We start from the raw sequence: 144,179 nt of genomic DNA, 5'->3' as shown, positions 1-144,179 counted from the left end.
AGATTTGAGTCACAAGCCCCAAATTCTTGGAATTTGAGAGGTGCAGTTCAAGTTCTGGTCCTGAATACAGTCCAAATGCAGAAGGAACCTGCTGCACTGAAGAGATACACCTTTAAAGTCCTTCAAAGGTGGACACTGTTATGAAAAGTGTAGTGTCAAAAATATTGAAGACTTATGTCTAGAATGAGTTGGCTTTTGTAAGAAAGTAATATGCTGAACGAAGTTTGTACTGCCATGTCGAAATTGGATTGGTTGGGAGGTGTTTAATAAATTATTTCTTTACTTCTTGAGTGGTGCTGTTTCTTTTTCTGAGATATTTAAATGTTGTGAAAGTGATGCCACTAATTCTTTACCATGTTTTGTGAGAATAGAACTGAGATCTGCAACTCCCAACTGACTGCTAACCAGGACTGCAATATGTAGATTGCAAGTGCAATCCCTGACCTGTTTTCTAAAATGATTAACAGATTACTCTTTTCATAGGTGGGCATATTTAAGTCAATTGCCATGGTCTAGCCACTTTTGTAAAGAGAAAAAAAAAGCCAGTCCCTGCATCTGCAGAACTTGTGAAAAATCCTGAAGCCTCTGTGTGTCATGCAGTAGGGCTGATGATACTGCTCCGTACAAAACCTGTTGCTAGCTGACAAGTTCTGGGTAAAAGTAGTTAAAATTAACAGCATTTAATGATTTAAAATTTAATCTTTATTATACTAAAGATGTGGAATTTAATGATTTTCTACTGAGTTGCATTTGTGTGTGTTTCTGTTACAGAGTTCTGAGAGTCTAGACTGTGACCAAGTGAAAAAGGCTACTAGAGTAGTTTTGATGGAGTGGGCTGACTTGCCCAAAGGAGGGGATCCAGACTGTTACATTGTAACATATCAGCAAGCAGATGCTTCCAGTCAAAAGGTAAATTTTGCCAATCTAAGCAATAAGTAGTTCCATGTGTATTTAAGCTTCAGAATCAGTAGCATTATGTGTTTGTTTTAAAAATTAATAACATAAGATTGCAGAGTTTGTAAGAATTATACAGAATTTTGTTAATTGTGTCAGTTGTGTGCACTCTTACAGAGTCCTATTGAAGCTTTGAGGTACTGTGGTTTGAAGGAGGAGTCTAACTTCTGCAGGAGCTACATAAGCACTAGCCCCAAATCTCTGTGAGAGATTTGATTTGGGAGCACCTCGATCTTATTTTGAGCACGGAATGTTCTATAACTTAAAGAAAATATGAGGATTTTAATATGAAGCTGTTTGTTAATAGGTTGATTTCTAAAAGGTTTTTATTTTAAATGCATTAACTATTTTGCAGTTTAACTGCACCCTTAACTTTGCCATACTGCAATATGAAACTTCATAGATAATTTATGAATTGTACAGTTATTACTTTCACTATATCAGGAAATTCTTTTAACTTGCAGAATGTTAGAAACGTTTCTAAAGTTGAACAGAAACCTGTCAGTACTACAATTCTGCTTGAAGAAGATAAGAAGTATGATATTACAATAGAATCCCTAAAAAATGGCCGAACCTTAAGTGTAAAATCATTTAAGACACGTAAGTAGAGTAGCACAAAAATATTTTGATGTCTTTGTAGTTAGTCTAGTACTCAGGATGAAAGAAGTAGGGTGTTGAAATCCTGAGCTTACTCATGTATTTAGAAACTTTTCATCAATGCTGTTTGCAACCATGAAGAGCGGAAGGAATACTTTTATATTTTGGAACTGATCTACAAGTTTGGGAGATTTTTAAATGTTACAGGATTTGCTGTACTAAAGGAATTCTAGGAGAAGAGATTAATAAAAGAGGACTTTGGAGAAGGTTGCTTAAAGCTTGTCGATTTCATATCAAATACTAATATAAAAAATTTAAATAGCTTTGTTTCCACTTTATGACAGTCCTTCTTTAAAAAGAGTTAATGAATAGCTTGAAGATCTTAGTATTGTGACTGAGACAGGCTTTTAGTATAAGAATTTTTGAGTCTGTCCACTAAACTTGTAAAGATACCATTTATAGCTGTAAATCTGTTCAAGACCACAGATCCGAACGATTACTAGAATGAAAGGGCTATTTAATTTTTTTTAATCACTTTAAAATAGTATATAGCAGTATATTTGTACATGTTACAAACTCATACTGGCTTTGGAATACAGTCTAGGAGCTAAATACAATCAACATCATTGGAAAATTGCATAGGAAGATGGAAACAATGCAGCAGCCGCTAACTCCGCTGAAAACATGTTCAGCGAGCTAGAAGGAGTATTAATGTTATGTTGCTAATGTGTTATTGCACATGACATCTATTCCTTAACTGATATTCTGGCAAAGTATGTACTTTAACAGTTAAACTCTCCTTAAACTGTGCACTTTTATTTCTGATTGTGTCAGATACAAGTTTCCATACTATGACAATAAAGAACATGGCTTTCTTAATCATTAAGATATTTTCTGGTTTGACACTGCCTTTTCTTTCCCTACTATGTGTATCCCTCATTACTTCTTACAAGTAAAGAAATAAATATTGATGCAATATAATTTTTAAGCTAATTGTTTCGATGTGGTAAAGAGAATGTTTATTCTTTCATGTTCTGCTAGGTGGAATTTCAGAAAATGACATCAAAACATTTGCAACAGCTACCACGGTGTCTTTTAATTGGACTGCAATGATCAAAGAATTTTCAGTTTCACTTTCACTGAATGATACTTCACAGATTATTAAAAAACCCAATGGATTCTTTGTATGGAATAATTTGACACCTGCTACCTTATATGCATTTAAGTTTATATTTGAACAATTACATCTTGAATCTGTAAATGTATCTCAGACACTGGATGTTCATGTTGAAACAGGTATGTTTGGTGTAGTCATGGTGAATGCAGGAGAGCACTGTATATTTTCTACAAGAGTTAAGAGTAAGTTGTAAAAAGAAGCCCGTATGCCATTTTACAATTTTAAATAGATGTGGATTGTTGCATTTCTAGAAAAGTTGAAAGAAATGATATGGTAATGACATAGTAAGCTTATTTCTAATTAATAATTTTTAGTATTTTTAGGAGCCAGAATTCAAATTTCTATGTGCAAATGTCTTAAACTAGCTATGGTTTTTTTTCAGTCTAAAGTAAAGTCAAGTGAAGGTTAAGCATTGTAAGTATCTGAACGTGTGGATTGAATTTGTTATATGGTTTCAATGAAAAGGCAGGGGAAATCCTGGAGTTACTTTGGAGCACTTTTTTCCAGCATTGAAAGTGGTGATTATGTACTGCTGAGTAGCTAAGCTAGCTATGCTTTTCTGTTAGAAGTGCTGTGAAGGAGGCAGGATTCTGATGATGTTATGGCTTGATCCTTTAACTTTGTGCCTTTAAGTGTGCTACTCCAATAATGCAACTTAAGATCTTTAAAATTAAGAACACAAAAGAAAGGATTATATGTGCTCAAATTCAAGGAAAAAAAATTGTTTTCCTAAACTCAAGAAACTACTAAGCACAAATGATTTGTTAACTTCCATTTAAAAAATTTTAAAACATGAACCATTAGAAACTAAGCTTAAGGAATTATTTGTTTCTCCTAGAATAGGATGAAGATTAATGAATCTCTTGGTTTTGCTTCAGTGAGTTGTAGCTGATATACTTTCAGTTCAGTCTTATTTAAGACAATAAGGATTTTGAAGGAGTGTTGGTTCATAATTACTGAATTTTGGGGGGTTTGCAGTCGTGAATTAATCAAATGCTATTGTCATAAAAATATCTGTGTAATTATAGAAAATCTTAAACTGTACCACTGCCATGAATGGCACAGAACATCTTTAAAGTCCTGTCCTTGCTCACCTCTAGGCACCTGTTCCCAAGGGTGGATGGCATTCCAAAGCAGCTGCTATCGCATGAGCAAGGAAAGCAAGCCGTGGAAGGGGGCACAGCAAACCTGTGAAACATCATCACAAGGGGCACATCTTCTTGACATAGGGAATGAAGAAGAACGTAGTTTTATTATGTCTTATCTGCAGACAATTAGTCAAATAATCATGTTATGGACGGGTCTTAATGACCTAAAGGTTAGTCAGTTTTATCATCTTTGCTATTACGTATATGGAGGCAGAAGAGTTTTGATGTATAGAGCCCAATTCTTTGGCATAAAAAGTGCTACATGGTAAATGGTTATATTGTTTTTGTACTGTTAATAATAATTAGAAGAGAAATGATTATTTCTTCCCATCTAGAGTTGCTTAAAGCACCTAGCAGGCCTTAGCTGAGACAAAAAGACATAGTTTACACATAACTTCATTTTAATTTTTTTTGTGAGCACTTCACAGGGATGTGGTTTTCCCTGTAGGTGGTGCTGTATTGCCAGATTTTAAATCTTACTCTAGAACTGTTTCTTACTGTGGAGATTAAAGTCTGGGATTGGCTTTCTCAGTTATGGTTAAGGTCTAAAATGTTGAGTGCTGAGCTTAGCAAGGTCTATCCAGGCCTGGGATGCTGGATAGGCCAGTTAAAGAAGGGATTGGAGCAAGCTATTTCTTGTTAAAAGTTTCCCGTTCCTCTGAAATTTGAATTTAATATTGTTTTGATCAAACCAGTTTTAAAAGAAATGCTGTGAAAAACAGTAAAAGCAAAGTAAATTTTATTTGTAAGGGCAGGAGGTAAATGGTAAATGTCACAAACAGAACATTTCTGTTCTGCAGGTGCTGTTAAAAAAACTTAATGGGGCTACACAGACAAATCAGAGTGGTATGACGTGCACAAACCTGTCTAGGTTTGTGGTCAAACAGGCACCCTACCCTTTCTGGTTTGTGAAGCACCAGTAATACTTTCATATTACATGTAATATTGTTTTATGCATGAGATTGTAGAATTCGTAGTGATTTTAATTGTAAGCAACTTGAAATTTTAAAATAAGGTAGTATTTCTAAGAGAATGCCAGAAATAGAAAATATAGTATTCTTGCATGTTGGAAAGAGTGCTAGAAAGGTGGATTTTTTCCTTATTAAACTGATCATAGAGAAAAGAGTTAACTGCCACTTTGGAATGTGACTGTTAGCTGTTCAATCATTACATGCATTTTTATGTTTGTGGGAGTCTAGTCAGTTAAATGAACTAGATGTTTTAAGAGTAAATTAACTCTTTGTTTTAAGAACAGCAAGGGATAATATTAAGAAGCTTGTTTTTCAAGCACTTCTTCCCTAAATATTTATAATTAACTAGCCCCTTCAAGTACTGTACGAGCATGTTTACAGTCCTTCCAAGTGTCACTGCTGTTATTTGCTCTCATCTTATTAGAACTCCAAATTGCACTTGCAGCAAATTGTGCGCGCTTCAGGAGTTCAGAAATCATGGGATGTGTGCAAGGGATCGCAAGAGTTGTTTCAAAGAAGAGATAAATACACAGATTTATTTATTTTTGCTTTCTCTTTCATATTTGAACTATTAGGGAGTTAAAGTTCTGTTTTCAAGTTTTTTTTCTCCCAGTACCCATGAGACTTGAAATGTTCTCTGAAAAGGTTGCTCAGATTTCAGCAGCCTTAGGAAAACTGCCAAGTACTGTGACACTGATAAAAATTAGTTTTGTTGTGAGTAGAACTAGTTCTGTAGCTTTTGCATTCTCAAAGTTTCTCCTTTAAGCCTATTTTCATCTGTGCCTGCATTCAAACCCTTCCTGATGAAGGTGAACTTTCTTGTGAAAGACAACAAACTCTGGAGATGTAGGTCAATGCACTGGGTAAGAATGAATGGAGTACTTTAATGATACCCTCATGTCTGTCGTGACGCTCTTGTAGGGTTCTTCAGAGTTAGGAAGTGGAAAAAGTAGCCAAAGATTGTTTACCAAGGTTTCTCTTACGAGCCCTGATACAGAGGTTGTATCAAAATTTGTGGCTTCATTTGTCCATGTAGTTAGCTCTGGTGCCCAGGAGGACTGGTGTAAGGAAAAACATTGGTCTACGTAGTAATTTTGAAATTACAGGCTAGACACACAAGTCCTCCTGAAAGTCAAGTTGAATTATTTCATATCATTGAAAATCTTCTTTGCTCTCTTGGGAAAGTGAAAAACATCACAATATTTTACTCGATTCGTTCCAATTCAAGAAATGAATTGAAGAAAATAGGCTTAGCCTCAGCAGACATGGGTTTTGTCATTTTCTCAGAGAAATGGCAAAAATCTTTTTTCTCCTCCCCTACCCTCCTTTTAAATATCTTTAACAAAACAGAAAAGCGATAAAAGTCTTCAAATTTTCTGTTAACCCCCTGTACATGTTAGTATATGTCAGTGCAATATGGGACTGAAACCTGTCTGTGTTGTGAAGCTGTAAGCATGTCCTACAAGCATCTTTTCTTCAAAATATCATGTTGTCCCACTCTAGTACTTGTAAAGCTCTACTGGAGAAACTGCAAGTAACTGAAAAGTTAGAAACTTGCAGTCAGGTGTGAATGTCCTGACTTCTGAGCTGCCAGCAAATAGGGAAAAGAGGGAAAGGTAGGATTTCCTCATTTGAGTCTGAATCTGGCCTTGGGTGCTTATCAGCTAAGCTGTTTTTGTTTTCAGATTGAATTTATGAATATTTTTTACTGACTGATTTTTTAAAAATGCATGATATCTTTAGAAAATTATCCATCCATGAATATTTATTTGATTATTAGTGATTTTTAAAGGATTGTTTGTAATGATTGAATGCTCTACGTCAACTTTAGATGGCTTTTATTATGTTACTGCCTTGTAATCTTTTATAATAGAAGAGCTAGAATTTTACACTGAAATATTTACTTTCTTCAAAATGTCCTTATGGAATTCATTTGTATAAATGAAATGTGTAAACTGTGGATGTTGAGAAATATGCTTGCAATGGAGAAATCTTTAATAATTCCTCAATGTAAAAAGACATGGAGTTTTTATTTACTTATTTATTTTCAATATAGGAAGAAGGTCAGCTGTTGTGGACAGATGGATCTCCTTATGTTCTAAAGGCTGGTATCTCAACTTTGTCAATGATCCCAGAAAATGAAACAGACTGCTATGCCCTTCAGAGAGATCCCACTGGTCCAGACTACTTCCTCACAGGATTTTTCTGCTATTTACGACTACCATATATTTGTGAATATGAATGTAACTATATTTTTTGCATTTGTTTTTAAAAACCTTCCCCTGATTATGTTTCTCTTTGAAAATACAAATGTTGAAAGAGAAAAGTTTTAATCACAGAATCTTAAGGGTTGGAGAGGACCTCAAAAGACCAGTAGTCCAATCTCCCCACCAGAGCAGGACCACTTAGAGTAGGTCACACAAGAACTCATCCAGGTGAGTTTTAAATGTCCCCAGAGGAGGACTCCACAACCCATCTGGGCAGCCCATTCCAGTGCTTCATCACCCTCATAGTGAAGAAGTTTTTCCTTATGCTTCTTTGATGATTTTTTTATGATTCTTCATGACTTTTTTTTTTAATTATTTTTTGTGTTCTTTTTCAGTACCTTTGGTACCAGAAAACTTCACATTTAGTGTGCGTGATGTCAAGACAACTGAAGCTGTATTTATGTGGAGTGATACAGACGTGTGGCTTAAGTCAGGCTATGCACTTTTAATTAAATACTACATTAATCATTGGAAACCATACATTCTGAACTTGCCTGTGAATACAACTCAAACAAAAATTGTGCAGTTGTCTCCTGGCCTTTGCTATAGTTTTTTATTAGCAGCAGTGAATGCAGAAGGGGCAAAAACTATCTTAAGTCCAATTATGAAGGTAGAAACAAGTAAGTTACAAAAATAAATGGCAGTAATAACCAGAAAATCATATGCTTTTAACATTTGTCTTTTAATAACTGTACCTTGTGTTGATATTTCATCTAAATAAATCTGAACATGAATTCTGAATCCAGGATTTACCGGTTTGCAGAGTTCCCATTTTACTTTTGTGCTAAAGTGCTTTATTGGGAGGAAAAACTCAGGAGTTTCTGGTGACTGCAAGTAGAAGGCCAGCCACAAATTCTGCTTCTGTGAAATGTATTTCAAAACCTCATTTTTACCATAATTTTTCTCAGAGGATTCCTGCTGATATCCAAATGGATGTCAGAGTAACAGTAAGGCATTTTTTGACCACTCTGGTGAAATGCAGAAGTGTACTTTCCCATGAAAAGCATTTTGTTGAAGTAAGCAGAAGTATCCCTGTGTATCTGCAGTTAAGATTAAGACAAGCTTTATGCTTTAAAAATACATTTCATTTTGACCTGCTGCATGATGCAGTATGACATAAGCATAAAATTATGGACCAATTAACTTGTGTTCCAGTAGAGTCTAGCTGAATGAATTCAAATGAAAACTGGCAATTGGTAAAGATGAACACAACTTTTGCATCTAATGGTTATCAAATGGAGATGTCCTCAAGGATAAACTACTTCATGGACATAATTTTAGGTGCAAATTTTCTTCATGTTCCTGTTTCTATGGTGCTGGGAAAACATTTTGTTTTTTAGAAGTTAGACAAACATACTGCCCTAACATCTTTACCAATTCTGGCAAGGCAGTCCACATATGAGACAGAGGTCCATTTTCTTAACAACAAAAGAACAAAAGAAAGGATTTTCTTCAGAGGAAAGAAACTGTTCCATTTCTCCAGCACGTACATTTTGTACAGTTTGCTGCTTCGTCCTCTGGGCTGCTTTAGTGCATGCGAAAGTCCTCTGTCTCTTGTGCCTACCAGCCCTTCTGCTTCCTAATCTGATGGTTTGTTTTCTATATATAAGACCTTGTAATGCAAGTTGCCTCTGCAATGAAGGAAAGAGATTCCTGCTTTCTCCTATGAGAAACACATATGTGTTTTACCCCACAAATCACCTTTTCAACTGAAACATTACTATCTATAGAAACATGAATGTCCAGGCCAGGATAAATAGAACAACTTACTAATTTTTAGACTACTGACTGAATTGTTGGAAGAGGTGTAGGAGACATGTAAAGAACTGCTGAAACAGTTACTGAAAAACAGTGTTCATTGAACAATTAAACTTTTTGAAATTCAGTAGATTTTGACATTTAATTCATTAGGACCAGGTTTTAACCAGCTTGGGTAATTAATTCCATTTGTCTTAGATGTTTCTGATCTATCTGAAATACGACAGAAGGATCTATGTGGGGAGGCTGAGTGCTACATAAAGAGCTACAGGATTCAGGAAAACCTCAGTTAGAGAGTAGGAGCATTCCTCTACATACCAAAGATACAACGTCAAAATTGCTTTGTTTGATTTACTCTAATCCTAATTGTGTACTGTTAGCTTTTCAGACTGTATTTAGAAAAACAAAAAAGTTACTGGTAAAAAGAAGCTACAAGAAGCTACTATCCTCTTTCTATTCCTAATCTTATTCAACAGGACCATTGCACTCCCAGAAGTTAGAGGCTACGTACATTTCATCTGCAGAAATACATTTAAAGTGGAAGCCTCCACAGCATTCATCCAGTGCTTTTCATTACTACCTCCTCAACCTTTTGGATACTGAAACCAACATCTGGGAACAGTTACCAGTGGAAAAAAGTAGGACTTCAACAGTGATAGGAAACGTAAAGCCTTATCATCAGTATCAGGTATATTTACAGAATGTGGCAGAGAAAGGAACTCTCAGCTGCCATGAGAAGCCTATATTAATCACAACAGGTGATGTATACATTTTTTTTTTAGTTCTTTTATTTCACTAGACAGAGTTTAAATTGACAGTAGAAGGTGTAAAAGTATTTTAAAGGCCATGTTCAGATTGTGGCTTGTTGGGATGTCCTGGGGAAAAGTCAAGGGAATTCTTTTCTATATCCTCTGTTGACTGATTCCAACTTTCAGAACCTTTCAAAAGATGGAATGAAACTATCCCCTATTTATGTATTTATTTGCTTGAAGTACTTAAGTCTGTGCTAAAGAAGTGACATCCTATTTGCTAAATACCGATTTGTAGTTTGGATATTTAATTTTAGCAAAATGAAAACATTGCCATGATGTCTCAAATTATGCCAGTGAAGATTGATTTATTTTTCTAATCATAGATACTGTGGCACAGGTTGTGTCATCTTTGTTACGCTGTATATATCCAACAGAACAGAAAATGCTTGTAAGTTAAGTCCCTGTTTGCTATAAGAAAGCAGCAAGCAGAATCTGCCTGTAACATGTGGTTGCAAAGTATTTTAAGAAACGATTAAATGAATTAGTAGTTTTAAAATCATGACTTTTTTGAAGAAAAACTAAATCAAAAGGCATCATTGGGAGGTAATAAATTGATTGTAAATTTGATCTGTATTTTCATACTAACATGTTTTTCTTTGGTCAAGCTGTCAGTCCACCTACAGCTGTTTATATTCACCCAGAGGATGTACAAGAAGAGAGTGTAATCCTTCACTGGAAGCTGCCACAAGAGGGTCACGAATCCTACATTCAAGTGAAACCTAATGCAGACATAGGTGAAACTAAGAAGTTTTTATTAAACAATACAGAAGAATTGAAGGTTGATCTTCTAATCCCTGGAATGACTTATGAAATAGCAGTGGCAAGTGTGAAGAATGGAAATATGAGTGAACTGAAGGCCATTCAATGCACTTTAAGTAAGACAACATTTAATGATGGAGACTACATGCTATAATACATACAACATCAGTCTCGTTCTCTTTAGTAGCATCTGGTAGATCAAATCAATTTTCTAAATAGCCAAGGATAAAAACTGGAATACGAAGTGTACTGATGCAAAGTAGATGCAATTAACTTGCAAAGAGAGTGCAGCCCTGGAAAGACATTGGTAGTACTGATTGTTGTGGTTTTATCCAGCAGGGAACAAAAGACCACGATTAGCCTCGTGTACCGAAGAGGCTGAGAATTGCCAAAGGGCAGGGAGAGCTTAATTGCCGCTTAAGGTTCAGGACAAGACAGACCAGGCTACTCGGCTCGGGGAAGAAAACAGAAAATGATTTAATGCAACATCAACTAAAACATAACCTTAAAACTCCAAACATAACCAAAATAAAACAACACAGACTAGTACAACGAGGAGTCCGATCAGCCCTTTAAGAACATGTTCTTGCCACACCTCCCCTCTTCCTGGGCTCAGAGCCCTGATCCCGGGGTTTTTACCTCGCCCCCCTCTGAACGGTTCGGGGGCAGGCAGTGGGGGTTTCAGTTAGTCTGTTCCCAATAGCTTCTGCCGTTTGTCCCTCCAAAGGACGGGTGAACTCCACACCAGTCCTCCCTGCAAGTCCGTGGGGTAACTCACACACATGGCAGCCCTGCACGGGCTGCTCCGACGCGCACTTATTCCAAAGGCTGCAGCTCCTCTCTGCCTCTCGTGTGGGGCTGCTCTGCGGCACACAGGCTCTCCAGCACGGCCTGGGCCATGGCCGTCTCCCCACACAGTCCCTCACCCATCCGGACTCACTCACACGGAGCTGCTGGTGGCTCTCAGTCCTGCCATGGGTCTCCATAGGTTGCAGGGGTCCAGCCTGCATTCTTGCCACGGCTTGCAGAGGAGTCTCTGGTCTACTGCTTCTCCTTCCTTCTTCCTTCTCTGGCTGTAGGGTCCGCATGGTCACCTGCATCTTGTATCACTCTTACACCTCCCACCAGCACTTCAAATTCCCGTCCCCTAAATAGTGATGGCAGAGGCGCCAGATTGGCCCAGCCGGGCCGGAGGTGGGTGTGAGCCCAGGAGCCGGGGGAGAGTCCGCAAACTCTTTACCAGGTCTTCACTGCAACCCGCTCCCCCTGTTACCAAGCAAAAGCTGCTCCTTGCTAAACCAGAACACTGATAAACGCAATGAGGGCCATAGCTGGAAATGTTGTTCCCACTGATAGAAGAAATTGAATGAATCATTGATTTGCATTGAAATAGGAAGATATTGGAATTGTTGAAATGTTATTTCATTTGGAGATGTGTTGGGTCTTCTGTGAACCGAGAGAGAGAAATTATCCTACAATTGAGACAGTGCTGGGAAGGGAGTTAGATACAGTGGTAGCTGAAAGGTAAAAGCTTTATCAAAAGATCTTTCCTGTTAGTCTTAGTTTACCAAGATGTTGAAGTTCTTTTAGCACAGTACACCCTTTTCTTTTTCATATGTGAAATGAATGTGCAGGATTCATTTATACATATGATATGCAAAGGCTGCAGCTGTCAAGTTACAGATATATGAAATGCTGTGTTGCCATTTTTTTCCCTATATGTTGACAGTATTTTTGGAGGGTACTAGGCTTAGTCTTTTTTTTCCAGAAGTGTTTTAATAGGGTTAGATTTAATACCTCAGTTTTCACTGAATTTATTTTCAACTAGTTGAACATGAGTCAATTTTTTCTTTTCTTCTTTTAGAGCCCAAGCCTGTTCAAATTGTGGTTCCTTATGTGCTTTATAGCAACGCTGTGGTATTATTTGTCCACATGCCTGATAGTGGAGTATATGATGGCATATATGTGACAAGTCAAGGAGGACCTAATGCAACTTTCATTTTAAAAAGCGATGGTAGAATAACAATAGAAAACCTTACTGCGGGAACAGAATATGATTTCTTCATCTCCACCAAAAGTGGAATAATGTTGAGCTCCTCTTACCATGTATCTGGTGTAAAAACATGTGAGTATTTCAAGTTTATTCCTATAAAATTACATCACGTTACACTTTGATTGTTTAACGTTTGTTTTTATTTTAATGTGGTAGAAAAGACAGGCTGTTTAAAAATCACCTTGATCTATCAGTATGAGAAACTAACAGTTATATTAACACTGTCTTTTTTTTTTTTCACACAAGTCTATAATGATTCCTTATAATTTCTCGACTTTCTAAATGTAATTTTTAATATTGAGGCTATAAAATGTCTAGCAAAAATTTCAGGAATTTAGGCTATTGTCTTGTGGGAAACAACACATTTTGACCAATTATTTTAGCCAAGAATCTCACTATCAGGGGAGCTATTTCTGTGTCTTGAAGTTAGCAAGTTTGTTCCTCCAGGTGCATCTTTAAGCAAATAATAAAAACATTGAGATTCCTCTTTTTCGAGATACTAAATTCAGTAAGACACTAAAAAAAGTGTTATGAGAAGGGGACTCTTTCTAGCAAGGCCTCTGAAAAGGAATTTTAATATGAACATAAAACTTTTTCAGAATACCTGTTGCAATTCTACGCATTGACTTGTCTGGTTTTTTTATTAACAGGTTTTGATTTTTTATTATGATTTTATATAACAATATTTTATGGTTTTATTATGATTAACAAGTCATGATCTACAAGTTTTGCTTTTCCTATTTTATCGTTCTCCTTTCAAAATGTTTTCTGCTCTGTTTCTTTCAGAGTAGAAATGTTATAAAAGGAAAAAATAAGATAGGATAAAAAGAAGCAAGGAAGAAAGAGGAGGAAATTGAGGATAAGACAGAAAAAATCTTCCTCAAATAATGAAAACCTTGAAGGCTGATTTTCTTAAAATAGGGTTTTAACAAAGACTTGGATTTTATGATCTTGTGAAAGCATTTCCTAGATTTAACCTGAGGCTGCCTTAGAAAACCTAGTTTTAGTTTGTGTCTTTTGGTTTCCAAAAAACTTGGAAGAAGAAAAAATATATCCTCTCATACATATACAGTTTTTATTTTAAAAAAATGATTTTTTTGGTACGTTCCAGCCAGAAACAGCTGCACTGGATGAAAGAGATGCAGAGAAGAGTGGAAGCTCCTCTGTAATGTGATCTGAATTGTATCATACAAGTCTGTACTAATTAGGGATAAGGTGTATTTGTCTGACCTGGTCTACCCAGTTTTGCTGAGCTGTTTAACAAAATTTAGGTACACTCTGAGCACTCTGGTGGTTGTATTGAAGGTATTAACTTCATTCTAGATGACCTTTCTGCCTGGGAGTGCCAGCTCTATCTTCAAGGAGAAATGCATGTTCAGCCCCATGTAATTTTAAGTTAAACAAACAAACAATTTTCTTTAAATATTGGCAATATTATCTCTGTGTTCTTTCTCCATTTTCTCGGATATAGAATGTTTGTATGCCTGAGATCAGATTTTGCCCTCCATTTGTTTGAATCTGTTGCTGATTGTCTTCACCTGTATATCTCCCTAGGAGACAGAACAAGTGTTGGATTGAACAAAGTCTTGTATTGAACATGAATGTGTTTTTTATCCTTCTGTAGGTTTGGCAGCTCCACTCAATGTACGAGAGGGTAACATTACAGATACTTCAATACAGATTGTGTGGGACCGTGCTGATGGAGATTTTCAGCAATACGAAGTTACATGTACAAATTGTGCCACTGCTTTTGGGGTATGTTTTTAAAGACCAGTTGTGTATAGGCAACGCAATTGTTCTTCAAATTCTTCTATTAAGTAGGGGGAGGTTAAAATAAAAGCTCTATTTACCATTAAAATAGGTCGAAGTACCATTACATAAAATAAGCAAATTTTGTAAGCACTTTTGTGAAAGCTGTATTTGGTTTTCCAGGTCCAAAAGGTCAAGCAAGAAACAGCAATGTTTTCTAACCTTACCCCTGGTAAGCTGTACAGCTTTACGATTCGAACAGAAAAGGAAGGTTACAGAGACAGTATTTTCGTGACAAAGGAAATAGAGACAGGTGAGACCACAATGTTAGCAAATTCAGCATTTGTTTTTCTCCATCTGTATGTCTTGCATTCTTCTTGAACGTTATTTTTGCCTCAAATAGAGAAAACTAATTCCATCATCATTTTATTCTTTTGTCTTTCATGATTTTCTTTGTTCTCTGACCGCTTGTATCCCTTGAATTTAGTTACGGTGTACAATGAACTGCCAGTGTTAGTGATGATTCAAGCAGGTGTATGGTCCAGTAACTAATACTTGGACACCAGCCACCAACGTTACAGAAAACAAAATCATTTTCCTTAGACTTCTCTTAATGTCTGATTTTTCACTTCAGTGCTGAGTTACAACACACTTAGGTGTTCAGAACTAAATGAGAGGGTTTTATATTCTTTCGCCTACATCAGGACTAAATTTGGGGATTTCTACATATAGTTTTATTTTGGGTCAAGGCATTTGATTCTCAGCAGCATAGTTCTGCTCTGTTCTAACTCTTCTCCCAGCTGCCTGTGGCTTCCTTCCATTATACATTTAAACTATTCTTTCACTGTTACTTTCTCTCATTCTAAATTAAGATCCCTTAAAGTCAAGACTTTTCTGCTTCTTTTTCTCACTTTAAAACATTTTAAAATGTTTTTTAAAAGTAATGCTTTTTTTAATTGTCACACAGTACCAAGTGCAGTTAAATACCTGAACTATAGCAGAGACTCTGAATCAATAACTATTACCTGGCCACCAGCCCAAAATATGTTTGATGGATATATTGCTTCAATAAACACTAAGATCTTCAGCAAGGAGAAAATATTACCTTCTAGTATAAGGTATGAGGGTTAGATTTAAAAAATGACTAACAAGAACACAAAACAGATGTTTCACTATATATTGAAACTAAGTAGACTGCAGTATCGCTTGTATGTGATTTATATTTGGTGTTTGAGTTGATATACATTGTTATATCCATATGAAAAAACATTATTTTAAGGATTATATGTTTTAACAAATTACAAATCTCTCAGGATGTGTTTGTACAAAGAAGAGCAAAGAAAATGCTGCACTGGAGTGAGCATCGGTAGAAACTGTGTCATTCTAGATGTTTAATTTAAAATTTTAAGTCTTTATAGTACTTGAACTTGCTGTGAACCATAGTATGATGCATCCTATTTAAGATTTTATCATCCTAAAATAGTTTCTGACTGGCAGCTTATACACATGTGTACATACGTTGTGTGTAAATAATATCTGTAATACTATAAAGAATTAACATACGAAGACTTATGTATTTTTGAAATCCTAAAGAACATTGTTTCTTTTTAAAATCTTTGTAGAATGTACAGATTTGAGAGTCTTCTGCCAGGCACTGATTTCTTCATCAGTATTGTGACAACCAATGGATTAAAAAGAAGCCACTCCACTGTCCACAAGATTAGCACCTGTAGGTTCACAGTTTGTTAATAACTTTTCATAATTTCAGAGAGAGTAATTACATTTTAGGGTATTGTCTAAAAAAATCTATTCCTTATTAAATCAATGCATCTAAACAATGGCTGGATTAATGTATATATGTCTTTCTTTTCATTCTAAACCACTGAAAGTTACTAAGTACATAAAAGCTTTTAAAACACAAACAAGTTTCCTCTGTAGTTAATGGGATTTTGCTAGTAACTTTTTCATCAGTGCTATTAGGGTGACAGAACTTTTCCATAAAAATTTACAAACATTGATTTTATTTCCGATTCTGTTGTTAATATGTAGAGGTGAATTTAATTTCTTTTATATTCTTCTTAAGCACAAAAAGAAATCTACACTACACTATAAAAGAATGAATTACAGCAGTTTCTTCTCCAGATGTTAATTTCCTTCAAATCAATGTAGATTATTTTTATATTAAATGTTGCATCCACTCTTGTCTCTATCTCAGATCCTGATCCACCATCAGATTTACAGGTGTTTGGGCAAGAAGAAAATACAGTCTATTTTTCTTGGAGACTACCAAGAGGAGGATTTGATATGTTTCAGGTGAGATAAGAGTTGGCAGAAACCAAATCAATTGGAAAAAAAATTCCAATTGTTTACCTCTTATTTTTTTTTTTAATTTCTCAGTGAAATGATCACCCTGTAGGTACTGCAAACTCAATAATAAATATTTATCTTTAGAACTCACATAAGTATGGGAGGGAAATACTGCTATGGAAGAAGGTCAGCTAAATGCATACTTCATATTGCAGTTGTTTAAAGTTTATTCAGTTCTTTTAAAGGCTTTCCAAAAGTGTTTTTTCAGATAGTGTGCAATAAAAAAATTTCAACCTCCCAGGCCAAGAGACAGGGGACAAGGAGCAAAATGTTCCCCTTACAGTTCAGAAGGAGATGATCAGTGGCCTGCTGCTCCACATTGATGTGCACAAATCTATGGGGCTGGATGGGTTGCATCCTAGAGTGCCGAGGGAACTGGCAGGAATGCTCGCCAAGCCACTGTGCATCATTTATCAGCAGTCCTGGCTGGCTGGAGAGGTCCCATCTAATTGGAAGTCAGACAGTGTAAAGCCCGTTTATAAGAAGGGACAGAAGGATGATCTAGGAAATTACAAGCCTGTCAGTTTGACTTCAGTGCCTGGGAAGCTGATGGAGCAGATCATCCTAAGTTCTAGTATACAGCACATGCAGGACAACCAGGTGATCAGGCCCAGTCAGCATGGGTTTATGAAGGACAGATCCTGTTTAACAAACCTGATCTCCTTCTACAACTAGATGATCCCCTTGTTGGATAAAGGAAAGGCTGTGGATGTTGTCTACCTTGACATTAGGAAGGCATTTAACACTGTTTTCCAAGGTGTTCTCCTAGAGAAATTGTCTGATCTTGGCTTGCATGGGCAGACACTTTCCTGGGTGAAAACCTGGTTAGATAGTCGGGTCCAACGAGTCATTCTCAGTGGAGTTGAATCCACTTGGCAGCTGGTCACGAATGATGTCCTCCAGGGCTTGGTACTGGGACCACTCCTGTTTAACATCTTTGTTAATGATATAGATGAGGGGATAGAATGCACCATTAGTAAGTTTGCAGATGACACCAAGCTAGGTGGAAGTGTTGATCTGCTTGAGGGAAGGGAAGCTTTACAGAGAGACCTAGACAGGCTCGATGGCTGTGCGCCAATGCCATGAGTTTCAATAAGACCAAGTGCTGGGTCCTGAACTTGGGCCACAACAACCCCCAGCAGCAGTACAGGCTTGGGACGGAGTGTGTGGAAAGCTGCCAGGCAAAGAGAGACCTGGGAGTGCCGGTAGACAGCTGGCTGAACATGAGCCCGCAGTGTGCCCAGGTGGCCAAGAAGGCCAATGGCATCCTGGCCTATATCAGAAACAATGTTGTCAGCAGGAGTAGGGAGGTGATCATTCCCTTGTACTCAGGTCTGGTGAGGCCACACCTCAAATACTGTGTCCAATTTTGGGCCTCTCTCTACAAGAAGGACTCTGAGGTGCTGGAGAGGATTCAGAGGCAGGCTACCAAGCTAGTAAAGGATTTGGAGCATGTCTCATATGAGGATCTGGGTCTGTTTAGCCTGGAGAAAAGAAGGCTCAGGGGAGACCTTATTGCTCTCTACGACTACCTGAAAGGAAGTTGTAGTGATGTGGATATCAATCTGTTCTTCCTAGAAACAAGCAATAGAACAAGAGGAAATGGCCTCAAGTTGAGCCAGGGGAGGATATGAGGAGGAATTTCTTTACTGAAAGGGTTGTCAGGCATTAGAACGGGCTGTCCAGGGAGGTGGTGGAGTCACCATCCCTGGAGGTGTTTAAGAGATGGTGGATGTTGTACTTGAGGAAATGATCTAGTGGTTGATAGAGCTGGGACAAAGGCTGGACTCGATGATCTTAAAGGTCTCTTCCAGCCGAAACAATTCTATGATTCTATGACATTTCTCTTCATTAGTGTACCACAACATTTATCCAAATGAGTGAGAGTAGCCACTTAACCTGCCACAACACAGTTTGCTGATGGAGCCTGGAGTATTTTTACAAATTTTAAGTTTACTTCAGTTATCTCATTTGTATTTTGAACCATTTCAGCCATACTTTTGTATGTGGTTAAGTTATTTTTACCATCCTGTGGAAAGTAATCGTCATCTGTAATATTGATCTTTATGGCACAATATTATTGTTCAGCATCTCATAGAGCAAGCAGTCACATTAGATAATGCTTTGTCTGAATAAATAGGCTTATCTTTAAATTTTTAATGAGAAAGGCTTCAGTAGACTGGTTGCTTAGTAAGGTGCACCTGCATAAAAGGGATCATTTTACTAACCATTTAAAATTAATTATCCCAGCTCACCAACTTTCTATGCAATATACTGTAGTTCGTAGAGCGAAGAGTGCACAAAAGGCACTTTCCTAACTTGTTCATACTAGATGTAAATCTTTAATCTATAGCTTTGCTTCTAGCATTTTGCAGTGCTGTAATTCTAATAAGGTGATGACAGTCCAAGATTTAGTGCCTATTAACAGGTAGTGTACTGGTAAAATATACCAAGGGGAATTGGATCATTCCTTCCTGAATGAATAGCAGCTGAAGCAAAGTGCTTTCAGGTCACAACCATGTGTAGAATATTACTCTTCTGTTGGAAGAAACAATGGGTGGCTGGACAGGACACACTGATGTAGGCAGCTGCAAACCTTCTAGATCTCTTAGTGCTGTCTGCCATTCCTGGGAAACACACGTGTGCCAGCTGGAGGTGCTTATCCAGAGCCCTCCTCTTCAAGGCAGGCACAGTGTGCATCTTGCCTTTCACTAGATATGAATCACTCTGCAATAACAGTTTTCTTTCTATGTCCACAGAAAAGACTATCACAGGATTTTTTCTTTTCTCACTTCAGAGTTTTCTAGAGGTTCAGAAGGAATCCTCACAGCCTCTAGGAATTAAGTGCCCAAATTACAAATATTTGGTATCTCCAGCACTTTTATTTTCTGCAGTGGCTCTTAACAAGTGAATTTTCAAGGTATACCAGTGAGCAAAGTTGAGTCGCTGATTCCTAGGGACCCTTCAGAATATCAACTCTGAACAGTTCGTGGGTGGTTTTAGATTCATTGGTTTTGTTTGATTTTGAGATTTTTTTTTGTTTGTGGCTTTGTTTTTGTTTTGTGGGGTTTTTTTTTGCCAGAAGGGTACAGAGATTTCAAAAGTGTCTCCATTTCAGAATAATATTTTTTTAAAGTCTTCTTCTGCTGATTAATCCTTAGGCTGCTTTTCTACCCTTTGGCTATTATTGTTCTTTCTGTCTTGTAGTTAATTGTACAGCTCGTCAGTACAGCTGTGTGACCAAGCAGTGAAACTACATGTTATTATCCTTCTTCCAAGAGCAAAATCATGTCATTTGTAAGCCAGGATTTAACTTTGCTTCCTCCATATTCTTTAAAGTCACTGCTTTCACCACTGGGCTATTAAGGAATTAGTGCAATTAGTAGATCAACCATGTGGAACATAATATAAAGTTTAAACCATATTCTTGATATTTTTTTTTTGTCTTTGTAGAAAGTACTGTAAGTATCTTTATATAATCAGGTATTTGGAATCTCTGAACGTGACTTTTATGAAGCTCATTAGTCTGATATAAGAAATTAATTTTCTTCCATAGCTTTCACATTATCTGATGAATAATGAGAAGCTGATTACCAGAACTGTTTATGACAGCAGAGCTGTGGTGAAAAATTTGGTCCCCGGGACAGAATATTTTTTTCAGTTAAGAACAGTTAAAGGCTTGGATTTGTCTGTGGCTGTGGAGAAAAAAGTCATCACAAGTAAGGAAATACCTTAGAACTTGTCTTTTTTTTTTTCTTTTTGAAAACTGTTAAATGTTCAGAGACATTTAAATCATTACATGTAAGTGACTCAAAAGGGTCACATAGTTCAAAATGAAACTTTAACTCTTAGGTGCAAGTACCACTTTCTCTTTTGATAGTTATTTAAATAGGAGCCTTGTATGTAACTTGCTGGGATGAAGTTGAGGAGTCTGTGTATAGTTGCAGATACCTGTTTGAAGATAGAGGTGGACTCACAAAATTCTTCCAGCTTCAGAAGAGTAAGCCCTTGCCAGTTTAACATCCCGTACTTCTAAGGATTCCTTGCATTTTATCTGCAATTGTTTCAGCACCTCTTAAAATCTTGCAAGCCCATGGTCTAAGATTGGAGGATTGTTCCTGTAAAATGGCCACAGAATGCTTAAAAGAGTAAGAGAAGTTGTGCTTCAAATATTGCCTTAACAAAGTCCAGAAAATTAACCTACATCTTGCATTCATTTTCTATCTCTGAGCAAAGATTGATTTTCTAGTGCTCCTGTGATGTAACATGAAAGAAGAGAGTTGTGGCAGTGATTTGAAGGAATAGATTTATATTGTACTCTGGACTGCCAAAGCTGATAAAGTGCAGCTAAATGTAATCAGAAAATAAATCAACTCCCAGATTTGTACACATGTATATCATAGACCTCTGCCTTCATTGATGGATTTTCCGTGGCGTGTTCGGGGTATAACTTCTTAAAGCAGTTAACAGTCAAGGAGAGTCTGCACTTAGTTATTCAAAGCTGAGTGAACCTCTAAAAAAACCCCAGTTCCAGTCCTTTAGATTCTTGTTACTGAAAAATACATCAGAGTAATCATCATCACAATCCTGATGGTGCTTTTTATCCTCAAGTAAATATTTCCAAGGAGTGTTGTGGATGAGTCCAGTATGGGGCTAGAGAGGGTAGATTATTCATTTACTAGCAAGCCTGTAGGATTTTTTTAAAATGCTGAATAATACAGGCCTTAATGAGATTATGCTAACTGATATTTTTCAGAAGGCCTCAAACAAGATAAATCAATAATCTGTTAGATTCATTTTTTAGGAGGAATGGAAACATTTTTCTTTTCTAACTGTGGCTGTGCTGCACAGATTAATGGAGGTGCTATTTATAAATCATTATCTGTGATTTTTAAGAATCTTAATATAGCCAAAAGGGATATTTAAAAAGGAAAAAAAATAAAGAAAATCACTGAGATACTGTGATTTACTGTATCCTTAAGTGAACAGATGAACTGTTTTCTAAAGTTATATGGCCTGTGGTTTATTTTAGAAAACATTTAAGTGAATAAATTCCCTACTTCTGTTTATGAAGTGTTTCGTTCTCATTCTGTTTCACCAGTGAGCAATGCTACCATTCTCACAGAAGATCTGACAAGTCTAGAATTTTCTCCCCTAAATTCCATAGTGCGTGCAGGAGGTATATCCCTAGGTTTTACCCTGTGCAGCACAAAGTCACTGTTTCCTATATCTCCATACAAGCTTACTTCTAAAATTTGTATGAATATTTCACGATGCTGTGAACCCTCAAATCATTTCAATTATAAGAAGTTGTTTTTAAAAGATGGTACTTTTCTTATATTTTAAGAACTATGCCTTAATCTTTTTCCTGGTTAATCTGAATTATTTTTACTGTAGAACCAGCTGTGATATGTGGTCTGGCCTTAAAAATGGTAAATACTTCCTCTGCAACTTTAACGTGGAATCCGACCAAGACTAACTTCACTTCTTATAAAGCATCTCTATCAAACAACACCGTTATAAACAAGTTCAGCATTCCAGGAGCACTGACTGACTTCAGTGTTACAGGCCTGACTGCTGGGGGCATTTATAATTTCACACTGCGAAGACTGAGAGGAAATGTTGAAGGAGCTTCTGCTTTCATTGAAATTGTAATAGGTCTGTATGATTTCTTGGCTTTTTTCCTTGCCAGTGAGTGGTAGCTGTCAATAATAGTACACTTGTAGCTTTGTACATCTCACTTTGTAGAATAACATTGGAATAGTTTTCTGTGGTTGTGGACATACATTACTTATACCCTATTCAACCTGCAGCTAGTGATACACTAACAATAACAGGATTTTTTCAACTGTGCTTCATTTCTTTTGACCATGTTAGTATTCCCATTATTTTTCAGGTCTTATCCTTCAAAAAGTTATGCACAAGTTGAGTTTTATGTTATTTGATTTCATCACGTTTTTTGCAGTGGATAAAGTTAATCAGGTTTACAAGTAATAGAGTTAAGGCTTTAGATTGTAAACTGTTCCATTCAAGAACTTTTTCGTATTAGATTTGTGATTAAAACTTAATGGGCTAAAATTTCATTTTTGGCACATGTCTGCAATTTATTGGAATGTAATAATATAAAATATAGATCAAATTTAAAGAGCAGAATGATGCTCCAGAACTACCTCACCAATTTCTCTTACTACTTTCTTATACTACATTTAATAGTTTTGGTTTTGAGGAGTTTTTTGTGGCAATGACATGGTGGTATGAGAGAGACCTGTGAAGTGTTGGAAGCTGTCATTGATTGACTACTTTGACCAAATGTCATGACATCTGTATGTCTGCTTTTGGGATCAGTGTTTGACAAACTCTTGGTACTTCTGCCTTAGTCAGGGAGACTGAAGCAATAGGTCAAAGAGAGCCTTTAAATAAAGTGATGTGGGACTGAAAATCTTTTCCTGTTTTATTTTTGAGAGTAAAATTAATAAGAAAAAAATCTTCTGTGTCTTTTAATGTTTAAACTAGGACAACAATGTTGTAATACTTCAAATGCAATTAATAATGTTTTCTAATGCAAGGAAGATTTCAATCAGTTTGGTTGACCTATTGCACTCCATATTCTCTCATATATCTACTGAATCTCAACTAATTTTCAATGCACTCACTTAGAATATGTATTGCAGATATTAAGTAGAATTTTTGTAGGTGAAATTGTTCTGACTATGCCTTACACAAATAGACCACTGCTGGTTAGAAGTGTGTGTGCAGGCCTGTGAAACAGAGAGCAGGACTGTGGAAGAGTAGGTGCAATCAGGCTCAAGTAAACCACGATCACAGTTTAATTCCCTGATGATGTGGTTAAATCTGCAGAAGGGTATAAATGAGACTTCTTTTTCAGCATCAGGGAGAAGGGTAATTCTCAGAAAGAGTTTTGGCTTCATGAGACTCAATTTCTCTTTCCATGAGGAGATTTTTATGCTTGCTTCCACTACTGAGTCAGAGTAGTTCAACTGACATAAAGGGATGACTCAAGTATTGTGATTACTGTACACTCAGAGATTAACCATGGCTTTCTATAAAAAAGATCTCCATACACATAGAATCCATCTTTAAAGGAAAGTGAGTTCCATGGAAATAATAGAACTGATGATAGTAGTAAGACTTAAAAGTTATAAAAGTGTACTAGAAGGAAGAAATTCTGCTCTGGGTTATACTTGTGCACCAGCACATATATTATTAATTCTTTTTTTTCTTTCTATTAGTATTAAAATAAGGAAACACATTAAAAATCATACAAGTAAGACTGAATATAAAGTCTAAAGGTAGTATTTAGATATATTTTCAGATAGATTCTATAATGGCAAAACTAGAGTAATCTGAAACAACTCTGCAAGTTTGGGTAGCTAGTGTAAAGAGTTAATGAAAGATATATGATCTAAGCTGATTTACAGTAAATAAAAAAGGAGTGGAGCACTTTCAGAATGGAATTGATATGATATTCAGACTGCACTGTGTGATACTACTCCATAAACAGTACTAGAAGATTTAATCTGAATTCTGAAGAACTATGTTTCTAAGGCAAACAGGACTGAGTGGAAGAGTAGTGATGAATCTGAAATGTGATGAATAGCATCACTGACTAGGCTTGCTCTGGGAAATGAGCACAGGGACTGTGCTTTATGTACATACTTTCTAAAGTAGAAAGGAGACATACAGATTGCTATGGATTGCACAGGTTGATAAATGATACAATATTATAGGTAGATAACGTTTTAATGACCTATTGAAAAAGCTAAAATCTGGTTCATTATTAGGCTTAGAGTGCATGATACAGATTTAAAGGTGCATTTAAAAGCAGAAGAAAGTTAGATGGTGTAACAGTAGTAGGTAGGAACTTGGCTTAGAAGGAATAAAATGTCCATATTTTGGGGACTTTACTCACTAGACTTCATGGAGTTACTGGTATTCCAAATACATGAAAAGTGTAAAAGCATTAACACCTTGTGACTAGCAACAGAACAAGCACTAATTGTATCTTGAATTTCAACAGTTGAACTAATTATGACAGTAGTAGTGCTAACTTTAGGGTTGAGGACAACAGAAACACCAAGACTATGCAGAGATTCTTTGTTAACTGAACACTGGGCAGAGATACTTGAGCTGCTCTCTGCAAATGGACATGTCTGCGCTGCCTGGTTGGGAGATTATCTAGCAAGTCTCAGAGGTAGTGTAGCAACCGTAGTATAACATACTGCTGTGTTCAGGCTAATCAGATATTATCTTTCATGTGTCACATAAATTGTTCTTGGATGTTTTTATATTTAGTTTTAACAACTAAGATATTTCTATAGGCGATTATCAAAATTATTGTTTTTCATTTTGCTATTTTCTTTCAGAACCTGCAAAGCCAGAAGGACTTAAATTCTTCAATGTTTCATCAAATTCTTTTTCACTGTATTGGAGACAACCATATGGACATGTAGACAGATTTCACATGGATCTTGTTCCTGATCATGGTTCTGTTGTTATCCTAGATCTTGGAGTTAGGGAGTATCAAGTATGTGCTTTTATTACAGGACTTGCATGGACAGCTTTTCCTTATGCATTGTGCTGATGAGGAATTCAAGCTTACCTCCTGAGCTATTTAATGCAAATATGAGTAGGAAAGCATTAAGGAAGAAAATGCTGAGAGCAAATTTCAGAATCCAGAGTTTGTTACCTAACAACGGGTAGTGAATTTACTTTTTTTTTTAAGACTGCTAGAAGGATACAGCCAGTCATCCAAGGGTTCATGAATAGTTTAACAAAGGAAGGGCAGAGCTATTGAGTAATACAGACTCATTAATTGTGTACTTGCCAGGAAGATCTGTGCTTAAATCATTAATGCAGGCAACATTTCACTGCTAAGCCATCAAAAAGAAAAAGGAGCACTTTTTGATTCTGCTGTCTGGAAAAGATAATAATATTTACAGAAATAATGATTGTTCTGGTTGTTTTGCTGTTGCTTTTAATTGGAACTGCAAAGATACAGGTATTTTATATAAATGCTTGCTGAAAAAATTGTTGATTTTGTTTATTTCAAAAGACAGGCTAGCTTCAGGCTCAAAAACTTGCCATTTTTCCTTGCAGGTTCCTTTATGTTTAATATTTCAAAAAGGAATTTTATAGTGCTTCATATTTACTTTGATAAAGATTATGGTTATAGATACATTGATTCTATGACAAAATGAATAGTTAATTTTGTGGTTCTTTAGTACTGAATGTTATAAGAATCTTATGGGAGGTAGTTAAATAAGATGGCAAAATACTGTACCATGACTAACATGAAAACTATTATTAGTGTTGTACATGCTGTTGTATTTCTAAAAGCTTATTAACTTTCAGTAATGCAATGCTTGTGTGTTTTGTTGTTATTTTTGTTTTGTTTCTATGGTTCTTGGTAAAAGACTTTAATAAATCTATGTCCTATTTCAGGCTGATTTTTCTGATACTATTCCTGGAACAACATACAACGTTACAGTTTCTGCAGTTTCATCTTCCGTCTACAGTTCACCTGCAAGTAGAACAGTGACAACAAATGTGACAAGTGAGTTCTTAATGACCGATGAAATTTCTTTGCATTTGTTTTTACTATGCTTTTTGAAATTTAGTAGTACCTGATAAATCAGTTTTGAACAGTCTTTGGAATTTTTAATATTTAACCATTAAAACTTACACTGTTCTATAGGAGCATGAGAGATTCTCTATCAGATATTTTTAAGCAACAGCCCTGGATGTGAATTGTAGTTATATTCATCTAATAGCTTGGCTTTTTTTAAAACATACCAAAATAAAAAATAAACATAAAAGGATAAATTGGAAGAATGTGAAAAATTTGCTTCAAAGACATTTAAAAATAATTGTAGTCATATCAAATGTGTTTTAATTGGGGATTGTTTTAAGGAAAGGAACTGAAATTAAGCGTGCTAGACTATCTCAAATATTAAATTGGCATTAGGCTCTGATTTGTCCACGAAGATTATAAGCCTTAATTTGTTTTACATTCTGATAGAATAATGTTCCTGGTGTTCCAAAATTCATTTCATCATGTTAGTAACAGGATTCTAGCCAGAGAATTAAAAAAAGAAAAAGGGATTTAATTCGACAGTATATTAGTTTTCAGTAGTTTTACTGGTTTATGCTGGCAGATGATTTTTTTAATTATTATTTCTTTTTTTCCAGATCCTGGGCCTCCTGGGTTCCTTGCAGGTGAAAGAGTGGGCTCTGCTGGGATCCTCTTGTCATGGAATGCGCCGCTGCATCCTAATGGGAGAATTCTCTCCTACCTTGTTAAATATAAAGAGGTCTGCCCATGGATGCAAACAGCCTATACACAGGTCACAACAAAGCCAGATAGTTTGGAAGTTCTTCTTACCAGTCTTAACCCTGGAACAACTTACGAAATTATGGTAAAAACTTCACAAATGCCTTTTAGTGTTTTGAGTTCTGATTTAGGGTAGACTGTGTGAGTTTATGGTAGATCCAGAATGTGTTTTCTGCAGGACCTTGCAAATTACTGTTACTGTGTAAGAAAATATGTTAGCCAGGTATTTGTTTACAGTAGTGGTTTTAAAATCTAAATACTTTCCAACCAAAATTATACTAAAACATAGTTTCCTTTGTTGATATTCTTACTGACATAGGTCATTATGGGATAAAAGTAAAATTTTCAAAAACGTCTAAATCTTTCTTCATCTTCATTGAGATTTAATCTTTCAAATCACTGGTGCACTTTACATATTACACATAGATTTCTAACAAATCCCATCCAAATCCAGAAAAGCATGTAGGTATGTATTTGTTTCTTTGATTTTAAACTTAATTAATCTAGGAAGGAGTTTTGTTACTTGAATATCAGTTTAAATGTAGCCTGTAATCACCTTAGCCTAATTTTCCCTAAGTCTGAGAGTTTTAGCTACTGTTATCTCCTGAAATAAAAAAATCCCATCCTTTTCCATTCTCTTTCTGTAGATTTTATTGCCTAGATATTCACAGTGAATACCTACTGCCAAAATCAGGACGTATATTTTCATACCTTCTATATGTAGAATTTGTTTACCTTGACACTAAACAGTCTTGATTCATGTCTGACCTCTTCAACAATGAATGACTTCAGGTGAACAAAAATCACCTGCTATCCTCTTAGCAATATTGGCCAAGCAGTTCTTTGCCTGACTTACTCTTTCCGAAGAACCTTGGAAAGGTATTTCTTTCCAATATCAAGAATGAAATGAAACGATGTGTTTGATTTACTTCATTCCATAGCATGTAAGTTCATACAGCGCAAAGCTATGGAAACTATTGAAGCTGACCGGATTAGGAATAAGGTTGTGTAGTGATTCTTTGTAAAGGTGGTTTGTGTCTGTATGTTTGAGAAAGTAAAAATGTAATTATGTCTGCCATTGTGGGAAAATTGCTCACTGTGAATCTAATTGTGATGACCATGCTGATAAAAGCCAGTTTATCCACAGCTGGAGAAATGTTTATCCTTTGCTCTCCTTCCTCCAGTCATCTGTTAAAAACAAAGGAAAAACCTTCTCAAAAAACCCCACAATCCACAAAAATGTTCAGCCACTATTTGAGACACGTATTATCACTTAGACTCCAAGCAGATAAATCTCTTGAGATACATAAGTTATTAAGAGAATTCAATTTGCAGTTCTGAGAGGATCAGTAGCATTTGTGTGGGGTTCAGTATTAAAGGTTTTACAGATTCCATTCTTTGCTTCATATATGAGCCTTGCCTGAGAAAACGCTAGGAAATTTAAAATAGTTTGTTTTGCTTAGGGATAATTTGCCCTTTGTTATATGTGACAGGCAATCCTTCCCATTGCTGGTGCCTGAAATATTTACAGGTGACTCAGGAAAGTCACTTGTCACCCAACAACCTCTGTCTAGCAGGGACCACATGGCTTTTCTCATGAGTGAATAAAAGTCTGTTGGCAAGCTAAGGGTTGTTATGTTATCTACTGCTTTGGTGGGTGCCCTGACCGCCTGACCCAGGAGCAACCTCACAAATTCAGTAATGACTTGGATGGAAACACTTTTTCTTCCTCACAGATGTGACTAAAAAGAAATATTACATGTTTTCCTTCCCTTGAGCAATTTCTTCTGGTTCTTTGCTTGGTGTTTAGAGTCTATTGTGTCATTTAAAAGTATCTCTTGATTTTTGCATAGATGGAAATTCTCTATTGTTTAGGGCATCTGGCCTGTTGTGAAATTCTTTCTGGTAGATACTGTTAGAGTACAGTTCAATCTCACAAGCTTTCAATACAGCTTTCCAATGTGTTTGTAGCAGCCCAGTCTTAATTTATCTACATCTAATAAAACAAAACAAAACAAAACAAAACCCTTTTTAAAGAAATAGCAGTCACAAGAGGTGATTTGTTAAATGATGGAGAGCTATGGATAGTTTTGAACATTTGATCATTGATAATTTTGTAAATATGTTCACTCAAGATTTTTTCTTAACTTAATTAGAAGTAACATACTTCAATGTATAAAATGAATACTCCTTGCAAATGTGAGCTGCAGCTATTTGAACTTTCAATAGTACTTTATCTGCACAGTGAATTTGACTTTTTAAAATATCCCCAAGCTTTTTTTCGATGATGATTCTTTTTGGCAGTAAACTCCAGAAGCTAAACTCAGTAAACTCTAGTACATTGTGTAAGCATTTATTTTGTTTTCTCTTTAAAACCAATCCATGTATGTAGCTGACATCTTTACCATGCAACTTTTTGCATACTTATGTCATAGCACCTTTCATTTCTCTTGAAACTACAGATAATGAAGTGAGATTCTTCATGTCTGTCTTAATGCTAATTTACCTTTCTGGACCTTTTCTACAGAACCTATGTGTATTGTAGAAAGAGCTGGGCAGTAATACAGTTTCTCCTTCACCAAGCAGAGCAAGGAAGTGGTCATACACATGTGCATCACTTTACATTCTAGATTAAGTCTTATTAAGTCATTCTAGATATTACTTCACATCTCCTTACTATGTTTTATCTGCTATTGCTTATTGCTTTTGTTTGAATAGCTTCACGGTATTCTGAAAGATGCACAGTTTGGTCCTGAGAAGTGATTAGAGCAGTTTTCCTTTCTAACCTGCTAGCTCTTTCAAATGTCTTTGCCTTTTGATATCCCGTACATGCTGTCTGTCACTTCTACTATGATTCACACATGGTTTTGCATATCTGCCCCTTCTCACTCCACCTTCCCCACAGTCACTCTCTCACTACTCCCCACTATCAGCTCCCCCGGTACCTTTGCCATAGCTTTGTTACCTGACACTGGTGGGAGGGAAAGTCTACCAACTTTAATCTTGCTGGAGAGCTTTATGATTTTCTTCTTTCACACATCTGTCACCATCACGGTTGGTATTTTGCTCATGGTTTACCTTTCATTGTCTCTGTCTCTTACTGTCTAAGTAAGGATTCAGATTTCAATCCTCTTTTTAAGTATTGTGTGCCATGGCTATCACTGAGTCTAACTGTCCATAAGTCCAAGTTATAGAAGATACAGGTTATTGTGTTCATCTCAAGGAATTCTGCCAAAGTCTCAATGTACTGCCTTTCTGTCTTCTGTGATCATGATCGTTGAGGGGCATTCACAGCTCCCTGACCTATTGTCTATCTGACAAAAGACAAGCTGTCTTTGGATTTCTGCTCCGAAGGAGGTTAACCTGCTTTTGCTATCCTTCAAGAGTTCAAGAAATAAAACAGCATGTATTTTCCTCCATTAACATACAGTACAAGTGAAATAGGAACGGGGAAGTTTAAGTGAATTGTGGTAATGGAAGGGAGGATTACTGATGTTATTCTTGCTATGGACTTTAGCATAAAATAGGGACTCAGCCCTTTTTAAGTGTGGATATTCACACAGGGTGTTCTCAGTTTCTTACACTGTTTCATAATGTTTCCACTTTATCGCATTTCTATTTAAATGTTGAGTATAAATTAATGCAGCTATAAAAGGCATATTCATTTGTAAATGTATAGTTTAAAAGCTAGAAGACGAATATCAATGTATCCTTAAGATTTTCATAGTCTCTGAAACAGTATATCCTATAGGTTCTCTAACGTGGCTTTTTTTCTCCTGTAGATTGCAGCTGAGAACAGTGCTGGTGTTGGAGTATTTAGCAATCCTTTTCTTTTTCAGACTGCAGAAAGCGGTAATTTTAATAAAGATGCTAATTATTTTAATTAAAGCTGCTCTAATTTGTTCAAATGAAGTATCAGTGGCACATTTTATTCTTGAATTCTGAAAAAAATCCTAATTATTTTCTTATTTTCTTATTCATTGGAACAGTGCATTTTGTCCTATTTGCTATTGACAGCATTTAAGGTGTGCACATATGGAATTTTCTTATATGTAAGGTCTGTTTCTATTGGGGTTTTCCTGTGACAGTTTCTCGGTAGGCTGCTTCCAGAAAGCAAGGTCACAGGAGAGCAGAGATACCTATCAAGTGAACCCATCTGCTGTGGCCTGCAGCGGTACTAGGAGACATGCTGTGGAATCAGCTCAGGCATTGCCTACTTATGTCAAGCCATATTTGTTTACTGCTGGAGTCAAATGCCTTCTCTGAGAAACTCAGCACAGAATGTATTTTATGAAGTTTTTATTTCTTACTTCTGAAGGGAAAAAGTGAAAAACGAAAAGTTGACGTGATTTTTTGATAATTAAAAAAAATACAATTGCATAATCTTTCTTAATTTAGCATTTGTAGTCTTGCACGTGCTCCAGGAGCAGTTTTCCCTTGGATGAAGAGCTGACACCAGCCCAGTTATACTAGGATGAACCTGTCTCGATGGAATAGAGAATGTATTCTGCCATGACAGTGATCGTCCCTCTGTGTTTAGGAATCTGTGTTTTCTGAGTGTGCAAACTGCAGAGTGCTACATCTCAGCTAAGGGCAGGAAATCGCTCTGCATGAGATTTCTGAGATAAAGCAATGACCTATGAAGCTAACTATGGGAAGAGATAGTAAACTTGCCACATAGACCTATGCAAAATCATTATTTTGCACTATTCTATGATAGAAACCCATATTTCCATGAGTTGTGCTTCCTCATGTTCAACAGAGGAAAATACCAGCATTTCTCCATAGGAGAACATTAGGTTTTTTACTTTTTTTATACATTTCTACTTACATTTTTACCTTTACCTTCTCAACTTTTTGTTTTTAACTCTTTCTTTGATGGCTAAAGAAAGCCTAACATCTTGATCAACATGAAGAGGTGCAGTTTAAAGTAGGAAAATCAGTCAGAAGATAGAATTACTTAAATATAAAGGCTGTAATCTGAAAGAGGGGAGGAGGTGAAAAATCTGCAAAAGACTGAGCAGGGTCTAAGCAAGAAGGAAATAAGAAGCTTGGAGAAGCTGTTTCAGTTCACATGTAAGATCTGTAATTGCAAAGAGTTTTATATAAGGCAGCATAACTCTTTTCTCCTTAGTGCTAAGGCTAGCTATTGCAGGAACCATGCTGCAAGCTAACCATGCCATGCAGACAAGACAGAGAAAGCTACAGAGGAAGTTCAGAGGGAAGTCTGGATAGCATATAAAATCTCACTTAGATGTTCAGTCCCATTCCTTTGTGCTGGGATTAATACAGATTCTTTGCCAAAAGGCCCTAGAAACTGTCACTGATACCAAGTACACAATTTCTGCTGAAATAATAAATATTCAAATTAAATTGAACTGTTTAAACCTACCAGACATCTATACCCAGCTGAAAAGATGACACAAGTGAAGTAAAATACCCAGTGCTGTCATATGCTCTTAAAGAAATAAAAATGGACAAAAATTGGATACTTCTGACACAGCAGATGAGTTGCTTTGAGGATGGATATTTTCAAGTTGACCAAACTAATTGCTATGTTGTTATGATAATGAAATAACTCTTTATCTCACTTAAACTAGATTGGTAAAGATCTGATTGCATATCAGCCTCTTTTCATGTGTTTGTGAACTGTTGTTATTTTTTTGCTTCAGGATTCAGAAGCTAGAAATGACATTACCAAACAAAAAGGAGGGATATTTTATATTTTTTTCAGTGCTGAGAAGAAAAGTATGTCTCACTGCTTTTGTTTGTTTTGTTTTCAAGCTCCAGGTAAAGTAGTGAATCTCACAGTTGAAGCCTTAAATTATTCAGCTGTAAATCTGATCTGGTTTCTCCCTCGGCAACCAAATGGAAAAATAACTAGTTTCAAGATTAGTGTGAAACATGCAAGAAGTGGAATTGTAGTGAAAGATGTCTTGGTTAAAGTAGAGGACCTTCTGACTGGGAGGTTACCAGAATGTAACGTAAGTGCTATAAACCTTTTAAATTAGAAATAGACTCAAACCACAAAATACAGTTTTACATTTGAATTATGAGACATAAAAACTTTAGACGTTTGCTTTCCAGACCAATCCTGAGTACTTCACAGCCTCAGCCACAAGGCAGGATATAATCATAGGCTCATAGAATGGTAGGGGTTGGAAGGCACCTTTAGAGATCATCTAGAAAAACCTTCTCATTCAAAATAGTTTAAATGGAATACTTTTTCTTGGAAAACTCAATTTAGCCAAAGTAAAAATGTGAAGAAAGTTTCTATTTGACAACCTTTTAAAAGAAAATAATTCCATATTTTCAGTTTTCAGTTTTTTGTTTCTACAGTATTCATTTATAAAAAGCAAGAATTTGTGGGGTTTTTTTGGTCAAGGCAGACACATAGTAATGTGAATGTCATTTTTATATGTAGTATGATAATGTTTTTAATTTTCTAAAAGTATATCTTATTCAGAAGATAACATTTCAACGTTATTTAAATATCTTTCGTATCAAAATAAAAAGACTCATGGTTAGCAAAGGGATGTTTAAAACAATGTTTGTAGCCTGAGTTGTTCATAAAAATAAGTGCTCATTGAAAAGTTTCTGAATTTTGGCTGTTCTTTGGATTAAAATAATAGAATCATAGAATGGTAGGGGTTGGAAGGGACCTTTACAGATCATCTAGTCCAAACCACTGCAAAAGCAGGTTCATCTAGATAGAGGTCACATAGGAACGTGTCCAGGCAGGTTCTCCAGGAAGGAGACTCCACCACCTCCCTGGGCAGCCTGTGCCAGGGCTCCCTCACCCTCACAGTGAAATAGTTTTTTCTTATATTTAAATGGAACTTTTTGTGTTCCAGCTTCATCCCATTACCCCTTGTCCTGTTGCTAGATACAACAGAAAAAAGGGATGTCCCATATATGTAACCAATGTATACCTTCCAGAATTTCTTGAAGAAAATTTTCTTCCGGGTACTTATTCTCATTTTCCTCCGTATTCTGGGCAAAATATTGTGATTACTCAGATACCAAGTTGCCTAACTTTCCCCCTTTTGTCCCCCCATCCTTTTCTCCCCCGTCCTTTTCTCCCCCGTCCTTTTCTTTCCTCCCCTCACTCCTTTTTTCCTATCCTTTTTTTTTTTTTTTTCAGGATTCTAGGCTTAGTGCTTTAACAAAAAGTACAATTTTAAATTACAAAAATAATCAGAACCTTGATTTTAGATTTTATTTCAAAGATCACCTTGGACGTAATGGTTTCCGATATCAGACTGGTTTCATTCAGCACTGGGAAAGGGAGACTGCCACCTACTGAAGCAGTAGGAATGGTTTCTGTATTGTCTAGCAGGTTTTCAGAAGTTTCTCCTTAGTGTACAGATAAGGAAACCTCTGCCTAGTCTTATCCATGATACATGGATATACATAGACTATATGTGTATACACAAACACATGAATATAACATGAAGGACTTTACTAGGGGATTATTTTTTTAAGAGTTTGAACACTTTGAATGGAATCTGAGAATAATTAAATGAATCCTGGAGTAAGACAGGAAAACATGACAATCAAACCTATCGCTAACAGGATATACTAGCAACATCAACTAATGAAATGAGAACATAAATTTGGCTGTTGAAGTATAAAAAGGGGTCCCAATTTAGTGTAGTTTTCTTTCAGTTGTGGTCTGCCTCTTTTGATCTACATGTATGTGCAATTATAGGTTATAGATGCGGTTTATCATGTGTCATATTTTGTGTTTATAGGATAACAGTGAATCATTTTTGTGGAGTACTACCACTCCTTCGACTGCTTTTGGCAAATCCACAATTCCTGCACGGACTACAGTCACACCAAGTACAGATGCACCAAGTCGAATGAGCTCTGTTTGGAATGAACCAATTAGTTTTGTTATCACTAACCTCAGGCCGTATACCACCTATCTTTTTGAAGTCTCTGCAGTGACCACTGAAGCAGGCTACATTGACAGTGCAATTGTCCGGACACCAGAATCAGGTATATACTGCTTTCAAATGGAAAGAAACTTCTCAGATTTATACTAAAACTTCAAAATAACAGTTTGAAGTTGTATTGCACGATACTGTATCTGTATCACACTCTTGTATTTATATGATTAGTTAATTTTACCTGATGGGATCAACTGAAACTGTATGTAACTGTTAAATAACGTACGTTGAGTGGGAGTTCAGTTATCATTACAAGTCAAAGATACCAAAGCATGTTCAGGACAGATCAAATTTTAAGGTAAAAAGAGGGTAATTTAGGATTTGCAATAATGGCACAATGGAAGGAGAATTAAAAATACAGATGAAGGGAAAAATTGTCAGGCATAGTATTCAAAATGTGTGTGTATTGTGTACATAGCAATGGACTTAAAGCTTCTGTACTTTTGTGGAAAAATAGGCAGTATAAAGAAAAATCCTGTCCCATGATTCCTCTATCTGGACCTATTACAGAAAGTTGTTTGATGCTGAAGAAATCTTTAAACATTTGGAAAGCTGATTTTGGATTAAATGCTGTACACCGGGTAGTTAGAATTGGAACCTAAAGTTGTCCAGGAGCAGGAGTTTTACAATGGGTTAGGTATTGGGCAACGTTATTAACAGAGCTGTACCATAAAGGTGTTCTAGAGGAATGTTATTCTGACTTTCTGTTTGCTAGAATGTAATTATTTCGCTTGACATGGTTTGGTCTTATTTCTGTGCTGTGAGACTGAATTACAGAATCACACAGAATCACAGAGTGGTATGTGTTGGAAGGAACCTCTAGAGATCATCCAGTTGAGTCCCTGCTAAAGCAGGTTCACCCAGATCAGGTCACACAGGATCATGTCCAGGCAGGTTTTGAAAACCTCCAGAGAAGGAGACTCCATCACCTCCCTGAGCAGCCTGTGCCAGTGCTCCCTCACCCTTACAGTAAAGAAGTTTTTCCTTAAGTTTAAGTGGAACTTTTTGTGTTTCAGCTTGTGCCCAATACCCCTAGTCCTATCACTGAACAGTACAGAAGAAGTGTCACCCCATCCTCTTGACATACATCTTTCAAATACTTGTATTAATGAGATCCCCCCTCAGTCTCCTCCAGGCTGAACGGACTCAGATCCCACAGCCTTTCCTCATGAGAAAGATGCACCAGTCCCCTGATCATCTTCGTGGCCCTGCACTGGACTCTAGAAGTTCCCTGTCCCTCTTGAGCTGGGGAGCCTGAAACTGGACATAGGACTCCAGATGAAGCCTCACCAGGGCAGAGTAGAGGGGGAGCAGAATCTCCCTTGACCTGCTGGCCACACTCTTCTTGATGCATCCCAGAATGACATTGGCCTTCTTTGCCACAAGGGCACATTGCTGGCTTATGTTGATATTGCTGGCTTCCTCTTACATACATCCAGAATTCACAGCACTGTTGAGATGAAAAGAAATGTAATTCCCTTCTGGCACTAGAAGTAAAATATGTGAGTTTGCTGTTCTGTCTGATTTTGATAGTTTCTGTTGCACTGACATCAGACCTAATTTCCAGTTTATTTTTCACCTTGTCAACATCATAGGATAGGTGCACTGGTAATAAGAAAACTATAAAAAGTGATTAAAAGCTTATGCAAGGGGTTTAGTTCTGCCCAAGACATAGAAAGATGTCGGCTGTTTAAAAGAGATCTTTGTTCCCTGCATACTGGGTGCCTGTACAGCCAGTGTTCATCCATTAAAGCATGGTCTGGAAAAAAGGAGGTTGGCTTTCTAGTCAGTGTGGGTGGATGGATGGTTTGCACAAGGCCAAAGGCACAGTCTCAGTTCTCATGGCCTGGACCTCAGTAAGTCCTTCCTCTTTGCAGCACATGGGTATACCCAGGCTTCTGGATCCACCTCTATTAGATCTTCCCGTGTGAGCATTCAGGTAGTTATTAGAGTTCTGCCCTGTGAGTCCTTCATGCCACTGTGCCAAGGATCCTGTTCAGAGGCTGGCCATAAAGTTAGCTGGTGATTTGTTAGGAAGGCATTATGGGTTTATAGGCATTTTGCCTCATTATTTTCATATTCTTATCTTTCATTTACTTCAATGGGAAATATGTTTTTACATGTTAAAGTTAAGTATTTATTTGTATAATCTATACATTAAAATCATGATTTAGTAGAGGTGCTCTGAAATTATCATAACAGGTTCCTCCTCTACTATCAAGCACCATCATCCAGTCTGACTGTAATTACTGAAATCTACTTTCCTTCTCTGAATGTCTTAGTTCTTACAAGAATCAATTTAGTGTCTTACCACCCACTCCCTCCAGTTTTTCCTACAGCCAAACCCTCACATTTCAATCCTCCACTGGAGTGTCTAAGATGGGTCTGGAGGGAGAAGAATTGATGGATTGTAGTTTGTGATAGCAGGTGGGAGGATGGAGAGTGTGTTTATTTCAAGTATCACTTTCCTGTTCACAATGAGCAGGACACAGGCTTGTTATCTTGCCCGTTTTGCCACACAGATGAAGGTGAGACATGCCATTACTGTATAGCTCACTGATATTCCATTCTAAAATGCTGAAAATCATTTCTGTCTCCTCTAACCAGAATTTTCTGAGTAGTGCTGAAGCATTCCTGTGTTCTTGACAAACAGGATATTTTTCTTGCTTTGATTTTTGAAAGAGGGCTACTTCTTTGAAGTATTTTTAAATGTTTCATTATAAATATTTTTGATACCTCTGGATTCAAATATTTCCTTTGTTGGGGTGGCCATCAACAGGAGGATACTCCTACAGGATTGTATTCTACAATCCTTTTCTACAAGGAGAAAAAGATTTAAACCTTGAAAAAATTGAACTCTTCAGATGCTTCAGAATTATGTGTAATTGTGGCTGATAAAATTTGCACAATTAAGAATGATTAAACAACCTTTACTGACAAATCTATAACATATCTTTTAGAAATGACAGGATTTTTCTTTTTTTTTTTTTTCATTTGTACTTTAGTTTTAACACCAGACTCATTAGTTAACTTGCATATTTGTTTACTGGATCAGTCTATATCTCCATAAATCTCACACATGGCATGTCAAGACCTGATTTTCATAGAAATTTATATCAAGCAGTTCCCGTAAGTTTACTTGTGTATGCAGCACTTTTAAAATCAGGTTTATTTTTACTCTATATGGATGTAAAAACTTCCACCTCCATTAGTTGTCTTTGGATTCAGATATTAATCTCAATATTAATCTCTCATTAACTTATCAGTGCAGTAAAGCGTACTTTAGGAAGGACAGGCAGCAGATTCCACAATCAGTTGAATATTGGATTAATGTAATTTATGTGACTAGTTTCATGAATATTACTCAAGTATGAAATGGTTTTTCAGGCTTAATTGGTTCCAAGTTTTCCTTTTTGGATAATAATGTATATCATCAGTGCTGTCAGAAATCTTCACTATGAAGTATTATCTATATGGAAAAAGAACCAAGGAAGAAAAACATCCTTAATGTGATCTCTGTATTGCTTAGCCTCATAATCACATATGAGGGTTTTCTTTATGTAGTCTCTATCATGATTAAATCCACACTAAACTTGTTAAAATCCCTGCCACCTTTGTCTTTTAACAATTACTTGCTCACTTTATAGGTTTTGCAAACATTACCTTAAAGAAATGAAAGTAAGCCACTTTAATGAGATGTGCTTTTAATGCAGTTTATGTTTAAAATGATTTGTCTGATATGTGGTTCTTGGAAATCCTAATATAAATTATTTTATGTTCAAAGATTTTTTCCAATATTGTTTAAGTTCCAGAAGATCCACCACAAAATTTTGCCAACAGCAACATTACAGCAAAGTCTTTCTTAGTGATGTGGGACGCACCAACCATAGTAACAGGAAAGTTTAGTTACCGAGTTGAGCTGTATGGGCCATCTGGTAAGTCCAAATTGATGGTTTTATTTTGTTCTTTTCTATGATTCATTCCTTACACTTGCATTTTTAGCATCTCTGACAACCAAAAACAAGTATTTGAAAGTAGTGCTATGTATCCTTTCTAATGTTAGATGTTCTTCAGGTCAGTTCATCATGAGAAAGAACATGCAATTAAATTTACATCAGGTATTCTTTAAGTGTGGAGGAAACCAACTTTCCTCACTCTTTTTAGAGGGAGAATAGGATAAGCTAGGAGCTGAATTGGGATGCCATTCTGTATCTTACTTTTACCCTTTTCCTGTTAAAGATTTCTGTGAGATCTTCATGACTGTGACTGTATGAGTCTGTTTTGATGGCTTTGTAATTTTTTAACTCAGATATGTGTATACATAAAAAAATTATGTAACAGTCTGTAGTTAAGTAAGAAGTTAATGAGCTGTATAGTAATGTTGTTATGGGATCACATAGGAAAAGCGATAGAAACTAATTTATAAACAAAAAAATATCCCTTCCAGTTAAAACTAATATCTTCTTGAGTGTTTGTTTGGGTTTTTTCTGCAGACATTCACTACCATTTCTGATTAAGCTAACACCAAATCAACTTTTTCACTAACAAATTTGTCTTTTCGTTGTTCATCATCCTGGAAAGTAACTGTGGACTGCTTTTATTTTGAGCTAGAATCTCTTCATTTTTCATTCCAGGTCATATTCTGGATAACAGCACAAAAGACCATAAGTTTGTATTTAGTAACCTTGTGCCGTTTACAACATACGATGTCTATGTCAGTGCTGAGACAAGTGCTGGAGTGGGGCCAAAGACTAACCTTACAGTTTTCACTCCTGCAGATGGTAAGCAAGCATAGAGAAGTGAAGTAAATGGGCTGTACGTGCTAACTAGTTTCAGTTTTCCCTTCAGAGCTCTTTAGGTACTTTGCAAAGAATGGGTGTGTTTACAAATGTGTCACAAGAAAGGGATTAAGACATAATGAAAGAAATGAGCTGAAAATGTGTCCATTTATTTATCCATTTTTATGGAGTTCATACACTGTCACCAAATTTACTTGCTGTGAGAAGCCTTAAGAAATTGTGAAGGAAAGGTAGTTTCTGCCTGAGTGAAGGAAGTTATTTTTAGATACTATAATTAAGTTGCAGGTCTGCCTCTTAGCCGTTAGATGGCAGCAAATGGAAAAGAAAGAACCGCGCGGGATGCCTCACGGCTAGTTTCTTCAGTCTGATGTTTCTTAGGAAACGTTTTGACTAATTTTCGCCAAATCCAAGGCTCCATACCGGTCTCTAATAGAGCCACCTTTAGCGGGGACCATAGCTCTGAGGTAGACCTAGCATCGAGATCTGGGGCAGTCAGTCGAATGGTTGGTTCTGCTATCATGTAGGAGTTTCAGCTCCCAATCCTCAACTCACCATGGAGAGTCCTTTGCTGTGTAGAAATGCAGTTTTATCTTGCATGTGCATGAGATTGTGCAAGACTGTTTGTCTGCATCTGAGGATGCAACCAGAAAAACAAAAGAGAATCAGTGGACAACAGGCAGGCAGTTTCAAGGTAGTTATTTCTGTGTTACTTTAATGCCACATGGCACAAATTTAGAAAATCTCTCAATCAGTGATTACTGCAATGCTTGTTGTCAAGGTGTAACAGCAGGAGGAACACTTATCCTTATTTATCATATTCTTGTCTGAAGTATCTGCTTCTGTCATCTCTCAGAGACAGTTTCTGGAGATGGCCTGCCTCAGTACAGTCACACTCATCTTCTGTCTAAACTTAGGCAGGAGCCAAAGAGGTTTTGGTGGTTTTTTTTAGAGTGACATAGAATGACTCATTTTAATGCCAAATCTACAAATGCTCATTATGCAAATAATTTAAAGTTTGGCTTTTTCTGGGGTATAGTAAGAAAAGAATACTTTTCATATTAAGTCTGAGTATCATTCCATTGATTAGAAATATTTATGATCTCTGGCAGTCCTGTGTGAAGTGCAGTATCATTATTACTGCATAGTTAAAGAAGAAATTGAACTAAAACCCCTTATAAAAGGGAAATGAGCACATTCATTATTTTTTTCCCATCTTTATATTTCATTCTTGTATGGTTTTGATGTCTTCAGAATTAAGCTTTTCTTTTCAATATACTTAAAATTCTTATATAGGAAGGTAGCAAAGGTCTACTTACTTGCAATGCACTGACTTCAGTGGAGCTCTTCAGCTCTACATCATTTTAGGAACTGACCATATTCATGTATATGTCCTATATGTTAATACACTCTGCCTATTTTTAGAACTGTGTCTTGTTTGCTAAGAAGACATGTGAAGTAACTCTCTACTTGCACAAGAGCAACTGAAAAGATAAGGCTGTGAAATTTGGTTAAATGCCTATTGTATTTTGCATGCAGTGCTGAAAAAGCTTGTTATAATCACAGATGTTTAATTACATCAAATTTCTTCTTGAATATTTAGTCCCAGGTGCTGTATCAGACTTACATATTGCAGAAGTGGAAGCCACATATATAAAAATTGTTTGGAGGAAGCCACGACAGCCAAATGGAATCATTACCCAGTACAGAGTTAAAGTACACTTGCAAGAAACAGAAGTGATTCTGGAAAACAGTATTCTTGAAGGGAAAACCAAGGTAATAATTTTTTAAAAAATGGGGTTTTTTTGCTAGATTAAATTTGTTTCTCTGTCTTATCTTGGAATGTGGAATTAATCACCAATGATGAGTTATCAATACTTTTAAAAGCCACTTTCCTCACCCACCTTCTTTCTCTGGCTGAGTTTAAAATATATTCCGGTAGTGCTATTTCCACAACATGAAAGCCAGACATTGTTCTGGCAGAATGATCCAGATTGTCTGAAGTACTGAAGGCAGGAAGCCATGGCCCAGTCTTCTAGCACTTCCTAGCCCTTGAGTTCTTTGCATATCAGGTGACCTAACAGTGAGAGTACAGATTCAGGCACCTAGATTGATACAGAGCCACTCAGGCAAACTCCTAGATGATGTGGGTGTGAATCTGGTGAAGTGAATTCAACAGAAATCTCCCGAGGCTGGTTAAGTGCCCTGCTTGCAAGGCAAGCACCCCTAGACTTTCTGCCTCCATTTGTATCCTTGAATTTACATGTCTGATACTACATGCTGAAGTCCATGCTGTGGTTGTGTACTGCACATCTACAAGGTCAAATCTTTTAGGGGACTTATGCTGTCAGGTAGTCTGGCTTCTGGATTTTGGATGCTGATGTGCTCAACGTGCTTAGATGGGGCAGCTCTGAGCATACAGTGCAAAACTGTAGGCCCCTAGCAAACTTTCAGCTCAGGACTGAGTGCTTTCTGAGGTAGAATAGGGCTTTTTGGTCTGTATTTTGTACATAGGTGCCTAAAGTTTGCATAATTCCTTTTTTTAGAAAGTGATATCTCTCTCTGGATCTGACACAGAATCTAAGTTTTTGATGTAGAGCTCAATGAAGAAGTCTGCTTTCAAGTTGAATGATATACATTAAAGAGAGCCCTGGAGCCAAACAATGAATAAGGACTAAGGGGAAAAAAAATGAGGATAAGGATCCATTCATTAAACCAGGCAGGAATCCTTGTAAAATTAAAGCCTATAAGTCTGTAATTAAAGATTATATCATTGTATAGACAGAAGAAAAAAAAGAAAATTGTCTGCACAGACAGGATTTAATGATGGGATTTCCTAATTTTTGAGTTCTTAGTGTATCATCATTGCTGCTTTATTATAGTTTATCGAGTGTAATTTTCTAATTAAAAATCAAACCAAATCATAATAAATGCTATTTTACTTAGAACCCCATTGACCCAAGCTTAGAGCATCTGCAGGGTTTGAACAGTCAGATCCACGCTGCTAAGTGTACTCAGTAACTAATAGCAATAACAAAGCTGTGTCTTATATGTGGAAAAGCCTCAGAAGCAAAAAGTATTTCCATGTGGGCTACTATTTTGCTATGAAATGTTGGTGAAGATGGGGCATTCATAGATTTTACCTATTAGTACTTACATGAGGTTGATGCTGTATCTCTGCCCGTGGTTAGTCACCCCCATACTGAAAGCAGTAAAAAAGGTACTTTGCCCTCTCTCCATCCAGAGTCTGTAGGGAAAGAGCTAATGTGTATTAGTTACATCACTGTAAAAGCATCTCTTTCTGGCAGTGAAGAGGGCCATATGTGTGAGTGGGGAGTGTTCACAGATGACAGCAGAACAATTTAGGGACACTGGAGTCCTGGATTCAGTCCCAGATTCTGAAGGGGCATAATGATCTAGTGCTTACACACCATTTTGTACCTATTCTCTAGCTTCTCTCTCTTTTCTCTTCTGCTTTTCCCCCTCTTTTTGTAGTTCTTACTCCCCTTATATATGCTCCCATCCCTTTGCAACATTTGACTTTTGCCCATTCTGTGCTATGGACTTCTACATCACTTACCTCTCTTTCATTTTTCACATGTATATTCCCTGATTTTCCCTCTCCCCTTTATTCATTAACTTCTGCTTTTCTCCCTCTTATTGCCTTTCACTCAAACTGTTTTTCCTTTTTTTCAGAGCCTAATAGGGGCATCTGAAACCCTCTTATTTTCAGAGTCTGTAACCCTGTTTCAGAGCATGTTCAGTACAAATGGAATCTCCCAAGATCAAACATGTGTCTATCCAATATAACTTCAAGGATATTACATTATATACCTTCCTCTAAAATTGCCTCTTTTGTATAAGAAATATGTATTTTAATAAATTGAAAGGAAAAAAAGAAGATAGTGTTTGTTTAAACAATAAAAATTAATAGAAAAGGTCATAAGCTACAGACAGCTGAGCCTTTTCATGAGAAATATTCTATTTTGCAAAGTTATTGTTGTAATGAAAGATAAGGCTTGTATACCAACATTTATATGGTGCATGTCTGTGCACAAAACCACAAACAATATTTCTCTATGAGACATAAATTTAATTAAAGAATTTAGTGATGATGAGGTTTGTGATTTATGTTTGTCTTTCTAATTTTTAGTATTTGATTGATTCTTTGGAACCCTACGTGATAAATGAAAATGTCAAACCTTCTCCCGCTTGGAATTCAATGGAAACAGCCAATGAATTATATGAAGGTTCAGCTGAGATGTTTTCCAGCATTCAGACAGCTTCCCCGGTAGTATTTACAAGTGTATCTGGTGACAATTTGCCTGCTAGAAATGGAGCTGCGGAATTACACTCTGCTTTGGGTAAGATGTTTCAGGATATTTTTCTGCCTGCTTCTTTGTTCTAAGGGACCCCCATCATTGTCCCAGATATGATCTTTAGCACATGGTTCAAGCAAATTATGAATGGGTCATTTGCTGGAGTCAGATTTTTTTTACTACCAAATAACCTTCTGAAGCAAATGGGAATGCCACACAGGCAGGAACTAGCCCCTTGTCACCCAGCTGACCTTCTTCCTAGTGAAAGGAGCACCCGAAAGCCATCAGCCAAGCTGCATAGACAATCAGTTATTACAGTTGCCAAAGCAGGTGTGATTGTCAGGGATTAACATATCTCCAAGCCCTTCAGAGACCTTGATTTCTCTAAGCCTTTTGACTAATAGGTTTTCAAATGTCAGTGAAGGTAAATAGGTCAAAAAGTTACAACTTTGCTATATGGGTGACAAACAGGTGGAGATGACCCCATGACACAGTGATGTCATTAGTGTGTACACTTGTTCTGTATTATCAATGGACCAGTGTTTCTTTACCAAGTATGGATATTTACAAATCATTAAGCAGGTCTCAATTGACAGGCAGGGACTTAAAATACCGCTCTAAATTTTTGCACTGATTTTTGAACAGTGTGGAGAAAGTAATGTTGGTTGGGTTTTTATTTTTATGAAAGTCTCCAACTTCCTCCATATTCTAAAACTAGAATTTAATACATGAGTTTAACTACAGGGGATTTTTTCTGTCCTATATTAATCCTGAAGAATCTTCATTGTCATGCAGAGAAAACATACGGTGCTTTACATGTGAATCTTCGTTTTATGGCTTCATTCAGCTTGAAGTATTGAGTTGCTACAAGATGTCTGTGTTGCCGAAAAATTTATTTCAGACAGATTGTTGTAATCTAGCATATGACTAATATTTTATAGTAGCTATTATGGTAGGTAAAGCTGTGGACAGTCAAATTTCCAACAGGCTCTGCTGATTTTTAGATGCCTTCACTTTAATGCTGATCTCACAAAACTCTGAGCCTGGTACTGAGCTATGTGAAGCATTTGTGTTTTTTTGTGTTACAGTGGCATGATGGCTGCTTGATAATAGAAAATTTTTACTAACACAGTTGGATTGTGACTGACTTTGAACATTATTGCAGATGCACCAGTGACTATGTGGGCATGTGTGACTTCTTCATTCTGCTGACAACAACTCTTCTGCTAAAAATACCAGTGCAAAGGGATCTAGAGGGAAATCCATTTCAAGTATAGTTATTATAGCACTCTTGGGAGGGCAAGAAAGAAGAAATCTGTCTTCATCAGTTAAAAAAAAAAATCAAAAACAAAACTGAAAGCTCCATCAACCTAGGAGCCATGGTTCTGAAGTCACTGGACAGATTAGGTCATATATAAATATTCCTTTTACAGGTTCCTAGGGGATTTATCTCATTTTTTTTTTTGAGATAGCTGTCAATATAAACCTCATTACTTTAGTTCTTGCCTGTTCTTTCTTTCACTTAAGCCAATCTATCTATTGCACACATGAAAATAGACCTATAATAGCCTTTCTTTGATTGATTCAAGAGGTAGATTGTGATTTTTTTTTCTTTATATTTTTGTAACTTACATGAAAGTTAATTCTTTTGCAATAAAATAGTTACGGGTCATCATGTCAAAGTGAGTCTGGAGTGCAAAAGAAAAGAAAAAGAGTTCTGAGTAAGTAACCACTTTTCTCCATTTAATCACAGATAATCAATATACCATGAACATTTTGGCTGAAGAACTGTCCTATGTTATAAAGGGTCTCACACCTTTCACAGACTACACAATCAGTGTGTCTGCTTTCACTGCTGTTGGAGAAGGACCACCATCAGTTCTTACAGTCAGGACAAGTGAACAAGGTAAAATCTCATAACTCTGACACTATTGAAGGTAACATACATAACTTCTTTCAACCAACATTTAAAATTTTAAAAATCCATTTATTGACCTAATTTTGCATTTTTCTCTTTTCATTTAAGTTCCAAGCTCAGTACAAAATATATCTTACAAGAATATTAGCTCCTCCTCTATTTTGCTGTATTGGGATCCTCCAGCACATCCAAATGGGAAAATCATTCATTATACCATTTATGCAATGGAACTGGAGACAAAAAGAACATTCCACACAACAGCTTCAAATAACAGCTTACTTATGACAGGTATAGTGTCATTTGATTAAAAAAAATAAAGAATTGCAAATATGTTATACAAAATTACTTTTCCAACTTGATGTCATGTCATCGTTTGCAAGGTAGATGGGCCAGATCACCGCCATCCACATACATCCATCCACACACACCACAGCTGTTTGTAAAAGCAAGTTTAGCACGCTACTGACAAACTTGTCTGCTGTGGAGGGGTATGTAGGGAATGTGAGATGGAAGGCGGAACTAGGTAAGATGAGCAGTAATTTGTAAAATATGCCAAGTAGTAATTTGTGAAATGTAGTGAGCAGTAATTTGTGAAACGAATTTCTCATTACATTTTTTTTCCTCAACCTCCTCTTTCTATATAAGAAAATATTCCTAAATTGTCAGTTCTTTTTCAAACTTGATATTTTTTTCACAGTATTTGTCTGACATTAATAATAATTTTCTTCTTTAAAGGTAGTAATTTTGGTAGCAATTGAATAAAATGCATTCCTCTGGGGTTTCAAGCATTTATTTATGCTAATCAGATGTTGCATATAGAATAAAAACAGATACTTGGATGTACATGTTGGTCTGACAAATAAATTCTTAAAGCTGTTTACAGGGTTGAAGGTGATTGACTTATTTAAAAATGTCTTGATTTGTCTAAGTGCTTATTTGGCCCTCCAAATAAATGGTGTGATACATATTCTACCTTTTATGTGATAAATATATAATCAAACCCTCTTAGAACAAAACCCATTTTTTATAGTTTTACAACTGGCTATGAGGAAATAAGTATATTTCAGAAGTCAAGAGTCAAAATTTTTTTTACTTAATCTTTGTAGGTTTAAAAAAGTACACAAATTATAAAATGAGAGTCGCAGCCTCTACTGCAGTTGGAGAAAGTGCTTTGTCTGAAGAGAATGATGTTTTTGTGAGAACCCCTGAAGACGGTAAATACGTTGTTTGCAAGTGACGATTTGATTTCTGTGTTGGTTTGTGCTTCTTCAGAAGCCTGAGCACATGCATAAGAAGGGGAAGAAAGCATATAATTAAAATCAGTGTTTATTGCAGTTATTAGTCTTCTATGAGTCAGTGATTTCATTCAGCCCATTTTTAGGTAAGTGCTTGAAATAATGATGAAAGCTACGATGTGACCAACTAATTTTAACTCTAATTGACAAATGGGAAGGAAGTTGCAGAGCTGAGATTCCTTCAACTGAAAACAGTATGTCCCAAGACCCCATCTAAAACATTATCAGTTATCTTTGGGACTCCAGCTTTTTGCTTTTTTTAAAATGTTATCATATGGAAACTAGGTTGATTTTGAAGTATCTGGAAACTTTCAGCTTTCAACAATTCTGAGGCCATATTGCTTTCTATAAGCAGAGCTGCTGTTAGAGGGTTTGATAATAATATTTGCCATTGTTTTTGTACAGGTTTGGCTCTTGATTCATTTTAAGACTGATCAATAGTTTTAATGTGGGGTATAATACTACTTGAAGATTTCAAGTCTTCCTTGCTTGCTTGCAAGGCAGTCTCTACCCATAAAGACACAGGGGAAGTAGCTGGAGTTGCCATTGGCCACTACAAAGAGAACAAGGGAATTTGATTTGCAGAGCACAGTCGTGACTAATAAACCTTAATATTTTTATTTGAATCAAGTTTATATTATTTCTGGTTTCAGAAAGTTATTTCCTGTTTTTACCAAAGTATTAAAGAAGGTAATTGTCCAGTTTTCATTTATCTCTCTCGTTGTGAATGATCCTACAATACAGGAAAAAGAATTCAGTGAAAATAAAAGAGAGCAAAGGATTATAGGATTAAAAATCATGGGGATTTATGTGTCTTCCATGATTTGAGTAACCAACCAAAATCTCGAATTAAACAGCAAAACTGAAAGGCAGAGGAAAGGCATATCAGAAGAATAGAAAATTATTATTTGAATATATTTTTCTCTGAAAATTCATAATTCCTTGTCTTTGAGCATTTGTTTAAAGTGGAGTTTCAGGCCAACAGTTCATTTATTACTAAGAGATACATGCAAGCCTTGAGGAAACTATTGAAAAAAACACCAATAGTTCCTGCTTTTTTTGTAAGACTATGTATAATTACTGTTATCTTCTTCGTGTTCCTTAGTTTTTTCTGAGATAATTCAGGTTGAGATTCATGTCTGCTAACTTTAGACAACCTAGAAGTGACAACGTTTGACTCTTGAAAACAGAGATACCTTCAAATAGAAGATTCGCTATCACTATCTTAGATAACTTATGTTAGGGTGGAAGATAAGAGGCTGTTGCATTTAAATATTTTACCATGGCAGATAAACTGAAAAAAATGCATTTCAACTGAAAATTAAGCTTCTTTACATGGGAAATAACTGTGTGGGCAGTCTTGTCATCCAGGGAGCAGTGATCCGTTACAGTTAACACTTTTCATTCACAGGTTCAGAAATCAAAAGTGAAAGTAGTTTGCAAGACCCCTAGGAGAAAAAAAACCCATAATAAATTCAGAAATATCTGGATATAGGTATTTGCACATGGACTGAAATGTGTAATCCTGGGTTCTTAGTATGCTCTTAAAAAAAGCTTATAGACAGATTAATTCAGGTGTGAAGTGATGAAGCCTTTAGAGGAATCAACATTGACATTCAGAGCTGATTTTATTTGTAAGTGCAGCCCACTCTCTCCTTCAACACTTCCATGCATTATTAGCTTGCTGGAGTCACATGAACTCGTATGGTGCAAGTAGATTTAGTCAACACACCACCCCGGAGCTGCACTTGTTTTGTGCGTGACCTTCACACCAATACATGAGAGATTTACACTGGTGTCTTCATGGTCATCAATTAGCAGGTGTATCAGTAAACTAAAAAGAGTTTAGTTACAGTACATATAGTCCCTTTGTTGGTTGAATGGTTGGTTGAGTGAAATAAGATGGGTGGTTATTTAGCAAGAAAGCAGTAAGATGGCATTGAGCTAAATTTAAAGAACCTGAATTTGAGGAAGACAGTGAGAAGATTTGAAGGATCAGTCTATATGAGAGCAGTAGACAGAACAGATTTTTTACTTGATAAACACAGTTTCAGACAGATTTATAAATGGATGAGGAAAGAAATTACAGATAAGCTAAAGTGTTTGTGATGCAAAAAGTTTCCTATATTTATGGGTGGAAAAGAATACATAGCAAAATTAATTGAGACAAAAAAGTAGTAAGGCATTGATAAGAAAGGGAGGGAAGGAGGGAGGGAGGGAGGGAGGAAGGGAGCGAGTGAGTGAGTGAATGAAGCCATATTGGTAATGTTAGCTAATGTAAATGTCAAGATGCAATAGGTTTATGAGATCAGTCCTGTATTCAATTAACTGAAAGTCTGAGAAGGTTGGGACTTTTTCATTTCTGTTTTGCAGAACCAGACTCTCCACCCCAAAATGTAGAGTTAATAAACGTAACTGCCACAGAAATAAATCTGAGATGGTTACCACCTGAGCAGCCTAATGGTCTTATAACTCACTATGAAGTTCTGTACAGTGATTCCAGTGATTTTTTTATTAAAAATGCCTCATCTACAAGTGTATCACTAAGTGAAATGAAGCCGTATACTCTCTACAGCATCTCTGTAAGGGCATTCACCAGACTTGGCCATGGGAATCAGTCATCTCTCCCACTTCTGGTGAGAACTTCTGAAACTGGTGAGTATATAGTTCTTTTTTTTTTTTTAAATGGAAATGTCACGTAATCAGCTGCTTTATAGTGAACTTTGATGCTCAGGAGATCAATGTATTTAATTTTTAAAGTATGTGTTTGCTTTTCAAAGCTATTTTTCTGTCTTTTATACTAATGGAAAATTAGGAAATCACAGAATCACAGAATGGTGGGGATTGGAAGGGACATCTGTAGATCATCCAGTCCAATCTCAGTGCCATAGTAGACTCACCTCAATCAGGCCATACAGAAATGCCTCCAGGCAGGTTTCAAAAACCTCCAGAGAAGAAGATTCTACCACCTCTCTGGGCAGCTTGTGCAAGTGTTCTGTCACCCTCAAAGGAATTAAGTTTTTCATGTTCAAGTGGTATTTCCTGTGTTCCAGCTTGTGCCTGTTACCCCTTGTCCTGTTACTAGACACCACAAAAAAAAAGACTGGCCTCATCCTCTTGACAGACACTCTGTAGATATTTATGAACACTGATAAGGTCTCCTCTCAGTCTTCTCTTCTCCAGGCTAAACAGCCTCAGATCTCTCAGCCTTGTCTCATAGGAGAGATGCTTCAATGCCCTGGTCATCTTTGTAGTCCTCTGCTGGACCCTATTCAGAAATTTGTCCATCACTCTTGAACTGGGAAGCTCAAAACGTGACACAGTACTCCACATGTGACCTTACCAGGGCAACCTGCCTTGACCTGCTGACCATACTCTTCTTAGCGCACTCCAGAATCCCGTTGGCCTTCTGGGCCATGAGGGCACATTACTGGCTCATGTTTACCTTGCTGACCACCAGAACTCCCAGGTCTCTGCAGAGCTTCTCTCCAGCAGGTCCAGGCTGTACTGGTGCATAGGATTATTCCTCTTGAGGTGCAGGACTCTGCACTTGCACTTGTTGAACCTGGTGAGTTGGTTGAGATCTCACTGCATGGCAGCACAGCTTTCTGGTGAATCAGCCAGTCCTCCCCGTTTAGTGGCATCAGCAAACTTGCTGAGGGTACATTCTGTCCCCTCATCTGAGTCGTTGATGAAGATGTTGAAAAACACTGGCCCAAAAACTGACCCCTGTGGGACTCCACTGGCCACAGGCCATTGGTCACCACCCTCTGGGCTGTGTCATTCATATGATCATAGAATCATTACAGTTGGAAAAGACCTTTAAGATCATTGAGTCCAACCACTAATGTAACACCGCCAAATGCACCACTTGACCAGGGGGGTTGGACTAGATGATCTCTAAAGATCCCTTCCAACCCCTACCATTCTATGATTCTATGATTCCTAGAGTGAACAACCCTCACCTTACTACAGCCTCCTTTCACACACTTGTTGAGAGAGATCACATCTCCTCTCAGCCTCCTCTTCTCCAGGCTAAACAGTTCCAGCACCCTTAGCCACTCCTCTTGAAACTTGTTCTCCAGGCCCTTCACCAGCTTCATTACCCATCTCTGGACACATTCCAACACTTCAATGTCTTCCTTGTAGTGAGGGGCCCAAAACTGAACACAGTATTTGATGTGTGGCCTCACCAGTGCTCTATACAGAGGGACAATCAATTCCTTGTGATTCCTGCATGACTTCACATCATTTTTGTAGTCCTTTTGAGCTGCCTGACCTTTCTTCCAAAGATCATAAATTCACTTTTTCCTCCTGAGCTTCAGCATAAGTTCCCTGTTCAGCCAGGATAGTCTTCTGTCTGGTCAGCTCATCCTCTTACACATTCAGCCAGTTCTCAGTCCACCTTACTGTTAACTCATCATACTTTCCTATGAGGATGTTATGGGAGACGGTGTCAAAGGCTTTGCTGAAGTTGAGGTAGATGACATCCGCTGCTTTCCCTTCATTGACCCATTGGTCATGCCGTCATAGAAAGCTATCAGGTTAATCAAGCATGATTTAAACTTGGTGAATCTATGTTGACTACTCCTGATAAAGACTAAGGAAGATGAAGAAGTAAAGAAAACTGTGTGAAGTTTCATGCCTGATGGACTTAAGAAATCTTCAAAGACAACTAATAAATTATGTCTTGCCGGAAAATATTTTTTTTTTAGGAAAGGAAGGATTTCAAAAAGTGAGTGTCATTTTAAAATTCAGGTTATGAATTTTTATTTAAAAATTAATCCTAATGGTTAAAAAATTCACAATTCATACATAAATGCCATTTTGTGTTAGACAAAGTCATTTATGTTACTAGAAATATTTTGGAGAAGGTGTAGGTAAAACAAAACAGCAGACAACTACAGTAGATGAAGTTTTTCCATTGAAGACATGTGACAAGACATAGGAAGAGACATAAAATAAATAAGCAGCTGTAAGGTAGGACAAATAGCAAAAGGAATATAACATATTGACAGTAATTACATTTTCAGTGAAGCTAAATAGGAGAAGTATTGAAGAAAAAGCTGAGGATAATGGTTTACATGGAGGAATAGATATTTGTCAACTCAGGAATGAAAGGTGGCTGAGGAGACAGATATGAAGGTTAGTTTCCTTCAGGACTCAGCCATATCCAGGTAGCACTGTTATGATGATCTTGCTTTTGGGGAGCCTTTTGCCCTCTTCACCAATTTGCTACCTTAGACAGCTGCCTACTCTATCTATACTTAGAGCTAACTCTGGACCTAAGCATGCTCTGCTTATCACATTTTTCTCAGTAAGGAAAGACATGTGCATACTGATGTCTCTCAGAAGGGATAGGGAAGTGTTCTGCCTCCTTGATTGTTATGACACAGTGGAATCACTATGATGTTCTTCTCCTCCTTTTTTTCTAAAATCAACCTTATTTTTTCCTATATGAAGTAGTTATGGTCTAAGCCTGCCTAACAAGTCAAGCTCTTAAGGAATGAAGACATTAACACCTAGCTTTTAGATTGCATGGAACAGTAGTCATAAAGGAAGCACAAAGCTAACTCTCGCAAGACATTGTGCTATTTGGGGGGATTTTTTTTAGAAGATACCATAGGTAAGTGTAGACACTTGCTCAACTGACACAATGTCTGTAGACATCTTTTTTTTTAAATCATTCTCTTTAACTTAGACCTCCATCTTTTGCCTCAGTTGTATTTTAGTTCTTTCTTGGTGCCTAACTCCCCTTATGCTAGAAGAAAAAAATTAATTCCAGCTGTCAGTGATAGAGATGAGAAGCTGCAAAAATGTCTTCTGAAATGAGAAGAGTAAAACCAAGGGAGGATATGGAGAACAGAGCATTTCAAGTGAAAGACAACCTATTAATGGCCTGTTGTGTTTGAAGAGCTCTTGGGAGTTCTCTGTTACTATTCTACCATGAAATTAGTCAGGACTGTGGGCTGATTTCACTGCCTCTCATGGCACTTATCCTCTTTCTGGCTATTGCTTAAGGAGAAATTATTTAGCCTTTTGAATGCAAAGATTCATCAAATATCAGTACATTTATAAGAATGTTTAAGGCATCTTGAAAACACGTCCATGCCTTATTTGACCTTTAGGGCAAATTGTGCTGTCGTTGTAGGATTACAATTCTCTGGAATGTGATGCTATCAGTCCAATTTTGGATAATGAAAAATGTACTTGTTTCCTTGTTTGGAGACAGACACATACAAAAACTAGTTGTCATGACACAGCAAGGGCTAGCTGCTCTGTAAGGGACAAGGGGCCAAGAGCCAAGGGGATCCCCAGGCCAGCAGGGCAGAGGCCTCACTAGTCAGGACTTGTCTTACTAAGTCCCAGTGAAAGGAGCAGGGCAGGTCTGAGGGTGGCAGACAGGGGCAGCCCAGAGTCCAGATTGCCAAATGCTTCATCTTGATGAGACAGGTCTAAGCTTGAGCCAGGAAAGTGAATTAACAGGTTCAGTGACACTAACAAAGTCAGACACAGCCCAGTGACAGCGGGCAGATCTGCAGTGATGGGGGCCAAGCTGAGGGCAGCCTGAGACAGCAGTCTGCAAGTAAGGCACTAGATCAGCAGGTCCCAGGCCAAGCACAGCCATAGCAGCGATGCAACAGGAGCTTTAGTTCAGACAGGGGCAAAACACAAGAGCCCCAACTGGAAACAGTTTTCAGAGGCTAGGGATCAGCCCTAGCTACAGCCTCCCTTCAGCATTGCCTGGCAGCCTGTCACTGGCGAGGAGGAGGCAGCTCTCAGCTACGCTGTTGCTAAGCTGACCCTGAGCCCCAACAGCCAAACCTGGAAGAGAGATGCTTTCAGAACCCTTACAGCAAAGTCTTAGGCTCCCTTTGTTTTTCCATACAAGTATTAATACAGTTTGTACAGATCACTCAGGGAAAAGGAAGAAAATGTGGGTTATTTTTACAAAATGTAAATGATGGCAACACAATGTGGAAAATCTCCTAACAACAGCTAACTTGCAGGGTGGCATTGATGGCTATGGGATATTAAAAGGCCAATTTAAAGTCATGCTCCAGACCTTTTTGTCAGGCATGTTAAGATCATAGAATCATAGAATGGTAGGGTTGGAAGGGATCTTTAGAGATCATCCAGTCCAACTCCCCTGCAGAAGCAGGTTCACCTAGATCAGGTCATATAGCAACATGTCCAGACGAGTCTTGAAGACCTCCAAGGAAGGAGACTCCACAACCCCTCTGGGCAGCTTGTGTCAGGGCTCCCTCACCCTCACAGTGAAATAGTTTTTTCTTATTTATCAATGGAACTTTTTATGTTCCATCTTCTTCTCCTTATCCTTGTTCTGTCACTAGATACAATAGAAAAAAGGGATGCCCCAACCTCTTGACATACACTATTGAGATATTTGTAAGTATTAATGAGATCTCTCCCCAGTCTCCTCTTCTCCAGACTAAACAGCCCCAGTTCCCACAGCCTTTCCTCGTATGAAAGATGTTCCAGACCCCTGATGATTTTTTTTTTAAATAACCCACATCTTGTTACAGTGTGTGTCTGTCACGTGCTTTTGATCTTCCAATTCAGCCTCTTATTTCGTACAAAATACAGGATAAAAATTTTAATGCTTACAAAAGTTGTATTTAAACCAGTCTAAAAAAATGCCTAAGAAATCAATGAAACTGCCTGAAATCTTCAATAAGTCTAAATTTTGGTTTTTAGTTCCTGGTTCTGCGCCAGAAAACATAACCTATAGGAACATCTCATCCATGGAAATCGAATTGTCATTTTTTCCACCATCTATTCCCAATGGAATCATAGAGACCTACACAATATATCTCAAGAGGACTAATGGAACCGATCAAAGAGTCATAAACACCACTCTTCTGACACTACGTATTACAGGCCAGTATATAATGATCTGGAATTTCTGTCAATGAAAATTGTTCTGAGAAAGGATCAACAGATTGATCAATTAGTTCATTTGTTGGACAAATTCCTTCTTGTCCTTATATAAAATTATATGCTAGCTGTCCTGAAAACTAGCCTGTTGTGTCCTGCCATAATGTGGTGCAATGAGCCACCAATGGTATAGAGTCTAACATATATCTTGTTGCATTTTAGATGTAAGTACAAGGAACTTAATTAGATTTCTTTACATATCTATCATTATAACAAAGTAAGCACTCAAGTCACCTGCATATCTTTCTGATCTTATTCTGAACAAAAATGTATACTTCCCTTTCCACTCACCTTGGCCTCTTTTTCTACATTCTGTCATTATTACTGAGGCAAGATGAAACAGTTAATTCTGGGAGCTCAGTACCTTAACCGGTAAATTTTCAGAGTACAGGCAGGGACAAACTGTAAAGCATTCTATGAATTATATAATTAAGGTTTTGCCCCTTCTTTTGTTCGTGCAGAATACTTTGTGTTAAGTTTTTCCTAATGCTTGTTTCAGTCTCTAAAGACACACATCAGGGCCTGTTCATCACTTCAAATCTGTTTATGGATCATTAAAAAAACCCTAATTTGACTCATGGAATGGTTGGTTTATTGAATTTTTCTTCTTTACTTAGATTTAAAGAAATATACAGAATATACTCTGGAAGTATCTGCTAGTACTACAATGGGGGAGGGCCTTCGTAGTTCACCTCTGCATATATTGACTGATGAAGATGGTAAGTCAGAAGAGAAGTAGCAATTTATCGTTGTCTGTAGTCCTAAACTAACCTCATACTTCATGTCAGATTAATATAGGCTTTATACACTTTTTTTTTCCAATTATGTCTCTATATTGATATCTATCTACACAAAATCATATTTATCAATCTCTTGTTTAATCTATTTACCAGTACAAGCTATATGAAATGTCATGATTGCTGTGCATGGACAGTTGGCTTTACCATTATCTTATCAGTTTTAAAAATCTTAATTTACCAATATTGTTTTAACCTAGTATACCTTATGGTAGAATTAAATATTATGTTTGGTTTTGCAGACATGTGAGCTAGAGAGAGGGAAAAACACTAAATGGTCCAGATGCATTTCTCATTCTTTTGTTTGGATGTTGTTTAATTGTTCTAAAGAGATGCATGTGCAGATGCAAAATACACTGATGTAGAATTCTTAATATTATGAAAATGCTCAAAGTCCATCTGCTGTAGCACTGGATTTCCAAATTGAGCAGGAGACTGTGCTGTGCTACCAGCTGAAGGCAGATCACAGTTGTCGTATCCCCTGCTAATTAGTACAAATTTGTAGGTCACAAATCAGCAGAGAAACCACACATTAAAGTTGTACTTTCAGTACCCAATTTAGCTGTGGGAAGTTACTGTTGATCTCCTCTATAGTTTTTGCAGGGGGAATTCCGAAAAAAAATTCAAAGAAGAATTTTGACTCAGGCACCATGACTCACTTTTTGGAGGAGCTTGTGTCTGTTCATCTCCATTGCTTGGGGAAGTGACTGGGAACCTAGACTAAAGCAGCATTGACACAAACATCCCACCAAGCATTCCCAAATTAAGTCTCTTTTCATGTCCTAAGGAGTACTGACTTACCTAAGATGTAGCTTTTGATGATAATGGATCTTTGCAAATCCTCAAGATGGATGGGCTTACATTCAAACTGTCAGGGTTAAACCTCTGCTCAAGAGTAATGTTGCTGTGAACATTTAATTTGTGACCATCTAATCTTTTTTTTGAATAGGGTATTTTTATTTCAAGAAATAGTAGATTCAATTCCTCAGCAAAATATATTCTCTGGATAAGAATTTTAGAATGAACTAAGCGTGCTGAAAGGACTTGCCATTCACTTACAGGATGACAGATCTTTTATTATATAGCCACTAAGAATAATACAAGAAGTAAAATATAAAATACAGCTGCCACCATTTCTCACTAGTAAATACAGACATTCACTGAATTCAGTGAACCTTTGTTCATGAAAAGTATTTTTTTTTCTAAAACATACAGAGTTCTAAAGCCTTTGTGCCAACTTTTGAGGTAGTGAAAGGAGGAACAAATGAAAAACAACAATATTTGTAACACAACACATGTCCTTTATTCACAGGAACACAGTGTTCCAAGGTTCCAAATGTTTCTTAGATTTGCTAATAGCTATGCTCATATTCTCAATTTTCATGCATGACTACAGCTATGACCTGAATTTTTAGTGCATGATGCTCTTTGGTTTAATTTGAGAAAAACAAGTGTAATTCTAATATTACTTCATAGTGATACATATATCCATGAATCAAGATGAAGAAAAAGACTTAGTTCTCAATAACATGCTAATATAAAGCAGTATCACTGATGCATACATGGGTATATTTTTCCTCCACAATATTCATATGAACTTTAGAAGGAAATCAAACGTGATCTAACATTTTCATTTTCTTACATTGTTTCCCTACACAGTTGTGATAGTGTCATGTAGAGTTCATCTTAAAGTGAATTTTAAGGGTCTCAGTCAATGTCTATCTTTATTTTTGCCCTTGTGACATGTTAAATGTGTGAATGTGGTCCTTATTTGATGGAGTGAATAGATTTTACCGCTGCCTTGTATCCCACATATTTATCATCTCTCAATGCCATGCTTATCCATTTTTCTACCTTTTGGTGCTTTGTATAATTCTTTCCAGCACCTCTTTTTCCTCAGGGGAACTATTTTGCTATATTTTACATGTGTTCATACCTATAAAGCCCTTGCTTTTATTAGAAAGGGAAAAAAAAATACAGCAATGCAGTTGGACAGTAGGTGAATCGCTGTGACCTACCCATTGCTCTGTTTTCTCATGAAGTACTTTTTCCATTGAATCACAGAAACAGATGTTCTAACAGCACCGTGCAAAATCTTCTTTTATCATCTGTCAGAAAAAGGAAAAGAAGCTGCGCCTTAACATTAGTTGATGAATACTGTACCGGTGTAATAGAAAGTTCACTTTCCATTGCAAATAATTAAAAACCTATTAGAGGATGCTGTATGTCCCATCGATCTTAGCTGTTTAACAAGATGTTGTGTCCTGTTCTCTCATTTTATAGCTCCGAGTTCTCCTCCGGAATCCCTCTCTGTAAAACAGTTGTCGGGTGTCACTGTGAAGTTGTCATGGAAACCTCCACTGGAGCCAAATGGAATTATCCTCTATTACACAGTTTACGTCTGGTAAGATTTTCTGGAAGTAGTTCTGAGGATAAATATTAATCTGTAACCTATCAGGAATGTTAGAGTTTTCTTACAGTGTGTTGATTACATGTTTTTTGAGAATGAATATTCATCCAGCACTTAAAATACTAGCCTTTTGTATATATTAATTAATTTATAATGTAGTAGCTGAAAACTGGGGCATTCCATATTTTGTGGGAATTCTTACTGTTTTTCTAAAGGTTATGTTATGGTAAATTAATTCAAATTTTAATTAGAGCATGGTGACTATTTTCTTTATATTCTGTTTAGGCCTATTCCAAAGCAAGGCATAAGCCTATGCTAAATGGTCAAGGAGACCTTAAAGAGGCTTAAAATAGAGAAATAAAGCTTCCTTTCTACAAAAATGTATAAAAGCAATGTTTAGAGTCATTATATGTGCTATCAGTTATGTCAATTATATTTTCTATTTATTATATTCAGAACAAAAAACTATTTTTTTCATTGATTGTGTCTTGGATTTTTTTTCCTATCTTTTTCTATATTTTTCTTTTTACCTTTCAGAAGTTTTGGCACTTTAAAACTAACAGCTTCTGTCTTATCCTCTACATAACCTAGTTTGGTCTAGTGATGTAGCATCTCTTCAGAGATCTATTAACTTTTGCTGGGAGTGAAAAGATTTTCTTATTGTTTGCTTTTAATACACTGTATTTATGCTATACTGTTTTATTGCCACTACTAAGCTGCAGGAAACAAATGCTAACATACACCTAACGAGATGTGACCCAGATGTGCAAATCAGCAGTTGTCATAAACACATTACTATTGAGCTTATATTTGTTATTTTAATGTTACTTGACAGTTTTGGGGTAGAATTTGGCCTTGGTTCCTATTGAGATTTTTTTTTGTGGTTTTGGGGTTTTTTTTTGTGCTTTATTTTAATTATAGCTTCTAGTTAAGTCAGTAATAAAGTGAACAGGAGTGAGCTCTTCTTTCCAGAAACAATAAATCTAGTTTGTCTTGTTACTTCTGCTGTATTGGCAAGATCTGGTGTTCTTTACCATAAGAAACATTAAATTAAAGAATATCTTGGAAAGCATTACTTCATGATAAGGATTATAGTTTTGATGCAGGCTGTGTTTAAAGATTTGAGCTTATGCAACTTTTCATCCGTATATTGCCTTATTGAATGCTTTTGTTATTGTGACAAATGAGTCAGTAAGAATAATTTTTTTAAAGCTGTTATCTGAAACATCTTTCTAAACATTTAAATTAAGCAACCATCTAACTTTTTTGCAGTCAAACCTTTTCCTTCCATATTCTGTTTGTATTATCTGTCCTTACTGTGCCGTATCCAAAATTAGAGAGGCATTAGGTATCATCTTGAAGCAAGGACATTGGAGAGAAACTTGTATTGCCTTGAAAGGCACCACAATTTCACTCCTTCCTTGGATGGCTTTTTTTGGGAGTGGAGGAGGAAGGAGAGGATTTTTAAAATATTTCACAGAATTGTCTCTACAGTTTCATAAAATACATTGCAGGGTCTGATTCTACAAAGCTAACTGCTTTGCCATTGTTGCTGCTTTGGGGAGGCATTTGATATATTTTGTGGGAGATTGTTGATCCCAGAGTTTCTCAATAAAACAGAAAGAGGAAGGTTAATAAACATGGTAAATAAATTTTCCTTTTCTTAAATGCATTGCCACAGTTATAGAGAATTTGGTAACCATTGCTTAATGGGTTACAGCTACTAGAACAGAAAGGGTAATGTTTGTAATGTTTTGATTGTTAGTAACTTTTATGGAATTTGTCACAGGACAAGGTGTTTTTGGGTGCTAGCAGGCGGCAAAGCAACTTTATTCATGCCTTGAGTCTACAAACTCATACTTGCAGACTTTGCAATTCTAGAGTTTTCAAAGCATATTAACAAAATTGCTGAACTTCTGTATAGCTATTTTTGTTTGACATTCACCTGTTCAGGAAATTTTTGTGATTACTGACTAGATTTACTCTGAGGTACAGTTTTTTAAGAAGATATGGTATCTATCTTTGTCAAGTGAAATATGCAGTTTCTTAGAACCTCTGTTGCCTGAGTTTCTGAAAGGTCTAATTTTAAACAAAATATTATTATTATTCAATAAAATTCCTTGGCTTATTTTATTCTGACAGTTTCTTTCTTTCTAAAGAGGAAGATTAGTCTGTTAAGACTGCACTCAGTTTGATCAGTGTTTTGATTGCATCTCAGTTGTTTCTAAACAGAAGATCAACTTTTCTTGAAACACACCAAACCTTTCTTCTTCCTAACTGTGCCTGATTGTGGAACCATTTTTTGGCAAATAAAATGTTATAGGAATGCAATTACTCAGAGTAGAACTGTTTGCAACACTAAGCTGCGGATTTTCTTCTTACTTAAATTATAACCAGCTACATTTTTCCATACTAAGAATATATTGGGCAAAGATCCAAAAAAAGATGTCTTTGCATAGAATTTGATAACTGCAGCTGCAACCTTTTGTATCTCTTTACTGACTATTCAAAGTTTGGGGAAAATGTACATGTTGTTAACTTTTTCTGTTGCCAAGAGCACGTTTCTCATATCAAGAGATATTCCACTCAAAATCTGAAAGGAATAGAGAGAATTTAGGGTTTTAATTCTCATACATTTTCTTATTCCAATTGTTTGTTAATGTAACTTTTTTTTTCCAGGAGTATCAAATGCTGCTCTTTACTGATGAGTCTTCGTTTATCAAAAGATGAAAATCAGCCCATCTAATAACTTTGAATCTATCTTTCCCCCTTTTTTTTATAACTAGAATTTCTTCTCTTCTTTGTTAAGAGCTCCACAGAGACTCCTGGAGCAAGATACTTGGTTTTACTTGTCAATACGATTAAAGAGACAGCGCACCCAGTCGTACAGAAATCTTTGTAGGAGAGAAATTAGCTAGCTTTTTTCCTTGCTATTTTTTAAATATAAGAATAAATTAATTTAATGAGGAGTAGCAGGCTTTTTTAATTCACGTTAATTATTCCTGTATCTTATTTTACTTTCTGATAATCATTTCATACCTATACTAATACCAGCTTTTTATTAATGTTACATCTTACAGTCTTTCTAGGCGGGTTTTGACCTGACTAGAGTTCCATTCTGATCCCCTGCTACATTCCACCAGAATTAACTCAGCACCAGCTAATTCCTGTTCCATATCATCTTCTATTATTCCATTTATAACTTCAGCCTTCTGACCAATTTCACAGAGTCACAGTAGGGCATGCTCCCTGCTATAATCTTTTTATATTTCGCTATTCCTGTCCGGGTAGACAGTTTAGTTATGCCCTACTGTGTCCTTCCCAAGGGTACCACATAACCATTTGATAGCAGTTGCTAGATGAACAGGCTCCTCCTTGATATTTCACATAATCATTGTCTTTGCTGATGTAATTTACAAATATAATTCTGTGAGGTTTTTGTTGGTTGTTTTTTTAAGCAAATTTAAGACCCCCATTGTGATGCAACAATACAAAAGTGAGCTTTCAAAAATAAAAACCAAAAGTTATTCCAGCCTGTTTTAAAGCCTAAAGTATTTGAATATATACCACAGTACTGCATTTTTCAGTTTTATGTCCTATGCCACAGTTCTATATATATACACAAACAGTGTGTATATATAATTAATGAAAAACGTTTTCTTTAGGAATAAAATGTCAGAAAGGAGTGTTAATGTAACAGAAACGTCATTGCAGTTCACAGACCTGGAGTATAACTATGAGTATAGTGCTTACCTAACAGCAAGTACAAGATTTGGAGATGGCAATATAAAAAGTGATATTATAACATTCAGGACTTCTGAAGGAGGTAAGCTTATATAGTATGAATCTTTCAATTTTTTCAGCCTTAAATTTCTGTCAGCCATTATTTAAGATAAGAAAGCTACTGAAGTAGAAGTAGCACGTGACTGGTCAAGAAGAGACATTCCTTCTGACTGCGTGTCTCTGTGTTTACACGGCTCTATGGCTCTATAAAGTTATGATGGGTATTTATGTTAATTTACTGAGCAAAACTTTGCATTTCCCTTCAAGACAGGTAAAATAATTTAATTTAATTTTAAATTTTGAAATAAATCAAACCATTTCATAATATATTTTAATAGCTCTTTCCTTTATCTTGTTGTGACAACTTCTAATGACGAAAACACTCTTTAGAGTCTCTCTCAGAAGTCTGAAATGGTTTTAATTTGCAAATGAAATCTATAAGTGTACTGTAATTTGTTTATTCTGTTTTCGTAGAATCATAGAATCATAGAAAGGTAGGGGTTGGAAGGGATCTTTAGAGATCATCTAGTCCAACCCCCCTGCAGAAGCAGGGTCACCTAGATCAGGTCGCATAGGAACATGTCCAGGCGGGTCTTGAAGACCTCCAAGGAAGGAGACTCCACAACCCCTCTGGGCAGCCTGTGCCACTGCTCCCTCACTCTCACAGTGAAATAGTTTTTTCTTATGTTTAAGTGGAACTTTTTGTGTTCCAGCTTCATCCCATTACCCCTTGTCCTTTTACTAGCTACTATAGAAAAAAGGGATGTCCCAACCTCCTGACACCCACCCTTTAGATATTTATAAATGTTATTAAGATCACCCCTCAATCTCCTCTTCTCTAGACTAAACAGCCCCAGTTCCCGCAGCCTTTCCTCGTATGAAAGATGTTCCATTCCCCTGATCATCTTTGTGGCCCTGCGCTGGACTCTCTCCAGCACTTCCCTGTCCCTCTTGAGCTGAGGAGCCCAGAACTGTTTTAATGATTTTACACCTCCAGCATGGTCTTTCATACATGATCATACTATATACAATGCTTTGAAAGTCATGCAGTTTAATTATCATTTCTTTTTTTCACATAAATTACATTACTACAATCTATTCCAAAACCGAGAGTTTGCAGACATATTTGAGAATTGTCCTGCATAGATAAAATGACTGCCCAACACACAATCACTGTCAGGATTAACATCTACCCAAGCCATCCCTCAAAAGACTGTCTAAATCATCAAGTTGTAGGTATTCCCAGTCTTAGCTATTGGAGCTATTGTGGAAACATCAACTGACTTTTTAGGGCAGGATTTTTAGGAACTGACCTTGGAGTTCCCCCTGCAATTAATGTTTTAGTATTTTGTACAAACTAGAACAGCACAAAGCAAGAGAGATAAGATAACTTATAGTGTTCAATACTCTACTGCAAGCTGTGTAGAGCACTTTATTGAATGGTGAGAAACAGAGATTTAGATTCTCTTAGACTGGGTTAAGGAACTGAACTTGAATTTCCTACGTCACTGAGCTACTGAGAATGACGTGCTGCTGTTGTTTATAAGACAGGGGGAGAGGCTAATTGAAGACAACTTGCAGAGTCCTTCCTGCAAATTTGAATAGGCTGAGGAAAGAGATAAAAACAGCAATGATCATACTGTCCAAGCTTAAGTATCTGGTTTACCTACCTTAGTTGAGAGCCTAAATTCTGTTTATAATCAGCAAGGAGAGAGCAAGCCTTTTAATTTAGGTTTTTTGAAACAAATCTCTTTTTTTCATATTAACTACATAGGAAGCATAGAGGCCTAACTCAGGCAGCTTCTATGTCTGTAGATTATACTTTCCATATACCTAAAGCAGGACAAAATCTGTAAGTGTTTCTGTTTACAAATGCAGCTAAATGCAAATGTGTTTGAAAAAATAGTGGTTTAAATATTATTTACATCTACTATTTTATTTAATCATTTCCAGAAGCATATATATTATAGCATAGTCAGAAATACATTTACTATGACATGGGATGTTCACAAATCTATAGTGAATGTTTCTTGGGAACTACAAGGTACCCACATTGAATTAAGCGTGCTAAAACTTCATTTTTCCAGCACCAAGTGATCCGCCGAAAGATGTTGTGTACAGAAACCTTACTTCTACATCAGTAATGTTATACTGGTCTCCTCCTCAAAAGCCTAATGGGAATATACTATACTATTCAGTTTATTTCAAAAATAATTCAGGAATATTCATACAGGTAAGCTTTATTTTTGTATTCTTCTTTTGTAGAATTCAATGAAGTGTTCTAATAATCAATGAAGGATTCATTAATTTTTATAGTTACATCTTTTGTTACTTTTTCTTTGTCAAAGGAAATTATTGTTTATATTTTGAAACAAAGATATTGAGATTCGTAAGTTAAAGCATAAAGGACAAATAAAATGTTAATTGTAATATTCTGGTGATCTGCACATTTCCATGTAGGGCTTTTTAATGCTACTTTCAATCCATAATTATGTGCCACATTCGTTAATTGTATATATAGTTTTTCTGTTCTCTTTTCTAAGAATACAGGATAGAAAAATAATGAGAAATAAGCTTCCTCTACAGGCTTTCGGTCATGAACTTTACACACATGAAAGAAAATAAATAAATCTAAATTCAAGAAGAAATTAATACATAAAAAATTACCTCTACTGCATAACCTTATACTCAAGATATGTCTACTTTGAGAGGTATGGATGTGTTTGAAGATAACTTGAAAAAAATAGCCACAGATTTTACAAATACTTGTGACTGAATGTATACACATCTCTGACTTCTGTGAAGCTGTGTGGTTGCCAGGCTCTGTCTGTGTACTTTCAGATGCAAACACAACCGTGCCATGAATTCACATTCTGATGGGGTTAAAATGAGGGCTACAGTTCAGAGCTTCAGACTCTGCCTGCACACACTGCTGTACCAACAGCATTTTTCTTGGTCTAAAAAACCCCCGGAGGAACCTTTACCTCACTGCATTACCTGAACCAGCCCGTCCTATGAAGGATGTCTACGTTTATCTAGTTCTCGAACAAATGAGGTGATTTTAGAGGGGAACTATGGACTTGGGCTGTCCTGGCTTTAGGAAGGTGGAGCTCTGAGTGGAATAAGTAAGGTGAAACATATACACGGAGAGCTAAAATCCATCTGGATGTTCCCAGGACCCTGGAAATGAAGGAGCGAGAAAGGGAAGATGGAGCATGGTAGCATTGGCCTAGCAAGGTGAGGGTCCAGCTTCATTACCGTCTGATGTAGTTGGGCAAGCACAGAATGGTGGCATGGGTGGAAGTTACTGCTGCTTTAGCATGTTATGTGGTGGATGGCAGAAAAGCACTGACAGTAGCTCCACTTCTAAGTGTGGAAAGTACCATTTTCACCCTTTCAGCTTTGATTTTTAACCCATCCCTCTACCATCAGAAGATAGGTTTCAGCTGCTGTTGCATCTATCTCTTACTGGCCATGGGAGGTCACCATTAATCTCTCAAATGATGAGCCACTTCTAATCTTGTCTGCTCCTCTTAACTCCCTCTGCCACATGCCTCTCTGTTCATTATTTGGCATGACAACTACCATACCTGCATTCTCTCCTACTCTGTACCTTGACATTCCTGTGGGTGCAAGACAGATTTCAAACAGGAGAAAAAAAACATTTCTGCCCATTTCTGTTAGTTATTTTATATTGCTCTTTTTACATCAGAGAAATGTATGTATGATAACCAGCATATCTATATATACATGTCATATATATATCTATGACATATAGACAGTTGTAAGTGGTATGAGCGTATGTACATGTACAGCTTATAACTGTCTGTAACTTAGAAGTACAACCATGTAATTCCAGGGACTGCTGGTAAGCTTTGTATTGCACATATTTGGAAGGAAATAATCCTTAGTTGGAACACTCTGCATCTAAGTCTGCTTCATTTTATCCAAACTATATTTTCAGTTTGGGAAATGATACAAGAGAATTAAAGAAGTAGATGAACTTTTCACATTTCTAGGAATGCCACCTTCTCAAACAGGCTTTCTCTACCAGTCTTTCATCTGCTTCTTTGTCAGGACATAGTAACAGAGGTCCAGGCCTTAAAACATATCTTCTAGATACCTAGAAGGCCTTCAGCCTTCCTGGCTGAAGAATATCAAGCAAATTAACATCTTCCAATGCTGTCATAATCTATGTGTTCTGTTGCTTCAAATTCTCACTTCTCAGATATTCTCAAACTCCTCTGGCATATAAAACCCTAATTAATATAAAGCACTGATTATGAATATGTTAAAGTAATTCATAAAATCATACTCTGCAGTAGCTGCAGAGAAAAGCATTTTGTTTAGAGCAAGGGGGAAAGCAAAAGACCTGAGACAGAGGATGCAGTTTATTCCTTGACATGATGCACAAGGTTACAGGAAAAATAGTTTTCCTTTAAAAAGAAAAAAAAAGTTCCATACCTTCGTAGGACAGAAAAATAATGTATAGTTTCTTTGCTTTACAGGTCTACATGAAAAAACACACTGGGACTGTCCAGTCAGAAGGCCTGGGATGCTCAGACATAGGATTCAGAACCAGAACAGCAGAAGGAAAAACTTAGTGATGGAGATTAGATTTGGGGATTTTGGTAGATGAGTGGACTGTTTCTATGGGGAAGCTGACAGGCTATAAAAGTGTCAGAGAAGAAGGAATGACTGGTAGCCAAATAGAAGAAACTATCAGTTGTACTAGGCTAGGTTCAAGTCCAACTTTATCTTTCATCTTTGGCTGCCGTGGGTCTAGGGAAAATGCTACTATTTGATTTATGCTCACTACTGTGACCCAGTTCATTAAAGATACTTCATGTATTCTGATGAAGGGAGCCTCCTGTATAGATGACATGGCATGTGTCATCTTGTTCACATCACTTCTCTGTGACATGGCTGGATTCCTACAGTTTGAGCTTTCACTGTCTGCAATGACAGCTTTGCAAGTTTTGCTCCACAGTGCCTTGCATGGTGCTTGAAACAATCATGCTGCCCATATTCTGTGTCTTGCTGAGTAAAAATGTTGAGACATATATGGGAGTAATTGTCTCATTGCTTAATGCTGATCTATAAGAGATATCATTGACTTGAATAAAGTCCTTTATTAAATCTCTCTATATTTGTGTTTTGGTAAGTGGGAAAGGTGCTACTTACAAATTAAGCTTAATATGGAGAAAGTCATCCAGTGTAGGAGTTTCAGTACTGATGACAACTGTCCTGCTCTGACAAACCAGGCAGGTGAACTGGGAGCCAAGTAGAGGAAAAAAATACCACTGTCCTTCTAGAGACTGAATAGGAAAACCCAAACCATCCAATGCCTGTACTTGAAGCCAACCTAAGTGAACATGACTGGATACAGTTCAGAGTGAAATTCATCTTGATCTGCCCTTGGAATGCAGACAATGGATGCAAGCAATGTGCTACATTAACTTAGCAATCAAACATTTTCTTTCACTACTATAACCACAATAGAGATAAAGGGAAGCCATATTAAAACACACTGCACTTGTTTTTAAAAGATGGCCTCAGAATGATAGAGGATGCAAAAAGGCAATATTTTACCTGAGATTGGTACTGGAACAGTGTGCATCGTACTCCTTCAGGGATGGCTTGGATTAGCCCTCATAGTGTCACAGCTCTCACCTGATTGCCATGGTCAAGAATGTGATACTCAATCCCCAGTGGAATACAATGAACCTTAAGAAGGAAACAGAAGGTGGGAAAAAGGTTAACAGTGAAGAACAGCAGCACTGTGCTATGTACAACTAGTTACAGCTTTATGCCAATGGAAATTTCTGCTGCCTCCTGAGGTGAAGAAGATACTACTTTCTGCTGACACTTTCATGCCCTGTGTGTATTGCTTACACGTAGCTGCTTTTAATAATCTGATACTTTGCTATGTCAAAACTTCTTTCATGTATGGATGAAGAAAGGGACAGAAGGAAGAATTTCTTCAGCTGTAGCCAAAGATATTAAGCTGTTTGCTTTCATCTGCAGCCACAGTTAATTGTAAAACTTCCTATAGTGTTCTATCCCCAGGGTACAATTAGTGCAAGTTTCATCTTTTCTCAATTTATACCCACACAGTTCTTCCTGCTCACCTGTATTCTTAGTTATGTGTTCATTCTTTTCTAATATTTTGTCATGTCAGAAGTTTGTGGTAATCCCCAGTCCCTGGGTTGCTCAGAGTAAGGGAACTATCTCTTAAAACAGTTTTTGCTGAATCACCAAAAAGTCTGTTTTTACAGCATTCACATTGGTTCACTGAGTCTTTAACTGCCAGACAGCTGACTAAATTGTAAAGGTATGCTTTTTAAACTAAGAGTTGAATTTTCAGCTGTTCATACCAATAAACTCCCATTAAATCTACAATCAAAGCTTGATGTGATACCTTTGATATTTTTGTCTTGAAAGCTCATAGAATTATTTGAAGTATTTTTATCTTATTATCAGATATTATTATCAACTAAGTATTAATAATTGCAACAGCAAAGAATAAAAACAACAGGAGTGCAGTAGAATGATGCTTCTGAGTCAGAAGGTATTTTCTGTCATACTGCATTTGAGCATCAGAAAGTTTCATTAAATACCTTAAAATTCAGTTCTATGTTTTGTATATCTTACTCAGCCTAACTCTAAAGCAAAATTCTTAACAGACTTTTTCAGTTAGTTCTGTAAAGACAGTGTGAGTTTCTGTCTACACATAGAAGAAAGCCATAGATTAAGGTGGAATTTCTTAGTATTTTGACTGATGTTGATTTAACCTAATCTTTCCAATTAACCTAACAGTGTGCTTTAAGTCTGTTAATAGGAGTGGATATAGAAGTTTAGGCTGCCAATTTGTGCAGCTTCTGTTCTGCATTCGAAACAGAGACTTACATTTTCATTGTCAAACATACTGTTAACTTATTTATGTTACATGAGCACTAGTGACTGTAGGCAAAAAAAGGTCTTCAGATAGTGGTATAAAAACCTCAGGCAAATGACTGAGAATATCACCTCTTGTTTTCTGCAGAAATAAGATACTTTTGGCTATACAAAACCGAAAAAAAGGTGAAGTGTTACGTTATATACATTGATACATATTGGTGACAGACATAAAGATGGCATGCTGACCTATCAGTTTGCACAGTCCTGACTCAACTGTTTGGTAGAGCACATCACAATGACTTCATCAGTGGGAACTTTCCTGAAGAGAAACATAACCCATTTTTTTTTATGCTTTTTTTTTTATGACTGTGTTTATAAATGGGATTTCTGAATTTAAACATTCAAACATTACAATCACCTTCCTTCTGTTTTAGTAAGTCTGCTATCACAGCCTCGCTTTCAGGAAAGCGTTTAATTGAAAGCCAGGCTTGATACCCTCCATCCAGGATATGGAGGGTACGATTAAGATGTAACATCAAAAATACTGGGCAGGCCAAATAACTGGAAGGTGTAGGAGGCAATTTATCAGGAGTTTGGGCAAAAATCTAGCTCACCATTAAAATATTGCTATGTAGGAAAAGTAGGAAGACTTTTTTGGTCCTGAGAAGCTCTGCCCATACCATCTGCTCAAAGGGACAATTTGACTATTGGAGAGGAATGCTACCGACTCCCTCAACCAGAAGCAAAGCTTTGGCTTCCTACCTGATGCTGGAACTGTCTATGCTATTGGGGTACACAGTCTCTCAGCAGTTTTCAAACCACAAACCAAACTTCCTTGGATCATAGAAGTCAAGTTCCAGTAAAGCAGTGGGTGATTTGACATGTTCAGTTATGTTGTATATCTGGCCTTTTATAAATATTCTCATTTCTGTTTTTCTCTCTTAATTTTCCAAAATGGTTAATTCCAAATAGGAATAGCCTACTCAGAGGGGCTGATCTAGAGCACTAACCTATTGTTACAGCCACAGTTTTAGTGGAATATTTTTATATACTTCAAAAGAAAGTGGGAGTTGATTCTGGTGTAATCCTTTTGTTAGGAAGTAACTGCATAAAGACAAGAAATTCTATTAGTTCCTTCAGTTTACTGCAATCCACTAGGTATAGATGTTTGAATTAGAAATAATGATGTTTTCAATGGAAAGGTAAACTAATAAATGAAACAGTTTTTCAAGTGTGCTGATATTTCTGATACTGGAAGTTTTGAATTCAAAATCAGACAATTTTCTATAAGATCTACACTCATAAAAATTAAATAAAGTGAGAGAAGTCCTTTGGCATTCAGTAACTGCAAACAACAGGAAGAGTCTATGTACTCTGTAGTACTTAGAAGGAATAACAATAGATGTCATACAGTAAATAACTTGAGTATTTCAGTAAAAATCAGGACTCGTTAGGAGTCAAAGTATAAGTTTATGACTCCTGAGCACTATGGTGAATCATATTTGTTGGTGATGGTGATGGTAAAGTGGAAAAAAGAGTGAAAGAGAGACCAATACATAAATAGCATTTTCAGTGGCACCATTTTTTCTTTTTTTCCCTTTAGAATTTCACAAGTTATGGCAATGACAGCAATGTCAGTATGTCCCAATCTGCAGTTCTGGATGGCTTGGCAAAATACAGCCATTATACTCTGTGGTTAACTGCAAGCACAACTTTTGGAGATGGAAACAAAACCAGTGAAATAATAGATGTATATACAGATCAGGATAGTAAGTTAATAACTTTTTAAATGCTCAGTGTATATCAGTGCTTCCATTTATTAAATGTCTCTTCACTGTTAAATTGTTTTACTGTTATGATGGCAAAGTTAAAGAAAGTCCCGTATGCGCTGTTGTCAATACTGAAGTATTTTTCTTTGCAAGGAACACATTTTGATCTCAGTCATTGTTTTGTAATAAGAACATAGTTCACAAGCTTCTTCTTTGAGCTCAAACAACACAAATAGTGTCTTAAACCATCATTAAGGCTCTCTTGTTAGACAAATTTAACATATGGGATTATTCATACATGCCTTCAAAATATTTTGCTTTTGATACTGAAAGATAAATGATTCTTAGAAGTTGTAAAAAAATATTACAAATGAGACTTACAGGCTAATCTTTTTTTGAGCATTTATTTCTGTTTTGATTTTGGATGCTTTATTACTGCAATCCTCACATGTAGTTTTTGCTTATTATCTCTCATAGTTCCAGATGGTTTTGTTGAAAATTTGGTCTATCGAAACATTTCCTCATCATCTGTAAATGTAAGCTGGCTTCCACCATCCCAGCCAAATGGCTTAGTCTTCTTTCATGTTTCTCTAAGTTCGTTACAACTGGGAACCAATAAGATATTGTCTTTCCTTACTTACAACACAAGCATCATTTTTGACAATCTGGAGAAATACGCTGATTACATTCTGAAGATCACACCAGCCACTGATAAAGGATCTTCTGAAATGTATGCTCTAAGTCTGCATATAAAAACTGATGAAGATGGTAAGATAAGTATATTTTATTCATTCCTAAGGAAATGTTGAAAAAAACCTTCAAACAATAACTTTCTAAAATAAAACAAATATTATTGTTTAATTTTTTTTTACTTAAACCCTTTTTGTTATCAAACAACTGCTACACATTTATGTGTTGAGACCATGAAATAGAATTTTCCACTCAGAGCACAACTTTAACTGAGAGCTAAAAGACAGAGCGTGACTTTAACTGATAGCTAAAAGATATTTTTCCTTGTAATTTCTATTTTTCTGAGGTTATTTGTTTTTTTCTCTCTTATTTCTTCATGCAGTCCCAGAATCAGCACCTATAATCAAAACATTTTCAAATCTCTCAACTACCTCAGTTATGCTTTCATGGGACCCTCCTATTAAGCCAAATGGTGTTATAATAAGTTATGATTTAAGTTTATTTGGGCCAGAAAGGAATAACTCATTCTCTACCACCAATAATTTTATCATCTTGGAAGATCTTCTACCATTCACATTATACAGCATTTATACAGCTGCAAGAACAATAAAAGGACCCGGTCCATCTGCCATGCTTCAGTTCTACACAGATGAATCAGGTCAGCAAATTCAATTGTAATCAACAATTGGCCCCATGTTACTGGATCCATCAGACCTGAATATCAGACCTAGAGAAAGTGAAGATGAAGGATTCATTTTCCATTGGTCTGTACATGAAGAGCTTTCAGATGAAAGAAACACTACAGTGGAAGTTTTTTCTGAGTTGTTCTCCTGCCACAGTGTGCAAGAGGAGGTCCCATTCTGCATGGGATTACAAAAGTAACTCCGAAGAGAAATATCTTTTTTCTTTGGAATGTGTTACAATTTGCCAAGTGTCAGGGATTTTGAAGCAAACAATACCTTTTCCTTCATCCCCCAACATAACTGAAAAATGATAATATACAGAAATATTTCTGACACGTTCACACAGTCTCCTTTAGGTGGACCTCCTCTCACCTGTGTGGTAAAAAAGCATATTGAGTTGTGCCCAATATATGATGTAGGAGGAGAAGTATATCACGTTCTAGTAGTGTGTGTAATATGACTTTTGTTAAATCCCTTAATTCTCACAATGGGGATGTTTAGTGATTATAGATTTCTTAGATTTCTAAGAAGATCCTCTGCTGACTAAACACATGTTCCAGATTAATGAGAATTTTTTCATGCCAAAGAGAAAGAAAAAGTTTTAAATAGCAACAAAGTACTGTGTTGTTGAGTTCACAAATAAATGGTAACAAAAGTACATGTGTTCTCCTGCTTCACGTGTTTGATTTTGCCTGGACCATTTGTAATTTGGAACTAAATAATATTTCTCTTTTGCAGTGCCATTAGCTCCACCCCAGAATTTGACCATTATCAACTACACTGCAGATTCTGTGTGGCTAAAATGGGATCCAAGTCCCCAGCCAAATGGTGTTATTATGAGATATATTTTAAAGATTTATCAAAACAGCACTGAAGAACTATTTTACCAGGTATGTTTATAATTAACAGTGTTTGTAAAATACTTTTTTTATGGTTCATGAACAAAATATATAACAATTATTTTAAATCTCAGTTATGCTCCTAGAATTACGAAGCTGCACTAAATTCTTCTTTGTTAAGACAATTTACCTATCATTCCACTGTACTTGTAATCTAATAGGTAGAAAAAAATGTTAGATTTTCATTTGGTTTGAGCTTCCAATATTTCATTACTGATGAGCTTTATTAATCTTGCTATAAGTTTGGTGGTTAGAAAATGACAGAATTATTCTGGCTTTTTGGCTACCTTTGTTTAGCTATCTACTTTCGAGACTCAGAAAGACAGACACACATTCCTAGACATCTTGAAAAATGATTAAAAACTATTTAGAGCCTTAATATTTTTTTTCAGAATAACCAAATAAATTTTAACCGAAAGAGATGCTATGTACAAAAATTGATGTAGTCATTTATATCTGCTTAAATCTCATTGATTGGATGGTGTCAAGAAATGCACCATGAACTGTCAAGGCAGCAAGCTGAAGCCAGGATTGTATCTCAGGCTTAGAAACTATATAGTTAGTTATATTCACTCAGGACACCTGTAAAAGCTGCAGAGAAAAGACATTGCTGCAGTGAGTTACAGGCTTAAGATGTACAATGTAAGATCCATGTGGGGCTGTGAAGAGCTTCATTGTTCCAGGTCCATCAGCAGCACTGTTCTTATTGCAGAGTTAGCAAGCAAGGAAACTCCTTGTGCTGTTATTAGGTGTATTCAATGTGGAAATCAGTCCCTATAGGTTGCCCTGTTCTGCAACCCCTTATGCAGTCCACTTATTCCCCATTGTGGAATGAAGTGCTTGTATCACCCCAGTTTCTTCCACAGTACTTGGAAGAGAAGGAGCGTAATGCATATAGAGAAGAGGAACAGTGGTTGCTACAGCCAGCTACCTTTGGAAACACGTTCTTTGAGAGCTGAGGTGGGTGGGTGGGTGTCAGGAGGTTGGGACATCCCTTTTTTCTATAGTAGCTAGCAACAGGACAAGGAGTAATGGGATGAAGCTGGAATACAAAAAGTTCCACTTAAATATAAGAAAATACTATTTCACTGTGAGGGTGAGGGAGCATTGGAACAGGCTGCCCAGAGGGGTTGTGGAGTCTCCTTCCTTGGAGGTCTTCAAGACCCGCCTGGACATGTTCCTATGTGACCTGATCTAGGTGAACCTGCTTCTGCAGGGGGGTTGGACTAGATGATCTCTAAAGGTCCCTTCCAACCCCTACCTTTCTATGATTCTATGATTCATGGAGATGGCGATGATTCTCCACTGTCTCTCTGAGGCAGACTCAAACCCAATTAGAATACAGAAACTGGCTGCAGCACTTGAATGGGTTTGTTGTGCTCTACAATTCTTCATGTTTTGTAATGTTGTGTGGGCAAGAAAATTAGATTTAGGTTGTGGCAGTAAGACAGGCAAAGCAATTTATATAGAGATATTGTAGTTAGACATCATAATTATGTGATAACTTGAATCCCACAAGATGTTCATCAGGTTTTCTTGCTGAAATTCAGCTACTGTTTTAGTCTTCTCAAGGTTTGCACGAAATATGCCTTGGATACTCTGGGAAAAACAGCTACTAGAAACTCAACTGTGGGTTTTAGCTTTTTTCAAAACTCTTCATCAGTCTGTGTGTCTGGCTCAGGTAAAGTAAAAGAAACTAAAAGCTACAGTCTGTGATCTCTCCACTGCATAGGTGTAATAAGAAAGTAGAAGGTGAGAGATGATGTGACAGTGTAGAGGTGACAAGTTTTCGGTATTGGTAAAAAAAGGTATATGTGGAGTTAATCTGTTCTAACAATGCTCTGGTAACTATGATACCATCTTTAGGCTTATCTTTCTCGCTAGTCACAGTGAGAGAGAGAGAGGAGAAGGGAAAGGAAGAATTTGACCCTGCATTCTTTTTGGTTGAACTCAGGGACTACTTTGATTGAAAGTTACCCAGAGTAAAAGAGCAAAGACTATGGCTCTAAATCTGTTCATTTCAGTGGGTTCAAGGTGAGGCTCACAATGTTTACACAGATTAATTGCATACTAATAATTTTTCCTTCTTTAAGAACATTTCAGGTTCAACTCATGAGGCAAACCTTGTTGGATTAGAGCCATTCAGCCCCTACTTTATCAGTGTCTCTGCATTTACCAGGCTTGGCAACGGCAATCAGTTCAGTAATGCTGTCCAATTTACAACGATGGAATCAGGTTAGATGTGACTTTTTCTAAGCTGCAGTTCTGTTCATTTATATTTTCCTTATATGGCTGAACAACAGTCTTCCTTTTCTCTCCATAGAAAATGTAACATAACACTATTTCGTTGTCTTCTGCCTCTGTAACGCCGATTCACATTCCTGTTGTACCGGATAGGCTGGATTTGAAGTTTGATGTTCGGAAGTGTAGAATTAGAAATGTCCTCCTCTGAAATGAGAGGCTTATATGGCTACTATAAATCTTTTAATAGCATCACAGATAAAGGGAGGAAAATTAGATAGATATCAGTCTTTGCAGATCAAAGCGATAATTCATATCCCTGTGAGAATAACTGAAACTTCAGCAATATCAAAAGCAGCTGGACAAAAGACTGGCAAATGAACAGGAGATTGTATTAAACAAATACAAAATTTTAACCTTTTCTTATAATTTATTGTAGGAAGGGAAGCTAACCACTAATTAAATATCTTAATTTGTTGGATCTTATTCTTCCTGACAAATGTGAGCAATATGGCTGGCTTAAATAATTAATTATATGCAATTTTGTCTTGTGACTTCTACATATGTTTTGAAGCTACAGGTTAGTTCAAAATCATACCACATGAAAATGAATATTCAGCATTCACTAAAGAGAGCCCAGGAGCTCTATGAGTTTGTGAAATTGGCCTTTGTAGAAAACTATAGTTCCTTTGCCAAGTCAGAACAATCCCCAGGTTCATGTACTTCAAGAAGACTGTCAATGCCAGGGGAGTGGCATGGGTTAGGGGCCTCTGCCTGAACTCACTGGCTCCTTTATATTGACAGCAAAGGGAGCAGGCGAAATATCAAAAGATCTGGTACGGTGGCTGCAATTTTTCCAAGACCACACTTCTAGTGTAATATTCTTTCCAGAGCTGATAAATCAGGGTTGTGGGAAAAAATTATGCTGTTTATTGTACCCAGCAGTTACAACACCATGAGAAATCTGGACCATCTGAACTGGTTCAGGTTGACTGTTGAATCCCTGCAGCTGGAGATTGTCCTGCCCAAAAGCCGTAGTCATCCATCACTTATCTCATTTCATCAGTGACATTCCACGCTCATGGTACTTCAGAACTGCTGGAGAGACATTGCCCATAGGAGTGTGGTCTGGTTGTTTTACAGCTTTTTCTCAGGTTTTATTCTCAGCTAGATGCAACATTGTTTCTTTTCCCTCCAACTCAGAGTTTGGGCAGTTGCTGGATCAGTCCCTCACTGGGTTCATCAAAGGATTCTGTTACTAGTCTATTAAAAGTGCCAGTTAGTCTTCTTTTTTTCTGCAGGTGCTACTTTTTCAAACAAGATTTTTCTTTGAACTCTGAAAAGAAAATTAATGATTTTAAAGAGTTTTATTTATGTCTGTGCAGTGATAATGAACCTGTTTCTCTCTTATTTCTGGTACCTCACTGACATTCTTGTCACTGTTTTATGGATTCCTGGACACGTTTCCATAGAGGAAGTACATTTTTCCGTTTTATTCATTTGTGTATTCATTTTCTTTTAGCCAGTGCAGCCAGCAATTTAGCCCTTTCTAAGATACTTTTATTCATTGTTCTATCTAATCAATTCAAAAATAATTACTCTGTTTTCAGCATTAATTTAATATTTAGTTTTATGAAATTTTTACTGGCATTTAGAAAAATTTGTCCTGCCGAAACCAGAGAGAAAGTGGGGAACAGTAAGGTAATAGCATCGATATGACAGCTCTGGAACCTGCTCAGTGATTTCTGTGCAGATTTTGCCTCTGCTGAAAGGGTAGAGAGATCTAATAAATTACCTAAAAGAAACAAAGCTAACAGATAAATAAGGAACTTCTGCTGTTGATACTGTTGTGGAGTATGTGCATGGGTTTCAAACTATTGTGTATGTTTTACTACGTTTTAATTTTATAGGAGCAGATGTGAAAATAAAATTGGGGCACACAACTAGGAAACAAACCAAAGAGATTGCCTCTTCTGTTTCAAGTACTTGCATCAGTCATGTTCATAGTAGTTGGAAATGAACCATCTAATGAGGGGAAAAAACATAGATCTGTTCTCTCAATGTGTTTCCATCAATTTATCTGCTACTGGAATGTTCAGCCCTTGCTACAAACACTGAGTCTGCTTCTCTTGACTATATTGTTCTGTGATTACCATCTTATTTGTGTGGCAATGTTAATCTTTGGTGCATGTGTATGTTTTAAGTACCAGATGCTGTCCAGAATGTTCACTGTATGGCAACCAGTTGGCAATCGATCCTAGTGCGGTGGGACCCTCCTTCTTCATCCAACGGTGTAATTACTCATTATATTGTAACAGTTGAAGGAAACTCCACATATTTTTTATCTCATGATACACTGCATACTTTCAGAAATCTGCTTTCCAATATTACTTATCAATTTAAAATACAAGCTGCAACATCTGCTGGTGATGGTGAAGAACAGATATGCAATGCCACTACACTTACAGAAAAAGGTAACAAATTAGTCAAGAAGTTAATTCTTTTGTTTCATTTAAGTGATGGCTAGGGAGCAACCAGGCCTGAAATACCCACTTCAGTTCAGGCAACTAAGTCCTTCTGTTGTTTAAATTTCTTGCTAAGAGTAGATGAGAAGAAACAGGGTTACCTTTTTCTCTTGTTTTAGAAGTGAAGAGAATTAATTGCCATTTTAAAAACCACAGAGAGAGTACCTTTTTTGGTGTTGATTTTGAATGGTTATTTTATTAATTTCTGATTTTTTTTTGGTCTTGGCATGTTTGATACTATAAGAAAAAAATGTGGGGAGCAAAATGGTAGTTGTTTTGTTTCTACTGGTGGCCAATGCTATTACTTAATTTATTGACAATAAAACTGTTCAGAATTTGTGCAATTGACAAGAATTTAGCTTCTTCAAGCAGACATTGTCATAATTCTTGGTTAATAGGATTTTTTAACAAAAAAAGAGAATTAAAAAAAAAAAAAGAATGTAAGTAGGTAAAAAACTATTACCCAAAGTTTTTCTTCCTTTCTCTCTTCACATACACACTTTATATTTTTGCTTTCATTTGACACTTGTAACTCAGAGATGAAAATCTATGCAAAATACAGCATTCCTTCTGTGTAAGTAGCTATGTGCCTAGCTTCTAAAATGGAAGTGGAGCTTCCAATCCAGGAAACAAATATATATTTCAGTTCTCTTCCCCAGTTCAGTAAGATCCAGAAAAGGACTTCACTTTCCTACTGAATCACAAGAGCAATTACTGCATGTATTTCCCTTTTTTTTTTGGTTTCTTCTTCAGTGACATCACTTCACGCAGTGGAGTTGAGGAGCTCTCTAATTCAGAACAGTTGGACCATTAAGAAACATGAGGGTGGGAGGGGAACATGACTATATCTCCTGATGCTTAGAAACCAAACCTAGCTTTTGTAATATTTTATTAACTAATTTATCTACTTAACTAATATTTTATTAACTTAAAAGATGAGTTGCAGCTCTCATTCTCATTTATGTTTCACTTGAAAGAGTGAGTTTTGCTCAGATCTGTCAAATAATAGATACAAGAATCTGTGTCAGCAACAGGGTTTAGGTTCTGAATGACAAGTAGAAAGGGGCAGCTCTACAATGCAGAGTTGAATCAGACATTTAAACTTGGAGGAGATCAGACTGACCCTTATGCTTAGACTTCTTGTTGGTATCTTCCTGGGCAGCATGCACTTGTTTTGGTTCAGCCTTTGGATCTCTCCTATTGAGAAAGCCTTAGTACTACACAGTGACCTTTGATTTCCCAGTTTGTAAAATTAGACTTGTGGATGTTCATGTCTGAATGAATCTAGACCAGGTCTGTATTGACAACTGAGCTACTGCTGCTTTGATTCCAGATCAAATGGCTGAGCTCCAAAGGAAGACAAGCAGAGCATCTCCTTGCTGGCATAGTGTGGCCAACATTGTGAAAATAGCTAGGATTTTGCTTTGATGACTGTACCTCATCATAACACAGTCCATCCCACCAAAGTCTGGCCACATCCCCTGTTTGAACAATGAGGTGGCACATTCATATCCGTTTCTAGTAAAAATGTTCTCTTTAAATTGGCTTCCACACCCAACAACAGCTGCCCTATTAATTCTGCTGGTTTCTAATCCTTGCTGGTCCCTTTGTGTCCTGTTCCTTTGCAATTTAAGGTCATCTGCCTTCTTGTTTGCTCAGAAACTCATAAGCATTGTTTAAGTACTAGAGATGAACATACTCGTATCTTACAGCATTGGCTGGAAATACTGTAGAGAGTTTAACTGCTATGCTGAACACTTAGGTGCATGCATTGTGCACCTAAGTACACTTCTCAACTGCAGTCCTAACTCTCCACCCTTTCTCTTAAGTCAGGGCTGCTGTGCAGCCAACTCTGACTCAGAGCTCAAGGATGGCTGACTGGGAATGGTTGTGCAGACAACTGGGCTGATGCCTAATTAAAAGTGGACTTGTCCAAAACCTGAAGAAAGCCTATTACTTTGGTTCAGAGAACAGGAAGGTTTTCAGGTATCTCACTTCTTGGAAGACCGGGAAAAAGCTTCTAGTAGTGTTAAAGCAGCCTGGCACCTGGGAAAGTTAATTGTTAATTGAGATTCCTGAGGAATGTGGAATTGGTGCTTAATTAGTGCTTGAGGACTGGAAAAGCTGTGGATGTGGTATTAAGCCTGGGCTTGAGAGACACAGTCCTAGTCTGTGGTCTATGTTACATAGAGTTGTAAGAAAAAAAACCCAGCTTCTCCAAGCGAAGGATTTATGTTACAATCTATGTAATTTTTTGCCATGTACAGTGCACAGACCCTTCTGCTGTTTTAGCATTGACTTTCATGTTGTTGCTTAGTCATATTTACAAACTAGTTATTATTAGGACATTTCCTTAACTATGTGTTTGCCTGAATTGTTTTGTGGTGACTGGATACTAGGAACTGGAGATTCATGGATGCGAATGGAAACAGTTTTATAGCTGTTGTCAGTTTCTTATTTATGGTGGTCTAAGATTAGTCACAGAGTATGTAGCCAGCACTGAGTCACTGACAATGCATTTATTTCTGACATAAAGTGAAATTGAATTTGGCTCAGTGTCTCACTGTATAGTGTTTGACCTTTACGTTCTTAGCAAGATTATTTGCCTTTTTTTTTGAGGTAAATTTGTTCATATCTGGGTAAAATTAAACGTGAATCATGAAGATTGAATTTATGAGGAGATTACTTGTGTTTTGTGTCTGATGTAGCTCCATTGTCATGGTAAACCACCTCTGCCAGGCTGCAGTATGTTACAAAAACAGGCGGGTTTGTAGTGTAATATTACTTTGTGATTAAATACATTATAAAGGATTTGAGAGACATATAGCAAGTACACATGTGTAAATGAATTAGAATTTTATAACTGAATGGCTATCCTTGAATTATTTTCAAGAAAATGCACATATTAAGTTGAAACTTCCTGAAGGTTGAGTGAGTTTTCAAGAGGGAGAAAGAGCCATAAAATGGTAGGAAACTTCTCCAAAAGGTACACTAAAGCTTTCAAGAGTCAGTTAACTCATAAGTGTGGGAAAAGTGTAACAGTCATTCAGTTAAGAAGAAAAATAAAACAATTTGAAAGCCACTTGAGGGGTTCAAGACATGAATAATCAAAAGAAAACTGCTGTTGCTTTAATTTTTTAATTTTTATTGACAATTTTTTAATTCTTCTCTGAAAATACCAATCATTTTGCTTGAAGTATAAAGAATCATTTTCCCCTCCTTACAGTTAGTCCTACTTATTATAACTGAACACGTCTTGGAAGAGGTTGAGGACCCCATTGTACTGTTGTGGCAGTCCTTTATATTTGTTTCCTACTAAACAGATTCATTCATAGCTTACATTTTAAAGAAATATGAGTAGAAATTTTTCCAAAACCCAAGTTTTTAATTTAATCTCTGCTTGATTTTCCTGGCCAATATTAACTTGGAGGCGTACACAGAAGTATGCCTTGAATGTGAAGGAGAGTAGTGCTTGAAAAGATTGGTAATGGGAAAGTTTAAGTGTTTTGATATGAAGGTGGCAAATTAACACAGTCTGTTGTTACTTGTGCCTGAAATATCTTTACTTTCTGTACAGGGGAACCTGTAAAGATTCCTGGTTTGTATCTCCAGGATGGAAGTATCCTTTGGAAAATGAGGGCTTTTTTTTTTTTAACCAGGCCTGCGAGAAGCAAAAAATGTGCCAAGGACTTAAAGCTTTCTTCATATCTAAGGAAATTATCTGCTTCTGTCACTGTAAATCCTTCTCATAGGATGTAGCAGCTCACAGTAGCTCTGAGTTGGAGTTCCATGAATGTCCTCATTAACTTGTGAAGAGAACTACAGGTGACTGTAATGCACTGAAAGAAATATTTAAACCCATACCTTCAAGTGATCCTTAGGGCCCTAAGCACAATGTGGAGTGCAGCGTTGTCCTTGTTTTGCAGAGGAATCAACCTACTGCAGAGCCACAGCAGGGGAAATGGAATAGCTTCAGTGTCCCCTGTCACTACTACACATAAAAGCAGTGTGTTTCACATGTTCAGTCCGTGCTGCAGGTTTACATTTCCAAACTGTATTAAAGTAAAAGCATCCAAAAATTGTGGAGAGAATAATGATTGAGAATCTTTGAAACACTTCCTTGCAAAATGACTGGAAGTGATTTTTTTTCCCCTAGACTTCAATTCTCTTTATGTAATGTGGAAATTTTGTTAAATTTTCTGATGAGTTGTTGTGTCCAAATGTCAGTTAATTGCTGTGATGTTGATGGCAAGTCTTTACTAGAAAAATACAGTGAACACTTGGTTACTGACAATGAAATGGTATGTATGTTATTTTTATAAGCAGATAGATAAAAATAGAAGGATCATATAGTGTAGGATGAAGGAACTTTTTTTTGTAAGTACTAGGTCAACTCTGCATTAACGTGTGAGAAATGGTGGCGACATATGCGTACAAAGCTGATAATGAACGCATTTACAGGTTTGTTTACTGAAGAGTAGACAATGGTCTACTTTGTTGGAAAGCTGAGCATTCTTGTTTAAGACTTAGGTACTGAGAGGTTTTTTGCTACATTTCTAAGTTTAACTTAAAAGTACCTATCTCTCTAGATGTATAGGATTTTATTTTTCAGTGCTTAGGTGCCATAGTTAAGAGGCCGAGTTTTCTAATGTGCTAAGGACTAAGAAACATAGTCCAGAGAGGCTTTTTTAAGACTTGCTCTCAACTGTGCTATTTCCTTTGAAGCATGTCTGATCAATCCCAAGTCATGGGAAAATTAGTCTACAGGTTTTGTATATTTTTATGTTAGTAAAATAATTTGAGACCTGCTTATGATGTCCTTATTCATATTGAGATGGACTTTATATCATGATAAGTCCCCCTGAAGTTGCAGTCCGTACTAGAGTAGTATTTGGTATGAGCAGGGTTATCGGCTTAACCCAGGAAACTCCTTTGGGTAGCTAAGCTTTCAAAAATTAGTAGAGATAATCAATACACAATATTACTTTTCTTTTCAAATACCTCAATTTTTCTGAAGACTTTTTGTTGCGTGCCCACTGCTATCTGTTCTACTTTGTTCTTCACTGTCATCCTATTGATGCTCTTAATACCACCCAACAGACTTCCAGGCTGCCGCTGTTCTTTTAATCCAAACTCCAGCTCCAAGCAGCTGTTCTGTAGGCAGACTTTTTTTATTAACTTCGTTAGGAACTATGCTGGATCATGTTACCGTCTTCTGTTCCTGGCCCATGCAGCTGTACTCGTTGCTTTCCACAAGAAGCCTTTACAGAAAGCTGTAACTTCTCAGCAGATTTGTGTGTGTCCTTTGCTGCCTTTAGGTTATCTTTGCATTGTGAATAAGGTTTTTTCTACCAAGTATTTCTGTTGGTTTAAACCAGTTCTGCTGTCCCAGTTCAACTTCCTCTCAGTCTTTGTACAGTCCTGGTGCTTTTGCTACCAGGAATTTCCTTCAACTTGAGTTCTCAAATAAAACCATAATCTCAGAGCAGTCTACCAGTTTGGAAGGGCTGATTAGCATTGCAGCCAGATGAATGTAGGGAGTTGGGGCCAAGATCTGTGAAAGTAGCTTCTATTTAGATGCTCAGCTTCCTGTCAACTTCAGTAGGAGTTCAGGCACGTAAATAGGTTTTAGGAGCTTAAAATCCCATGTGGATCTGGCTTCAGCCACTTTTCGTCAGAATTTGGCTGTCCTATGAACAATGGTGGATGAACCTGAAGATACCTCATTCTTCCTCCAGTTCAGAAACTGAATTCAGAAGCATTTCATGGCCAACCTCTCTGCCAGCTACCTGGCTGTTTTTCAGAAACTGAATTACAAGCTATTAAATGGAAAACGGAAGAGTACATTTCACCAAAAAAATCAGGCTTTGAAAAACTGTCTACTCCCAGATCTAGCTGAATTATAGCAAATGCAATACGATTCAATGGGGAAAGACTGTCAGATATGTGATGATGAGACTTAAGGGGTCCTACCCAAAATTCCTGGGAAATTTAAACGTGGGATTAGCACTAGAACACCAGCTAGATAGTCATAGCATGGTCTTAGACAATTAGTATGCCACACCACCACAGAAACAGCCTTTTTCATGCCTTTTTCTTTAACTGCACCTTTCTGTAAACCAGTAATAATAATAAAGTTCCTTTTAGGCACATATCAAAGCAGCAATGTGTAAGAGCAGGCACATAAGTCTTTGTTACAATTCAAATTTAATCTGAAAGTATAATTGACTAAGATGCGACTTTTGGCCGTGGTTGTTTTTAGTGTGAACAGTGATCACTTCATCATAGTTGAGTCATGTTTAGAAAATTTAAACAAGCTGCATGATTACTCTAGGAAGCATGAAATGGTTTGTTCAAATCAGTACCATCTGTGGGCAGAAAAAGTTGGGGGAATTTTAGTCATTCTTGAGGAATGGAAATCTGATTCTCCATGCCAGAGTAATTGTAATCCTTTTTGTATCTGTAACCCAATAGCATAGTTGTCTTGAAATTGTCTCATTGAGCACAATCATCAAGTGCAAGAGACACTGTGCCACTGGGTGTCACTGCTCCTCACTGTGGCCCTTAGAGCGAACTCTGCTTTGCTCTGGATTCAGATCACATCTTTTCCTTTGTTCTGATGAGAAATTACAGTTATATTTTATTTCTCTATGTAAGCCATGAGGTGAAATGGACTAGATTTTTAACTGAATAATGCCTAAGGCTCTGATTCTATTTGAAAGGTCTATCTAGGCACTGGTGGAGAAAATTTTCCTGTCTTCTGCTTACTGACCCTTTCATGGATTACAAGTCTTAGTAAACTGGAAAGACAACGAAATGAAAGAAGTATTTATCTAATGTGTTATCATGATACCTGCATAGTTTATATTTCAAAATGGTGCTTTTCATGTAGTGTTACTCACTGGGATAATCACAGATACTATCTTTGGTTTTGTGAGGATATTGTGTATGGGCTCCCTCTGTAGCCAGTGGGAAAAAAGACACATGGAAAGAGAAATATCATTTTTCTGCCCTCCATTCTTTCCTCCACTTTCTGGAGGTTATTCCACCAAATATGAGGAAGGTTCATGGAGGCTGGCTCTGTTAGACTTGTTCTCTATTGTTCTATCTGAGAGCCCATGAATCAGAGCCACTATTTTTCCTGATATAATTTCTACTTCTGTGATACTGACAAGCATCTTTTCTATCTTTATTGCAGGGCTTCTAATTCTCAGTTGGTTTCAATGTCATTCTCCAAGTTGAAACTGGGGGAACAAAGTACTCTCCTTGAAAAGGAAAACCCACTGTGCTGGCTAGAACATGGGCACTGCTCTTTCTGCCAGTGGCTAGCCTCTTTAACCTGCTTTGTTTTAGGTGCAGACTGCAGTTCTGCCAGCCATGGCTCTACCAACTGCACATTTGAGGTAGTGAAGGTATATATTTCCATCTTTCTCTTGGCATACAACAAGCAACCAGTTATCATCTACTTTATCCCAAGCCCTTGTTTCAGTAGTTGATCCAATCTTTCATTTGAGTTGGGGTATAGTCAGTTTTCAGCAAGTGGAAGTTAGCAATGGTAGACAAAGAGGCACTAGAATCCGTTTTTCTATCTCCATGTTGCAGACTTCTGTACTTTATTCCAAGCCTGACAATGATGACTGTTTCTGTCACAGCAAGAGCTCCTGGAGTTGTATGCTTGGGAAGGTGAAGTCATATTTCTTATCAAAAAAAGAGTGATCTCTGGGTGAGAAAAAGGAGACTTGAATATTCTTAATTTTTTTAAAAAAATTAATCTGATGTCTTTGGAACTGCTGTCTTAATTTTTTTTCATTCCTGGAATATCTAGTATTGGATCTTAAAAATACTTTAATTCAAGTTCAGAGTGAGACTAGCTGGTAACTTTTATTTCACTCAAATAGTTTTATCCATTCTGTCCCACATTTTCTCATCATCATAACTGAGTGTGTAATATTCGTACTCTCTGCAGTATCCTAGCAGATACTAACAGCTTATATTACAGTAGAGGATTTTAAAAGGAAAAATACAGATTTTTTTTTTATAGTAGCTATTGCAGAATTATCATAGAATCATAGAATGGTAGGGTTGGATTTTCCATTGTGGTCAAACTAAGCCCTTTCTTGCAGTTTACAGAAGTAGCAAATACCAGTTACAGAGCTGTTATGAACTTATTGCAGTGTTTATATTTTTTCAAAGTGGAAAAACTGAGTATTGCATCCAAACTCTGATCAAGCAAGAATGTTGCTGCCTATTTTGATTTTATTTACTGCTTCCTGTACTTCTCATCATGCTGATAACAAGAGCAAAACAACTTTAATTTTGATACTATGGAGTATGATTATGAAAGTTATCTGTAGAGATTTTTTTTAAGACAATTTGCTCTTTGCTGTGTCAGGTTGGTGTGTAGCAGAGGAGGAGTACATGGAGCTGGTGCATACTGTGATACCATGTACTTGTGTGTGTGGACAGGGGAAGCAGCCATGGTTCCTGTGCCTGACCCCTCTCCTGCAAGCTTCACCAGCTTTACAGTCCTTTGAAAGGATCTGAATTTCTCAACCTTTTTTGTCATCAAAGCCTGATTAGACTCAGAATTTACATTGTTTGTTGCATATAAATATTTGATGGAGGAACTTCAGCATGTTGTATTATGATTATTTTTATAAATAAATTGTTGCAGATGAAAGCAGAGATCAGATATTCCCATAAGGCTGAAAAAACACAAAGGGTTTTCTCTTTCTTCCCCAGTAACGTTGGTCTGGGATCCTTTTATTCTTTATGTAAGCCTTGGGGCTTCTTCAGTTTCAGGTTGAGGATGTATCATGTATTTTTCTTTTACCAGCAATACTTCTTCCCCCAAACACTCTAAAGCACTCTTTAAAGCTAAGTGCACAAAATGATTTCTGAGCCGATTTCTCTGCACAGTTTTGCCACAGAGAGTATTAGTATTATCTTACAGAGTCTTAGAGATAATATTAGCTTACTGTATGACTATGTGATATAGCACAAAACCATATGTTGCATCCAGTCTGCAAGAGCTGGGAGTACACTGTTGGCTTAATATAGATCTGGGTAAATGTGTGTGTATTTATGTGTGTACATGCATTCACTGTTTCTGTCTCCATGCATGTTAATATAAACTCTGTGTACTTATGTATGCATATGAATATAAATGCATGAAGGAAAAGTTTATGGTAAGTTTATTTTTTCCCTTTGTATTAGTGTATTATTTAGCTCTCCCTGTGGTGGTGTTGTAATTTGTTGTTTGCTGAACAGCTTGTAAAGCACTTACATAAAGATAGACAAACATATTGCATTAGTGATACTTTCCATTCAGAGGGTGAAATAAGTCACTTATGAAACCTTGAGGTGTTCCTTAAGGATTTCATATGTTACCAAGAGAGAGGGAGAAAATGAGTATTTCCAAGTGAGAGGTATGGAATTCCAGTTAGCAACAGCAGTGAAAGATGCTATGAGCAGGCCAGAAATAACTTTGCTTGATATTCCTTCCCTCAGTTGAGATGTAGCCCCAAATGTAGCAACAGCAATGTCACACTTCTCAAAGCTACCCTACGTGCTACACCTAAAAGTATTTTTCTTTCTTTCAAAAGCTATAGTAAATGTATGCCACCTAGATATGTACAGTGTGCTTTAGGCCAATAGAATTGCTCCTTTTTAACTGTATGAAATTGAATCTTGGTCTTTAGACATGCTTTTAAAAATATTTTTTCAGCACTGGATAAAGGGATTATGGTTACAATCATCTTTCATTCAAATAAAGATATCTCACAAGTGTTTTAATTTTTAGTTCCTAGTGCTCCAAGGGATATTGTTTTTTCCAATGTGCAATCAACAAGTGTGACTTTGAATTGGAGATCACCGAAATCTATCCTTGGCTACTTTCAAAGCTACAAGATTACCACACAGCTACAGTCGATCCACTGCAGTGACTGGGAGACTAAGGGGTGTATTGAATATGAGATGCATCAATATTTATATGAAAACATGGTGGATGGCCAACTTGAAGAGACGGTGCACGGACTGAAAAAGTACAGATGGTACCGATTTGCAGTTGCTGCCAGTACAAATGTTGGTTATGGCAGTTCTTCACCTTGGATTTCTACACAAACACTTCCTGGCAGTAAGTAAGGATGTTTGCCATATGTCATAATGCTATAGCAATGTGATGTTCATGTAAATAAGCAAGAAGACTGCTAAGTCTTCTTAATAAGGATTTACTGCAACTCTTAACATATGAAATATCATGAGATAGATCATGTGGTAGGTATGCATACTTGAAACTGTGTCAGATTTTAATGTCCCTTGTATGCTCTACTATATGTACTGCTTATCCAACAGCAATTTCATTCCTCAACCCTACCCCGTGTCTAGAATTGGTAAGTCTGAACTTTGGCTATGTTGGGTTGATGTGCCATTTTCAATACATCTTCACATGTGGGGTCTGTCCATGAAAAGTAGTACTTGTTATGAATTTTTTCAGTGAAAATCTGTTTGCTAACATCGTAACACTTTCCTGGAATTCTGTTATATGTTCCTGGCAATAGAACTTCACTTTCAGAAGAAAGATTTCTTTCAAATTCTGTATCCACCTAAAAAGTAGCAATGTCACACCCACAGGACTGCCGTGACACATATTAGAACAGCTGAGGAATTTGGTTTCCAATTAAGGGAAGCGTTAGTTGTCACAGATAAGTCATCACTAGGTATTTGAGAGAAGGGGACATGAAACATAATTTATTTAGGCAGTCATCACAGGGACATATGACCTTGCCTCCCATTCTGCAAACAGCCTAGGTCAGAGCACATCTGAGATCAGGCCTCTGGCCTGTGTAGAACAACTGAGAACCACTATGATTGGCTTGACTAGATCACAGATCCTTCAGTCCTTTCTCCTTTCAAAGTCATCATAATAGAGACACTGAGGACTTAAACCGCTGTGTAAGAACCACTATTCAATGGTCCACATGCTTATTTTGTTCCACTTAAATTTTTACAATCATATGATGTAAAATTCAGTAGCACAGAAGCCCATTTTCATATAAAGCACTGAAGCAGTGCTTTGGACTGAGAAGCACTGGAATCAGCTGCAGAGTCATTCTTATGTGCTCCTAATTTCTTTGTTCAATGGTTCTCACAGGGATGCTATGCCTGTAAATTAAAGCATATTTTAAACAAGAAAAAAACCCAAAAAACCACTGAACAAAAAAAACCCCACATAGAGCCACCAATGGAGCAGAAAACAGCTAACAGAAATTGTGCAACTCTTGAGCCAGCAGCTCTGGTGAGATTTCTTACTATTAGATGGACAGATCTCAGCTGCTGACATATGCAAATACTTCTCTTCCAGAATCGTTGCTGAGTTTAGGAAAGTTAGGGATTTAAACTGGAGAGAGAGGTAGATAATGAAAACACGTAAATTATGGTCCTCTTTATGATTTCCATGCTGGACAGTGATAATTTGGTTTAAGAGAGAAGTCATTTCCCATCAGTCCTGCTGAGGTGATGGTAGTTAAAATTATCAAGATCTTGTTAGGCTGCACAAGCCCTTTCCATGCCACTAGTGTCATCCTCAGCAGTAGGTTCTTTGAATGCTCTGTTAGCTCATTTAACAAATACTGATGGGGTAGAAGTTAAAAAAGTTCCACCAGTTCTTTGAGCCTAAGTTTCTGGGGCTGCTGGCCTGTGTCTGTGATGAAGAAAGTGGCCAGCAACAAATTTCCAGTGAGCTAAATCAGCGACATGTCAGGAGATGAGCTACCTATAAAACACACTTAAGTCACACTGGACTCCATACTGCAGTCAAGGGAACATGGGTGCTTTTCCAGGTATCATGGCTAGGTGGTGAGCTTCTTTCCTTGGGGTAATGGCAATCAGCTGTGGAGGGAAAAAAAGAAGGTGACATGTCACAGCTGGGTAGTCAGCTGGCAGCTCTGGCATGCTTCAGCGGCACTGGGAGCCTGCTTGAGCAGAAGTTGATGGGCAGGTCTTTATCTACCTGACCTCACACTTTCCAAAGACTGGTCTTTAGAAAGATTGTTAAACAGACTAAAAAAAAACCCAAAAAACCACTTAGTTCCCCTTTTTCTTTTGCAAAGGGCACTGCCTGTAACAGACAAGAGAAATTCAGGAGGCACTAAACAGATCTGGCACTCTGAGCAGCCTTGCAGAGTGCATCCAGAGAACAGGTGTCAATCCCCCTCTCCTTTGCCTTGTGGATGGGGCCAAGCGTCCTCTGGATTAGCCCACTGGTACACAGCCAATATACATGGTCTGTGAGGGCTTAAAGGTGCTTAGCTGCTATGTAAAATACCCTGAGTACTTTGCCCATAAAATCAATGTGAGTTGTGTTTGTTGTGTTTGCAGTTTCGAGGGCAGAAGTTAGCCACTGTTTCTGATTTTCAAGTGCCTCTGTAAGACATGGCTTCTGCCAAAGGAAAACTTACCTTGGTTGTGATAGAATAGTCAAATTATTTTTTTCTTCAGAAATAACTTGTTTCTCAGAAATCAGTGTTTCTCTCAAGCCTAAAGAAAATATTATAGTTATACTCACATGCAGGAAGCTGCAGCATTGAAGCTGAAAACTGTTAAACTACTTTCTCAGAAAATAGACATGAAATTTCAACAACAGCAAAAATTACATAACAGAAACCTTAAAAATTATTTACTGGTGAGGATCTGACTATTGTGCTAAAGCAAAAATACCTAATAATTCTAAATATCCACTTAGGATCTTAGCTGCTTTTTTTCAATTATTCATTATGAAGATAAATTTAAGGCTACAAGAATCCTTTTTACAATTTGTCAACTCCTTTGCCAGTTTCAAATGAAAAATAAAGTCTGTATTCTCTACTGAGAGTGGTTATAGTGTTACTGCATGGAAAATGTTATAGATTGTTCAGTACAGTCCAGTTCTCACATCACACAGATAAACTATTCAGCCTTCTGTCTTGCAGATTATTCTCACAGGAATTGTTCTACTGTCTCATAAAGTAGTTTGATGGCACTGTTATTACTTAGCTGATGGATTACCCAAGAGCCAAATCTGCTCTGCAAGTTGAAATATTTTCAACATAACCTAGATTTATACAGTTACCAGTACAGAAGATCACAGTGTTGTGTCACAGTAAGGGAAAGGGCAAGAAATGTTTTTCATAGCTAGGAAAACTTTCTTTCCTAACACCTGACTAACCTCATGTTTTACTTTTACATTTATAATGAAAATAAAGTTGGCCATACTTCTGCTTTCTAATAGAAAAAATAATTTTGGAGGGTCAGTGTTAGGTGGAAAATGAATGGCAGTGAGATCACTGACCTCATTTTGGACCTCATTCAGTTGCACAATGAAGTGCTTTTTGGTAAACTGCCAGGTCTCCTAATGCCAGGGTATATACTGAGATACAAAAGAAATTCCCAGATGTTCAGACATCCTGTGAAGACTCAGACATAAATGTGTGGGGCAGAGTTATGCTTCTCTTTTCAGCACCTTCTTTCCCAGTCCTTGCTGATACCTACTTGCTTGGTATACTTAAATGTTTTTCTGTAGTGAAAAGCAATGAGATTTCTCTTCTCATTGTACATGCTTTCTTCTGGTGGGTTTTGCCTGGCAGAACTTGTTTTTCTTTTTTCCTTTCATTCTTTCAGAACTAAACATTGCAAAGTAAATGTGGCCTAATATAACATATACATGTTTTAATATAGGTAGAAGTAACCTAGGCAATTATAAAATGAAATAACTGAACCTAGCTTTATTTTTGTTGGGAAAAAGGAAAAAAGAGCTGATCTTAACAAAACTAGCAAGCATGAATTTCTGTTAGAAGACTGAAGTATTCAGTCTTATTTTAGAGGATTATGCTAAATGATGGGCTATCCAGACTTATCTTCAAGCTAACACACTTAACTGCTGCCTTAGCATCAGGACACAGATGGATTGGAAAGATGACCCTGACCTCCATAAGACCCACATTCCTGTGCAAGGATAGAAGCATGATAATCAGGAAATGATGGTTATTAGTTACAGAAAATGCATTATTGTGAAAACCAGGAGAAAAGTGCTTATGAGAGGAAGTGATTGGATTATGGGAGAATGAGAGAATAAGACTAGGTCATTTCTACTGAGTAAATTGCTGTGATTTATAAGAGAAAGGGTATAGTGATATCATGGCCTCGTATTGACTAGATTGATTTCACAAACAAACCTAAATCAGAACGTGGCAGTTACCCACTGAAGAAAACAGAGTTTTTAAAAATGTGGTTCTTGTAAAACATGAGACACATTAGCCATATCTCATTTTCTACTCTTCTTTTTATTTATACAGGTGATTTCAGAAAATAGTCCTAAATTTTAGTATTATTCAGTTGATGTCTTATATTGTGCCTTTTATGATTAAAATAAACAGGTATTAACGCTTAGTAAGTAAGTAAGTAAGTATCTTAAATGCAGCATACTCAATCAGAATTTTCTTGCAAGGGTCTAAAAACGTAACAAGTATAAACTGCATGTGGAAATTATCCATATAAATATCTTCAGGTTGGGAGATACTTGCATTAGGTTATGCTTTAAAATGATATCACACGGTCATTGTCTAATGCATAAACCCAAAGTGCCTTCTGAAAAAAAAATATAGCTTCACTAATGCTATAGAAAAGTAGTGGCAAATTGTTTTTGGAAAGTTGCTAAGTTTGGAAGCTAAGGCTCAAGAAGCTGTATACCTAATTTTATACTGCTTTTTTAGAAATTCCAGCTAGAGATAAAGTACATATTTATGCATTAATCATGTTTGAGAAAAGAGATTGCGTCTTCTGATTAGATCTGATGACTTTTATGATTTTTTTTTTATAATAGACTGTTTACTGATATGTGTTAATCATAGTTATTTGGGGGTTTTTTTTGTGGTAGATCAAAAAAAAGACACTCTGAAAACAGATTCTGGAAATATGTACAAGTCTGTTGTTTCTTCTCTAATGGGCTGTTCACTGATACATATCACATTTGTCATCTTTTGTTGTAGACTCCCCCCCAAAAAGCATCATGGAGTCAAGTTCTGGCATTATCTGTGAATACCTTCTAATCCAAGTTTTATTTTCCCAAAATTTACCATGGTTGTTATGAAAAAGTAATACCACTTCCTGAGATCTGCTGTGTTGTTGTTATGATTTCATTGATTTCTTATTAACAAGAAATAAATAAGTTAATTCATATATTATCCTGATAAAAGAAAATTTTAGGAAAATCTCATTTCTCAAATGTGAACATTCTTGCACATTTACAATTCCTAAAACTTTTTTGTGTGTGATTTCTTAACATATTAAGTTTCTTAACATATTAAGAATAAGTTGAAAGGAAACCTAGAGGAGTTTCTTAACATATTAAGAAAGTTTCTTAACATATTAAGAATAAATTGAAAGGAAACCTAGAGGAGCCTTTTTTTCTGTATATAAGTAGTTGTACTAGTATTTTACAACAATGCATGCATTTTCACAATTTCTTATTCTTTGATTATTTGATGTGAACAAATATATTACACTTCTCTATTTAACTAGATAGTTGTACATATTTTGCTTGTGTCATGTAAAATGCATATAAATAACTTGTAATTAAAAACTTCTATAATTTCAGTTTGCGATGAAGTTGTAGGTAGTTCATACTCTAGAAAACTTGTAGTAATTACAATGAAAAGGGTGTTTCTAAATCACACTATATGCTTTATATATGAGAAAGAAAAAATGCTATATATGAGAGAATAAAACGTTTTAATTATTTAAGCATTATATAATGGTAAATGTTTGGGAAAAAAATTAAAATTGAAAATTAATCTCTATTGGCCCCTAAAATTGCTGGGTCATTTGTTGTGGACTTCTTTGGCCATGATTCATGTGCTTTTTTTTTTTTTCATGTACAGCTCCAGACAGTCCACCAGAAAATGTAACTGTTTTGGCTACATCTCCTCACAGTATTAATATCAGCTGGAGTGAACCTGTCATCATTACTGGACCAACGTACTACCTCATCGATATTACCTCAGTAAGGCAACTCTAGTTTACTGTTAGTAGTTATACAGATGTTTGGTATTATGAATACCACAGCAGATGTCCTTATAAAAATTACGAGACAGACATAAACTGGATTGAAAAACAACATGACTGTGTCTATTTCCACATAAACTCCACATGAGAATTAATTGTTCATGAATTAATCTCCTAATGGGAGATAACTTGATATCAAAAATCATAGGTGTTAGTAAGATCTTAGAGAAATTAAACCAAAACAAAACTACAGATTTATACAGGAAAGCAGCAGCTGAGTTTTGCAGAGGTGTAGCTCTTTCTAACAATAATAAGGATTTTTACCAATAAAAATAATAGTGACTTGTTTTTCTTCAAAGAAAGGAAAACTTCATTGTTGTGATTTTATAAACCAGAATGGAGAGCCTAGTAGAAGAAAGTGACTTCTACAAAGTTACATTGCATCAGAGGACAAACTTTAATGTCAAATTAGATTACCCACTTACCACTTGGTGTTCTGTCGGTCAGATTAGCTGTGTTTTAGTAGTACAGCAATAATAGTTCTTTCTCCTTGATCTTTATAAGCAAAAAGAGAAAAGCTGACATAAGAGAAAAGCTATAGTGGCCTTTCACTTTTATCTTCTACTAACCTTACAATACTCCTTAAAACAACCATTAATAAACCTCATTTCCTGCCCCGTGGCAAGATATGAAACTTTCTAAGTTCAAGCACGTGAGAAGTTTTAAGATGGATATAAGTTCCCAGAAATTACAGAGACGGGACTATCAGTGAAACTAGGAATCAGTTTACCAGACTTTACCTTGGAAAACTTGCTGTTTGCAACTTCAAAAATCCAGAATCATTCTGTTAGATAATAATAAGAAAAAACCAAACCAAAACAAAACTTCAAGCTATTTAAAGGCTTTAAAAATAAAGTTCTTTCAATTTTCATAGAGGAAGACTATTACATTTCTGAATGTTTCTGCATCAGTCGTAAGGTTTACAGATATGCTAAAATGTTCATGCTGAGATTTTTGTGCAATCAAAATTTCTAAGAACTGTAAAAGAAAACCAAAGTATTTTCAAGTTCCTCCGTAAAATTACAAGAGGAAGTAATTTGTAGCCCTGCTGTTTTCTCTTCCTCTAACTTGGTTGTCCAATATCTAGAGCACAGCCTGTTCAGTTCTGCACACACCACAGTAGCACCTGAACACATGACAGGATGAGGGACGTGCAATAACAAAGGGAATACTAACAGGAAAGGAATGGTTCCTTGGTCCGTTGGTTAGGTCACTGAAAACTATAGAACAGTTTTTATTTCTCCTTTATTAAAATTAGCGAAGACCTTTTCCTCATGAAAAGTTCCTGTTGCTTTTGACTAAACAGAATTAACATAAAAAAATATTTTCGTACTTTTGAAACTTTCAAACTCAATTTTAAAAACCTTGATTTTGTTGTGTGTGTATTATTTAATTAAGTCCCATTTAAACAATTTCTTCTCTGTCTGAAAATTCCTAAATTATTAACAGGGTGTCATCTGATTCTACTTTATGAAAATATTATAAATACATGATCAATGTGAATTATAGTAAAATTCCTGAAGTAAGATGTTTCAGGTGAGCCTACCAACACTTGAAAGGAGCTTAAAAGCCTGTTTTAAATGTTCAATTTAGAGGGCTTTGGTTTTATTTTTACCAAGTGGAGTTATTTGAAAATGTTTAGGGATTCCTTGTAATCAGATGTTGTCTGTCTAATGATCAGTAACTACCAGTGTCAGTTCTGCATATAATCATCTTAGTAGACAAATCTATTACTTCTTAAAGACCAATAAAGCTGTCACAATCTTTTTCAGTGAAAATTTTAGTATATATTTTATTGTCCCAATGGGAAATTTTTTATGAAGACTCCAAGTTCCACAAACTTCCTGTGTGTATAACTTTACTCAGTCTAATTCTCAACCGAGTGTCTTTAAGGATTTATAAAAATAGGCTCAGAGAACACAAAAATTTAAAATTTTAGATTTCTACTATGAGATCTCTTAATTTGTTTAAGGTAGTATTAGTATTCATTAGTGAATGTGTTAAGGGTCTGTTTAAATTTTTAGGATGTTCATTGCAGTTTTTTAGATCAGAAAAACTAAAATGTACTACCTCATCATTTTTCGAAGTCATATTTTAGTTTGTCTTGCTGCCTACTATTATTAGAAGTAGTCCTGAATAAAAAAATTACTGAAAACCAGTGAGATGGAACTAAACCATTAAACTTCAGAAAGAATAGAAATACATTTAATGATTTAGTGCTGTTATTGAATTTTAGCTCTTGTGTAAATATTTATATGCCAGATTTTTGATAGTCAGATAGGAAAAAGTGTTTCAACTTTTGATGGCCATCCCAGGAAATGAATGTCTGTTTAGTCCATCAGAAAGTTTAGTTCAGGTTAATTCTCAGTGGGGATAGATGCATATCTGTCAAATAAATGGTATGCTTGAACTATTGTAATGTTTTAGCAGCTGCATTTAATACAGGTTTCATCCAGTGGGAAAACTACTGTACAGCTACCTAATCTTCTTTTCAAATTACACAGTGAAGAAATAACAATGAAAACATCATTAACTGAAGTAGTGGGAATAGACTTTAAACAAATTTTGTAAATGATACTTGATCAAATACTAGAAAGGCTCCCATTTTTTTCTTTTTCTCTTTTTTTTTAAACTAACATTAGAAGTTATTAGTTGTATGTAAAGCTCAACACTAGATTTTTCAAAGGAGCTACAGATTATTTGAGATGTAGGGATGATAGAGATCTCAAGAGGTATGTACTCTACTCGAACACAGAAAAAAATGTACCTAAAGTCTTCTGCACAAACGATTCATTATCCTTTTCCTAAAAATGTCCAGTGCTAAAAATTGTTCAGCAACCCTCGGTAGATTGTTCTAGTTTGTAACTAAACTTATATTCATAGTTTCAGTTACATGTTAAGGTGTATCATTTCAGTTTTTCTAATTTTTAATCCTTATCTTTCTTTGCTGCAGATAAAATTTCTATTTGTCTTTTCATAAACACTAAAAACAATGTATTATCTTCAATTTAGTAACCTCCTTTTTTTTGTAATTTGAAGTAATTACTGTGTCTTCCACCATCCTTCCTTTTCTAGGTGGAACCCTCATTATTTCTGCTTTCCAGCTTTTCAAGGAGAGAATTACTCCCTCCTCACTGTCTTATAAATAATACTTCTGTTACTGTATCCTAAAAGGAATTGCACTATATGTAGTCATATCAACATAATATATTGCTGCCCAGTTTTCTTTTTGGTTTTTGTCTTCTGAACTACATTCTGCTGTAAACTGTTTTCATCATCTTCTGGATCTTTGCCTTGTTGTAACCCTGTTTCAGGTCTCTACAACTCCTCTTACCCAGTGTCTGCCAATTGTTTTATATTTGCTAGGTAGAAAACAGCAACAAACAAAGAGCTCATTTCCTTAATCCCAATCTAGATGAAGTGCTGCAATATGCTCCTCTGTGTAGCTTTCTAGTCTTGGTAACTAGAGACGTCTTCTGAACCACTCTATGTAAATTGTTAGACAGGTGGAAAGATAAAAGTTAAATAAGGTACTAAAATAATGCTCTACTTTTGGCTCTTTTAAGTCTTATAACAATTTTTAAATTATTATTACTCTTTTGCAGGTAGATAATGACAATTATAAAGCTCAATTTGTGAAGACAAATGATGAGGATAAAGTCTTAGAAATTTTTGATTTAAAAGCATTTACAAGGTATTCTGTAGTAATCATTGCCTTTACGGGGGACGTTAATGCTGCATTCCTTGAAGGCAAGGCTAGTTCTCCAGTAATTGTCTCCACTTTTGAAGCAGGTTTGTATTTTTCTCTACTTTATATGGATCAAACTTTGCAGTTTTTCTTTCATCTGACAAAAAAAGGCTTTGAACATATAATGCACTTTTAATGCACATTTGTTCTCACAATGTTTTTTCCTTAATATTTAAAAGGATTACAGGCAATGAAAAAAGTAATGATGATGATGATGATAAATTCTAAGATTCACTTTTAGTCATCTTCTTAACTGGCTTCATGTAAAATATGAAAGTGTGGAACATGGCCATCTGGATTACTTCTATAGTTAATGAGAAGAGATCCTATCTATATCAGCATATATAGGATACCTGTCTTAGGAAGAGGTGATTCATCCCTGTGGAGGTGTCAATTTCTCTTAAGACACTATTGAATACTCTATACAACATCCTTTGTCTCGATGCAGAATATAAACATATAAAAGTTAACTGAAGTGAATTCTACCATTTTAAATGGTACCTATACTGACTTGAGGATATGATCTGTGTATTCAGGAGGTTGCCAGTGAAGACCCACAGGTATCTGTGCTTGACTCAGCTGTTCTATATGTTCAAAACAATCTGGAGAGTGAGGTAGACACTAAAGACACAAAAGCTGCTGATATTCTTAAGTTAGAAAAATAAAACAGAGAGATGAGAATGAGGGACTGTGTAAGGACCTTGTGACAATGAGAGGCTATGTTACAGAAAAGTAGGCAGCATTTGCTTAGGAAAATATAAGCAGATGTACATGGGAAAGATACAGTTCTAGCTTTACATGCATAGTTACTGGTTATGTTGTGACTATCTTTGCTGGTTTTGAATAGTTTACTAAGAATATTTAAACAAACAAAAACAACAAAAAATCGGAAAATACGTTAAAGTTCTGTTTCATTCAAACTGTCAACTGTGTATAAACTACAGTTGCTTTATCTCTGTTGAGTTTAGCTGCAAGTCAACTTTTTTAGCTATATATTCTGGTTAATTTCAGATTTACACATACTACACAGTCATTGCATTTATGATTTGTCTTTGATATATGAAAATACAGTGTTGCTAATGATTTGATATAATATTATAGTGTGTGTTTATGTGTTTATATATATAATGCCTTTAATACATTAAAGTCTAAGGATTTCGTGATATGTTTATATCCCTGGAGGCTGATACTATCTTTTACTGAGGAATGATGAATGAAGAGACACATTTGTTTGGTAGCCCTTTCTATTATGTAAAAAATGTGATACATTCGGAGGTGCAATACCCTTAGAGGGGAACCGTTATTTTTTTCCATCTCATTTTGTCTTATCTGGTTTGTACAGTCTACCATACAGTTGAGTTAGGACCAGTTTAGACAGACTGACTCCAAGAAGCCTGAGTAAGCATTTCTTGGCTGGTATGAAAAACCTGAAGGATGTGACAACTACACCTAAATCCTTGGCTGAGGGAATGTGTTTACCTTCAGTTGCTTGATTTCACTGTTTAGAGGTCATGCTACATACTTGTCTGTTCAGGTAGAGCAATAAATATTAAGCTGCTGGGAAAGAATGTTAGAGCCTTTTCTTTCAGATAGGGACACTGGGAGAATGATTTATGCCTTTGCTGTCCAGAAAATAAGCTACTGGAACAATTGTGTGACAAAAAACTGTCTTGGGGGAAAACGTGTATTTTGTTTGTGTCTAGGCACTGACTAGTGGAAAGTTTTTTTCCTCAAGAGTTAGCTGTGATAAGCAGAGACTCTTAGGATCATGGTGACTTGTTTAAATGTTGGAAGGGTGCATGCTGTTGACAGAGGGCTTTCAGAAAGGGATACTCAAGACTAACATTTGCTTCTTACTTGTCAACCCACGCAAGGATTTGTTTATCCCGGATGTATTTCAAGGTATAATGATGCCTTCAAGCTTTCTCAGCAGAAATACAGAAGCTTTTCTCAGTAGAAAGTACTGAGGGTTATCTAGTAATTATTTTTCTATATATTTGTAGCATTTAATGCTATCACTAAGAATAGAATTTCACTAAATATTTAACTTCTGATTGCCTTTATAAATATTTCCATAGGCAATATTTGAAATGTTTATAATAAAACCAGAAAATACTAATGACATAATATTGATATACAAAAATATAATTTGTGATTTTTCAAGTTTTACTCTAATAGTAATAGCAGTAAACTCATTAAGTGGATCATTGAAATATATGTTTCAGTGCCTGAAGATCCACCTAACAACATAACCTTTCAGAAGATACCAGATGAAGTAACAAAGTTCCAAGTAACATTTGTACCCCCATCTGAACCAAATGGAAATATCCAGGTGTATCAAGCTATGGTGTATAATGAAGATGACCCTGCTGCCATCCGAATCCACAACCTTAGTGTCATTGATAAAACAGATCAGTCAGTCACTGCCATGATAGAGGGACTGAAAGGAGGACATACCTACAATGTCAGCGTAAGAACTGATACTTTGAGGTTTTTTCCTTTGAGTGAGAAATTAGTCCAAATAGGGCACACAAACTTAGGCTGAATATGGGGTTTTGATGTCAAGAATGTTATCTGGGATATGAAGGCAGACAAGTCTGAGGACTGAGAGGAACAATGAATAGAGTGGAGTGAGTGGGACGAGGACACATCTCTAGCAGTTAGCTTTGTACTCTGGCCCCTCAGTTCACATGCTTGGAAAGCAGCGTTGGGATGCATCGTCACAGGTACAAGACTAAATCTCTCTTAATTCCAGTACTTGCACTGCTGATTTGGCTCAGATGAAAGGTCCATTTCTTCAAGGGGAGCTTGTTAGAAGTATATGCATGCCACCCTTTCAAGTAATCAGAGACTAAGACGTGTGGGGAGGCAACAGAACTCTTTAAGTGGGCTTGTTTTCTCTTTTTTAAAGAGCTACAAGAGCTGAAGTGTGATTGTGCTTAGAATACTAAAGAAATATGAAGTTCTAGGAAAGCATGGATGACAAAAGGAGTGTTTCAGCATTCATTATTGCTTCAAATATATCCAGATTTGACCAATTTGAAGCTATTACAAATATTAACACAGGTGTTTGGTTTTTTTTAAGGTGTATGCAATTAATGGTGCTGGTGCAGGGCCAAAAATTCAATTGAAAATAACTATGGATATCAAAGGTATGTCTCATAAACCCTTTAGCTGAAATCTCTATAAATACTGAAGAAATTGCTGTTCTATCTGTGAGTACACATCTGTGTGCCTTTGTTTATTATTTAGACGTCATCTAATGTAGGAACAGGAAGACATAACCGATAGCGTAGTACTGTAGTGCTCACTTTTGCTGTGTATCACTGATCATTTGCTATTCACATCTGGATGGTACTGTAAACTATATGCAGGCTCAGTGAAGTAATTGTATTGAGCAGTATTTTAGTTACCATCATTGAATATCTTCAAAGTATATCATAGAGGCATGGGAAAGTATCACATTTGTGGAAATAAGTACAGTCATTGATAGAAATTCATTGAAAAGCTTAGATTCAGTCCTTTTAATATTTTCTCTTTTAATTGAAAACTGTTATGCAGAGGAATTTATCAAGCTACAGTTTTTATAGGCTTAGTACATTAAGTAGAACATTAAGTTGTCCCTGCAAATATGCTGAAGATTTGTCTTGCGTGACACAGCTACGTGCCTGAGCAAAGTACTTGTAATGAGAACATTTTAAAACAGAACTGTGGTATAACTTTATTTAAAAACAGAACCACCACGGCCTAAAAAGAAACCGGCACCAGCTTATGATACCAACGGAGCGTTACTCGTCACGGCAACAACAATTACCATCAGAATGCCAATATGTTATTACAGTGATGATCATGGGCCTATCAAGAAGATACAAGTTCTTGTTGCGGAAGCTGGAGGTAGACTTTAGAAGTTTTCTTTAAACTTGTTTTCAGTTTTTTTTAATTTATTTTCAGGCTATTTGTCTTTTCTCTTTGATTTCTTTTCTTGGTTTTCAGTACTTTCACATTAGAGAATGGCTGATAGTCACTTTAGCAGTGACAACAGCACTAAGAGCAAAGTATTTTTCACAATACTTGTGGGCTGGGAACACTTGCCAATGAAGAGTCATCCATGCTGTTTGAAGTCACCAGTATTATTCTGTCCCTATTTCTTTATTTTCTGTTTCCTTCAAACAAATAAAAAGAAAACAAAACTAATTTAGCATTTTTGAAAGGTAAATAAACATGAAACTTTTCCTTTTTTTCCCAAGGTTATCCTTCTGTTGCTATTAGTGTTACCTGTAAAAGAGTGCAGTCACATGTGGTTGATATTTCCATTTCATAACGGGGGCAGAGGGATTTATATAAATCCCTTCTGTAGACTGTGGGTTAGAATGTATATTCCCTTGTTTGGTCTGATGAACATTTACTCATAGGAACAGTGCCGTGATACTGTTTTGTGTAATTGGCTACCAATGTGAGTGGGAGTTTCATGATAGGTCATCATGATAGGTCAGGCTTTACCAAAGAGGGACAAATTCCAGGTACAGAAATCCAGTTATTTCACTTATGAAACAGTCTTTACTGTCCTTGCTAGCCATGCTCAGTTTCAAAGTCAAATGTCTTGCGCAGCTGATATCCTCTACAGGCAGAATTCAAGCGCAAGGCTGCCCCTGGAATTTTCAGTTGACTTACTCTGAGTTAACAAAAGACAGATAGTGTGGATAATAAGGAAATTTCAGTTCAAGTGTAAATACAGTTTTAGACTTAGTTGAGTAAATGGCACTGATAGAATGCTATGCTCTTAAAAAACATTTCCCATCTAACTTCTTAATTACAGTATGATTAGAATGTAAAATATTTCTGATTGTTTCTTTTCTTGACAATAGCTCAGCATGATGGGAATGTTACTAAGTGGTATGATGCCTACTTCAACAGACCGAGACCATATTTTACAAATGAAGGCTTTCCAAACCCACCATGTATAGAAGGAAAAGAAGATCTAAGTGGCAAAGAAGAGATATATGTCATAGGTGCTGATACCACATGTATTATACCAGGCAGCCAAGACAAAATATGTAATGGGCCACTGAAACCCAGAAAGCAGTACCTGTAAGTACATTTTTCTCTGTGTTTGTCCAAGGGAAAGATTTAGATTAAATGTATGTTTAAACAAACGTACAAGATGTATATTTCAATTATGAAAAGGTGAGGATCGACATGATATTCATGTGTCTCTAATTTTAAATATGGGAGAAAATATTTTCTTAAATGTTTCCAGTAACAAAAGATGTTTATTGAGTTCTTAAATAAACTCAAATTAAAAATAAGTAACTCATATCGTTTGCTTATGCATTTGAGATATTACTACCAAGTCCTTGATATCTGTCATAACGTCAGTTTAGCAGGTGAATAATGATTCCAGCTTTTATTATATTGAAAAAGAAAAATAGTTTTTAGTTTCTAAATGAAATATTTAAGAAAATGCACATGAGCTTCCATTTCATGATTTTTCATGGTTTTATTCACAGATTTAAGTTCAGAGCAACTAACATTAAAGGACAGTTTACAGATTCTGACTATTCTGACCCTGTTAAAACATTAGGTAAGGAAAGTGTCATTTATTTCCATTTCCAAAGAATCTAGACACTTTCATGTTTCATTTTAATGGAGTGTTTTCCCTGAAGCAAATAATCTGGTTTTGTTGAGGCTAGCTTAACCAGAATGGCTGAAGAAACATATCCATTCCCTTGTATGTCCTTTTGAGTTTGTCAGCCTGGCCTATTAAATGAAGCAGCAGTATTGACAAAGTTTTTCAGCAGAGATTTAGCTATATATTAAAGGCATTTTGCCATGATATCTCGTCTTGCTTGGTGACCTTCCAGAAGCTATATTATAAAATCTGTATGGATGGCCAGGACCAGAGAGTTGTGGTAAATATAGTTAGATCCAGTTCACAGTCACAGGGAGTATTCCACAGGGAGTATTACACAAGGAGTGTTCCATAGGACTCAGTATCAGGGCCTGTTCTGTTTATTATCTTTATCAGTGATCTGGAAGAGGGGATGTTTGCTGTCAACACCAAGTAGGGCAGGAGTGTTGATTTGCTTGAGAGCAAAAAGGCTCTGCAGTGGGATCAGAACAGGCTGGATTGATGGGCAGAGACCAATTTTATGAGATTCAACAAGGCCAAGTACCAGGTCCTCCACGTGAGTCACAACAACCCCATGCAATGCTACAAGCTTGAGAAAGAGTGGCTGGAAAGCTTTCCTGTGGAAAAGGACCTGGGAGTTTTGGCCAATAGCCACCTGAATATGAACCAGCAGTGTGGGCCCAGATGGCCCAGAAGGCCGATGGCATCCTGGCTTTGATCAGTGTGACCAGCAGGACCAGGGAAGTGATTATGTCCTTGTAGTCAACACTGATGAGGCCACACCTCAAATATTGTGTTAAGTTTTAGATCCCTCACTACACCTCAAGAAGGACATTGAGGTGCTAGAGCATGTCCAAAGATGGACAATGAACCTGGTGAAGTGTCTGAAGAACAAGTCTGATGCAGAGCAGCTGAAGGAACTGGGGTTGTTTGGCCTGGAGAAGAGGAGACTGAGAATTTAATATCCTTTACAACTTTCTGAAAGGAGGTTGTAGTGAGGTGGGGATTGGTCTTTTCTCCCAAGTAACAAGTGATAGGACAGAGGAAATTACATCAAATTACAACAGGGGACATTTAGGTTGGATATTAGGAAAATTTTATTCACCAAAAGAGTTATCAAGTGCTGAAACAGGCTTCACAGAGAAGTGGTTGAGTCTGTGTTTGCAGATATTTATGAGACATGTAGATATGGTGCTTAGGGACATGGTCTAGTGTTAGGTTAACAATTGGCAGTATTAGATTAGTGGTTGGACTCAATGATCAGAAAGGTCTTTTCCAACCTAAATGATTCTATGTTTCTCTTTCAATGAGCCTAGTGTAGGAAACCTCTTGGCTGCTCGTCATTCCTTCTAGTGGCAGCTTATCTAAGAACATGACCCTTTAACCCTTCATCCGTTAGATACAGACAAAGCACCATATTAATTAATAAATGCATATTGTCTAATAGAATCTGTATGGTTCCATGTCACTGACCAATAGACCAGCTGTTATGGGGTCTCAAATCCAGCATAAATTCCTCCATGGCAGTGTTGATCTAACCTCAACATTGGTAAAGAAGACTCTCGTAGCAGATCACAATAAGATCTGTACGTTCTTTTAAGATATTGGCAAGCCAAAACTTACTTAGCTAAGCATTAGCTATGACTTTCTGAAAAGGGATCCCAAGACAAGTGGATGATCCATAGAGTCATAGAATGGTAGGGATTGGAAGGGACCTTTAGAGATCACCTAGTCAACGCCCCCTGCAGAAGCAGGTTCACCTAGATGAGGTCACATAGGAACATGTCCAGGCGGGTCTTGAAGACCTCCAAGGAAGGAGACTCCACAACCCCTCTGGGCAGCCTCTGCCAGCGCTCCATCACCCTCACAGTGAAATAGTTTTTTCTTATATTTAAATGGAAGTTTTTGTGTTCCAGCTTCATCCCATTACCCCTTGTCCTGTTACTAGCTACTATAGAAAAAAAAAGGATGTCCCGACCTCCTGACACTCACCCTTTAGATATTTGTAAATGTTAATAAGATCTCCCCTCAATCTCCTCCAGACTAAACAGCCCCAGTTCCTGCAGCATTTCCTTGTATGAAAGACGTTCCATTCCCTTGATCATCTTGGTGGCCCTGCACTGGACTCTCTCCAGAATTTCTCTGTCCCTCTTGAGCTGAAGAATTCTAGTGGGCACATTTCTATCATTTTTCTTTCTTCTTCTGTGATGTGAGTGCTCTTATTAACATAATCCATGTTAGAAAATTGTTACATGATCTGATACTGAAGATCCTGAAATACTCACTTACTGAATATTTTGAAAGGGTCTGGCACTATTTCTCTAGCTCTGAATGTTTTGTGAGGTGCAACATAAAAATTGTCTTTATATGTTCTGATTTTAAAAGCATCATTCTAAGCCAATGAAGCAAAAAGCTTCATTGCAAACAATCAGGTAAAGCAAGTCTAGTGGAAATGAGTCCAATTGTATCCAGTCCTCTGGGCAACTTTCAGCAGTGGTTGTGTGCCATTGCCAATGTCACCTTAAGTGAATAAAGGAAGTTAGTTTTTAGACACATTTTCTCTTGAGGCATATAACCTGAGCAACCTTTCCCAGATTTTTCCTTATAGAATGTACTTTGGCTATATGAACTTAAGACTTAGTCTAGAAGCATAACCTAGACAATATACCAGAAGGATCAGCACCTGTTAGGTATCTCTGTGACCAGTTACTTCTATTCTGCTTGTAACAACAAAGTGCAATTTAATTTTAAATCAGTTATCTTCTTTTGTAATGATCACTGAAATCTGTGGTTTTCCAACATTGCATTTTCATTTTACTAGATAAAATACTGTAGAGTTATTCATGACAGTGAAAAGAACCAAACATTATATTTCTTTCTAAGTCTACTTACTTATAGGATAGGTAGGTCTTTGGTCTGGAAAACCAGGAAGCTAACCTTGTATCTGTGCAATTTAAGACTGCATGTTAAATGTGTTTGAAACAAAAAAATGTGGAAAACCTACAAGAGAGTTCTCTGTGATAGACATCAGATGCTTTGTTAAACAATAGGAATTTAACTAGAGAGGAGCACTGAAGCAGAAATTATTGGAATACATAGCTGTAATAATGAATTTTTTAATTATAGTAAAGGATACATTTTAATATGGTGCTCCCACTCAACCATACTTTGAGTTCTACAGCTGCGCTCTTAAGCTGGAGATATGGAGTTTCTTACTCATAACCCATCATTGACATTGCAGAAGTAATGTCCACACTACAATGAAAGGTCATGATTTTTCCATGAGATAATTAAGATGTGGTGACAAATACTGTTTAAACTTCTAATACATCAAGGCAGCTTCTAACCTTTTCATAAACTCTGATAGTTAGTTCAGCAAGTCTTTGTGGGGCAGGTGGTAGTTCTGTGTAAGTGTAGATTTTTTCATGCAAAATACAAAGTGAATTAAAAATGAAGGTTCCTGACACTGCCATTTGCACAGAAACTTACCTTATGATATCCTATTAATAGAGTTTCTTATCATCATGTCTTGAGTTGCAGCGCCTCAGAATTATGCAGCATGATGTCTTCTGTTTTGTCTCCTTTCCTTTGCCCATGATCATCTCTACAGAACTATGTAGTCGTTCTCTGTTGTAAAAAAATAAGAGAAAGTGTAGTTTTTTTATTTTTGATGGATATTCTAATGGCATTGTTTTGTTTAATTACATTAGTAATGCTTGGACTAATGTTAGCTGTAGGTTTTAACATTGACTGATGTTTAGTGCAAGATAGATAGAATTGTTGTAGAAGTTCCTCTGGAGATTCTTCTGTCCTACCATTCTATGATTCTATGATTCCATATTGCTAACATCTGTGCCTTATCACAGACATCAGAGTGTGGCAGGAACTTTTTTATTCCTTTTCTCCTTGCAACATTTTTTTACATACTTGCTTATCTTTTTTGTTCTTTCATTGTCCTAACTTGTTTTTACCTTGTGGTGTCTTACCTAATTTACTGTTTACTATGCTGTAATATTGTAGCTTATTATTCTTGATTATGTGTAGAACTATGCGCTTGATCTTACAAATTTGCATTCTACTGGTTTGAGATGATTTCTTCTGGTAAACAGGATCATTTTAGATTTTAATCATGTTCTCCAATCTAAATTCAATCCAGATAATCAGCAATATACTCCCTAATCCAAAAATCAGAACCTTTTGAAAGAAATAAAGCCATAACTTTCTGTTTTTCCCAGTGTATCCTTGTAAAGATTATGTCCCTTGAGTGGGACGTGTCCCATGCTTTTGTGTGGCAGGAAGCATTATTCTGTCCTTCCTAGAGACTGGACAGGAGCTCATTTTTTTATGGTAGATCAGTGAGTGGAGGTGAATGTCAGCATAGGTAAACCATACCAGCAGTAGAACTCCCTTGCTTTTCTTATTTTCACTGAGGTTTGTGAGATAGGGACAGGATGATCAGGATGGGTGGTAAATAAGTCTCAGAAGTTTAGCACCAAAGAGGTTAAAAAAAGACATCTAGAAACTAATTATTCTAAATGGTTTATCAGTCTGAATGAGCCTTTGTTCTAACCTGGAAGGAGTTAGAACAAAGTTAGAGGAGTTACCTCTTTATCATCGAGATCTTTATGAATGCTTTTGACCTGCTGGTGGTTATTCCTAACAATATCATAATTCTCACGTAAAGAGCATGGTTTAATGGTCAGTGAGGCAGATTAATCCAGAAAGGTCAGATACAGTCACTAAGTGGGTTCCTTCAGCACCCCAAGGAGAGAATCTCAGAAAAAACCCCATCATTTGTTTTGTGCTTGTGAGTGATGGCTGCAAGCCTCATAGCTTTAGAGTTGTGGCTCTTCCTTTTCCGCTTCTGGAGTCTGATTACTGCTAGCAGTTCAAGCAGTGTGTCTGTTCTTGGCTGCACAGAGACTGAGCAGGACCTCAGCTCAGGATTAGTGTTCAGACTGATTTTACTGGAGTGTAGACCTACCTTAACTTGTTTAACAGGTAAAATTGAAAAGCCCCAAAAGGATGGCTACACATAGAGCTGTTTTGTTACGTTTTTCTTTCTTAACTGACGTGAACCAGATGCAGTTTTATAGAGAGAAAACTGTCTTTCTGATTTTACCTGATTTCAGAAATGCAAATATTGAAATGAATCTATGAAATATTAGATTTCCACTTTCTGTTGTAGGTGAAGGACGGTCAGGAAGATCTGTAGAAGTTATCCTTGCTGTTACTTTGTGTATACTTTCAGTTGTTCTTTTGGTGGCTGCAGTATATGCTTTTGCAAGGTGAGATTTATGTATCCTTGACATACACTGTTTGCAAGCACTCCATCATGTTTTAAAGAAGAGTCCTATGCATGGAAGCAATCTGTCATTTCAAAATGTATTGCATTTTCTTTTTTGTTTGTTTGGTTTTGTCCGTTATGTAAAAACTTAGGGAGGGACTCACAAAGTCTAGTAAGGGTAACCTCCAAAGATGAAGGACAAAATCCAGCTTCTCCAGAGGGTGAATCAGAGCAGTACCATTACCACTTCAGAGCTACTTCACTGTCAACTTGAGGATACAGATCAGTGTCAGCTGACTGAATGAAGTTAGCTTGATGGCTAACCACATTGACAGCTTAAAATGAAGTAAATACTCTAAATTCCGTTTTCTGTGTTGCTAATAAAGTTATCAGTTAATTACACTGAAGTTTCACATGTGAAAGAGAAATAGACTTCTGAACAAAATGTTCATGTAAAGAGACAGACTACATACCTGAAATTAAATTACTCATTTATCAGTTCTGTTCTTCCTCAGCTGCATCATTCAGGGGTCACCAAAGAATTTATGTAGGAAAACTAAAAGCTAGATTCTTTCTGTATGAATTTGAGATGACGTAACTGCTAGATTTGACTAAATTACACTATTGGAAGGGAGAATGGAGAATAAAGGCCAAGGAAGTAAGGATTCTCGACAACGCCTTTTCAATTTCAGTGTCTAATCAAAGTATTGATATATGTGTCCTTAAATCCTTTGCATCTTTACTTTTCATTGCTATTTTCTGTTTAGAATTCGGCAAAAGCAAAAAGAAGGAGGCACGTATTCCCCACGAGATGCTGAAATTATTGACACTAAATTCAAACTGGATCAGTTGATCACAGTGGCAGACCTGGAGTTGAAGGATGAGAGATTTACACGGTAAGCGTACTCCTTAGGCAAAACAGTAGTCCAAAGGGGCTGTAGCCATGACCCCTTTCTGACCTTTACTTGTTTGGAAGTGTTTGTGGTGTTCTTATTTACACAGGTCACTGAGATCCTCTTTCAAAGAATGACCTCCATCCTCAAGACACTTCTCACTAGCTTTTAGAAAATCACTTAATCTTCAGGTCTTTTTACAATAAGATAAAGATCTACATGCAAATCACTGCTTAATTGTGTTAGCAAAAGGGGAAAAAAAAAAGGCTACATATTTTTAAACATGTAGGATTTCTGAGTTGTTTTTTTTGTGTTTTGTGTAATCTGCAAACCTGTACATAAGCATTTTGAAAGAGTCAAACTTCCAGAATTCCTGGTCAACTAATTCAAGAACAAATTTGTCATTGTTTAATTGACATTTAGAAAGCATTTTTTTTCACAAAGGAATCTGCCTAACATCTGGGTTTCTGTGGAGCTCAGCACACTGGCTGTCCTGACAGCTACTCCTTTAAAGTGTATGCAGCAATTCCAGGCTATTCATATTTTCTGTCTGACAAAGAATCTTGTCATAGGTATTTATCAGACACAAAACTGGCCTTTCTGAATGACAAAAATATGGATATTATTCAGCAAATAAATATAATGATGATTCTCAATAATATGTGGCATTCCTACTGAGAAATGTTTGGTGAGCATTCTTTACCTGCCTGTATTTTGCCTGCTGTGTCACAGATGAAACACTGTGGTAGGCAGTCTCCTTAAAGATGAGAATCCTAAAATAGCCTTGCCCTAGCAGTCAGGCATCCTACTGTTGAAGACCTGGTATATCTGGAAGATGAAAGGTTGTCACTGTTGACCTGTTTTGTTTGAGTGCGTATATGTCTATGTGTGTGGTACAGAACAAGTTGATTGCATGTACAAACCTGTTCAAAATAGTGCACACAGGAATGGCTGCTTGTAACAGATGAGAAAACATGCTATGAATCATCTGGAAATCATCGGTGTAATGGATGTGGTATGTCCTGTGTGGGGCACATGTCATTCAGATAGCATTGTTTAGTACCTGCTAATAACAGCGGAAAACGTTCTCTGGAGACAGAATCGCTGCCAATGCACTGTAATAACTGTGACTTGTATAAATGATATTCAAAATAGCCTTGTTTCCAAATTATTACATGAATAAGAATAGTACTAATTTCATTTATTTACTAAAGTGTTAATGGGTTTTACTTCCAGATACTCTTCATTATTCTTTAGACGCAAGGAGATATTTGTCATCCAGTAAGTTTTTGTGTTACTTAAGCAACATGGTGTGTTTCCTATTCCACTCTCTTAATCTGTGTGCTACTATACTATATTGAATGATAATCAAAATGAAATGTCAGTCTTTGCAGCTATAGTAATGATAAACAATGGTATTTGTCATCACAAAACCGTGTTTATTTTTAGTCCCTACTGTTAAAGTGCAACAATTTCACAACTAGTTTAAAATAAATCAGGGCAATTTTTAGTTGGAAATTATAACACAATACGACAATATAGGATTCATATACACAACCTATCCTTCAAGTGAATGCATTGTAAATGGACTTAAGAAACATGCTGTTTCTTTCCCTTGGCAGTTAGAATGTTCTCTTTTTTTCTCAACTGCTCTTTGTGCTCACATTGCAGATATTTTTTACAATGCCACTACAATTTCAGCAACATAGCCACACAGTCAGATCCTTTATCAGTTTGCAGACTACTATTTGTCCACTTTTCTGTCCAAATTGTGTACAGTTTAGATTTATACAATCTCAAACTCTACATTGCAAATTATAATGTTGTATTTATGTGCACTTCATTGTGATTTATGTTGAGCAAGGCCTTTACTGAACAGTGTTTCAGCAGTTTTAGTTACATCACCCTTACTTTAATGAATCAGTTTCACATTTTTATTTGCAATTGGTCATGTCCTTTCATCTATATTTTTCTCTTTCCTATTTTCTCTCTCCTTTAATGGCCAAAAGAAAAGACTCTCTTCTGCCATTCCTGTAAGGTATATGATGCAGCTATGAAATTTGGGATTATCATGTTTCAAATAGTAGCACCACTGAAGCTACAGCAGACTCCTTGCCCAGGTCCTTTGTTGGACACTATGCAAATTGTTAAAGTTTCAAAGTGCAGGCACTGAGAGTTCCTCAGGGCAAGTGGGACTGGAAGTCAGTAAATGTACTGTGGGACCCTACTAGATAACATATATATAGTAATGAGGGACAGGATATCCTTTATCTGTTAAAAACTTTTTAGTGTGTTATAGTGGTTTTTTAAACTTTAAAAAATATTTTGGTGTGTGTAAGATTCTGTTCTGGTAATGTCAGTGACCAAATAGACATTTTAGGTGTCTGTCATGGTGTCTTTCATGGAGATACATCCTTCCTAGTAATGATGAGTTATATCAAGAGGCTGTCAGAAGCATGACAGCATTCACCAAGGCAGCTTACTGAAAAACCTAATGTCTAAAATATTTTTACTATCTGTTTTCAGACTTCTATAGTTACACCACACGAGAACTTTTGTACCTGCTGTCTTTGGGGAATAGCTACGTATAAGTCAATCACAGTCCCAGTTCTTGTGCTGTCCTTATTCTCATAATTCCTGCTGAAAGCAGCGGCATGTTAGCATTCTTAGTTATTGTATTACTTATTGATGCCTTCTGTGTAACCTTCATGAATTTGTCGTGTAAATGGATTGGTAATACACATCACTGCATCCACCCAACCTACTGCCATACATTGGCTGCATTTATTCAATTATCTTAGCTGTGTTTGCAAAGCTTGCTGTATTGCAGAATGCTGGTTTCAATTCATGGCACCTCATAATTGTATGAGGAAAATATAGATGAGCAGATTCCTTTTCCAAGCTGGCTTGTTTGTATTTCTCAGATGGCAGTAAATCATCTGAAATCTGGTCCAGCTAAGTACACTTTCTACCCTGAAAGGGTGATAGGGAGTTTGTGTGAAAATATTAGTTGATAAAAGAGCAGTATAGATTTTTCTCAACCTACTCATCATCCTATTCAATGTTGTTTGGAGGGAAGTGTTTTGGAAACAACATGTTTTTCTCAGCTGTAATGTTATTTGTCATGTTAGTTACTATAAATCAGTAAAGGTGTGGACTTGCAACTGACACAGTGCATTCACAGAATCAAGATACCTTGTTCTGCTCCATGAGATCCTTCTTTACCGTCTCTCGTACATTCAGACATTCTGTTATGATTGGTGAATCGTGGCCTATAATCTTGGCTCATAATCCCAGAAAACTAGTGCAGCTGGTATCATGTAAGAAGTTTTTTAAAAGGTGAGAGTTTTGTGTTCCTGTAAGAATACGACTGGAAATATTTTTATGATTCTTAGAAGGTGAAAAATTCAAAAGCCTCAAAATTGTAATGAACCAAAATTCAGCAAATGTTCAGTATAGGTTAATCATAGAATTGTTTAGGTTAGAAAAGACCTTTGTCCAACCATCAACCTAGCACTGCCACATCCACCACTAAACCCTGTCCCTAAGTGCCACACCAACACATCTTTTGAATACCTTCAGGGATGGTGATTCAACCACTTCCCTGGGCAGCCTCTTCCAATGCTTCAAAACACTTTCTGTGAAGACACTTTTTTCTAATATCTAATGTAAACATCTTCGGTGCAACTTAAAGATGTTTCCTCTTGTACTGTTGCTTGTTACTTGGGAGACGAGATCAACATCTAGAAAACGTTTTTTCACACATTTTTATAACTTTTTAGTATGAATTATTATACATCACAAAAGTCAGTTTAATTAGGAAAAGCATCAAATTTTAAAGGGACAAATTTTGGCAATTTTGAAACTTTTTTGGGAAACTTTTTTTCAAATCAGGAAATTCCCAGTAGTAATTTTTTAACATAATAATCATCATAATGATCACCTGATCTAGGTTGACCTGCTTCTGCAGGGGTGTTGGACCACATGATCTCTAAAGGTCCCTACCAACCCTACCATCCTATGATTCTATGATCAGAAAAAAATTACTTGCAAAACTTTGTTGTTTGAAAATTACTGGTATTAGCTAGTACATATACACCAACTCTCAGCAAGTCTTTGTTAGGCAGTTAATTAGTGGGATGTAGTGTCAGGGGGCATGCAGGGAGTTAATTTCTACTGAATTCAGTGGAAAATGAGATCTGCTTTTTGAAGCCAAAGTGCTAACTGTGAGCATTTGGGGCATACATTGATCTCCATGATGGTGCAGATGGTATGAGACAGGCAATTAAAGAAAAAACCCAACCCTTATTTAAAACATATCTAATTAAACATTGGTTCATAAAGCACACTGAATATACATATACTGGGGCCTCTCATCACTTCCTTCTTATAACATGTCTATAGGGTTTGGCAGGTCACTTTTCAAAGCAGTCATCTGCTGTGCATAGACTGTCACTAAATTTTCAGGGTCCACCACATTTGGCAACAGATAAGTAATTCTTCCCTGTTCCAGGTGCTCACCTAGGAGACAACTTCTCTGACACTTTACTTCTGCAGTGGTTTCTGCAGCAAGGATAAAACCCTGTAGGTCCCTGTTTCTTCAAATCATCCCTTGAGATGTTACACCTGGTGGTGGATGCTTTGAAGCTGTTTTGTTCTATGTGAGACAGCTTGACAAGCAAATGGGACAATGATTCAGAAGAAACATTTCTGAATTACAGACACTGTAAGCCTTGCAAATACCAGGTAATTAGAACTCTTTATGGAAAAGTACCATATATAAAATTATTGTCTGATCTCACCTTTCCTGTATATTGGGCATTTACTGGGCATCTATATTCAAGGTAACATGTTATTTTCTCTAGACCAGCTTGCTGCTTCTTTCTTTGAGCAGGGATAGTTATGGCTAATGCCATGCCTTTTTTCTTCAACAAGATCTCTTCCTTTAGTAATCAACTATCAAAAATAGGCTTCCTGAGCTTTTTATCACAGGAGTACAAGATTTATGAATGTACATGCCCTGGTACAATGGAAGAAATGACCACATGTTCTCTTTCCTTAGGCTTTTAATATTTAGGAAGGGTTAAGCTCCATATTGCTTTCAATTAACTTGCTAAAAATTAGTTCTTCCATTGGTCCCAGGAAGTGTCAATGGTGCTTATGAGTTAAGCCTTTTGTCTACATACTCATTTCATTTTTTTTCTATTTGAATGGAGTTTTAATTCCCTGTGGATTTCAGATGATTGACCCAGAGAGAAAGCCGAGTCTGTGTGACAATATAGTCTTCAGTTACTACTGCCAACACAAATAAATGGCTTCTTTCTAGCTCTATCATAAGTAATCTGAGTGGGATTCAGATTTTTGATAGACTTCAAAAAAATCCCACACGTGAAATAATACACTGTTTTAAGAGAAAATCAGATTTAAGAGAATAAAGCATTCTTTATCTCAAAGAATGTTTTCCTTTCATAATTTCAAAGTCGGACAAGTGGGAATCTGGAATTGTCCATCTGAAAGAGGGAAATTAGTAACTTTATGATTTGATTTTAATTGTGCTGGTCAAGATCTAGTGATATCTGTATTCTAGTGTTTTATACAAAGACTGGGAAATGTGGAGAACAAGATTACAGGCAGACAAGTATTTGTTCATTGATGAAATACTGTAAGATTACTATTATACATGCCAAGTCAAGAGACTTGGAAAAAATACTGATTTTTGAAGCCTGAGGATGCTGAAAGTAAGCATAGCTGTAAGTTTTTAATGAGTACATAAAGTGCATCCCTTCTGAAAATTCTTATACAGCAATGCCAACGTCTTTGCCACAGTCTTCAAGTGATACATTAATTCTTAGATAAGCATTTAAATTAAATCATCTTATTTTCTGAGCTGCCAAGCGATTGCAATGAACACTTCCTACCAACAGAAGTGTGAGAGTTCAGTAGTTCTAAAAATCAAGTTATTCACTTAAAGGCCCACAAATAGGTTAAAGTGTCAATCTATTTGTGCCTTACTTCTTTAAAAATAGGATTGATTATGCCCTTTTAAAAAATCACCTGCTCTGAATTTTTAAAATCAATTAGAAAGCAATATATACAACAATTCAGTTGATTTCCTGAGCTATTCCAGTGCTTTATTCCTCGCTTAAAGTAAAAAGAGAAAAAATGTTGAGTAGGGTAATGTTAATGATGTTACTTGTCTCGTGTGTTCTCTGCTGTTTTATCCCTGTACCTGCAGCACTGAAGCACTAAATTACATACTCAGCTTGCTTACGTACAGCATATATAATTTTTATTCCCTAATGACCAAACTGCATTTTCTTACTGCAGATTAGATGAGGTAAGCCCTTAATTGCTATCAATTCAAGAGGAGGAAAGCTAACAGTGTTCAAAAAATTGCTGGGATGTCAACATTTTCCTGTTGTTCTATGGTGAAGATAGGTGAATTCAAAGGAAAAACAAGTGTAACTTCTTTGCGGAGACTGCTTATAATATTCTCCTGAAAGAAAAGGCTTGAATATGTTCAATTTCTGCTCAAAGACAAATGCATTTGTACACAGTACCTTGGCACAACTATTTAGAATACTTTTTTTTCAGGAAACTTTAGCTCTATAATGATGGCATTACTAGAGAGTAGTTTCATCTGCCATGTTAGGCCAAGAGTAGGCCAAAAGAGTAAATGATGCAATATGCACTAGCAAGACGTCTAAACATTCAGAATAGAGCTGCATGCTTTGTTGTCCTACTGTCTTCCTTTTAATTCTGACGTTCTCCTTCAGTTGTTCTAGCAAGAACTTTAAGTTGGAGCCATTTTCTGTGAATTATTACACTTCTTTTTACTGCAGTGAGATTCACCCACTGTTTTCATAGCCAGTTTGCTTTGTTTGAGGAGAACTGTCCTAACAAAGTATTTACTGCAAAGGCATCTCTAGTGGCTTTGAAATTAACTTCTCTGATGCTTAATAACAAATGATTAAACAATTGTATAAATCTAATTTTATTTAGTTTAAAATTTAAATATTTTAAAATAACTTCATAAACCAAAGTATTTTCAAAGCAAATTATTGTTTTTCTTACTAAAATTGTGGCAGCAGTAGACATTTGTATTTGTATTACAGAATAGGTTTTGTAATATTTATATGTAAGGATGTAAGATTTTTGGAGAGACAGACATAAAAGGAAAACTTAGAGCTTCTGTGAATAGAGAGCATTGTCTTTTGAACTGTATTACCTCAGACTTTTTAGCTTGATCCTTTAGATAAAATTTGTGAGTCTGAGTGCCCAAAGTTTGGCTTCTAAATCCATAATGCTAAGACATTCTTGAAATGGGTTCAGACAAGATAATGATGACCAAGTTTTATGGCCATCTGAAAATCCCCTGAGTATAGATGTTCATGTAACATACTCCTGATACTTGCTGTGGGATCAAGTAAAGACTGAATATGTGGCACAATTTTGAAAATTGTCATGTACCAGAAAGAGCAGTGGACATGTAAAAATGGGTATGAAAACAGGCACTCATTTTAAAAATATGTAGAAAAACAGACATAGTTATTTAGCTTCTGTAGAGGCTCATCAATAGCGTGATTCATCTGTGACTTATTTTCTTAAAATCTTCTCTTAAGATGTGCTTAAAATGGGATGAAATCACACCTATTTATCTTCAGTGGTTATAAAAGGAATCTAGAGTGACTAGCTCAGAAATAGCTGTCTGTATTCAGTCAGATGAATCCTATCCTCACGCTCTGAAATTGCCCTTAGAAGAATGATATTAACTACATAGTGTAAAATAAAACCTGTCAATGCATATGAAGTGATGTGCTCGAAGTGTGAGTTTCCAAGGGCCACATGAGCCCAGAGCACTGTAAAATGATCTGAAGAGAATGAAAGAAACTGAACTACCATATCCATATCTGCCAATACCCAAGATAAAAACTAAGCCAGACAATCACCCAGCATATTTGACATATAATATTATTTGAATCCTTGAGATAAGTATATCTGGTTCTTTAGTTAATTATTGAATCTAAAAACAAGTAACATGCACGATATTGGTTAACTCTCGGCTTGCCACATTTAACAAAAATCTCTGTTGCAGGTTACTTAGTTATAGGAAATCCATCAAGTAAGTTGATTAAAGTTTTTTATGTTGTGTTCATCAGTGAGTCTCAATGTGTGGTTCCCTCCTCTATGTTTATTAGAAAAAAAACCTCCAAGCTGCGTATAAATCATAAAAGCATGACTAATTGCATGGTAACTGGAGAAATGCTTTCTCTCTCTCTGGGGTGAAGCCTGCATGTCTGTGTTTTAGCTTGGGAAGTAATACAGGGATATTTAAACTCCACAGTGTTTAAAAACCATGTCATTATGAGAATGAGGTCACTGCAATATTTTATATGTCTAAAACCTTGCAATGTATAAAATGTTTTCTGTGCGACAAAGATGTATTATGTACTTTAGAATGCAATGATAACTTTACAAAATTCCATTAATGTCAAAACCTCACCTTGGAATAGTGTTACCTATAAAAATAATCCTACCCTACAGTACTGTTAACATTACCAACGTTAAAAATTTGGTGAGGGCAACAACAAGGGGAGAAAATGCTTCTACTTTAAGTGTCTGCAAACAAACCAAATAAGCATGCTGTAAGCAATTTATAGTTTTCTGCCTATAAGTATCGATTTCCAATGAACTGGAGAACATTCTTTAGTAATAAACTGCAGTTAAATAAGAATAAAAAGAATGACAAAGAAATTCCCCATAGTTTTCTAACTCTTTTGTCATTACTTTCAGGCCAATAAGCAAGAAATCCTTCCTACAACATGTTGAAGAGCTTTGCACAAACAACAACCTAAAGTTTCAGGAAGAATTTTCGGTATGTTGCTAGCAGTTGTCACAACATCGCAAGACCTTCAGTCGTTTCATGTGTCACATTTCATGTCCATTTTAAGCAGGCAAGGCTGTGAAGGACTCTGGCCTTGATAATCAATACCCAATTACCAGGTTGATTGTTTAGAAAGTAATATTACACTGATTTGGATTCTGCAGTCTACACTGCAACCTGATCAGAATTATTCACCTAAGTGTCAGCAAATGATTTTCTTTAGATTCTGCTCTTTGCAAGAACACCATAATGTTTATGCTATTACATATATAGCAATGCATATGCAGTTTACCTGAAAACAGTTTATTTAGAAATAGTTTTCTAACACATATGCAGGTATTTTTAACTGCTTTGGATAAGTTTGTTTTCTTGAGTGATGATGACCTCAAAGACACAGCTGACATACTGCCACGGAATTCAGAAATGTTTTCCTTTTATGGATTTCAGTGGGGAAAACAGAAATTTTGTGTGTGGTACTTTGCTTTTTGTCCCTCTACAAATAACAGTCATACTTGTCATGCTCTTGAAAGTAGCTTCCAAGTTGATAACCTTCATCTCCATAAGTGAGTAGGTGAACACAGCAAGCCTGTCTTTCTTTCTGAAAAGAGACCAGCTTTCAAAATATACATTATAAATAATATAATGCATATATACTTCCCAAATCAATTCTCAAAGTTTTCACTATTTTCACTGTTACATTTTATGGCTATCATATTTTTTTTTCTCAGCAACATCTTCTTGTTATTTCAGAATCTTCATCATCATCATCATTTTTAACACATACAGTCATTTGCCCTCACAAAAACAATTTGTCAGTCTCCAGTGACTATATTATTTTGGATTTATAGATTTACCATGAATTGCTTACCAGTTGGATTAATGAAAATGAAGATTCAACAATTGGCTTTTCTTCTGCTAGATTATAATATTTCAGTCTCTGAGGGAAAACCAACAAAAGTGTGAAAAGATTAATGATATTTCCTACAGCTTTTTTGTTATGCTCCTTAGGTAAAATTGGTCTGGATTTAATAACAAAAAGCACCATAAAATTCTCTGAGCAGTAAAGTAAGAACTTTTTTTTCCAAGAGCAGAAGTGTTATTTCACTTGATCAAGAGTGATTATAGTTATATTATGCATGACTGAACAGATGAAAAGTTTTAGTAGCAAAAACATTTTCACATATTAACGTTTATCACTGGAAAGTTTCTAATATTACTTTCTTTAGGTGTGACTCACATTGGATAAGCCTTACAGTATTGTAATGCCTTAAAACTTAAAAAATAGTGTTTTATCAAATCAAAATCTTGACAGTTCATTTCACTTTTAGAGAAATAGAAGTACTTGACTCTTCATTCAACTAAATTATATATCTGATTTATAATCAACAGTTTTATATGTCATCTGGGCTTCCATTTTTTTTCTCTCTGAGCTTCAGCTTCCTTTTTTCAGAATGTAGTTGCATCTTCCCAGATGACTTGTCCAAGGGCAAACAGAATTGCGGGGTAGGTTCACTTCCTGATTGAGAATATATCAATAGTATCTGTAGCACCTGTCTTATTAGATGAGTAACTGGATTGCCAGTGCACTTGAAATGACATCAGAAATGGCAATGCACACAACAAACAAGGAGACCTCACAACCTGCATTGTTTCCATCTGCATTCATCATTTTAGTGTCACATAAATGACTCAAGTGTCCTACAATGTGTGTAGGAGATATGCGCTCAAGAAATAAGCCATGGACCATTATATCTGATGCACATAACTAAAAGAGTAGTGCTGAGCTTGCTTGGACTCTCTCGACATCTCTGTACTGGTAAACTCAAGTATACCAGGAACTGGACATAAGAACATGATAATTTACACTAATAAACTGTCAATATAGTCCCTGCCTTGAAATTGGACTGTTTCAAATATCAGTCTTCCTAGACAATCCCAAGATGTGTTTAAGTCATGTAGTCTAAGGTTTGTTTACAATAGGCAGTTTGGAGACAACAAAACTGTTTTGGGAGTTTTCTATCATAAACGTGTTTGACTTGGTTTTGGAATCTAGGGACATTCCTGGTCTCATCTAATCTGCTAGATTGACCAAGCTGCTGTGCCTGGAGATCTCCAGAGTTCAATCTAAGTCCACAAGTGAACATCACCTCTCTGTAAATGTAATGAGAAGAGACCTTGGAATGAGTCTGGATCCATATCTTGTCAGAAAAGACAAGTTAAAAGAAACCATAGGGAGCTACAGTAACTAATGGTGGGCACAATCTATCTGATATTCAGACTTCTAGCTTTCCACATGATTCCTGTATCTCTCAATACCTTTGGGAAATCAAGATTTTCTAGTAACTGACAAATTACTGAAACGATATTTACTTCATGTCTGTTAACTGTGTTTTGTAATTCTTCAACATATGTGTATAAATGTAAAGTCAGCCATTCTTTATAGGGTGATTTTAAGTCAGAAACTTTCTTTTTAGAGAGGACATAGTGATAGACTTTTAATCCCTAGGAAATATAGACATTCAAAGATATTTTGTAAGACATGGATAAGATTCAGCCCCTTATTAATTATCAAAAGGAGATGACCATCTAGTAATTTTCTGTAATTCTTTCCCTAATTCTTTCACCAAGGAAATGTGTCAGAGCTAGGAAGAGACGTCAGGTCGGTTGTCTGAAAGTCCTTTGCTTTCATCGTGAAACCACCTTTCTCCTCCTGTTCAGAAGCACCTGCAGTTATATTATTGACTATATAATTACACAAGTGAAGTAGTCCTCATGCTTCAGGCCATAGAAATTTATCAGATGGTGAAATAATTTGTCATGGGGTAATATTGCATATAATACAGTTCAAGGACTTTGAACTCTATTTTATATGTCAGGGATTATCCATTGTACAAAATAGGATGTTACATTAGATGAATTATTCACTTAGTTTATCACATCAGTTTTTAAATGATCTCATTTTGCTAATGCTCATATGATATTATTCTTCATATCTGAGCTCATCAAATAAGGCTGACAAAATACTTAAATTAACAATGAAAGAAAAACTCTGGAGTAAAAAAAACCTTTTTAATTTTTTTTTATTACCTTTTCAGTTTCTTTATATTCACCAGTAGTTACACATTTCTTTATAGAAGATAAACTGTCTAAATACCTGGACAAAAGAGCACTTTAAAGTAATTACCATTACATCTGATAGTAGGGTTAACTCCCTGGCTTCCAGAAGTAGTCCACGTAGGGAGTAATTGTTAATATAAAAGAGACAAATTTGAAGGGATTACTTAACACAAGCAGTAATGTTTTTTCTGGTACTCATTTAAAGCAAATAGGTAGCTCTCTTGCTTTGCATCTTGGCTAGATGCTGAAGTAAACTGGTATATAACATTTATCAAAGAAAAGGAAAATCTATTACAGTTCACCTAGTTGTTAAATTAGAATTCTGGATAAATTCTGTCTTTTCTGAGTTTTCTGTTCTCTTATCTCTCTTATCTGTGAGTTCATCACAATGCATTCATTCCAGTAACAAGTTATGAAGTTGTCTCCATCCTTATTCAGCTTTGACAATTATACCCATTTATGTATGCAAACACCCCCGTCAAGTAAGTTCCTCAATATGAATGATTTATCCCTCTCTCCCTTTCAGTAAGAGAAACAATGACCAGTTATGAAACTGCAGTACAATCCAAAATATCTCTTCCCACTCCTTTCACAGTCAGTCCTGTGAATAATAGCTAATTGCCAGTTGTCTCAACTTAATTAAATTCTCATCAGCTCTCATGTTGTGGCAAAACCTCTCCCAAAGCTGAAGGAATAGAAGGCGGCATTACTCAAGAGTAAGGCTGAGTCAGTAGGGCATGGTAACCAAGCATGTGACTTCATGAAAAGACAGAAAAGGACTGCAAAAGGTGACAGACCAACTTTATCCAGACTTGTAAAGGTGAAAGTTCGTGTAAGCTGTAAGTGTTCAACTTGACAGCATTGTCTGCAGTGCTGCATCTAACGTTCCTGGTGTAGCTGGGGTTGACAATGAGGTGGAATTCTCTGTAAGGTTTCCAGCTGTTCTTATAAATGCACTCTATTGCAGAACTAAAGAATTCTGCCTCTTGCTGGATGATTCTGTCATTTTTTAATACTCACTGAAGGTGAAATGCAAAGGTTTGCCAACAAACATTTATTCCTCTGCAGGAACTTCCCAAGTTTCTTGAAGACCTTGCTTCAACTGATGCTGATTTGCCTTGGAACAGGTCTAAGAATCGTTTCCCAAACATAAAGCCATGTAGGTATATTTACCAATGAACTCTGGTTTGCACTCTTCCTTTGATAGTGCAGCATATATTTGGAATGCAACTGTATTTTTGTTTCATCTTCCTTTAAATGGCATTATAACATGTCCAGATTATGAAATAATTTTCCATCAAGAAAATCTGCCTTTTCATTGTGTTTTTTTAAAAGACAGTTTTATTTGCAAGTAGCTTTCAACTTGCTCTCACAAGCTTTAATATGCAGGTGCAAGAAACTGTACCCTCAGCAGTTTCTTAGCTTTGTAATTCAAGCCATGTAGCAAACTCTTTAACATTCTTCCTTCTTCTTTTTCACTTTAGCGAGAAGTAATTTTTTTAAACATCCACATGTTTGTGCATTCAGCTACCTCAAGAGCCTGGGCACACTTTCTTGTGGATATGTGTACATGTGCTGCAAAGCTTCCACATAAGATCACAGTGACTGTATGATAACTTATAAGCCAAGGCTAGATTTTATCACAGGAGACGGGAGTCTGTCCCTCCGTACTCAACACTGCTTCATTTTTCAGTTAATAAGACAAGAAATGTCATTATTATTTTAAGCATTAGCTGTGATGTGAGATGGGGAGCATGGCATTCCTTGGTTAATAATGCTACATTCTGTGCTATTAACTTTTCAGAGCAGCTGTTCCTGCTATCTATGGACTTGTTCAAGACATACTTTAAGTTACAGTCACTAAAAATTGATATTCAGGACACACAATGAAATATAAACTTTGCATTTGATTTTTTTTAACTAAGTTGAGGACCAAACACCAAAATTTGGAATGTCTGATTTCAGCCTTTACTTGTTCTCAAATGACATCTTTTCTAGGTTTTTGTCGTTTCTGCATGCATACTGTGCATCCAAATTGGAAACCCCTATGTAAAAGAAGTGAAAGTATGTAAAAGTGACAGGATCTGGCTCAAATTTGTGACCTGGGCAGCAGATGTATAGGAAAGAGTGTCAGACCCCTGACCCTGTTGTCTGATTCCCATGGAGGTTGTGTTCTAGAACAGAATGGCTTATAGTATATGGGTTAGCTTTAGGGCAGAGGATACTCCTGTACTCGAAGGGTTTGGCAAATTCCCCATTACAGTTAAAAAGATATCATAATAAAATATGTCTGGATCATAAAAGGCTGACCATACAGTAATGGAAAATTGTTGAATTCCTTTTGTAACTAGTGTTCTACTGTGTCAAGTATTGTTAGGTTAGCCACAATAACAGTATTTTTTTATTTCTTAGCAGCCCAGGAGCACTTATTACACACAGATATGGTTTTTGTACAAATTTTTTGTTTAACTAGACTTTATTTCCATGATAGATAACAACAACAGAGTAAAGTTGATGCCTGATGCTGGTATTCCTGGATCTGACTACATTAATGCCAGCTACGTGTCTGTAAGTAAAGAGTCTTCCACATTTTTACTATACGTTTTTTCTGGTAGAAGAGAGAGTCAAAATCTTGGAAGAAAAACAAGATTCTAATTTTTCTTTCTTTCACTTCAGCTACTGCTCCCATGGCGTTTTTCAAGTGACTCCTCTGGCATTGAACATGGCTAGTTAAAACTATACATTATCCCATTTTCATTGCTAAGCAATGATTTTCATTAATAATCAAAACTGAGTACGGCAAGTTATTTTCTACAAAGTGTCACATACCATTATTACAGACAATAGTGAAACTCCCACTGAGGTCAGTTGTTTAGACACACGCTAGTTAGTCTCTTGGTTCAGGAGCTGGGTCTATTGTATATGAACAGGACAATATAAAGATGACACTGAAAAATGTAATAAGATTGGCTAATAATTTTGATGAGTGGGATTGGTATGCTCCTTATTGTTTGGTGAAAGTTGTGATGCAGGAAAATAGAAATAAGCTTCTTGAAGAAACTATTGTTTTGAAGAGAAATATTGTATTTCTCATGCTTGGCTTTCTTCCTAGACCTTCTATTTTCTAACTGTGTTCTCAGTAAATACTTCATCTATATTTTCATCTTATTTTTGTTCCGTTGAAGCACAAAGTGGGACTTATACATTTAATTTGTTATAGCAGCTGCTAGTCATCTCACATGAAGTCAAGACTTGACTATTCAAACACATCTAAAGAGATGCCACAATAGCAAGTAGAAATAGTTATTTCCAGTTAAATAAGAGGCATTCACAGAGAATAAGCAATAGAGCTCAGATCATCTTTCTTTCTCTTTATTCCCTCTATATGGAATGTCCTAGTTCTGACAGCAGACAGGAAGAGCCGTGCCACATTTTTACTTGATGCTTGGACTATACACAGAAGCACTTAGAAGACTAGACTGCTTGAAGCAGGGCCTAGCCTTTCTCCATCCTGTGACTAACTGTCATGCCAAGACATAGACAGAGAACACTAACAGCTTCCAAAAAGCTGCAGCAAAAGACAGATGCAGAGTGCATCCTGCTGAGATTTTGCATGTCTTTGCTGCATAAAGGCATCTCCCTTTGAGTCACTGTTCATCAGTGAATAGACAACTGGAATGTTACCATTTCTCAGGGCTTAAGCTTTGCACTTATATACATGCTTATTCCCCATGTTTGTGGATGTTTAAACAAATAAATGCATATAGCTGTAAATGTACAATATGTGTGCATGTGTGTATTTACATACTTATTTATCTAAGTGTATGTACACATGCATAAACATAAAGTGAGGGAATATGAGACCTTGTTTTAGTATTAGCAAATGGGGACAAATGGGAACTTGGCTGCTATTTTTGTTTTCACTGGTGAAATAAGAAAAAGTCAGTAACTGAACTCTGAGGTTTGCGTCCCTGAATTATAGTTTCTCACCTCACTCTTAAACTAGGGAGGATTAACATAATTTCTCACTGCCACCTGTTCTGTATATTATAGATGGAGTAAGTAACAGACAGCTGTGAATTATAGGGCTATAATTCCAACAAGGAGCTTCGGTGGTGCTATAAACCACTGTGTCAGTTGTTTTGAGCAATAAGCAGAACTCTGTGATATTACAGACTCTACAGCATAAATTTCTTACTATTATTGCTATTGTTATTTTAGACTTTTTGTAGCACATAAGTGTTCCTGTAGGGTATGTTTAGTTTCTTTGAGGAAACAGATCCATGCACTGATGGTATTTACACAGATTTTTTTACAACAAATTTCCTTCTCCCTAAGTTTTTATAAATTATTCAATGGACTAAACAGCAGAAGCCAACATTAAAGTGAAAGGTAACCCCTACAGTAGATTTCTTGAAGACTTTTTTACCAGAGATCATTTGTTTGAGTAAACCCCTTCCCTGAGGTAACAGCAGATCCCTGACAATCACTTGAAAGGACAAGGTCATCAACGCGGTGTATAGCTTGCATTAGCTCTCAGATGGCTCCTTAGCTGTTTGTTTCCTTGGCTCCATTGCTCCTTAGAGCTATCTAATTCTACTTTGTTGGTCAACTCCTGACATAGTTCTTAGTGGCCTCTGACTGGATCAGCAGTAAGACAAACGTGAAAGATAAGGTATTTTAAACGGCAACTACTGACTTGATGTCTCTGAAACTTCTCTGTGGAATGCATTTCTATTAGGATGGCATTTCCCAAACTAATCTACAAGGTGGAAAAAATGCCATTACTTCCTTAAGTTTCCAAGGCCATCTGCCATGTAGTGATTAGCCAGGCCTATGCCAATTTGTTTACTATGTCTGACAAGGTTTTAGCCTTAGGCATGGTACAGTTATGTGTCACATGCAAACTCTCTTTTACCTTGCCAGCCATTTATGTATTAAATATTTTCTTTTTCTTAGGGTTATTTATGTCCAAATGAGTTTATTGCAACTCAGGGACCATTACCAGGAACAGTGGGCGATTTCTGGAGAATGGTGTGGGAGACAAGAGCAAAAACACTTGTGATGCTTACACAATGTTTTGAAAAAGGACGGGTAAGTTAACAATTGACAGCATTTAATATAGTTAGAAAGTCTGTATGTAGTTTCTATCTAGATTATAATATGATCATTGTTAATTAATAATCATTCCCTGCAGATAAGATGTCATCAGTACTGGCCAGAAGATAATAAACCAGTGACTGTGTTTGGGGATATAGTGATTACTAAATTGATGGAAGATATTCAAATAGATTGGACCATCAGAGATCTAAAAATTGAAAGGGTAAGCCAGAACTGGAACTTGATTGAATAAAAGCCATCTAACACCTCAAAGAACATCAGATGTACTCCATCCCACTCATCTACCCCTCAAGTTTTTTTATTTTCATCTTTTAATGAGTATGCACTGTATTGCCTAGTTTTCCTTCATTTTGTTTAATTCCTGGGGGCGGGGTGGGAGGGGTGATGTGTCTCAAAATTTTCTCCAGTTTCAGTCACTAAGAGTTCAGCTACTTGTCTGATGTGGTATGAAGGGCCTATCAAGGTTACTGAACCTCTGGTCTGGTGGGAGGTGAAGTTTCTATTTGGACACCTCAGTTGTCTTTTCTAGAAAGGAGTAATCCTAACCATTCTGGGATCAGACAAATCCCTTTGAATGTATCCCTCTCAGATTAAAGGGCAAGATTCTCTGGTACAGCGCAGCTGTTTTGCATTGTACCACCAGCAGTATTGGCCTCCACCCCCAGGAGATTCGCCCAATACAAATGAGAATCATCAGTATTACTCCTACTCTTTGTGCTGGGAAGGGGTGTGGGTGGTACAGCATAGGTGTTCATCTTTGTCATAATCCACAACTATAGTTTCCACTCTGGAAAAATTAGCAGCCAGTGCTAAAACAGACCACCAGGTAGGTTCTGAAAGCAATCTGGGCATAACGATCCAAGATGAAGACTGCCTGTGCTGTATGTAGTGCAGCCACATCCTAGGACCAGAACGTGGCTATCCAAATACATGCATTACCATCCTGTGATGTGTGCATGTGACAAAAGGTACACAGCAGTTAGGGGATTGTCTCAGTTGTCACCCTATAAGGGTACATAGGGCACATAGTACAGGAAAATGGAATATTTTTAAAGGAGTGAGAGAATCACAGAATCTTAAGGGTTGGAAGGGACCTCAAACGATTATCTAATCCAACCCCCATGCCAGAGCAGGACCACCTAGAGTAGGTCACACAGGAACTCATCCAGGTGGGTTTTGAATGTCTCTAGAGAAGGAGACTCAACAACCCATCTGGACAGCCTGTTCCAGTGCTCTATCACCTGGCCAGGAAAGAAGTTTTCCTTGTATTTCTTTGGAACCTCTTGTGTTGCAGCTTGTACCCATTACCCTTTGTCCTATCACTGGACATCACTGAGAAGAGCCTGGCTTCATCCTCCTGACACCCGCCCTTTACATATTTGTAAACATTAATGAGGTCACCCCTCAGTCTCCTCTTCTCCAAGCTGAAGAGCCCCAGCTCTTGCAGCCTTTTATCATTAGGGAGGTGCTCTACTCCTTTTATCAGCTCTGTGGCCCTGTACAGAGCTCCCTCCAGCAGCTCCCTGTCCTTCTTGAACTGAGGGGCCCAGAACTGAGCACAATATGTCAGATGTGGTCTCACAAGGGCAGAGTAGAGGGGGAGGAGAACCTCTCTCAACCTACTGCCCACAGCCCTTCTAATATACCCCAGGATGCCATTGGCCTTCTTGGCCACAAGGGCACATGGCTGGCTCATGGGCATCCTGCTGTCCACTAAGACACCCAGATCCCTTTCCCCTACACCACTCTCTAACAGTTGATTCCTCAATCTGTACTGGTACATGGGGTTATTCTTTCTCAGATGCAAGACTACACTTGCCCTTGTTGAATTTCATTAGATTTCTCCCCACCCAACTCTCCAGCCTGTCCAGGTCTCGTTGAATGGCAGCACAGCCTTCTGGTGTGCAGTCACTCCCCTCAGCTAGAGGAGTATCGTCCTCAAGTGGAACAAAGGGAGATTGGATATTAGGAAGAACTTTTTCTCTGAGAGGATTTTTAGACACTGGAACAGGCTACTTAGAGTGGTGGTGGAGTCACCATCCCTGGAGATATTTAAAGGATGCATAGCTGAGGTGCTGAGGGACACGGTTTGGTGGTTGGCTGCACGGTGTTAGGTTAGTAGTTGGACTCAATGATTTTTAAAGGTCTTTTCCAACTCAAATGATTCTATGATTCTAACATAATTTTTTTTTCAGCTAAAATAAGACATGTAGTAAACAAGACAGAAAAAGTTACTATTTAGAGTAAAAATACATGCTGGCAAAATGCAAAGTCACCTGTGCTAACCAGGGTGAGACTGAAAATAAAATAAAACATAACATGAATTAACTAAGTGATCCATTTACTATAGCTGAACTGCCCTGCACAAGAAGCTACACCTTTTTAAGCATATCACCAAATGTACCACACTGCTTGCTTTAAGATTGTACTTCATCTTCCATTCACAAATGGATGGTTCTTGATGATCTTCCAATGATGGTGAAAAGCATATTTGAGGCAAATAATTGCCAATTATTGACACATTGCATCCAAAGTCGATTCTCTTTTGCTTTTTCCTTTGACCAATTTCAAAAGTATAAACCCAAACTAGTTGCTACATAATTGTTTACAGTTGTTCAGTGTTTCTTGCAACATGAAAACAGCAAGTGGTTGGTTCAAAATTAAAAGCGTTACACAACAGTTGATTAAACTGTGATGCTTTTTGCTGCAAGACATTGTGAATGCTAGCAAACGAAAATTTCATTGTGAATGAAACCAGTAATTCTGACAAGTACTATTAAATTTCAAGATACTATCTCTGACTGAAGCAGTTCGTAATTTACAAACTATCAAGAATGGAAAAGACATTTTTTGAAACTATAGATAGATTGTTGTCATTCTTTATAGTTTTCCCTAAGATTTTCCCTTGGCTTCTGTTGGAAACAGGATATTGGTCTAGATGGGCCTTTGGCATGATCCTCTGCTTTTATTTCTTACATCATTTATAGATACCAGATCATAACTTGCTCTTTGTTTTGAGTTACTATTGTTGTTGCTGCTCTGATTCAGAGCTCATCAAACACTTAGAAAATCTATCTATGTTTAACAATATATGTGTTGTGCCATCACAACATTAGATGTGTTAGAATGGTTGCTTTTTCCTAAAAAAATTTGTTGTCCTGGTTCACTAAACTTCTAAATGAGCTACAGAAAGTAATCTACAAATTTCACTGATATAGTGACAGAAGTCAAATGAAGAGTGTCTGCTGAAGTCATAATCATTGAAGTCATCAATAATCAAGCCCTGAAAGATGAACTTGCTGCCATCTCTTAAAAAATCTACCGTAAGATCTGTAAACAACAAATTACCCCTTGATACAAGCACACCTTATAATTATTATGCTATTTTGACTTCCTATTTTACATGAAGTTGCTGAGAAGGTTACCTGTAGCTTTCTGCATCTTCTGTCACATTTCTACTGTGAAACCCACCTTATTTTATGTTTTTCAGCATGGAGACTGCATGATGGTGCGACAGTGTAACTTTACATCTTGGCCAGAGCACGGAGTCCCCGAAACTACTGCACCAATTATCCATTTTGTAAAACTTATCCGTGCAAGTCGAGCACATGATAACACACCGATGGTGGTTCACTGCAGGTAAGCATAATCACCAGGTCATCGTCTACTGTCTTAGAATTTCAACTGCCTATTAATGCTCTGGGAAGTTGTCAGAACAATGAAAACGGAGTGCACCTGAATGGTTCTAGTATGCACAGCAGTGAACATTTCTCTAGCAGTGCTCCTGAGTGCTTTTCTAGAAGGTAAAATGCCAAAGAGCGTCTTTTCCTCTGTTTATGGAAATGCCAGTGAGGTGATGCCATTTACTTCAAAAATCACCATAATGTACTGCTGGATTTATGTCAATTTTCCTCTGTATCTTAAGAAGAGAAATAGCAACTGACACATTGATTTAATGACTTGTGTTATAATTACAGCATTTCTTAAGAAATCAATATTAATAATTGCATTTAAAATCTATATGTTGCATATCAAAAGTAAGAAATTGCTTTGGGGCTACAGAGAATGACAAATAGGAATAATGGTTTGCATATACCAGATTTCAAGCTTGAATACCTGCAAACAGCTAAAATCTATATTTAGACTGTTAAATGGTCTGGTGGTTAGAGATATTCAGCTGTCATAGTTCCCATTGATTTCATACTCAACACCCTTAAACAGCTATCTCAAAAAGTAAGTGTGTGGGGAGGACTAAGTCTTCAGAAAAGTCATGAGTGTGTCTGCATTTTATATGCAGGTCAGTGTTCCCACTGATTGAGTGGGTGCACTCCAAAATAGCCATCAGAACTTAGAGATCTGCAATTGATTCTTTGGCTTGTTCTCACTCACTGTGAATCTGGAAACATGTAGAAGGAAAAGCTGGGTTTGGTGCCACACATCTCTTCCCTAACTGCCCGATTTACCATGCACAGGACTTCTTTTTGTTTGTCCTCATTGTCCTACTGATACCACCCACAAAGGGTGATAAAGCCTCATTTTATTCAGTACTGTTGTCATTGACAGTTTGACATTTCCCTCTACTGAATGGGCCAGAGAGACTGTTACTGGAAAGAACTACATGATCTTCATGTTTTGATGACACTTACATTCTCTGGGGCCCCTCTGCAATGAATCCTTTCCCCTTTTCACAACACAGATACATAAAAGGGCTCAAATTCATGATGGTTATAAAGCATGATTATGTGTTCTCATAACCAGAAAACTCATTCATTACATTCCGCTCATTAGATCTTGCACGTTCAATAAAGTTTTTCTGTACATTTCCTGGTTATCTGCAGTGATACACCTGAATATTACACCAATTGTTGAGAAGTGTGATAGTGATTTTGATAAAATCCTGTTAATTTTCAAACCTTTAAATAAAACAACTCTAGCTACCAGCATATCTTGCACACTCATCCTCCTTTTAGAAGTATTTTCTTTTAAATACTGGCAAGATTCTGTGATTCTGTGATTCTGGAGTCTTCTCTGGAGACATTCAAACCCCACCTGAACAAGTTCCTATGTGACCTACTCTAGGTGGTCCTGCTCTAGCAGGGGTTTGGAGTAGATGATCTTTCGAGGTTCCTTCCAACCCTTGAGATTCTGTGCCAAATACCAAAAACATCATAAAATTCAGATGTGATTTCACAAAATCTTGTGGGATTTTTTTTCTTTGAATTAGTGAACTCTAGAAAACTCACGGAAAAGCTGTAGGAGAATTTTTCTGCTTATACAGATCTGGTTTGATTCTATATGATTTGCCCAATGCAAACCCTTGTAAAATCACAATCAGAACATGGCTAAAATCCAGATTTCACTTGATCCCATTCAACAAGGACACACACACATGTACAAAAGCAAATACTGGAAAAGATTTCATTTTTATGAAGTTTTCACCATAAACTTAATTGGACTAGAATATTCTAGTCAAATATTTTGTATAACAAAATTAACATTAACAAATATGTAACAAAATTAACATTAAAACTCTATTTTATCTGGTGTATTATGCTTGCAGTGCTGGTGTTGGAAGAACAGGTGTTTATATTGCACTTGACCATTTAACTCAACATGTAAACGACCATGATTTTGTGGATATCTATGGACTTGTAGCTGAGTTAAGAAGTGAAAGAATGTGTATGGTACAGAATCTGGTAAGATTTATATATTTATCTATTCTATTTTCCTGTTATTAAAAAATTAATCATCTGATCATCTGATCTCCTATGGAACAAAACTAGAAAGATCATTACAATCAGTTGTTGAATACTTTTTTTACTAATCCTGCTTCTATTTGACTTCAAGCCTTGTGCAAAGGTGTCATTTGCATCTATTTAAATATATTTGGCCAGCAAAGTCTTGACAAGTGCTGAAAAGACTGCTGAGATATTTAGGTTTTGGAAATATTTAGGTTTTTGGAAATTAAATAATAATTTCTCAGACTTTGAGAAAGTTCATTCCAGGTTTTGGGTGAACAGACAGTTGTTAAATAAAAAATTTATCTGGTCATGCATTACATAATATGACTTTATTTGCTACTTAACTGTAATTTTTTGTGTATGTATATATAGCATAATCTTCCAAACTTCTAAACACTCATTTATTTTTTACTTCATTAGTGATTCCTTGATTCTTTTAAAATTGCTTCAAATAAAGTAACACATGCAGATAGAATTAAGCACAGACTTAGAGGTTGCAAAATCAAGGCAATGTTGGGTTTTAGGTCTAAGGAGAGGTGCATTTCTATCAGACTTACTGAGTATGGATATAAGTTAGTGGTGATCTGCTGGTAAGGAACACCTCTGCTGAATCTGGAGATCTGTAAAGGAGTAATAGCAGAATTTAAAGCTGATCCTAAATGCCCAGTGGAATGGAAATCTATTTGTATTTGCATGAGGCTTCTGTTATAAGCCTCCTGCAGGCCAAATCTGATGCTAGGCTGCCGCCTGAAGCCTTGGAGTCTACAGCATAATTTACCAACTTCCCTATATGGGTGAGTAGTTTCAGGATGAATTTCCATGTGACTGATAGATTTTAACTGATTTTAATGTGAGGAGACTTGTTCCATTACGAATGCAATTCTGCTAGTCTGTATCATGTCAGAATATAAAAAATGTGTGTTGGAATATACAAAGAGTTGTTAACCTCTCTTCAGCAACTGCATTTCTGGTTTAGTCAGAGCTTCTACTGATCCTCTGTCATGCTGATTCTTGTAAAGTGCTGTCTGATTGACAATTTATTTCATTGTTTTCCCTTTGAAGTCTCAATGCAGCTAAACTGTTGCTAGGTCTTTCCTGAGAAAATGAACTCTGAGAAGACTTTTTTTGGTTGTTTTACACTTTTGACTAGAAATGGAATCATCTGAAAATAAAGCAAAGGCTGGAAAACACTTTAATGAGAGCACATCCAAAATAAAATCTTAAAACAGTGAGACATTTGATGAGATCAGTGTATGTTTTTTAATCTGCATCTTTTTTGTGAACCTGTTCATTTTGGGCTGAGGCTGGGGAATGATGTGCCAAAGTGCAGTAGAAGATGATGACCTCATAGTTTTGATTTCCAAGCAGGTCAAGTATTGATCTGTATGGCAGCTGCAAAATCCTGTCCAGGTCATTTCTTGCTCATATTTGCAAGACTACGAAAGGCCAATCAGCAACACAGCTTGTGCAAAGAGAAGCAAATCTTGCAAAGTTTTATAGTGAATTCAGTAGTCAAGCTATTCTGGCAGTTCTCTTATAGCACACTGTTTGGTAGTCTATGATTCAGATTTTATGTGATCAGCACAGAAGATACAAAGAGAGGAGTAATTCCTTCCAAGAACTCAGTTTAGAGTACATTTAGTCAACCTGTCTGTAAGACCTGTGAATAAAATAAGTAAAACCTGGTTTCTGTCAGACCTGGTTTTTGCTTGATTGTAGCTTCAAAATAGTTTCCCTTTTGCCAAGGGAGTCACCCTCTGTTACTGTGGCCAGTGGATACAGAATGGCCCACATCTGTTCAGCTGAATACCTCTGCAGTTGTCAGTGTCTTTGCAAGCTCTCTGCCCATAGTCTGCAGTAACTTCTGACACACGCTTGGAAATTATTTGAGATAGTGATGGTTCATGTGGATGAAAACTATGTGAAGGCCGATACAAGCAATTTGAAGTAGTTTGGATGATCAAGTTCCATTGCCTGGCGATGTACCCAGACAGTGTTTAATTCCCTAATGTAGATACAAGGTACTCTGCCTGGTGGCCAGTACATTGCCAAGACCTGCCTTTGGACTACGTGTAAAGTGCATAACCTAATAGTCAACCTTTCTATTCTGTCTCCCACTTTGAATCATAAAAAGAATTTCAAATAATTAAGAATGTAAATAATTATAACTGGAAAAATATCTTGTCACACACACATTCCCTAGGTATCCCATCTCACTCTCTCCTGGCAAATCCAGGAAGATTTTCATTGCTACATGCTCACAAGTAGCTGTATGAATGCAAGAGATTATGGAGCTTTCAGAGTCTTCCAGTTTAGATTGGAATAACCAATCTAAACTCTGCTGGAACTTAAGACCTTCATTCTAGAAGTGTCTATTTTTCCAGTGGATCTGTGAGTTTATCGTCTTACTATGTCAAGTACAAAGGCTAGTTTGAAGTAATGCCATGCTATTGCTTCAGTAAACTACTGAAAAGCGCAATGGTACTGTGTACTTCAGGGGCCCGTGAAAGGCTGTTTTAATTACTCATTGTTCTGGAGCTGGGACCCTAAGGCATATCCGTGTAAGCAAATTGCTCTTGTAAATCTGAGACATTGACTTGAAAATATAGGGCAGTCCTGAAACAAAATAGCAATTACTGAGCAGAAAAATTACAATAATGTATTTCCATGTGCAAAAGTCACAGAAATTAAAAGGTTTTTTGGTCACCTCCATCTCTGGAGATACTCAAAATCCATCTAGGCAAGATCCTAGGCAATGTACTTTAGCAGTGGAGAATTATACTAGGTGATCTCAAGAAATGTCTTCCAATCTGGATGAATCTGTGATACTGTGATTTTCTGCATCTGTACACACAGCACTTGTCTTACGTGAATAATAGAATCTAGATACACTTAATGCATTTATTTTCTTTCTTTCTTTTGTTATTTTATTCTTACATTGCCTTACTTTGTTTCTTGATTTTCAGCAATGATTACCAAGAGTTACTTTATGTCCTTGGAAGTATCACCTTAACTTTAGTTGCCCACTCTTGGCATTATAATCTGTTAAAAAAGATGCTATAGTTCAAGAAGTATCACTAAAAGTAATATGTTTTTTTGCTCTTAGCAATGGTGCACGCTCCCAGAACATGTAGATTTAGATTTCCTTGAACTTTTGCATTTGAGTGCACCCTGCTGGTTTTCTCTGTACTAGAAAGAGGAAAATTTTCCTATCTAAATATTACATTCATGTGGTTCTGTTTCTTCAATCTGAATCTAGTGGCAAAAAGTAATCAAATGTCTCTTCACATAACTAACTTTTACAGAAAAGTGTGGAACAGCCTATTAATCTGAGTTATGATTACTCTAATTTCATATCTTACTGGGCATAAAGATTAACATGTTTTGACAAATCTTAACACATTGTGCCTTGTAAGGAATGAAATCACATCAGGTATATATGATACGGTCATTGAAGTAGTGCGACTGCTGGGTTAAAGTACAGTTTGAGAAAATCTAGATGTTATAGGAAAAAAAGGTTTTTTGTATTAAAAGTAATTTTTCCTTCTAATTAAACACCTTTAAATTCACATCTTTCAGGCACAATATATATTTTTGCATCAATGTGTACTGGATCTGTTGACAAGCAGGGGAAGCAGTCAGCCTGTATGTTTTGTAAATTATTCAGCACTGCAAAAGATGGACTCTCTGGATGCCATGGAAGGTAAGGACATACAGAGTGTCTCAAAATTATTTTTTCATAGCAGGTGCATTCATTTGTCCAAACTAAAAAAAAAAACTTAAACATGCATTTTTGAGCTTCAGAAGTGTAGATTTTTAGCATTTTGCTGCTCTTTAGTCTCCCTCATAGTAATAGTCATTGCACCAAGATTTCCACTTTTCTCCTTGCAAGATCTTTTCAGTTCAGCCTAAACAGCTGTCTGCCATTGACTACTATTTTTTCACAAGGTAGGTTAATGTATTGTATCTGTTTCTTTTGTAGGTGATGTGGAGCTTGAATGGGAAGAAACTACCATGTAAATACTAAGACTAAATATTAAAGATAATGAGCTTTTAAAAGTCAAAGTCATATTTTTCTAAGCACAGGGGCCAAAGTGAATTCCCCTATTTTGATGATTAAAAAAAAGACAGATGATTGAAACATCTTTTCTTCTATCAATGTGCCTTCATAAACGTGTTAAAGTATTTTATTCAGATCACTGAGCAATAATGGTTTGGAGTACTTTTGCACAGACTGCACTTCTGGTGTTATGTGAATACTGCATCCAGTATGGATTTAAATAGAACGTGTGTTTGAACATATTCCCTTTTTCCAGTTATCTTTGCAAAAGAAGAAAAATGAGCCAAATATTATGTAAAATTTTAATATTCCCATTGAGTTAATTTTGGTGTGAAATTTGCTGTGTTTCTTGTGTTTTGGTTTTAAGTAAAAGTTCCTTGAGTCATTCTTGCTAGATTGGTTTCAGTGTTATCAGTTCTTGCAGATTCATTCCAATACCATCACAGTGATCTTTACCTAACTCTACGTTCTTGTGTTTTGAATCTTTTTTTACGAGTGGTAGCGTATCAGCTCATGATCCTGAACAGCTGAAGAGTCACCTTCTGACATGGGGAGGATTATTCAGCTTTTACACAGCACACAGTAGCTCTTCAGGGACACTTGGGGGTATTTAAACTATCTTACAATCAACGAGTTGTTTTTTAAATACACAATGATGATTGCACGTGTTCAGCACTGAAGAAAGTATTTTACATTCCTGCTACTTTTTCAAGCACATAAAACAAAGTAAAAATATGTTTGTTATAAATTACACCATGTGTTGGGATTCAGTAATAGAATGTTTATAAATTGTTCACATTTCCTGAATATAAAACTGGTTTTGAAAGGTTACTCTAAATTTAATGACAATGTATTTTATAACAAAGTTATCAAAAAAAATAATTGTTTTAAAAATTATTGCTTCTTCCTCAGGGTTAGAAAATCACTGCAGACACTGAAAAGAATGGGAACTAATACTCTGAAACGTAACAAAAGAAAACATCTTCTAGGTGGACCTGCTTCTGCAGAGGGGTTGGACCAGATGATCTCTAAAGGTCCCTTCCACTCCTACCATTCTATGATTCTGTGGTCTTCCATTCCCACAGATTATCATTATCAGAAATAGACTTGAAATAGAAAGGAGAGAGTCAGGAAGCTGTTTTCTATGAGAAGCAAAGCATGAACTGGTAGAGTAGGAACACTAGAGAGATAATTAAACTGCATGGCCTAGCTTTACATGGAATTGATATTATTAAAGGGACAAGATAATTGCTAAATTTTAATCTGTGTAAAGAAATGTTTCATTCTTAGTTATTCCTCCTACACTCAGCACTGGTGAGGCCACACTTCAAATACTGTGTTCAGTTTTGGGCACTGAGATACTGAAGCATATCCAGAGATGGGCAACAAAGCTGGTGAAGGGTCTGGAAAACAAATCCGATGAGGAGTGGCTGAGGGAGCTGGGATTGTTTACTCTGGAGAAAAGAAGGCTGAGAGGAAACATGATCACTCAGGTTGGAGTGAGGTGAGTTTTGATCTCTTCTCCCAAGTAACAAGCAACAGGACAAGATAGATAAGACACCCTCAAGTTGCCCCAGTGGAAGTTTATTAGGAAAACTTTCTTCACCAAAACGGTTGTCAAAGGTTGGAACAGACAGTCTAGGGAAGTGGTTGAATCACCATCCCTGGAGGTATTCAAAAGATGGGACTTTGGTGTGAGGCTTAGAGATACGGTTTAATGGTGGATGTGGCAGTGCTGGGTCAATGGTTGAACTCGATGATCTTAAAGGCCTTTTCCAACCTGAACTATCGATAATGTGATTCTGCAAATAATACTAAAGATGTGACCTTAATCTGAGATGCAAAACATAACAGGAAAGAGACTTTGGAGTTTCCATCTTATGTTCTGTTTAGACAGGAGAAATCCATGTGTTTGTGTGCACACACTCTGAATGGTGCAGTGAGGACCCTTTGTAATTGTGGTGGGTTGATTCTGGCTAGATGCCAAGTGCCCAACAAAACTGCTCTTTCACTTCCCCTTCTAAGCCACACAGGGAACAGAAAATATTACAAAAGGCTCATGGTTTGAGGTAAGGAGAGGGAGATCACTCAGCAATTACTGTCATGGGCAAAGCAGACTTGGGGGAAAAAACAAAATTTAATTTATAACCAATCAAATCAGAGTTGGATAATGAAAAATAAAATCAAATCTTAAAAACACTTTCCTCCCATCTTTCCCTTCTCTCCAGGCTTAACTCTATTACCAAGTTCTCTACCTCCTCCCTGCCAGCAGTGCAGGGGGATAAGGAGGGAGGGTTGCGGTCAGTTCATCACACGTTATATCTTATGCTCCCTCATCCTCAGAGAAAGGGCTCTGAGGATACACTCTTCTCCTGCTCCAGCATAGGATCCCTCCCATAGGAGACAGTTCTCCATGAACTTCTCTAACGTAAGACATTCCCAAAGGCTGCAGTTCTTCACCCAGCATAGATTCCTTCCATAGAGGCAGTCCTTTAGGAAGACTGATCCAGTATGGTTCCCTCGTGGGGTCACAAGTCCTGACAGCAAACCTGTTCCAGCGTGAGCTTTCCATGGGGTCACAGCTTCTTTGGGCATCCACCTGTTCCAGCATGGGATCCTCCCTGGGCTGCAGGTCAACCTCTGCCTGCCCTGTGGCCTCCATGGCTGCAGGGGCAGGGTCTCACCATGGGCTGCACAACGGGCTGCAGGGAAATCTCTGCTCCTGTGCCTGCAGCACTTCCTCCCCTCCTTCCTCACTGATCTTTGTGCCTGCAGAGTTGTTCTCACATATTCTCACTCCTCTCTCCGGCTGCAGGTTGTTGTGCTTTCCCCCCAACCCCAACCCCTTCTTAAATCTGTTCTTCCAGAGGCTCTGCCACTGTCGCTGATGGGCTTGGCCTTGGCCAGCAGCAGGTTCCTCTTGAAGCCATCTAGCATTGGCTCCATCAGATATCAGGGAAGCTTCTCACAGAAGCCACCCCTGTAAGCTCCCATGCTACCCAAACCTTGCCATGCAAACCCAATAGAGTAATGTAGCAGGAAGTGTCAAATATCTACAAATGAAATCAAAAGTCAACATTTAAGGAAATGGAAATGGTCCACAGAGATATTTTGCATGATCTGTCTTTCAGGAGGACTGATGGTATTGTAAACATCCCCTGTCAACCTAAAAAGAAAACAATGCCTTTTAAAGTTGGATAGAGGGAGAGAGAGGTAATGTCCACAGCTGTTTGAGTCTTTGGCAAAGTATTCAATACAGCTCTAGTTTCATTTGGTTCCTATGAAACATGTGTTCTTCATTTATTACACATGTACTTTAAAGTATTCTGACAAATTGTCTAAAGGGACTTACAGATGTTTTTCAAGATTTGTATTTGTACTTGGTAGCAGGACATGCAGCACTGTGATAAATTGACATTATAGAGTCATAATCTTGTATAATCTTATATCCACAACAGTGGAATATCTATACGTGTGTCATTCTTCTTTTGATTGGAAGAAGAAGCTAAGAAGCCATGTGCAACTTACAGATTAACTCCAGAAGTTCCAAGTGTGCTTAACTGTTTTCTGGTTTACAAAATCCTTAACCATAAAGATTCTTCCATCTTCCTTCAGGAATCCTGCTTGTGGTCCAACACTACATTCGGTAGCATGATTGTCTAATAACTTAGTTAGATACTAGAAAACATGACTCTCTTCTGTAGAGGCAAAGTTAAAAACTGAAAAGTAATTCAAGTAGTTTATTGTACATTTTGATGTAAGGAATCTGATACATGCCATCTTGACATGTTTTGCCTTGTCTTTAGGATAAAAGATGATATTCATCATTAACTGCCCATAATCCATAAGATACATGGTCAGGGAAAGAAGTATCTTCAAGCAATTATCTCCACGAAACTAGATTTCAGTATAAGTACTGCAGTAGTTCACTGACCTTCTCGTGTCAGGGATAGGGGAGCATCTGTTTATCAGGAGATCTCCCAGACCTCTGTTCAGTCATGAAAAAAGAATTTGCATGTAGCCTTTTGTCTTCCAGTCCACCTTTCCTTATGCAATGACACTTGGGCTGGTGCTGCTGACAGAACTGGAGAGCTGGAGGCAAGCAGAATTCCTCTAGTAGCTATTTTAAGAAAAAGCAGAATATCATTTTCATTTTTAACGTTGCCACTCAAATTTCTACAGATTCTTGGAGCTATAACAGAGCAAGAGTGTACCCTTTCAAAATTAGAAACTGAATGAAGAAAAACTGCAGAATACACAAATTCTATAGGATTATTACAGTTGTGTTGAAACGAGATCATACTGTATTAAATTTTTCAGGCAATTTCTATAGACACTGATGTATCTCCATAGAGAGAAGAAACGGTCTTATATAGATACATACATATATATATATATATATATCTATGTACACTTATAGCCTGTTCTGTTGGATAGCATTAGAAGAGGCAACTGTCAGTGTCCTCAAAAACTGATCTCTTCTATTTGCAAAAGTAATAGAAAGACAGCAAAACATCACATTCATGTTGAATTTAAGGTGCTTTTTTGTACTATTAAAAGAGTCGATAGAAGTAATTGTGCATTCAGATTTGGGCTTTTACTGTACACATGGAGCTGTTTAGTAGTTTAATTTCATGATTTCATGTGAAAGATTAATAATGTGAGTTAATCTGTGTGATTCCATCTGTGTACTGCTGCAATACAAAATATGCTCATATGCAGTTACTAAGACAAAGCAAGGAGCAATGAATTGATCATATTTCACGCTAATGTACTGTGACAGTGAGTTTCCTGGTTGTGTATAGGAATTACAAAGCCTCCTAGATGTGGACACTAATTTGCAAAGATTCAAGACACAAAGCCCTGTGAAGTCTGTAGGCAGGAGAGATTTTTTCCCAAAATATTTTGAGGGCAAGTTAAAACTAAGCTTGAAAAGTACCCATTTCAGAGTGCGTTACATGTGTATTATACATTACATGAGATCGTAGTCTGTCTGTGGAAAGAAAGTGACAATAAAAATAGATCCAACCTACTTTTTGTTTTAAGAACTATGTAAAGTATTCAATTAGCTCTCTAGTTTAGAGAATATACATGTGATAATAATGAATTCAGGATTGTTTTATAATTAAGTTGCACTGCAAGAGCTGCAATGTGTGCAGTAGGCTGTGACTGGAAACCACTGGCCCGTCGCATCATCTCTTTGTCAGTTTTGACTTTAAGGAAATGAGTCAGAGAAAATGTACCAAAAGGTGATCCATTGTTTCATCACATTTCTGTGATTGTTGTGTCACCACTGGTTGCCTGGTGCTGAAATGACAAGTCCTCCCAACATTTTGGGTTTTCTCTGTTTTCCAATGGTGTACCACTTGTCGATATGTGACTATATGAGAAAGAATTGTAAACAATAACAGGAATCAACTGAATTCAAATACTGCAGGTGTGATCTTACAGGCACACATCATTCTCTGGTAAGGTGTGTAAGGGTCTTACTTCAAATCTTCTCTCTATCCCTTTCCCTATGAGTTGATTTCCAGATGACATCACGGAATATCAACTGCATTTCTGTGCTGGCTCTTGCCCAGGATACATTTTTTGCCCTGTCCTGTATGTGGCTATGGTTACAAGGCATGAGACAAGTGCAAACCTACTTCTGTGCTGAGCTGTGGTATCAGTTGCACGTCTTTGCAGCATAAGCACTGTTTGCAATTGAAAGGATAAAGTGGCTTCCTATCCAGAAGTTCCCCCTGCTATAATAAATTCTGATATCATTTTAGCACAGGTCGTTGTCGAGTGTCAGTTGAAGACAGCAAGAAGAATCCAATGTTTGATATTTTGCATGGCAATTCTCTTCTCCCAAATGATGCTGAACTAATTACTTATTTTAATTATTTATTCTTACAGCTGTTTTATCATCTAGGCCTTTTCTCAGATTTCACTACATAAGGAAAACTGAACATCAATGGCCTTGCAGCACTGAATAACAATGTCTATGATACATTTCACAAACACTCCATAGTCAGACAAAGTTGTGTCTCTGTATTTCAGCTGAAAGACAACATTTAGAAGGTTTCAGTTATATTTGGATCATCTTACTCTGCTTGTTGGTGTTACCAGGGTGATCTTTTTGTAGGATGACAGCTGCACCCAGCTATCTACTGTAATCATGAATAAACCATTCCAATTCTCTTTACAGTCAATAATGAGCTGAAGGAAGTTTTACAAGGATGTTCCTGAAATATTTTGCAGGAGATGGAGTTCTGAGTGATATAAAAAGAATACTTGGATATCGGAAACCTAATATGCAACTAAAGCTGTACTATTCGCAGTTGCATTCCATGAAGCTTGCTGAGCAGGAAGTATGTCCTAGAACAAACACACAGAGCATATTTGGGACAACATAACACAGCCTTTGAGCTGAGTACTGCCAGATACCAGGCACTCTTGCCATCCATGCAGGAATGCACTTGAATAAGCTTTACTATAATTTGTCCTTAGCTTTCTTGAAAAACACAAATACAGGAAATACCTATCTAATAGGTATGGTGACATCCACAGAATCAATCGCGGAATCAGCCTTTGTGATTCAGGTCAGTGCTAGGAACCAAAGGACTGTATTTAGTCAATCCATTCACTAATCTTAAATAAGTAAACAAATATTTTGATGCCACAAGTGTAAGACATGGGCAGACAGAGTGTAGACAGAGAAGAGGATTTTCTTCTGCTACTGGAGGCAGAAGCAGAAAAATAAACCTGTATGTCCCTCTTCCTCGGTCTGCTCTCTGCATGTGCTCACCAGTTGGGAATAACTGCAGGCAAAAAAAAGTGTACCCACTTTTGGTAATCCCTTCCTCAGAATCCAATATACAGTAGTTACAAATGGATTCATTTATCAGTCTTCTAATTCAAAATAGCTCCATCTGTTTTTCTTAGAGAATTATACTAATTTACTGACATTATTACAGAGAAAATACACATAATACGATTCTGGGTTTGCATATTGTGCACAGAATTCTTAAATGAGCTGCACTAACACAGTACTGCACTCCAGGCACGGGCCAGGCATTGACCTGAGGAGACTGACTGCCTAGCATGTAATCCTACTCCCTTTTGAGAACAGGATAGCTATGTGACATGCACTGTCCCAGTCATCCAGAAAATGTTCCCAAAGCTGACTGACGTTTGTATGCAGGCTTTTAATCTGAATCTTTCTCTACTAAAGATATATAAGACAATTCAGAGCTAGCACTGTCATCATTGTCACCAACTCATTTACACTGCTTAGGACACTACAAAGCAAACCCTCTTGTTTAAATGTGAATAGTCCCTTAAACTTACAAAGACATCCTGTCTCCCTCATCATCCGCAGTTATCATTTTGACACAATTGTCTCTTTTTATTTGCTTTTGTCTCTTTCAGAATGGGAATTTGAAAATATTGACTTTTGAATAGTTACAGGTTTTCTTAGGAAAATACTGAGCTGATAAAAACAGCCATAAGGAAGATGCTTTGACAAAGCCAGGTGGCCAGGCCTTTGAGCAGCCTGGTGTAATGGAAGGTATCCTTGCCCATGGCAGAGGGATTGGAACTAGGTGATCTTTAAAATCCCTTCCAACCCAAAACAGTCTACAATTCTATGATTAAAAATGTTCTATAATTATGACCGTATTATTACAATTCTTCAGAAATATGCCTTCGTCTT

At 36.7% G+C, this 144,179-nt stretch overlaps 1 protein-coding gene across 1 annotated transcript; it reads left to right on the top strand.

The window, feature by feature from the left end:
- The first annotated feature begins 25,577 nt into the window (after positions 1–25,577).
- Positions 25,578–136,440, top strand: PTPRQ (protein tyrosine phosphatase receptor type Q). Its single transcript, XM_062016781.1, has 45 exons — positions 25,578–25,631; positions 26,075–26,186; positions 26,822–27,048; positions 30,746–30,815; positions 32,748–32,947; positions 34,718–34,967; positions 38,725–38,853; positions 39,553–39,699; positions 41,318–41,490; positions 43,868–44,078; positions 45,787–45,939; positions 46,060–46,239; positions 47,058–47,165; positions 49,620–49,901; positions 54,966–55,148; positions 55,823–55,924; positions 58,286–58,406; positions 62,078–62,238; positions 64,283–64,428; positions 70,699–70,864; positions 71,342–71,632; positions 71,937–72,212; positions 72,976–73,127; positions 75,230–75,371; positions 77,582–77,851; positions 87,705–88,037; positions 93,817–93,938; positions 97,606–97,792; positions 99,974–100,218; positions 100,834–100,900; positions 101,484–101,642; positions 102,614–102,836; positions 103,256–103,329; positions 108,566–108,665; positions 109,432–109,560; positions 117,653–117,679; positions 118,351–118,432; positions 122,627–122,717; positions 124,050–124,126; positions 126,518–126,652; positions 126,756–126,881; positions 130,170–130,318; positions 132,240–132,375; positions 136,000–136,123; positions 136,403–136,440. The coding sequence occupies exons 1-45, from the start codon at positions 25,578–25,580 to the stop codon at positions 136,438–136,440; spliced, it is 6,930 nt and encodes a 2,309-aa protein (XP_061872765.1).
- Positions 136,441–144,179: the final 7,739 nt, after the last annotated feature.

The sequence above is a fragment of the Colius striatus genome, chromosome 1 (assembly GCF_028858725.1).
Source record: "Colius striatus isolate bColStr4 chromosome 1, bColStr4.1.hap1, whole genome shotgun sequence".
Classification (NCBI taxonomy): Eukaryota; Metazoa; Chordata; class Aves; order Coliiformes; family Coliidae; genus Colius; species Colius striatus.
This window is presented reverse-complemented; position numbering and strand designations above follow the sequence as displayed.

Bases quoted from the DNA above. Each gene is read 5' to 3' on its own strand.
- PTPRQ (XM_062016781.1), top strand. From the start codon at position 25,578: ATGATTGTTCTGGTTGTTTTGCTGTTGCTTTTAATTGGAACTGCAAAG. The intron at 34,968-38,724 runs GTATATACTGCT...ATATTGTTTAAG, and splicing joins TGTCCGGACACCAGAATCAG to TTCCAGAAGATCCACCACAA. The intron at 46,240-47,057 runs GTATAGTGTCAT...TAATCTTTGTAG, and splicing joins TAACAGCTTACTTATGACAG to GTTTAAAAAAGTACACAAAT.